General features: G+C 38.6%; 3 protein-coding genes across 7 annotated transcripts; 1 reads left to right on the plus strand and 2 right to left on the minus strand.

The window, feature by feature from the left end:
- The first annotated feature begins 4,034 nt into the window (after positions 1 to 4,034).
- HPS3 (HPS3 biogenesis of lysosomal organelles complex 2 subunit 1) lies at positions 4,035 to 42,988 on the plus strand. The gene is given in 18 exon segments (XM_082691748.1): positions 4,035 to 4,529; positions 12,198 to 12,689; positions 13,483 to 13,654; positions 13,760 to 13,845; positions 16,026 to 16,218; positions 21,609 to 21,690; positions 24,261 to 24,416; positions 24,419 to 24,474; positions 26,664 to 26,772; positions 29,265 to 29,446; positions 30,310 to 30,490; positions 31,424 to 31,657; positions 32,918 to 33,103; positions 33,468 to 33,656; positions 34,197 to 34,304; positions 37,847 to 38,053; positions 38,730 to 38,820; positions 42,290 to 42,988. Coding segments are annotated over 18 exon segments (3,069 nt in total). The 5' UTR covers positions 4,035 to 4,312; the 3' UTR covers positions 42,418 to 42,988.
- CP (ceruloplasmin) lies at positions 33,181 to 91,696 on the minus strand. 5 transcript variants are annotated; one of them, XR_014300791.1, is made up of 23 exons: positions 91,541 to 91,696; positions 91,358 to 91,455; positions 88,991 to 89,500; positions 81,057 to 81,304; positions 79,237 to 79,449; positions 78,309 to 78,482; positions 75,934 to 76,188; positions 74,734 to 74,905; positions 71,577 to 71,716; positions 69,812 to 69,964; positions 68,084 to 68,298; positions 59,000 to 59,150; positions 57,500 to 57,712; positions 56,082 to 56,289; positions 54,372 to 54,511; positions 53,109 to 53,237; positions 50,278 to 50,384; positions 49,594 to 49,810; positions 49,055 to 49,194; positions 47,805 to 47,967; positions 36,723 to 36,827; positions 34,468 to 34,591; positions 33,181 to 33,664 (listed from the first exon to the last, which is right to left on the minus strand). XR_014300791.1 is itself a non-coding variant. In XM_082691709.1 (22 exons), the coding sequence occupies exons 3-21, from the start codon at positions 89,131 to 89,133 to the stop codon at positions 36,724 to 36,726; spliced, it is 3,285 nt and encodes a 1,094-aa protein (XP_082547835.1). In that variant the 5' UTR covers positions 89,134 to 89,500; positions 91,358 to 91,455; positions 91,541 to 91,696; the 3' UTR covers positions 33,181 to 33,664; position 36,723. The 5 variants fall into 5 exon arrangements, 4 of the variants coding, with proteins under 4 accessions (XP_082547835.1, XP_082547838.1, XP_082547836.1 ...); XM_082691709.1 differs by lacking the exon at positions 34,468 to 34,591; XM_082691712.1 differs by lacking the exons at positions 33,181 to 33,664; positions 34,468 to 34,591; positions 36,723 to 36,827 and adding exons at positions 42,664 to 43,087; positions 43,896 to 43,957.
- An 11,754-nt stretch (positions 91,697 to 103,450) lies between these two features.
- LOC309844642 (ceruloplasmin-like) lies at positions 103,451 to 134,797 on the minus strand (the record flags this gene model as incomplete). The annotated part of the gene is made up of 19 exons (XM_082691739.1): positions 103,451 to 103,595; positions 104,561 to 104,723; positions 109,308 to 109,447; positions 112,914 to 113,115; positions 114,778 to 114,884; positions 116,895 to 117,023; positions 118,913 to 119,052; positions 119,828 to 120,035; positions 122,259 to 122,471; positions 123,113 to 123,263; positions 124,868 to 125,079; positions 125,354 to 125,491; positions 125,841 to 125,971; positions 127,651 to 127,816; positions 130,130 to 130,372; positions 131,199 to 131,369; positions 131,868 to 132,080; positions 133,502 to 133,752; positions 134,643 to 134,797. The coding sequence occupies 18 exons, from the start codon at positions 134,795 to 134,797 to the stop codon at positions 104,565 to 104,567; spliced, it is 3,129 nt and encodes a 1,042-aa protein (XP_082547865.1). The 3' UTR covers positions 103,451 to 103,595; positions 104,561 to 104,564.
- Positions 134,798 to 144,179: the final 9,382 nt, after the last annotated feature.

Here is a 144,179-nt window from a genome sequence, read left to right on the forward strand (position 1 = left end):
AGAACACATTATTTACCATTGAACTCCAAACCACAGCATTCTTATTTTAAATTTCCTTTTTTGGGATGACATATTTTATTTTTTTATTAACTTATTTTACTTAAATTCAATTAGTTAACATGTAGTGTATCTTAAGTTTCAGATTTAGAGTTCAGTAATTCTCTTATTTTAAATTCTCAAAGAAATACTTGTGAAATACCTTCTATATAAATGAGCTTCGCTTTGCAATTATGCAATAATTTGCTAATGAATGAGTTAATTAGCAATTTGATTTTGGGTAAGTCTCTTAGCTGTTACACATCTTGTAGTCTTTTTAAAAATTTTCACGTATTGAAAGTACACAGTCTGACATGCTATAACATATATATTCACCCATAAACCTGTTATAAAAATCAGGATAATGGACAAATCTAACATTCCCAAAGTTTACTCCTGCTCTTTTTTAATCTATCGTATCTATGCCCATCACTGAGACCCAGGCAACCACTAATGTCTGCTACTATAGTTTGTATTTTCTAGAATGTTATTTAAATAGAATTGTTTATATTAATAGTACATTCTATTTTTGCCTGGTTTCTTTCATTCAGCATAATTATTTTTTTTAATTTATTTTTTATTTATTTTCAGCATAACAGTATTCATTATTTTTGCACCACACCCAGTGCTCCATGCAATCCGTGCCCTCTATAATACCCACCAACTGGTGCCCCAACCTCCCACCCACCCGCCAATTCAAATTCAAAACCCTCAGATTGGTTTTTTTTTTTTTTTTAAAGATTTTATGTATTTATTTGACAGAGAGAAATCACAAGTAGATGGAGAGGCAGGCAGAGAGAGAGAGAGAGGGAAGCAGGCTCCCTGCTGAGCAGAGAGCCTGATGCGGGACTTGATCCCAGGACCCTCAGATCATGACCTGAGCGGAAGGCAGCGGCTTAACCCACTGAGCCACCCAGGTGCCCCCCTCAGATTGTTTTTTAGAGTCCATAGTCTCTCATGGTTCACCTCCCCTTCTAATTTCCCCCAACTCCCTTCTCCTGTCTAACTCCCCATGTCCTCCATGCTATTTGTTATGCTCCACAAATAAGTGAAACCATATGATAATTGACTTTCCCTGCTTGACTGATTTCACTCAGCATAATCTCTTCCAGTCCCGTTGCTACAAAAGTTGGGTATTCATCCTTTCTGATGGAGGCATAATACTCCATAGTGTATATGGACCACATCTTCCTTATCCAATCATCCGTTGAAGGGCATCTTGGTTCTTTCCACAGTATGGCGACCGTGGCTATTGCTTCAGCATAATTATTTTGAGATCTAGCCATGTTGTTGTATGTATCAACAGTTCATTCCTTTTCATTGCTGAGTAGTATTTCATTGTATGGATAAAACAAAATTTGTTTACCTATTCATCGTTGATGGATATTTGGGTTGTTTTTGGGTTTTGACAGGTACACAAAAAGCTGCCATGAGAATATGTGTACAAGTCCTTTTAAGGATATATGCCTCAGGGGCGCCTGGGTGGCTCAGTGGTTTGGGCTGCTGCCTTTGGCTCGGGTCATGATCTCAGGGTCCTGGGATCGAGCCCCGCATCGGGCTCCCTGCTCCGCAGGAAGCCTGCTTCCCTCTCTCTCTCTCTCTCTGCCTGCCTCTCTGCCTACTTGTGATCTCCGTCTTTCAAATAAATAAATAAAATTTAAAAAAAAAAAAAAAAAAAAAAGGATATATGCCTCAGTTCTCTTGGGTAAACACCTAAATGTAGAATGGTTGGATGGTATGGTTGGCCTATGTCTAACTTTCTAAGAGACTGCCAGACTATTTCAAAAGTTGTTATAGCATTTGACAGCCACATCAGTTGTTCCATATTCTCACCAACATTTGTTATGATAAGTCCTCTAAATTTTCATTACTACAATAAATGTAGAGTGATCTCTCATGGTAGTTTTGACTTGCATTTCCCTAAGAACTAATGCTGCTGAGCACATACTGGAATCTTAATGCCCAGTGTGATGGTGTTAAAAGGTAGGGCCTTTGAGAGGTAATAAGGTCATGAGGGTTGGAGACCTCATGAATGGGATTAGTGTTATTATATAAGAGATGCCACAGAGCTCTCCACAACCTCAAAGAGGACCCTAACCCTACTATACACTAGCACCTTCATCTTAGAATTCCCCAACTCCACAACTGCGAGAAATAACACTCTGCTGCTTAGAAGCTGCCTAGTCTGTGGTCTTTTGTTCTAACAGCCCAGATGGATGATGACAGTGGCTATCCACAAGCCCAGGAAACAGGCCTTAGGAAAAACCAGAACTGCAGGCTCTTTAATCTTGGACTTCCGACCTCCAAACCTGGGGGCAAAAAAATTCTGTTTAAGCTATCCAGTCCATGCTATTTTATCATAGCTACCCTAGCATACTGCTACCTAGCTACTGACGTATATGAAAACCAAGCACATCCCCCACCTTCCCTTGGCTAGCATGTCTACTCCCTATCAATCTTAAATGAGCCACGTTTATTTAAGGCAGAGTTGGCTATCTCTAGAAGAGATTGGGGGTCCAGGCTGTGAGCAAATATCACTGCTTTCTCCAAATAATTTTTAATGTAGGTGAAATTACAATAAAATTTTAAGTTTAGTCTTGCAATTTTAATTTAGTACTGGAATTGTAATTTTCAGTTGTGAGGGAGGAACTAAAAAAAGGACACACATGGCTTGTATTTGTGGAGAGGGGTGTTCATGAGTGTTGTATCCGAATGAGTAGTTGTAAGCAGCTATTAGTCTGTTTTCTATAGGAGCCATCTATGAGTTTTCAACCCTAGGTTGTGACTTCCTTGTCCAGTTCTTGGTCTCACTTAGTTTGGTTAATGACTGTATCCCATTGGTTGGATTAGGTGAAGGACAGTAGGAGACTACTAAGAGGTACTTTATTCATCTAGATGGCAAAGGAAATGGAGGTATAATTTCAATAGAGGTTTAACTTCAAACAAATTGCACTTAATTTGTAAATTCTTCCAGGAAAAAAATTCATGAGGGTGAGAACTAGAAACTGACCAAAGGGAAAATTTGCTCTTCAGGAACGCCTGAGTGGCTCAGTGGTTAAGTGTCTGCCTTCTGCTCAAGCCAGGATCCCAGGGTGCTGGGATCCAATACCACCTCAGGCTCCCTGCTCAGTCTGTATTCAGTCCCCTTCTCCCTCACCCTCTGCTGCTCCCCCTGCTTGTGCTCTCTCTCTCTGTCAAATAAATAAACAAAATCTTAAAAAAATTTATTTTTTGCTCTTTTTTAGTTTTGTCCCTACATAAGTAAAGGGACACCGAAGGCAAGAGAACATCCCACAAGCCAAACTTACATATATTGTTTTCTGGATAAAATTGTACAGAGTAGCTCTAAGGCTCACTTCATCTAAATGTACGGGGGCGGGGGTGGTTAGTTTTGTTTTTTTTAATTGGGATTGCAACTATGAGCTCCACCTTGAGACATCAGGAATGGATACAGGATATAGATTAGTTTTAGGAGCACTGGACTGAGAGTTAGTGGATTTCACCCCTAGTCATTCCATCCTCTGAGGCTCAAACTAACTATCAAATGCATGGAGTTCACTAGGTGCTACCCACCATTCTTCCGTAAATAAATAAATAAATATAAATAAATTTCCTTTCTCCTCCCCTGCCTTCCTGCCTTTCTTTTTGCGAAGCACATTCTAAGTGTTGTTCTTTCCAAAGAAATTATCTAGAATTTCCAGGATTTTGGAACAACTCTTCAGAGTGTTTAGCTCGGTGTGGAGCCCTGTGCACTGCACTTCACCTTTCACAGCCCTTATCCTCCTGAAGCTCCGAGGCTATGGCGCCGGGGTGGGGTGGGGCGGGGCGGGGCGGGGGGGGGGGGGAGAGTACAAAACAGCAGATAATCAAATGTTGAGACGTATTCAAGGGCCTACACATCTCGTCTAGCCCAGTGCAGTAATGTGAAGTGACGAAAAAAAATAAAAAGGACACAGCGCTCTTTGCGCCGCCAACCGCGGGGCGCCGAGCAGCAGCCGGGACTACAGGGTTGGGTCAAAGGCCCCGGGACAAGAGGCCCTCGGGGCGCAGGCGCACCGGGCGGAGGCGACTGCTCCCCGGACCCCAACCTCGCCTCGTAACAGCCTCTTTAAGAAGGGGAGCCGCAGGCAGCCCGGGTGACGCTCACGTGACTCGGCTCTGTGCAACTGCTGGCGGAAGTGGTCCAGCCTCTGCGACCCGAGCGGGGTCTCCGGCGCCCTGCGGGGCGTGCAACCTGAGCGGGCACCGCCGGGCGGCCCCTGAGCCGGTGGTCGGGATGGTGCAGCTCTACAACCTGCACCCGTTTGGGTCGCAGCAGGTGGTGCCCTGCAAATTGGAGCCCGAGCGGTTCTGCGGCGGAGGACGCGACGCGCTCTTCGTGGCGGCAGGCTGCAAGGTGGAGGCATTCGCCGTGACCGGACAGGAGCTGTGCCAGCCGAGGTGCGCCTTCTCCACGCTCGGCAGGGTGCTGTGCCTGGCCTACAGCGAGGCCGGTGAGTAGCAGCGAGGCCAGGGGGAGCCCGGGTCCCCGCTTGGGGCCTCCTTCCTAGAGGACTCAGCGTCCCCCGCGGTACTCTGGGTGGGGAAGAGACTTCCCGGAACTTGCTGGAGGGTCTCGCGGGGTCTGGCTACTGATTACTAAAGGCGAGCAGAGCCGTGCGGTTGTCGTGGCAACCACAGGTGCGCGCTGGCTTCTAGGGGGCGGGGGACGCTGTCTGCTCGCTCTTACCTCGCTCGCTCGCCCGAAAGGTTCTCCTCACCCAGACACTTAAAAACAAACAGTACAACTACAAAAAAACCCAAACTCAGAAGTGTAGAAAATCTCACTTACAAAAGTAGGGAGATTGGTATACTGAACCCCAGATACTCCCAGCTTCACCAATCATGCCAACTTATGGCCAGTTCTTTCACATCTATACTTGTATCCACTTCTTGTCGGTTTTTGAAAGCTATATTATATGCTGGTTTTTAAATCTATGCAAGTGGAACTCCGTTCATAAACTCCTCTCTCCCACCCAAAGCCTCCACTACCCATTTGCCACCGAAATGTGAAGCAGTACCAAGGAACTACTATGTGGGTATATCTCTGTTTTAGAAAAATCCAACATTTAAAAATAGGTCCTTAAGATTACAGAAGGATTTACCATAGGCTTTTTTTTAACTGCTTAATAATGCCCTTAGAATTTGTTTCCTCCTTAAGAGGGATATAAAGGCATAAACTGCAGTGTTTATGGTAGAAAAGCCCATGGTTCAGGGGCATACCAATGAAGTGGAGAGCATGAACTTGGAGGATTGGAGATCTCCTTCTAATTCCTGCTGTGTCTGCTACTGGTTGGATGTGAGTTGTAGAAACTTTTGGATCTCAGTCTCTGTTAAAAAAAAAAAAAAATTGGAATTACTAGATCAGAGATTTCCAGGCATTGGGATTTTGTGGGTCCATAAAAAACTATGGGGCTATCATCATACTTAGTATCTGACTATTCATTTTGTCCAGTAAAAATATATATTTTTAAAAGTGAAAAGCCCTGCTATTTACTCTAACCAAAGAGAAAAAAGCATTTAGTTTTAAATATCGGATATCTTTGCTTTATGAGCAACTTACTATGCTGTTATTTTTTTTCTTTTTGACTAGTGAAGACATCAACAGAAGCCTGCATTGATTCACAGATAATGTTTGAGAACCACTCATTAGATCTGTATGTTCTCTTTTAGCAGAAGATTCTGATTTTGGAATTTAGTAGAAATACTTCTCAATCATTTGTCAATATTGGTGGTTTTCCCCATCCCACCCCCCTTTTAAACATGGAAGTTCTTGCCTTCAAGAGCTCTACTGAATGGCAAACTCACCAGTCTCAAGGTGTGATGTGTGTGTGTGTGTGTGTGTGTGTGTGTGAGGGAGAGAGAGAGAGAGAGGCAGAGACAGAGAGACAGACATATTTACATGATCTGCCCCATTCTTCCAAGCAGACAATTATTCTAGATTTGGAAGTGGCAGACATTAGGTGAACCTCTAGTTTTCCCCATCAGTAGTAGTGATTGTTGGGATCCTTGATATCACTACCTGTGCTTCGGAATCACCTGGGGGAGCTTGAAAATATGCTAATGCCTGGACCACAACCACAGAGAAACTGTCGGTTTCCTAGGGTATGCCCCAGCATTGGGGTGAGTCTGATATTTAGCCAAGATTCAGAACCACTGACCTAGTGCCATACTGGTTCCTGTAGGCAGTAAGTAGCATGGTAACCTTATTAGTGAGGCCTTAAAAACAAAGACTTTTTATAATCAAGTTGGCTGTCCTCAAGAAAGTTCAGGAGTCATGTGCTATGGCATTAGCATGAGTCAGACAGCTCAAGGGTAACTCTGAGTCCTCAGCTTGAAGACTGGGTATAACCCCTGGGTACAGCTTCTATTAACCCACACATAGCTGACTCCTAGCTATGCTGATAGCCAGATAACTTGTCTTCCACTTCTCAGCTAGCTTTTTCTTTCGTCTCTTTCCTCCCATCCACAGTAATTTAGACATAGGGATTCTGGCTCTATGAGCCCAATGTCTTTCTCTGTAATAAATCTCCCCCTGTCAGAAACAGAATGAATCTTATATCAGTCATTTATATTTACTGTAACTGCTTTGCAAGTCTCTTACCCAAGTAGAAAATACTTCCTTTCCTCTCCTTTATTTTTTCTTTTCCATTATTTTCTTTTAAGATTTTATTTATTTATTTATTTATTTATTTATTTGAGAGAGAGAGAGAGAGCCTGAGAGAACAAGTGGGAGGAGGGGCAGAGGGAGAAGGCAGATGCTTAACTGACTGAGCCACTATCCCAAAGACAGATGCTTAACTGACTGAGCCACTATCCCAAAGGCAGATGCTTAACTGACTGAGCCACTCAGGCGCCCAATATTTTCATTTTTTAAAATCTCTAATTAGCAGGATGCTGTTCTCCCTTTATAAAATTTGGAGGCGTTAGGGAGAAAGAAAGTAGGTAGAAATTTTGAAGGATAGAGGGCTCTAACATTATCATGAGTAATGGAAAATTCATTTAGGCTTTGTGTGTGAAGTAAAGAAAAGGAGACCTGAGAACTCACTGCTCTCAAAGGAGAAAGACGTGGTGGCCAGGGTTGAGTGCAGTGTGGAGAGCTCTGGTACAGGACATTTGTTTATGGGGTTTCTGAAGGTGGTTGGGCTAGGAGGACAAGACCACATGGCTGTTTTTTTTTTGTTTTGTTTTCTTTTGTTTTTAAAGATTTTATTTATTTATTTGACAGGCAGAGATCACAAGTAGGCAGAGAGGCAGACAGAGAGAGAGGAAGAAGCAGGCTCAATCCCAGGACCCTGGGACCATGACCTGAGCTGAAGGCAGAGGCTTTAACCCATTGAGCCACCCAGGCGCCCCTAACACAAGAGTCTTAAGTGACTCTGTCTATTACATCCCCCCAAACCCTACTGTCTTCTTTACTTTTCTAGAGCCATAAAACATATTTTGAATGCATTGCATATTATTTCTACCTTCTGATGTTAGTTTTGTCATAGGAGCAACCTTTTCCTTTAACTGGTATTAGTGTTAGCCAGGTTTATGATCTTGCTGTATAAAAGGAAGTTTATTATTTTAAAAAATCAATAATCTCAGTTTAAGAATAAATATGAGAATGATTTTTAAATTTACTTAATGAAGACAGAAGCTGTTGGAAAGTAAGTAGAATAAAGCCCTGACCATATATATAATGCTTAAAAAAAATTTATAAGTCGGTCAGAAGAAGACAAATACCATATGGTTTTTTTACATGTAAAATCTAAAAAATTAAAAACAAAAACTAATGGTTGCAAGAGGTGAGATGGGAGCAGTGGGAGAAATAGGTGAACTGTTGTTTTTGTTTGTTTGTTTAAATAAATTAAAAAATTTTTAAAGTTTCTTTCATAAAGAGCTATTAACCTCCAGAAGAGGTTAATAGAACCTCCATAAAGAGCCATAACCTCTAGAATCCTCTAGACTTATATCTCCTTTTTAACATTTTGAGAAATAGCATAATTGGGGAATGAGCATCAGCTTTCCAACTAACCAGATCCAGGTTTAAGTCCCAGCTCTATCTTGTTGGCTGTGTTGCCTTAGGCAAGTTACCTAGCTTGTCTGAGCCTCAGATTCCTGATCTATAACATGGAGAATGAGATAATATCTTGAAGGTTTGTTGTGAAGATTAACAGAGAGAATTCTAAATCTCTGACCATAATACTTGTCAGGTAAACACACTTACTTTAGCAAGTTCTAGTGCATCGTTATAAAACTAATCTGAAAACATACAAGGCACTATTTACAGTTTGTAGATTATATATATTAAATGATAAATAGCCTTTATCAGTGAAATAGGTATATGTTTATAAATGGATGAAAAATATTTTACTTAACCAAACAAATATTCTTAGTTTTAAAAATTTATTTACTAATTTGAATATGGCACCAAAGCATGGGCAACAAAAGAATAAAGTATATTGGATGTCACCAAAATTAAAAACCTTCATACATCTATAAAAGACACTAAGACATTAACAACAGATTGAATGGGCAATCCACAGAATGGGAGAAAATGCTTGCAAAGCATATATCCAATAAGAGATTAATATCCAGAATATATAAAGAACTCGTATAACTCAACAACAACAAAAGCCTCTTCAAAATGGGGCAAATAGACATTTCTTCAAATGGCCAACAAGCACATGAAAAGATGCTTAACATCACTAGTGACCAGGGAAATGCAAACCAAACCCATAATGAGATACCATTTCATACCCATTAGGATGGCTATTATTTACAAGAAGAAAGAAAATAGCAAACATTGGTGGAGAAATTGGAAACCCTGTGTACTGCAGGAATGTAAAATGATAGAGCTGCTGTGGAAAACAGTACGGTGGTCCTCAAAAATTAATTATCATATGATCCAGCAGTTTCAGTCTTGGAAGTCTATAAACAAAGCAAGGGCTTGTGCAGATATTCGTACATCTGTGTACAAATTTTTTTTAATTTACATTTTTTTAAAAGATTTTATTCATCCATTTGACAGACAGAGATCACAAGTAGGCAGAGAGGCAGGCAGAGACAGAGGAAGGGAAGCAGGCTCCCTGCTGAGCAGAAAGCCCTATGCGCTAGCTCGGGTCTTGTTCCCAGGACCCTGGGATCATGACCTGAGCGAAGGCAGAGGCCTAACCCACTGAGCCACCCAGGCACTCCCCATGTACAAATTTTTTAAATGAGGGCCAAGAAGTGGAAGCACCCCAATGTCCCTTAGCTGAAGAAAAGATAAACAAAATGTGGCATAGGCATCTCTGTACCCATGTTCGTTGCAGCATTATTAATAATAGCCAAGACATGAAAACAACCAAAGTGTCCTTAAACATGAATAAATAAAATGTGGTATATACATAAAATTGAATATTATTGAGCCTTAAAAAGGAAGGAGATCCTGAGACATGTTACAACACAGATGAGCCTGGAAGACATTATGCTAAGTGAAATAAGCCAGACAGAAAAGAAGAAATATTGTATGATTCAGTTTATATGAGGTATCTAGAGTGGGTGAATTCATAGAGACAGAACCTGGAATGGTCATTGCCAGAGCCTGGAGGTGGGGGAGTTGAGGAGTTCTTGTTTAAGGGATACAGTGCTTTAGATGAAAAAGTTCTAGAGAGGGATGATGGTGATTCAGGAACAGCAATAAGAATATACTTCAGACTATTGAACTGTATTCTCAAAAATGGTGAAAATGGTAAAATTTTACATTATGTATATTTTATCACAATAAAAATTTGAAAAAAATTATTTACTGAGGAAATTTTAGGAAGATAGAAGGCAGCAAGGGATCTTTTGACCTGACTCCATCCAAACTGCTTCTCTGGAACAGAGTGAGCAAATTCATGGAGCCTGTAGGGTACAGTTAGGTGTTTTGCCACGATATTCAGGGAATGAACAGGAGCAACTCCATTTCTGTGGTATCAAAGGGACCAGCATCAAGAGAAGGTGGCTTTCTGGAAAGCTGGCTCATTTCGGACAAGGAGGGAACCTGGCCAGCCCAGAGAGTGTTTGTGGAAAAGGGACTGACTGCCTGCTTGCTGCATTAGTATATGGGAAGTCATTATGCTGACAGCTTGGTGTTTCAGTTTCAGTTCATTGGAAAAGGGCTTATTTATAGCAAATAATGTTGGTAAACAGTGTGTTCTACATTTGAAAAAAAACCTTGTCTTACCTTTCCCGTCAAAGTCTAAACATGAAGAATTTAAATAAAAAAGCCACTAAAATAGAATATGTAAGAGTATATTTATATAATTTGGAGGGCATAGAATACTGTCTAAGCCAATTAGGAAACCCAGAGGCCAAGGAGCAAACGATATTATGTCTGACTATATGCATATCTGACTCTTTTACTATGGTAAAAGATGCCATAAGCGAAATCAAATGTCAGAGAATAGATTACCAAAAACAATTTGCTATTCATGACCAAACAAAGATTAATATCACTTTTACCCGGAGAGCTGCTATTTCTTATAAGAAAACAAGTCAAACATCCTAATAAAGTAGATACTTGCAGAAGAGAACTCATACATAGTTGATAAACATGGGACAAGATGGCCAGCTTTAGAAATGGTCTGGAAAATATGCATTATAATAATCATAGTTGTTTCCCCATCACACTGAGTCAGTGCTAGTGAGGATATGGGGAAATGAGCATGTTCAAACAGTTCTGCTGGTAACATGAGTTCCTATTATGTAATTGTGATAGAATCTGGCAATATCTTTTTTTTTAAAGATTTTGTTTATTTATTTGACACAGAGAGAGTGAGAGTGGGAACACAAGCAGGGGGAGTGGGAGAGGGAGAAGCAGGCTTCCCAATGAGCAGGGAGCCTGATGCAGGGCTCCATCCCAGGACCCTGGGAACATGACCTGAGCCGCATGAAGGCAGACACCCAACGACTGAGCCACCCAGGCACCCCAGATTCTGGCAATATCTTGAGATTTAAAACATACCTGCCTTTTGGCCCAACATTTTTTTTTTTTTTAAAGATTTTATTTATTTATTTGACAGAGAGAAATTACAAGTACACTGAGAGGCAGGCAGAGAGAGAGAGAGAGAGAGAGAGAGAGAGAGAGAAGGAAGCAGGCTCCCTGCTGAGCAGAGAGCCCGATGCGGGACTCGATCCCAGGACCCTGAGATCATGACCTGAGCCGAAGGCAGCGGCTTAACCCACTGAGCCACCCAGGCGCCCATTGGCCCAACATTTTTCACTTTTGGGATTCTATGCCATTGAAACAAACCTCTAGAAAATAAATACATAGGTATAGTATTATTACAGCATGAAGTATAGTGGCAAAAAAACCTGAATATATATTAATAGGGGAATTGTTGAATAAATTATGGCACATAGGATACATAGGATATGCAGATAATTTTCAATAAAACAATGTTAGATACCCATGTATTGACTTGGCGAGTTAAGATTTATTAGTAATTTTTTGAAGTTGTAAATTGTTAAATATTTTCAGTGTGATTCCATTTTGGTGGGGAAAAAAAGACAAAACACTAGTCTACAGTCCATGTTTATATGAGAGAAAGGTATAAGGGCCCATAACGAGCTCTGTGTTGTTAACGCTGGCTCCTCACGAATCAGACTGCAGGAAAAAGATTATGCTTTTCATCTGGCATCTCTTCACAGCTTTTGATTTCTCACAACGGAGAGTAACCATAAAATTATAATTTAAACAATATAATAAAATCAACAAGTAAGGTAAAATTAACTTGGATTTAAGTTTCATTTACTATGTATAACTTTAGGCTACTTCTCAGAGTTGACATGAAGGTGCGACTTGTGGGAAGAGGGGTTTCAGAGCTGCAGGAAACACTCAGGGCTAATATAAGGATATGTACAATTTCTGTGTAAGCTGCATGAATAACTAATAGATTATCTTAAGATATGATGGGGAGAGATTTATTTTGGAGCCTAAATGCCTAATGTCAGTTAAAAATATACCTAAGATCCTATTAATTAGGGTTTTGTTCTCGTCAGTCTTCAATTCAGCCAGTCACATTAGGATTCACTAATAGTTCCTTTTCATGGCACACAGTAAGTGGTTATTTCTAATGAAAAATTCTTAGTATACTCTATTTCATTCTCAGGAGACTATTTGGCAACAATTGAGGAGAAAAACAAAGCTACTTTTCTACGTGCCTATGTGAACTGGAGAAGTAAAAGGACTGAAAACTGTCGCGTGTGTATCCGAATGGTTGGACACAATGTGGAGGCACCTTTCAGTGAAACCTACAAAGACCAGATGTCTATCCTTGAAATGCCGCTTTCTGAGGCCCCCTTGTGCATCTCCTGTTGTCCAGTGAAAGGAGACCTTCTTGTTGGTTGCTCCAATAAGTTAGTCTTATTTAGTTTGAAGTATCAGATCATTAATGAAGAATTCTCAATATTGGACTTTGAACGTTCTTTAATTATACACATAGATAATATCATTCCTGTTGAAATTTCTTTTTGTGTTGGTTATGTTGCTCTCATGTCAGACTTAGAAGTCTTAATACTAAAACTGGAGTCAGACCCTAAAAATGGAGAGAGTGTTAACCACCAGCCACATAAGACCAACAATTCAATGAAACAGACAGAAGGTAAATAATGAATTTAGGTTGCTTTCTTATCTTAGATGTAGAGAAAATCCTTACTTCTGGCAATCTCTGAGGGGTGATAGTGTGTGTGTGTGTGTGTGTGTGTGTATAGTATGTGCGTATATGTACACTTATGTGTATATATCACCAAGCCACATTATTTGTAGATTCAGTTATTCCTGATACATGGGATTTGGGTTTATGTACTCTGTAGCATGCCAGTGTGTTTCAGCATATACTTGTCAATAGAAGTAATGGAAGAGCTAGGACGAGTTTCTAGCCCCAGTTCTCAGAAGTTGAATGGTCTTGGGTTAGGAATACCATCTCTCTGAGTTTCTTTTTTTTATTTTTTAAGATTTCATTTATTTATTAGAGAGGGAGAGATCACAAGCAGGCAGAGAGGCAGGCAGAGAGAGGGGGGGGACAGGCTCCCCGTTGAGCAGAGAGCCCCATGCGGGGCTCAATCCCAGGACCCTGGGATCATGACCTGAGCCGAAGACAGAGGCTTTAACCCACTGAGTCACTCAGGTGCCCCAATCTCTCTGAGTTTCAACTTCCTCATGTAAAAAATTGGGATGGTAATATCCTGTTGTACTTTATTAGTTGTGAGGAAAAAATGAGGATGGGCCAAGGCTTTTCAAAACCATAGTGCCTTGCAAATATATGAGATGTCTGTGTGTGAATAATTAAAATTACCATATGTTTATTTAATTGGTCTGGGGTATTGTGAAATTTAATTTTCATTCAAGTAGTACTTGGAGTTATTAAATTCTTTTCTCAAATTTTATATTTTAAGATGTCAACAATGAAACTTTGCAGCTTGAGTCAGATGACTTTGTTATCTGTCAAAAGCCCATGGAACTTCTCGGGGAAAAAAGTAGCCAATCTGGAATACCTGTTACACTGGAGTCCACTGGATTAGCTGATGAAAATACAAACTATTACCACGTTCAGCATCTGCTCTATAAGTATTACAACGCTTTTCACTCACTAGCCTTTAAGATCTATTTACCTGCATAGACGTACATGGAAATTAGATCTCTTCCTCTTTCTTTCTCTTTTTAAACTCGCAGACGTTTTGCTCCTGATATTTCCTCCTATGTCTTTTCTGATGACATCAAGTTACATTCACTTCAGCTGCTACCCATTTACCAAACAGGTAAGTAAAGATCACATTTCTACAGTGCAGTGAGTTGAAAAGGCTCTGGCCTGGGAAGGGAGACTGATAATGGCGAATACATTAGGTTCTTCTGTTGAGTCTCCCTTTGCCCTTGGACAGGTTCTGTGGTGAATAATGCCAAGTTCCTTAGCAAATAATGCTAAATATTGCTCCTGTGAGCACTAGAAAGGGAAGTTGTGTCTACTTAGGAGAAGCCATGGAGAGGACATGACAGGCAAAATGCATTTCTCTTTTTTGAAATGGTTACTTGGCCCGAAAAGGGAAATTGGAGCCTTGTCCTAGCTGGGGGTTTTTAGCTGGGTATGTGGCAAAGCTTTGTTTGATGGTCTTGCGAGCAAGGTGGGAAAATGTTGACGGAATGGGAAGTTCATTCAGAGCAGTGGTTTTCAACCTTGTTGCACATTGGGCTTACTTGGATGCTTTAAGAAATACTGATGCCCAGGTTTTACATATTGGAGATTCTGACTTAATTAATCAACTACAGTGCCTGGGCATCATTAGTTTTTTAAATACTCCCCTGGAACCAGTGGGCAGCCAAGACTGAGAATTTGCCATTGGGTTCTGTACTTTGTCCTGGCCTGCCTAACATCTTTAGATGTTGCCTGAGACAATATAAATATTATTCTGATTCAATGTGTTTATAAACCTCCCTTATTTTTTTCTTTCTTTTTGTAGACATTTATTACCTAGTATTTTGGGTGTTGTGCTGAATGCTAGGGAACCAATAATGAGGAAAGTAGGCAAAGTACTTGCACTCGTGGAGCTTATTGTCTTGGCGTGGGGGAAGCAGACATTAATCAAATAATTATTTGATTATTATCAACGAGTATATAATTACATACTGAAATGAGTGCTCTGTGGGAAAAGAACCCTACCTTGAGAGCCTATAGCAAAGATACTAACCTCATTTAGGGGTCAAGAAAGGCTTCCTAGGAAAGAGGATCTGAAGAGTGAATCAGTGCTGATTTGGAAATATGGTTGGGTGCAGAGGAAGCAACAAAGGTGATTTGGTAGAGAGAGAATCTTATGTTTGAGGAACTGAGAGAAGCAAGACTGAGAGGTAGAGCTAGGCAGAGAGGGTCGTGAGGCAAAGTTGGAGACCAGAGAGGGCCCAGAGCCAGGTTAGGGGGTCAACTACTAATGGCTTCTTCCTTTCTCTCTCTGCAGTAGCAATGTGCTGGACTAATACCGTAGAATTTCCCATAATCTGAATTTTGCTAATTGAGTCCCCACAGTGTCATTTAACATGTTCCTGTATCTCCTATATTTCCCTGTGACTTGGTAGTTTGATCTAAAGCCATACTGTTCACTTTGGTAGCCATTACCTACCAGCTCTTGTTCAGCACTTGAAGTGTGACTAATCTAAATTGAAATACATTGTTAAGGGTAAAATTTCCACCACTTAAAAAAATTTTTTATAGAATTTATTTATTCATTTGACAGACAGAGATCACAAGGAGGCAGAGAGGCAGGCAGAGAGAGAGGGGGAAACATGCTCCCTGCTGAGCAGAGAGCCTGATGCGGGGCTCGATCCCAGGACCCTGGGATCATGACCTGAGCTGAAGACAGAGGCTTTCACTGAGCCACCCAGGTGCCCCATATTTTGAAGAGTTAGTACAGATATATATATATATAAGAGATCTCATTAATTTTTTTATTGACTGCTTGTTGAAATGGTAATAGGGATATATTGGGTGAATACAATATACTATGAAAATTTTGCCTATTTCTCTTTACTTTTCAAAATGTGATTACTAAAAAACTTGAAATTACATATGTGGCTCATGTTATATTTCTGTCAACAATGCTGGTCTAGACTAAGTCTTGATTAGATGCCGATGGTGGAGATGATTATGAAGATGATGATTTGGTAGCACAAGTAGTGCTGACTTCTGTTGGAAGGTACTGACTCTTTTGGTGACTCTTCTTGTGATGATTATTACCTAAATCTGCAAATTTATTAGGGGTTGCAAAAGGTGATATTTTAATTATATCACTCCCTTTTCATTTCCTACCGGCATTCTTCTATAAAGAGCAGTTTTCCCTAAACAACTCTTTGGTTATCCCCTGATAGACTCTTTTCCTTAGAAAAGTTAAGATATCGATTTCCTTTATTTACTGATTTCATGAGTCCCCCCCCCCCCATTTTTTTCATGCAGGTTCCCTTACTTCTGATAGAAAAAATTTGTCTCAGGAAAAAGAGTTGCTGAGTCTCTTCTGTTTCTTCTCATTACCTCACGTGGGCTATCTCTACATGGTTGTCAAATCTGTTGAATTAATGTCAGTTTACCAGTATCCTGAGAAGTCTCAGCAGGCAGTGCTTACACCACAATTTTTGCATGTCATCGCAAGGTATGTTATAGTGTTACTTGCTGGACCTGGAGTCACTTATTCTGCATATTCTTGGGTTGCTTCTTAAATCAGAGAATTTAAGAATGTATGGGGGTGCCTGGGTGGATCAGTCGTTTAAGCCTCTGCCTTTGGCTCAGGTCATGATCCCAGAGCCCTGGGATAGAATCCCCCTTTGGGCTCCCTGCTCAGCGGGGAGCCTGCTTCTCCCTCTCCCTCTGCCTCTCCCCCAGCTTATGCTCTCACTCACTCTATGTCAAATGAATAAATAAAATCTTTAACAAAATAAATTAGAATTGTATGAACTGATATATAGTGTTATAAATTAACGGGGTATATTTGTCTTTTGATGGCCCATACCTTTTTCTTTTCTTTTCTTTTTTTTTTTTTAAAGATTTTTATTTATTTGACACAGAGAGAGAGATCACAAGTAGGCAGAGAGGCAGGCAGAGAGAGGTGGGGAGTCAGGCTCCCCGGTGAGCAGAGAGCCTGATATAGGGCTAGATCCCAGGACTCTTGAGATCATGACCTAAGCCAAAGGCAGAGGCTCAACCCACTGAGCCACCCAGGTGCCCCCATACCTACCTTTTCAATGTCAAAGATTTAGATTCTGGTTTTGCCTTTGTTTTATTTTCTTAGATTGGATAGGGGTCTTTGTGAGGAAAACTTTTATAGGGAATTTTAATAAAAGTCAGTGGAGCCAGTCAGGACATCTCTGGATTTCTTTTTAGATTTTTAAATTTTTTTCTCGGCTGCCCTATCCTTTCTGTGTGAGTTGAGTTTTTTCATAATGGTTTAGAACTGTGAAGGAGCCAGAAAGACTACCCTCTGATTAGTACAAATGGGGAAATAAACCAGAGGTTGGGATTGGCAAGGTCATGTGGCTAATTGGAGGCAGATGCCTTTTGAGTTGCCTTACCCTAATATGCTGGCATGTAACTTGGGTTCCTGAGTAGGATTTTAGTCTCATTTCCTTTTATCTCAGCCCTAACCAATGCTTCTGGTTCTGTTTCCTGTTTTTTGAGCTTTGGTTATGTGCAAGACACTGCATTGGGCCCTCTGGCCAAGCACTTTGAATAAGGTACACCATCTGCTTTCTAAAGCAACAACGTGAAATAAGGCCAGAGATGCAGGCAGGGGGCACAGACACTAGGGGATTTGTGACAAATATCTTTAGACTTCGTGAAAGTGGTGTAGGCACTTTGAGGAGAGAAATTACTTCTGTCTGAGTCATACAGGGAAGTTTTTTGTGCTTGGAGTGAGAAAAGCTAGTTAGAATCTAGAGATGTAGATTAGAAGAGAAGGGCATTATAGATAGAGTGAAGACTATAAACAAAGGCCATGTCTAGTATTGTAGGAGCATCTAATAACTAATTTCAGAGGGCAGTGATTTTTAAATTTTTCCACCTGAGTGGTAGTATCAGTAACTACAGCAGGTGCTAGAGTATACTCAGACATCATAATATTCCCCTGAAGATTCGCCACTCACTCATCATGTAGTTGCTGCCCTCTCCTCCTGTTTGGTGTAGGGAGAAATGCTATTTATTATGTGTTTCCTAAGTGAACACTGTGGAAGTAGCTAGTCTTAGTTTCTGTGTTGTATATAGTGATGTTCTTTAACTATGAAGAAGCTGAAATGCAGAGAAGTGGTACAAATGATGCTTGGGAGAGAGCTCAAGGCTTTGAATTTTAAGGACTTTAAGTTTTTGATAACAGTGATGTGATAAGAGCATTCATTTAGGAAAATTAGTTGTAGCTTTTATGCAGGATGGATTAAACACAGGTAAATCAGGTATTGAAATGGTTCAGGGAAGGATAACCAGGGCCTACAGCAGTGAGAGGATGAGGAAGAATGGTTGGAAGAGGCTTCGGCAAGAGAAAGTCAGACTTCGTGTCTGTCGGATGGTGGGAATGGCGGAGGCATGAGGAAACCCCGCCTGAGTGTTGAGGCTGCTTTTATGAAAGTAGAGGCTGGCAAAGTGTGGGGCGAAAGAGAAGTTTGGTTTCTGAATTTGAGGCGCTTAGGGAGTATCAAGAGGAAATGTTATGTAGGCTTTTGGACACAGAACTGAAGATCAGAAAAGAAAGGGAAACGTAGATGCTTTATTACCATCAAGAAAGAGCTGACTGTCCAAATAGAGAGCATGGCCCCAAGAGTGTATAGCAGAGAAAAGTAGTTGGGAAACTAAACTCTGGTGAAGGTCATGTTTAGGAGAGGAGAGAAAGAACAAAAGGATTTTCAAGAATGCAAAAGAACCTAAGGAACTACATACAGCATCTTAGAAACCAAGGAAAAACTAGAAGGAGAAAGAGTAAAGTTTTAATTTCTCTCCCAAAATATTGATGCAAAAGTCTATTAATCTTTTCTCTGATTGCATAGATGTAAAGGACACTGAGAATTTAGTGATTTGATTCCCTAAACTTATTCCCCCCTCTTTCTTAAATATAAGTCATGATTTAGTTTAGAATGTAGAGTCCTGAAAACACAGTTATGGTGATTTGAAGAGACTGGATTTTGCCTGTCTCCAGGTAAGAAATTATTGAAGCTTTTCTTAATATCAGCACCAGAATACATTCTGACACCCTTAACTTGACCATGGAAGCACTAGACATTAGAATAGCAGTTGCTATATGTAAATTCAGATTCTTAATAAAGATCCTCACCCCTATTTTAAAAATCCTATATTTGTTGAACTTTTTGCATATTATTTTACCCAGTAAATACATGTTTTAGAAATATCCTGACCTGTAAGTTTGTCTTGAAAAGTTCCTTAGAGGCTGGTATTTAAAAAAAAAAAAAAAAAAGGAAAATTTTTTTTTGAAGAATCTAAGAACAATATAAAATCATGTAAAATGTCATCCTTATAGAAATACTTAAATAGGAAAGTCCCCCCTCCCCTCCCCCACCAATAATCCTAGTCCTCCGAGTTCACCATGTCAACAATTGGCGTATATTTAGGGCACTTGGGTGGCTCAGTTGGTTAAGCCTCTGCCTTCAGCTCAGGGTATGCTCCCAGGATTCTGGGATCGAGCCCCACATCGGGCTCCTTGCTCAGCAGAGAGTCTGCTTCTCCCTTTCCTTCTGCCCCTCCCTCTGCTTGTACTCTCTCTCACCCTCTCTCTCTCTCAAATAAATCAAATCTTTAAAAAGAACAATGGATGTATATTCACCCAACTTATTTTAAAAAACAGTGCACTTACTACTATGATTGGTTTTATAGAAGTGGGTCATATGACATCCACCATTCAGCACCTTGCTTTTTCACTTAGCAGCGTATCTTGGGCATCTTTTCATGCCAGCACACTTCAGTTCACTTTATTCTTCTCTTGTACTGCTGCTTAGTATTTTAGCAATAGCCAGCAGCTGGGTTACTGTAGGTGGAAGTGAGTCAGAGGACCAGTTTTTTAACCTCTGGAATCTGCTACTCATTTATCTTTATGGTCATAGCTACTCTTACCTGTCTTTGCATAGGTACTTTTTTGCTTCTCACCATCTCAAAGTCCCTTCTATTCATTTTTACTTTCTGGTGCTAACTCTCTATTCTAGATTTCTAAGTGGTGGTTCTATTGTTCTAGCGATTATCATGACTCTAGAGGTCATGTCCTAGAATGTTGTGGAATGGACAGAGATGGCAATGAGCTGAGGCTGCAGTGGAAACCCCCCAAAGCAGAGAAAGAACCCCCTGAGTGATACATCGTACCTACATTGTGCAAAGTCTCCCAACTGTGGAAATATCAGAATGCCTTCCTTATAAAGAAGGATTTCTTCTATTTTTTTAAAAAAGATTTCATTTATTTATTTATTTATTTATTTGAGAGCGAGAGCTCAGGTGTGCACACACAAGTTGTGGGGAGGGGCAGAAGGAGAGGAAGAAGCAGACTCCTTATTGAGTGGGGAGCCTGCTGCTGGGGTGGGGGTGGGGGGCATCCACCCCAAGGCCCTGGAATCATGACTAAGCTGAAGGCAGACGCTTAACCTGCGAAGCCACCTAGGCACCCTGAAAGCAGACTCTTAACTGACTGTGCCAAGAAGTATTTCTTCTAGGGGTGCCTGGGTGGCTCAGTGGGTTATGCCTCTACCTTCGGCTCAGGTCATGATCTCTGGGTCCTAGGATGGAGCACCTCATTGGGCTCTCTGCTCAGCAGGGAGCCTGCTTCCCACCTCTCTGCCTGCCTCTCTGTCTACTTGTGATCTCTGTCTGTCAAATAAATAAAATCTTAAAAAAAAAAGAAGTATTTCTTCTATTATAAGATCAGTGCTAGGTTTGCTTTATTTCAACATAGTTCATTTTTAATTCTCCAACTGTTTAATTTGTTTTTATTATTCCTGTGGGGGGAAAATTATTCCTGTGAACCTGCTATAAGATGGGTTTTGTAGCAATTTCTAAGTTAACTATTTTTATTATTTTTTTAAGAGATTTTATTTATTTATTTGACAGGCAGAGATCACAAGTAGGCAGAGAGGTAGGCAGAGAGAGAGAGAGGAGGAAGCAGGCTCCCTGCAGAGCAGAGAGCCTGATGAGGGGCTCAATCCCAGGACCCTGAGATCATGACTTGAGCAGAGGGCAGAGGCTTTAACCCACTGAGCCACCCAGGTGCCCAGTTAACTGTTTTTAATGTCCGTATTGGAGTGTTGATTTATCCACTAGTCACCAGGCATCTATTGTGCCCTGACTGTGCGGTCTCTAGGTCATTTTACAGTGCAGAAGCAGCCTGAGGTTGTAGAAAGAGCTAGAGGAGTGTGAGGAGTAAGAAGACCTGGGGTCTAATTAGGCTCCATCCTCCAGAGATGTCTTAGACCAGTCATAAGACTTCCATGCCCTCAGCTTTAAAACAAGCTTCTGGAGTGGATAATTCTCAAGACTCCTTCAGCTAGTCTATAATTTTCAGTTCTACCATCAGATATGTGTTTGCATAATCTAAGTATGTTATCCAGCCTGATCTAGGCTCAAATACATCCTGAGATGAGTGGGATAGAGATAGTAGTCAGGAACTTGTGTTCTAATCTTGACTTCGATAGTCACCTCTTTGTAACTTGGGCTTTGGGAAGCTCCTTGGGACATCGTTTCGTCTGTAAAATGAGATATTGACCCACATCCATGGTTCTTAATGAGGCATGTACAACAGAGCCACACATAGAGCTTTGTAGAATTATACATGTCTAGATTCAGCTCTTAGAGATCATGGTTCAGTAGGGCTGAGGTAGGGACTATGGGGACCACTCTGTGGGGATTCGGAGGTGCTCTCTTTGTTAAGAAGCAGACTAATCGTCAAATGCTGGTGGGTCTTCCCTACCCACCATTACTCTGTTTGCCTGTGTGAACTCCTCCCAACTATGGGCATGTTGATTATTGGCCTCTGCTCTGCTCAGTTGTGTCTCTCCTGTTCCTTAGCAACAACCTACAGTGTTTCACAGTGCGGTGCAGTGCGGCAGCAGCTCGTGAGGAGGATCCATACGTGGACACCACCCTGAAGGTTAGAACTGGTTTTAGATGACAGTAAAGTCTTATGATCAAAAAGGGGTACAGGAATGCTTACAGCTTTGCTCTTGGGTCTAAACTGATGATCGTTAGAGGTTTGAAGGTCTTGTTTATCAAAGCAGAACTTTTGGACATAAAGTAGTAAGCATTTTGTGACACTTTTTAAGATTACTTTGAAAACATTTCACTAAGAATTTAGGTGAAGGGCAAAGTTTTTAAAATTTGGTAAAGAATATGTGTAGGGTAATTTCAGAGAGAGTACTTTACAACTATGGTATACTACAATTTTACTCTTTTTTAATGGGAATACTGGTGACAGTTATATATAGCTATTAACAAAGCACTAGAGAACTCTGTGTGTTCAAGGACACAAATGCATGAAAAGAATTGATTTCTACTGTTACCAGATATGCCTATGATATATTTCTATCGTCTTAAACTGAGAGTTAATGGATGTGCTAGATTATTAACCTCATTTTGAGTGAGAACTAATATGCTTATTCTCTGAAGAGCTCTTGACCACAAAATAACCATAGGCAGTTTTATGATGAAATTCTGTATTTTCTGACCTTGAATTTCTGTTCTCAGAAATATACTGATCCTTTGTGTGATATGCATCAGATGCTATTCCACTTCTCAGGTATAAACTACTTGAATGGATATTTGTTATAAAGCAACATGCTGCAGGAAACTATACTTTTTTTGTAAAGATTTTATTTATTTATTTGAGAGATAGAGTGAGTAACAGCGAGCACATGATCAGGGCCAGAGGCAGAGAGAGAGAGAGAGAGGGAGAAACGGGGCTCAATCCCAAGACCCTGGGATCATGACCTGAGCCAAAGGCAGACACTTAACCTACTGAGCCACCCAGGAGCCCCATTATGGTCTATACTTTATAAGTTAATGTCTATCTGGCACCTGAAACACCTTTTCCTGGAAAAGTAAGTGGTCAGTACTGATGGTTAGGTTGCTTTGTAGTGTTTAATATGTCTGAGGTCCTCTTCCACTATCACGGTCACCCAAATTGTGACATGTGATAGCATTTCACGTGATCTGAGTTCTCTGTAACTCTTTCATGCAATGGGCTGTGTATAGCTTTCTGTTGCTGACCAGGCATACTGTTTACCTTCAGCCTCTTGAGAAACCCGACTCACAGCTTCCCCATGCCTTTCTGTGTTTAAGATACACACATTGCCTCTTCAAGAGTATATTTTAGAAATAAAGGTTATTTCCCTAGTGAAAATGGAAAGCGAACAGATTCTTTGTCCCTCCCTCCTCCCAACACCTTGCTTTGCTTTTTTGTTTTCTATTTTTCAAACCTAAGAAAGACATAGGCCTAACATAAGTGGTGATGCTGGAGTGAGGGGTACATCATGGATTGAGGTAGGTTCAATCTGCATTTGAAATTAAATCGTGTTGTAGGTCTTCTCAGTGTCTCCTAAAACCAGAGGGAGGGAACAAGGAAGAGAGGAAGGGCGAGAAAAAGAGAGATGGGCAGCCTGCTGGTGGGGGAAGCTGCCCTTGAGGCCTGTCCTCTTGAAGGTGGCAGAAGGAAGGACAGTGATGATCACACTTCACGGCTCCCCCTTTCCTGCAACGCTACCATTCTGAAATGCTAGATACCACCTGAACCAGCGCACGTGTAGCCTCTTGCCAACTCAGACTTTGCAAGCCGTGGTGTCTGAGAAAGATTTCACGACCTCAGGATGTCCAAAGTGTACATTTTTCCTCTCTTTCCTCTGAGAGCCTGATTCCTCAGCACTAGTTAAGGCCATCTCATCTATTCTTAGGAACAAAAAAATAGATGAAAGGGTTTCCTCAGTTATACAAAAGGACAATGAAGATGACTCAGAACCAAAATAGTGTTAATGGACGAGAGGGCACAGGCCTGGCCGCATCATTTTGTGAGCTCCCAGAAAGAGTGCTTCTATTATCTTACCCATTCTACTTGAATAGTGCTCCCTTACGGGGACAGGAGCCTGTTCCTGGTCCAGGATTTCCTTCTGTTTACCTGACACACTCAGCCAGCCGGTCATCCATTCCAGGCAATGTGCCCACCTAAGGAGCTAGCAGTGAGAGGCCATCAGAGCAAGCATTTCTCTTCTATTCACCCATCCACTTAGAAACCATTGATTTCTCTTTGTGCAGTAGAATGACCTTTGATAGTGTCTATTTTCCTAGCAACCACATTGTGTCATGTCCCTGAACCAGCCCACTGTCAGTGGGGATCTCTCCAGCAGGTTATGAGCCCACATCTGTGCTCCGAGAGCTGCTCTGTCAGCCACACAGGAGTTCCCACAGCCTCGAGAGTTCAAGAGCACCCGCTGCCCGCACTCACTCAGTCAGCAAATACTGAGTAGCTCTTCGGCAGGCACACATGAAATAGGTAGTTGGTTACATAACTTTGGACAGAACAACTTCCTCCTCTGATAAGAATAGGAATTCAGATTTTTTATTTTGGAGGGGGTGGGCAGGGGAGCAGGACAAATAAACAGACTGACTTTTGAAGGGTAAAGTTCCTGTACCTTTATTTCTTGGTTAAATCTGTGATGTTTCCTTCACTAGGCTTGTCCACCTGTCAGTATGGATGTCTGTGCTTTAAGAATACAGCTTTTCATAGGCTTGAAAGCCATCTGTCACTTTAAAAACCACCTCATACTTTTGACCAAGGCAGACCCTGAGGCTGTTCCAGAAAGAAGAGAATCACCTAAGAGGCTTCTGTAAGCATCCCCACACTTCCGTCCATTCCTGCCAACGTTTCTGGAATGCATTGTTACTGGTATATTCTGTGTGTGTCCTAGTTTATCTTTTTAAAAATCAGAACTTTGAATGATTAGATGGTTTGTCTATGTTTTTTTTTCCAGAGAAGGAAAAGAAGGTCCTAGTGATCTCCATACTATCCTTTATATTTTATATAATAAAATATTATATTTTAGAAGATAATGAATTATAAAATAGTTTAAGTAATAATCTGTGGTATTTGAGATAAGCTAAAGGACATGCTCTTCGGTGTCATTAATAGGAAAGACAGAGCCTCTAAAGCTAATCCAGACTACAAGGCTCTTTACTACTTTTTTTCTTTTCTTCTTTGACCTTCCAGTAGTTACATTTTTATCCAGGTATTATTTTCTGGTATTTCAATTCAAAAGAAATTAGTACTGCATTTCTTACCTTAAAGCACATTCATGGTATATAGATATGTGCTGATCGACCTTAAAGTTGCATTTGATAACACTAATCTCTGGTTGACTCTTAGATTTTCTGCTTTTACGTTGTTTGGAATTGAACGCTTAGTTCTAGACTAGTTCTGCGTCTGTACAACATTTCCTGTTCTGGGAACTTAGTGGTAGGAATTAGATGACAATGAGGATGAGGATGATAATTTGTGCGTTCTCCTATGAATTATTTATTTATTTATTTATTTTTAAAAGATTTATTTATTTATTAGACAGCGATCACAAGTAGGCAGAGAGGCAGGCAGAGAGAGAAGAGGAAGCAGGTTCCCTGCTGAGCAGAGAGCCCGATGCAGGGCTTGATCTCAAGACCCTAAGATCATGACCTGAGCCAAAGACAGAGGCTTAACCCACTGAGCCACCCAGTCGCCCCCTATGAATAATTTAATCAGGAAAGAAATCCATTCCGGGGGAAGAGAAGCAGGTAATGTACAGATAGTTCTCTACTTAGATAGTTTGACTTCCAAGTTTTCAACTTCACAATGGGGTTGAAGACAATACCTATTCACTGGAAACTGTACTTCAGATTTTGAATGTGGCTCTTTCCCTGACTAGCAACCTGTGGTATGGTATTTGGTGATGCTACAGAGTGGCAGAGGCAGCTCCCAGCAGCCACATGATCATGAGGGTGTACAACCAATACACTCACATCCATCCTGTACCCAGAAAACCATTCTGTTTTTCACTCTGTACAGTATTCAGTAAATTGCATAAGATATTCAACACTTTATTATAAAATAGGCTTGGTGTTAGATGATTGCTTCTGTGAGTGTTCTGAGCCAAGTTTAGGGTAGGCTAGGCTAAGCTATGATGTCTAGGAGGTTAGGTGTATTTGATTTATGGTATTTTCAATTTTTCTTGGGTTTATTGGGAGGTAGCCTCATTGTAAGTCAAGGAGGAGTTGTATTTCGAGTCAAACAACAGTTTTTGTTTTTAACATGAGTTTTTGCTTTTTCACATTTTTTTGTGCCTGTGCTTTGTCCCACCAACAGGAATAATCAGAGGTTGATTTGGGTAACCAGTCACTCAGAGCATGTACAGAATGGCCTGAGACTGACTAATTCTAAAAGCTTTCTGGCAAGAGGAAGAACAGTTCACTGTCTTGGGAATTATTAACATTTTTTGTCATTGGACAGTTTTAAAAATTCTATTTTTAAATGATTTTTTAAAAAACTTCTAGTCTATTTGAAAGTTTCATTGGTCAGAGGTCTGCATTTTAAAAAGATTTTATGCTAAAGAAAATGCATCACATAATGAAAGCCAGAGCTAAGAGAGTGTTTGAAGTGGACCATGGTTATGTATGTGTTCTGCATTTCCCCAGCAGCCCCAAGTGTTTAGCCTAGTGTTCTATTGCAGCTTCTGCTTAGATCGGTGGCATAAGGCAAGCGGCACTCCTGAAGGCCATGTGCAAGACAGAGTGGGCACAGGCACTCTCACAGCCAAGTCTCTTTTCCGTTTGAGGGGTCTTGCCTGTTCTTTGAGCATTTTGCCCATTTAAGAATTCTTGTGGAGTGAATTGGAAGCAATTGGTTTATCAGTGCATGAGAGTTGTCGAATTTTAAATGCTGTTGAGCTATGTAGCGTTGTGAACTAAAGAATAAAAATCCACTGTAGAGCTAATCACTAAAGAAAATACTCATGCAAATGATTGCATAATTCTTCTTAGATATTTAAGATTACCATATATTAATTCTGTGTCTTACCTTGTAATTCTCATCTTTTGTTTTGCTTTCAGTTCTAGAAAAGGAACCAGTGGTAAGCTTAAAACACCTCCTGTAGCTGAGGCTGGGTGGAATTTGTATATTGTGGATACGATCTCACCAGTGCAACTGTACAAAGAAATGGTACTCCTTTCACACTTCCAGTTTTGTTTTGTTTTGTTTTTTTAAATTTTATTTACTTGACACAGAGAGAGCACAAGTTGGCAGAACAGCAGGCAGAGGGGGAGGTAGAAGCAGGCGCCCTGCTGAGCAGGACCCTGGGATCACGACCCGAGCTGAAAGCAGATGCTTAACCCACTGAGCCACCCAGGTGTCCCAAAAACTCTATTGGATATTGGATCCTGGATCCTTTTTTTTTTTTTTTAAGATTTTATTTATTTATTTATTTATTTGTCAGAGAGAGAGAGAGAAAGCACAAGCAGGCAGAGGCAGAGAGAGAGAGAGAAACAGGCTTCCCACTGAGCAAGGAACCCAATGCGGGACACAATCCCAGGATCCTGGAATTGTGACCTGAGCCAAAGGCAGTTAGGTCAACCGACTGAGCCACCCAGGTGTCCCTTTCACACTTGCAGTTCTTATTGGTAGAAATTTAGAGTCAAAGTCATGACCAGATGTTGATTCTAATCATCACATATTCAGAATGCCACAGCCAACCAGCTTGCAGGCTGTCTGAACGCAGAGTGTGGATCTTCAGTCACCTTCTCATTTTCACAGCTCCTGACATTTGAGGAGCCAGTAGAAATTCCCTTCACTAAAATAAGACTGACTTACTCATACCCACCCTCCAAAGAGGATCGATTAACCAGCCTGAACATAAATAGCCTTTGACCTTTACATTCAACCCTAGCAAAGAGAACCAGGAAATGGAGGTGAGAGAAATCTTAGATCATTTATCCCCATCTCACTCTGAAATATTAGCAGATTGTCTCAGGGCCCTGTGCACCTGCCTCATTGTCCTGTGGGTAGTGGCCCGGGGTGGGTGGGGGATGGGGGGCACCCTTCTACCTTTTCTAAGAGCGACAGTTGCCCATTCATCACTAGCATTTTTTTTTAACTCTTTCTTTTAAAAATAAATAAATAAATAAATAAAATAATTTCAAACTTACAGAAAAGTTGCAGGGTTGAGAATAGTAGAAATAAAACCCTGTATATTCTCCACGCAGATTCACCCATAATCAACATTTTACCCCTTTTGCTTCTCTCTTTCTCTCTTTTTTTTGTGCTCTTGTACTTTCTAAAGGCATACACACCCTCCCACACCCCTCTCTGACACACTGCGATCCATTGGAAGGTAATTTGCATTCATCAGAGCCTGATGCCTCTAAATACTTCATTGTGTGTTTCCTACAATCCGGGTATTTGTTTACATCACTGAAGTACCGTGAAATGCTTAATAAATGAATAAATATGGGACGCGTATTCCAATGTTGTCAGTTTGCTAGCATCTCCCTTCTCCAGTACAGGGCTGAGTCTAACATCAGGTGGTACATATAATTATCATATCTCCTTGACCTTCTTTCATATAGAATAATTTCATAGACTTTTTTTTAATGGCATAGACATTTTTGAAAATAAATTTATGTCCCTCCACCTTTTAAAAATTTTTATTATTTATATTTTCTTGTTTAGATTCAGGTTGTGTATGCTCATTCTCAGCCAGAACATTGCACAGGTTAACATTGTGTCTTTCTCAGGGTGTTACACCAGGAGACACATGACGCCCGTGCCCTTATTGGTGATATTAATTTTGATCATCAAGTCAAGGTTTTGCCTGTTTTGTCCCTGGCATTTTAATGCCGATAATTATATCAGCTTTGCCCTGTCCTTTTAATCTTGCTTAATGGAAAGTCTTAAAACTTCATGTAGATGATTTGTTTGCTGGAATCTGAAAATACTGATTGACTCAGATTAACTAGTGATAATTTTAATAAGCCCACGGTGGGTTACAGAAATAGACCAAGTAGAGCCTAAATTTACTGACTGAAACTACAATAAGGGAAGCATACTCAGTCTGAATTTAAGAAAGATTTCAATCATAAAACTTTAAAAAGTTAGCTGTTTCAGATGTTTGTTAGCCTTATTGAACTGTGATCCAAATATTGCTAAGTTAACAGTATTATTAGTATTACGTTATTTGTACCTTCTCTAGTGATTAGCACGGTTTAACAAGGGAATGTTTACAATCAGGTATGTATTAAACTGGTTCATGGATTGTGAGGGAAAAGAACACCTCAGCTAGGCCTATCCGAATGATAAATAACCTCTTTTTAGTCTTTTATGATTTAATCTGTCTAAATATGAACTTTACTAACAAAATGTCTAGATATTCTTTTTTTTTTTTTAAGATTTTATTTATTTATTTGACAGAGAGAGATCACAAGTAGGCAGAGAGGCAGGCAGGGGCAGCGGGGGTGGAAGCAGGCACCCTGCTGAGCAGAGAGCCTGATGCAGGGCTTGATCCCAGGACCCTGAGATCATGACCCGAGCCAAAGGCAGAGGCTTAACCCACTGAGCCACCCAGGTGCCCCGTCTAGATATTCTTAAGAACCAGGAAACTTGTGGGTGTCTTTCTGCAGCAATATTAGTGGCTGGCCTTTTTTGTTTGTTTGTTTCAGGTAGACTACAGTAATACCTATAAGACTGCAAAAACCCAGAGCTGTATCCACCTTCTTAGCGAGGCTCACCTGTTAGTGAGGGCTGCCTTGATGGATGCCAATAATTTGGAACCTGGAGAAAAAGCGGAGCTCTTGGAAGCATTTAAAGAAAGCTGTGGGCACCTTGGAGACTGCTACAGCAGGTTGGTGATGCTTCTTGGAAACTTGTTAAAGAAGCCATCTGGAGCTTTGGGTGTAGGTGCCAGCTTTCCCATTGCTGGTAGCTATCTGATGAATGGGGGAATGCTTGAGGGGAAGTGGTTCATTTCTTCATGTATTTCATACACGTTTATTGAGCATGTACTGTGTGCCAGGTACTGTGCTAAGCTTAGAGCCACAAAGGTGAACATGACTGTTTCCTGCCTTCAAGGAGTTACAATTTATTAGACAAACAATGACTCTCCAGTTCCTGAGTCTCCCTCTGCTTAATTTAGGAACTAAATTTCTTTCAGGTCTTCAGGACCTGCTCATGACCATGAAAATCTCAGAGACAGGCATTATTACTGGTTTATTGCCTGTTAGCCTTAAAAGAGAGATACTATTTTGGTGGTCTGGGATTTTAATCTTTGTAGTCAGTGCTTTTATGAGTTCAGAAAAGGAGTGGGATGAATAGTGGTTTTTATTTTTGAGAATGGACTTAGATTTTTTTGTATATGATTATTTCAAAGGCTTACTTGACCCATGGGAATGATTATAAATTAATAAAATAGACTTTTCTTTCCTATCAACACCATTATTTTAGAGCCACATTATAAATCCTAAATTCACTTAATGAGTTATTTTTCTATTTTTATTGTGAGCGGGCAAAAAGAAACTGTGTTAATTAGAATGACTTTACAGAATAAAACTCAGAAGCTGTTCCAATGACATATAGCAGTAGAAGAGTATTTTGAGATTTATGTCTTCGGAAAGCATTATCTATTTTATTATCAAAATGTGTTAGACATCCAGGCTCTAAAAATGACAAATTTGAGGGTTTTTTTTTTTTTTACTTCCTTCCCTTTAGGCTTGATACCCAGTATTCCCACCTCGCCTTACCATATTATAAGATGTCTGGTTTGTCTATGGCTGAAGTTTTAGCCCGAGCAGACTGGCTACTAGAGGATGGATCACAGAAATACGAGAGGGGACTAATCTTTTATCTTAATCATTCACTTTATGAAAACCTGGATGAAGAATTAAGTGAAGTGATTATGGTTTTCTATTTACTTATATTAATCTTCCTAACTTTTCATTTTAGCCATTTATTTTATGTGATACTGTTTAGAAGTCAGGTTTCAAATGTTTTTCTTTGGGATTATTTTCTTTTTTTCCTAAAAAGGTTATTGAAATGTCCTTTTCTTCATTAATAATCCTAGAATTATATTACCTTCTCCTACTTTCTCATTGTATCAATGGGGGAATGTGGTTCATTGTGGCTGAGCGACCCGCCCAGTGTGACAGGCATGCATCTTTAGAAGAGCGACACACACCTTGGGCCTTGCCCTCCTTCTCATCTGTACCTCTTTGCACAACACAAACCTAGTTCTCCCAAACTCCAGTGTCCGAAGCTTCACTTAGGAAATCCTGGCCCAGTGACCTTAACACATTGTTAAGGCTTGTTTATAGCCCGTCCTGTGTTTTTAAAAAGAATTGAGTCAAATATCCAAAGCTGAACATTAGAAGACCAAATACTTTAAGGTTTGGAGAGAAATGAATTTTTTTTAATAAATTACTTCATTAAGTATATTTTATACTAAGCTGGAATTTTTAAATGTCTTTTAAGTATAATTTAATTAAATAGTTATTTTCTTCTTTTGAACTCTTATTAAAATTAGAAATGCCAGCCACAACTCTGTACATATTTTCACCACTTTTTCTGCATTATACCTCAGCAAAGAGATCACTTCAGGTCATCTCAGGTCTCCCACATTATCACCGTGAACTCTGTCTTTTTAAATCCAAACTTAAGAATACTTAAGAATACTTAAATTGTAAGAATACTTACAATTGTGTCTCATTTGGAAGTTTACATCTTGGTTTTGTATCTCTTTTTTTTTCTTTTTTTTTTCTTTTTTTGCTGATTTTTTAGCTCTGTGTTGGTTAACTGACATTTTATTTCTTATTGATGTTCACTAAAGGAATTAGCAGCAAAAGTGGTCCAGATGTTCCATGTAGCTGAGCCAAAGCAACTGCCCCATATTCTCTGTAGTCCTTCTATGAAGAATATTAACCCTTTAACTGCCATAAGCCATCTAAGCAAGCTGGATACTTCTGGGTTTTCATCGATCTTAGTGGCATTGACCAAAGCAGCAATGGCTCTGAAAATGGGAGATCTTGACATGCACAGAAACGAAATGAAAAGCCATCCTGAGGTACAGTGCCCTGCTTGGTATTAACGGCAGGCTGAAACAGGACCTGGTAGCCCTAAGGTGTTTAGTTTTCTTCTGGCTTCTGTCTAGTTCATTTCTTCTTAGTCATAAAGGAGAATAGACCTCATGCTAGAATAGAAGGGACCCAAAGTGGGAGTATGCGGGCTTTGATCTGGTGAATGAAAAAGAAATAAGAGTGATCAGTGGTAGCAATGGGTATCCAAAGACCTCTCAACTTTGCATCAGGTGCTTTCAGAGCACAGTACTTGGTTCTAAAGAATATATAGCGTCTGCCCTGAGCTGACAGTCTGATCTAGCGTGGGGGATATGATATGTCCACTGAAACAGAACAGAGTGCTTTGTGTTCAAGTACAGGAAGCGGGATGTTAACCATGAGCCTTAGGAGTCTAGTAGTAGAGGAAATGGCCTGCACTTGAAAAAATCACAAATGACATTAAGGAAGATTGATATTGAATGACAGTATTAAAGAAAAGGTAGCTTTTCCTTCAAAGAGAGCCCATTTAGGTTCATGAGCCACAGATGTTAATCCAGTAGAGGAGGAAATTAAAAGGTAATGTTAAATGAGCACTTATTTTGCCCCCAGTCCATTCTAAGCCCCTTGTGTATGCTATCTTATTTAATTCTTGCAACAGTGCTCTAAGTTACATGTGTTATTATACCTATCATACAGATGAGGGAACTAGGACAAAGAGGGAGAAAGGAGTTGTCCAAGACCACATAGCTCGTGAGTGTTCAAGCCAGGGTTTGGAGCAGGCAATATGGCTTTGGATACTGTGGTTCTAGACTCTTATTTTGTTGCCTGTGGTCAGATGCCCACAGTATGACTTCAGTTTCTAAAACAAGACAGCAGAAGTGCTTTATCATTGTACAAATGACATGTTTCATTACGATGAAGAGAATGAGTCAACATCGAGGTATCCTCTGCTTTGAAGAGTACAAGTTTAGAAAGATGAATTTTCTTAAGGTCTAGTCTTTTTATATTCTCAAGGTATATTATTTTTAAACAAGTAGACTTAAATATAAAGCTCTCTACAAAAAAAGAATATCCTGATACTTAAATATTAATAACTTCTTCAAAGACAATTAACAGTGATGTCCTCCTTAGAACGAGAACTTTGTAGTTAGACAAAAAATTGAGATTGAAGTATTAATAGCTTAATCATGAACCTTGAATGCACTGGAATGTATTTTCAAAATGAACGCAGTGTACATTTTGACCCTAAATTTCTTGTTTATCTGAAGATGAAGTTGGTGTGTGGCTTCATTCTGGAACCCCGGCTATTGATTCAACAGAGAAAGGGACAGATTGTTCCAACCGAGCTTGCAGCACACTTGAAGGACACTCAGCCTGGCCTGCTTGTGGCTTCAGTCCTGGGCTTACAGAAGAACAACAAAATTGGAGTTGAAGAAGCAGATTCCTTCTTTAAGGTTTGTCACTTTTCAAAATGCGGTGGCTCTGGACAGGCTGATAAAACTGGTGCGGGACAGGAAGCAGAATAAGAGACTGTGTTTTCATTTGTTTATTGCAAAAGAAGACTTACACATCACAAATTTATAAAAGTATACATTAAAAGGATATATCTAGAGAAATTCCATTCTCCCCAGTCCCAAATTCCAGCATCCTGGAATCTGGTTTCTGTTCAAACATCTCAATCTACTTTGCCATGGCATGAATGCTAATGATAAATTATTAAATGCATGGTCCCCATGATAGAGTGCTACTCAGACTAGCTATAACTTGATCGATACTGTATTTATCTGGGCTATGGGGGCTTGTTTCACTGTTTTCAAGGTGCTCTGTGGTAAGGACGAGGACATCATTCCTCAGCTCTTGGTAGACCTTTGGGAAGCTCAGCTCTTAGCAGGTCTCCCAGATGTGGTTCTCCAGGAACTCTTTTTCAAGCTCACATCACAGTACATCTGGAGATTATCCAAGAGGCAGCCCCCTGACACCGTACCACTGCGAACATCAGAGGATCTGGTGAGAGACTAGAATAACATGTTAAATTAAACTTGTACACCACACATTACAGTAGTATACCTTGTGATTTTTAATGGCTTAGAATCAAACCTAATTTATATTATCAGATATCTTATAAGCAGGAATTAAAAATACACTTAAATCTTGTCCATGGGTCCTAGGAGGGAGCCCCTGTTGGGCTCTGTGCTCAGCAGGGAGGGTAGAGTCCACTTGTCCCTCTCCCTCTGCATGCCCCTTTGTTTGTGCATGTGCTCTCTCTCAAATAAATAAAATCTTTAAAAAAATAAATAAAAATTAAAAAAAATTTATAAGGAAATACTTAGTGCATCCCCCCCCCCATTTTTGGGACTGGGGAGAGAATTTTTCAGTTTTATTCAGTGAGAATCAGCAAGGCTGAGACTTTTCTTCCCATTCCCAGGAAAGTGTATGCCTAACTCTATGACATGCAGAAGATGAGCAATTGCTTGTTCTTGGTGGAATAGATGAAGAGAATCTTGTTTTGTTGTATTTTGCTTATGTTAAATTTCTTTTACATTTTAGATTAATGCCTGTAGTCATTATGGCTTAGTTTATCCTTGGGTTAATGTCTTAATATCATCCGATTCCTTAGTGGATAAAAGTTATACAGAAGACCTTTCAAAATTACAGGTAAATAAGAATGCTTCTTTTTTATGACTATGCATATTACCATAGAGTATCAGATTTAAATTTGGTAAAACCTCAGTTGTCCTGTTAATCCAGAGTGTATACTTTTTTGTGGGGAGAAAAGCCATAGTAAGGCATACTCAGGAGCTCTGGAGGGTATTCCTGCCTCTGCTTGAAACTGCTGAGAGGAAGGCTGGCGGCTTCCAGAGGCTGGTTTTGTTGCCTGCCGAGAGTGAGTTCACCAGGTCATGGGACTGTCTTGCCTTATTTTCAGAATGTCCTTGGAAACACTTTGTGAAATGGAAGTATGGCAAATGTTTAGCGATTATTGATGGAGTTTATTTTTTGTTTTGTGTTCACTCATACATGTTAGACCTCTAGCCCAAGCTCACCACTCTCTGTCTTATAGAAAGTAGGTTAAAGTAGCCTGTTTATCTGACTCCTGAGGAGAACTTAAAAAAAAAAAAAAGTGTGATCAGAAAACATAGATCATCCTGTGAGAATTCTGACCGTGATACTGTTTTTTCCACAAATGAGAAATAAAGTCCATCTTTGATGTGGTAGACCAAGCTGGGCTAGATATGGATATGATTTTATTTCAGGGAGGCCTGTGGCCCAAGGACTGAATATATCCTCACATTTGCTTTGTTTGGTCTTCCCAATGTAGTGCCAACATATACAATTGGAATTTCAAATGAAGAATTCTGGGTTTCAAGTTTTTTCTTGAAAGATTAGGCAGAACTGGTAACGCGGGGGCTCTCACTGCCTATGCAACCTGAGAGTTAGAGCAAACTAGTGGCTCCCCTCCGTGGTCAGTGCTCATGTTGTCCTGTCTGCCATGGTTCTTATCTTTGGGTCCCCCTGGTCTAGATATGGTGCCTGGTGTCCATTCCCCTTACATCCAGCTGCCTTCATTCATTTCCATCATCTGTTTTGGCCTCTTTAGACTTTAGAGTTTGTAACCCCTTGATTTACAGCGGGAGCTGGTGTAAGTGTGCTTACTGCTTATAGAAACCAAAATGTCAGGTTGGGGATGGGGTCCAGGAGGGAAACTGAAGAGCCCATATTGCTTAGACTCAGCCATTAGACAGGTCTGAATTGCATATCCAAAGATAGAGTTACTTACATTCATAAAGAATTGCCAGAGAAAATTCTTGTTGGTTCTTATCTCTAGTCCCCTTACAGTACAGAGGCTCCTTAGGACTTAGCCTCTGATACATTCACTAAACAATTATTCCTCAAGCATGTGTGGCATTGGATAAGCCAGACAGGGCCTTGCCCTCCCAGAATATATGTATTAATTACATATTTAAAATCACAATTGTAACTAGTGCTATTAAATCTTACCAGATAGAGCTTCAAAGCATATTTATAATCACTGTTTGAAAAAGTATAATTGAGTGATCTTTTAAAATTCATTTTAAAGTGTTTAAAAAGAATACATTCTTCTTGGAATCTTTGCTATTAAAGGATAGAAATGTAGTCAACCTATACTTTAAAAAATTGTTTTCCTAATTTTATCTCTTTCTAGATTATCAGTGGGTTGATTGGTCTTAGTCATTAAGTAAAAAAGAACCATCAAGAAACAAAAAGATCTCATTTGTTTTCACCTAGAGGAATAGGAGATTTAGAATCACCTGGAGAACCGTTCCAAAATTGTGTGATTTCCCCTCCGCCCCGCATCCCGCTGTCACCACACAGATTTGATGAGTGTTTGTCTCTTATCCTCAATCACTGTAATAGTATATTTGTGCAAAACTTAAAAAACTATCTATAAATCATCTAATGTCAAAAAGCTCCTATCTGGAAAGACACAGTAACTAGTCAATGCCCTGCCTTCTGCCATAATTGTCACAGTCCCCTCCCCCACTTCCTTGCCAACCACTACTCCTGAGATTGTGTAGGTAGAGAAGACAGGGTCTGTGGGTTCTAGCCCTGCAGAGCTGGCTGAGAATGAGGGACCTAGATCACAGAAGGAAACAAACGTGTGTATATTGGGTGTGGAAAAGAAGGTCATTTCCAATATGAAAACAATATTGCTAAGAAACAGATGACATTAAGAGTAAAGAGTAGTAATAACTTTTGGAGCATTTTCAATTCAGTGATATATGTGTTGTCTGGTGTTTCTTATTTTTAAACTTTTTGATGATATGGATAAAACTAAGTAAATGTTCATGGGTAATCAATTTTGTACCAAGCTTTGACTAGCTTCATTTAACCATGGCTTGGGTTACCCATGCCTTGCTCCTTCCTACCCTGCCCATTATCCAAATTAATCAAAAGTTGAAAGTAGAAATAATCTGTGTTTTCTTTCATGTGGGAGATCCCACAAGTGGTCAATTATCATACTTGCTCTCTTGTTGTCAGAAAATTATTCAGATGAAGATGACTATTGAACTTGCAGGAAGGAAAGGGACCAACCTTATACTCCTAGCCATGCCTTGGTAGATATTTGGAATAAAATAATCACGCTGACTGTAAACAAATAGTTCACATTCCATATCCTCTTGTGCGTCTGAGAAGATGCTGTAGTAAAAAGGATACAGGAAGAAAAAAAGTCAGGATATGACCGTTTTATCTTTATCCAGAAGAAAGTGAAAGTAGAGATGTTTTGGTGGTAGTAATATTTATAGTTTAAATGTTTAAAAGTAAAATACTAGTAAAGTTCTGAATACTCAAATACTGCCTACTCTGTCTTTCAGCATGTGGCAAATAGTACTGATACAAATTATTAGGTTATTAACAATTGCTTTAGTTTTATTAAATGTTAAATTTTATTTTTGGTTATATTTGTAGTACATGCCTATTATAGAACATTTGGAAGATACAGGTGTGAAAAAATAAAAAGTGGACTTTGTCCTTCCATCCAGTGATCTGATTTCTATTTCAAATCTCAGTGATCTTCCAAAGGCATTTCTTTATGTGCATGTACCTGTGTAGATTTTATAAAATTGATCCTGTTCTGAATATAATTTTGTATTGATATTTTTTACTCATCATTCTATTATGAGTATTTTCTCATTAACTAGACTTTTTAAAAAATTTTGATGGCTATATAATAGTCCACCATATGAATGTACCATAATTTACTTATCCCTTATTTAACATAGATCCTACTTGTTCATTATTACAATTACTGTGAATTACAATTCACAATTACAGTGAAATGAACATAAATCTTTGATCACAATGTTGATTATTTCCTTAGAATAGAGTCCTAAAATAGAGTCCTAAAATATTCCCATTAGTTTTAATTTACAGTCTATCCAAAGCAACTAAAACCATATTAATTTAGAAAAGATTGCTTTCTATTAAGCAGATTTTTATACTTTAAACTAGAGGTGGTTTCAAACTTCTTTAATACTTTAGTCCGCTTAGACTTATAAATAAATATTGTATTGCATTCATCTTTTTGTTTCCTTTTTCTTTTTTTTTTTTTTTTTTGGCAAGGGATATTGGTCTTTTTAAAAAGAATGTTATACTATATATTGTGCTTTAGTTTTTTGGATGCCTCATTCCATAACATTTCACTTTTCTGTTCATAGTCTCTTATATGTGGTCCTTCATTTGACATAGCTTCCATTATTCCATTCCTGGAGCCACTCTCAGAAGACACTATCGCTGGCCTCAGTGTCCATGTCCTGTGTCAGACGCGTTTGAAAGAGTATGAACAGTGTATAGACACATTGTTAGAAAGATGCCCGGAGGCGATCATTCCATATGCTAATCATGAACTGAAAGAAGAGAATCGGGTACGCTTTTCAGCTATGTCTTTTAGGCTTGATTCCTGATAATCAGAATTGGTGATCTTGTCTTATCTGCAAAATGGGGACAAATTATATCAGTCCAACCTCACAGGTCCGGGTGGGTCAAAGGAGCCTATATGTTTAATATGTTATGTGCTTTGAGTACTGTTAGAGGCCATTAAAATGTATGGTGATTATATGTTATCTCTATTAAAAACCTTTTGTTTGGAAATAAAGTGGGATATTACCTGAAGATTTGGGAAATGATGTATGATGGGAAAATATTATCTGGACTATATGATCTTTAGCTGAGAAATGGGAAGAGTTTAAACTTGAGTACTGTACCCTCCCCTGCCCTCCTGTTCCCCTCCCTCCCTCCCTCCCTTCTGGCCTGCCTTCTTTTCACATAAAGATAACAGAACATGTCTACATTTCTTCTTCAGAATATTCAAGTACGTATGTACAACATACATGTCATTAGATTTTCAAGTTACAAACCTGATTTATGTTATAGTTTAAACAGAAGACTGGCTGCTGATATAACTTCTGTTGTAATAAATTTTGGCATCTTAACCAAGATGATATATTTTGCCCTGTGCTCTCCTGCACAATCTTATTCTTGTTGGAAGTTTGAATGTAAAATGCATCAAATTTAAAATGTATTCATTTTTTCCCAAGATAGACCTTGTGGTGGAAAAAACTGCTGCCTGAACTTTGTCATAGAATAAAATGTGGCGGAGAGAAAGGTCAGCTTTACCTGTCATCGTTAAAAGGTAAAATGATCTTTTTTTGTTTGATTATAAATGAGTCTTAGTTTTAATTTTCATAATTTGCTGAGGTCTTGCTTTCTCTAGTTTTGAGAGTCTCAAATGAGATGAAGAGGGGCTAAGCAGAATCATCTCAAGAGTTTAGTTCAGCATTGATATGCTCTCCCGTCACATTAGATATTCATTTATCTCTTCTAGTCATGGAGCTGATGCTTTTAAGCCAATGTTTTGAAACGCTTAAGAAGTTAACATAGTCATAGAAACTCAGAACCTTAGTATTTTAAAAACTTGAATAGCCATTAATACAGTTATATTTTTATTGATGATCTGAGTGCTTAATTTATTTCATATAGGAAATTAAGATTATTATTATTATTAATTATAATTGTAAGCAAGTATTGAGGAATAACAAGGTTCCCAAAGATTTAAATGTTGAGTATCTAGGGGTACCTGGGTGGCTCAGTGGGTTAGAGCCTCTGCCTTCGGCTCAGGTCCTGATCCCAGAGTCCTGGGATCAAGCCCCGCTTTGGGCTCTGCTCAGTGGGGAGCCTGCTTCCTCCTCTCTCTCTGATCGGGTGTTGGTGGTATAATGGTGAGCATAGCTGCCTTCCTCCTCCCTCTCTGCCTGCCTCTCTGCCTATTTGTGGTCTCTCTCTCTCTGTCAAATAAATAAAATCTTTTTTTTTTTTTAAGTTGAGTATCTATAAATTATGCAGTGTTTTACAGCATAGGCATTGTTTGAATTTGCAAAATTCATAGTCACTTATAAATCATGATAGATACATGGTTATAAATTTCTCTAGTCTTATGTGTTACTGTCACTAGATAATTGTTGGCCTGATGACAAAGGGTGTGGTTATACTGATTTCAGTGTGCATAATTGATTAGAAATGGACAGTTCTGGAATTGTGTTTTCCAGCTGATGTGACTGGTTTTTAAAGTGTTAGGCAGAACCTATGGCGATTGGAGGGTGTTTTTCCGGAGATGCCTTAAGTAAAGTTGCATGCTTGTGACCAGGAAGATGTGGTGGCTTGATACTACCTTTTTGTCCTACTCATCGCCTTGAGTGAATTTTGGGTTTTTGGAAGGTGGAAACGTCAAATATTTGATTGCCTTGTCCCCATTGTGTCACGTTTATCACACAACTTGGAACCAATTATTTGTGTGGGTCACTTTGCAGAGCAACTATCCCACATCTCCGTACCTCAGCAGCATCATTATCTGAAAGAACTTCATCCTTTCCCCATCCACATCCATGTCCCCTCTACCCCAACCCACCCGTAATCATTCCTCCAAATGTTCCATTTTCCTGTATCATCAGAATATATCCATGTGTGTGCATACACACGTGCTTGACTGTATTTGTGTGGCTCATAGAACTAAGTGCAGGGTATGATTTATGTTTATTAGACTCCAAAGCCCCAAGAGCTGGTATAGCATTTTATTCATTTCTCCTGTTGTGCCCTCCTCACCAGCCATATGCCTCTCCATAGGAAGCATTCTCTATTAATTGATTTGAAGGGAAGATACCTAAATAACTTCAGGTCCATTTCCAAGGGAGCGGTAGTACACTGAGAGGACACCAGGACTAGAGTCTGGAGATCTGGAACTGAGTTCCAGGTCTGCGATGTATGGAGTGACCAGAAGCAGCCCAATGTTTTAGTATCCTGAGACTAATGAGAAGTTCCGTATTAATTCTAGAACAAACATTAGGCAAAATCGTAAGATGGTAAAGTTGGAGATGGTAGTCAGGAATCTATATAATATATACTTAGGGGCTTGATTTCTTGTATATCCAATGCAGCGTTTCTCAGCTTTGGCACTATTTACATTTTGGACTGATAATTCTTTTGTGTATATGCATTTTAGGACATTTAGCAGCTTTCCTTGCTACTAAATACTGGAGCACTTCTCCAGTATAATAAAAATGCCTTCAGACAGCTTCAGGTGTCCCTGGGAGCAAAATGATGCTGGTTGAGAACCATTGCACCAATGCAGAGCCATTGAAACTGGAGCTAGTGATTGGCTTGTTTCCAGGAAATATTTGTTACTGTTTTTGTGGTAATGAACTATGCTTATTGCTAAAAATGTTACTACTGTAGTAAATTACAAAAATGAAGTTTAGAAAGTCATTTAAAATCCCATCAGCATCTGATAAATATTTTCTAGACACACTGGGGGATTTAAAGTCCTCTATGTATTTAAGATAGTGACCTTATACTTGGAGTTAGAACCTATATCAGCCCCTCATTGTTTGGCAGAAGAGGAGAATTGGGCAGTGACAAGATTTTTGTTGGCTCTATAACCTTGATACAGTTCTTTTTATACCTAGGATACTATTTATAGGCTCCACATTTAAGCTAAATAAACTGGTTTGATAGGGAAGTATTGATAATTCATGTTTTTCATATAGGTGTTGCAAACTAGTTAGTAGTCATTGTTTATTAAGTTTCTATTAATATTTTAGATATGCATCATTGTATTTTATTTAATTCTCAAAGGACCCTAGAAGCTAGCAGATGGTACCACCTCATTATAGATGAAGAAACTGGGACTCAGGTTAAGTGACTTTCTTAAAGTCACAGAATCTGTCTGACTCCAGAGTTAGGGATCTTTCCCATTCATCACTGCTGATCCATTCATTAACTTTTTAGCAACATGGGCATGTCAGCCCTTTGTGTAAGGGTTGATTTAGGTTGCTGAATATTAGAGAAATGACTTTGGATGGATGCGCACACATCTGAGCAGGAGATTTTATATTCCAGTCACTCTGCAGATAGAGTAAGTGGTGGGCAGGGGAGGATCACACAGGGAATGTCGCTGGTGTTTATCACCAACACTGTTCTGAAAGGTCACCCCCTCTCTTCCCAGCAGAGGGCAGCATGTATGGATCAAGAAGCAATGGAATCATAAAATTACATAGTTCTTTTTATAAAAATGTTTCCTAAATCCCTTAGTAATTAAAGATATACACATGAGTACGTTATTTTACAGTTTCGGAAAAAATGGTCATGAAGACAGATTTGTGCTTCTTGATAACCTGAAAATCTCATAATAGTGAGAAACTAATTTAGGAAAATGCCATCCATCAATTAATAGTATTTCCTTTCCTAGCAATCTTTATAAATTAGCTGTAATACAGCCCTAACATTAAAGACAGTATCCACATGATTTTATTTTTCTTTAGAGGCTAATAGAAGTATATTGAAAAAATGATGTAATAATCCAGCAATGAAACAGTAAATCAAAATTTCAGGGAACTAATATAAAATAAACTTAAAAGCATTTTAGAAAGAATAAGAAGTTGTTAAAACCATAAGTAGTCTGTGGATTTTAAAGACTGATCTTTTTTTTCCTTCCTTTTGTGATTATAACATTTTGTTGCCTGACTGAGCTTCTAATTAGTTGAGTGTTAAGAAAATTGGATGAAAGACAGGCATGCAGTTCTAACTCAGATACTATGTCCTACCAACAGAAACATTGTCAGTTGCTGCTGTGGAGCTAGAACTACGAGATTTCCTGAATGTCCTCCCAGAAGATGGCACTGCAGCATTTTTCTTGCCTTATCTTCTTTATTGCAGTCGAAAGAAATCATTGACTTGAAGGTATCATTTGGAAAAATACCACAATGCCATTGAAGACTGACTTTAAAAACAACAACAACGGAATATCCAGTAAAAATGTAAATAAAGGATTTTCATATCGAATAAGCACATTTATTGCAGATGCTTTCAGGCTGCTTACCCTGTGGTGGTATTATTAGTTTGGTACTTTATGACCTGCATCCATGTAATTGTCCAGAATGTAAAGAAAGCCACAAAACTTAAGAATTTTTTCAAAGAAGGTATATACGTTTTTAAAAGTAGACCCTGACTTTTATTCCAAGTAATATCAAATCAGTGTTGTTGGAGAAGTGACAATCTTTTTCACCCCCAGAAACATTTGGTAGGTATATTTGAAAGAATATTTCTTCTTGATTTTTTCCAGATTTCTCTATTAGTTTATGCCTTCTTTCTCTTCTTCTTCTTCTTCTTCTTTTTTGAATACTTTTCTTTGAGAAAGAGGTTAATGTTTTCCCACAGTAAAAGATTTCCAACTTTACTTTTTTGTTACTTTTAAAACTCATGCTGTGGTTTCTCCATGAACCAATAAAGTAGAAATTTTCAAACTTAAATGTCTTCTTGTCTGGCCATTAACATAATTTGTTGGATGCATGTTTTTCAGCCAAAGCCTTGTTTCTATTTTTTGTTGATGTGTACTTTAGCTCTTCTAGCTAGAGTATATGGGAAAATAAAGAAATATATCATTGTATTCACAGTTGTGTCTTCTTTTTTAACCTCTTATTAAACAATTTTGAGTCCAAGGTCAGCTCATCAATAGTGTGCTTCGACTTTACTTAAGGCTGGGCAAAAATACTACTCACCACACATCTGCCACAACTGTATTTTGAAACTTTTCTCCTGATGTCAGTTTTCATCTTTACCAAGATATAATCTGTAGAATTGTTTGTCAATTTTGCCTTTCTCCAGTTCCAGATTATTCTCCTTTTGACTGTCTCTTCAAGGGTTCACAAAATCCAGGTGGATTGGCATTATTTTAATTTTTTTATTTTACCTCATTTAATTTAATTTATTTTAAAATTATTTCATTTAAATTTTTAAATTTTTAATTTATTATTTTAAAGTAATATTTTACTTTCTTGACACTTATGCCCTTATGTCTGCTGATTCATTAAGAATGATAGCAGCACCATGTTATAGGGATTAATGGGAAACCAATAGTTGGAAACAATTCAATGAATCTTAATAGCAATGCTTTAAGAACCATAAGGGACAACATGTGGGCATAGATTTTGGGGGTGGGGTTGGAGAATACAGTTTTATAAACTCCTGGTGGTGATATGAAGGACCTATGTAAATTAGTTATAATTGTATTAGAGTCAGTCATGTATCTGTTGATCTTTTCATATGACACAAAGTAACAGTTTCCCCCACAAATTCATGAAAGTATATGTTTTCAGTCTTTTTTTAAATGCTTATAGCCATTCCAAAGTGAACTTTTTCTTCATCACTTTCACATACATTGTTATGAATATTTTTTTTCCACTTATCACCAATTTATTTCTTTCAGCCAGACTTGGTCTCTATAGAAAAAGAAATTTTAAGACCATTATTAAAAACAGTACTGTAGTCCCCCCTTATCCACGGTTTCCGTTACCTACGGTCAATTAGTCCAGAGGCAGATGTTCCTCAGAAGGTCAATATAGTAGCTTAATGCTATGTCACAATGTTTATGTCATTCACTTCACTTCACATTTTATCTTCTTATACCATAACAAGAACAAGAAAGATTAGTATATCCTGAAGGATCAGGATGAGGTGTTTTGAGAGAGAGAGAGAGATACCACATTCATATAACTTTTATTACAGTACATTATTAAAATTGTTCTATTTTATTATTGTTGTTGTTAATCTCTTACTGTGCCTAATTATAAATTAGACTTTATCATAGATGTGTATGTATAGGAAAAAATAGTTATATATAGGATTCAGCACTATACAGGGTTTTAGGCAGCCACTGGGGGTCTTGGAATATACTCCCTGTGGATAAGTGGGGGACTACTATATATGTCATGTGGTTTAACTATATTCTCATTTTTAATATTAGTTATTTTGTTTAATTATTGTTTTTTTATTATGTTATGTTAATCACCATACACTATGTCATTAGTTTTTTGATGAGTGTTCTAATTATTCTCAATTCATTTCTACTTTTCCATTTTTTGCTTGTTTCCTTTTTTATTTAAAATCAATTAGTTAACATAGAGTGTATTATTAGTTTCAAAGGTAGAATTCAGTGATTTGTCAGTTGCATAAAACACCCATTGCCCATTTTATCAAGTTCCTTCCTTAATGCTCATCCCCCCCTTACCTCTCCCTCCTACCCTCCAACAACCCTGTTTGTTTTTAGAGTTAAGAGTCTCCTATGGTTTGTCTCCTTCTTTGATTTCATCCCATTTTATTTTTCTTCCCTTTCCCTGTGTTCATCGGTTTTGTTTTTTAAATTCCACAAATGAGTGAAATCATATGATATTTGTCTTTCTCTAACTTATTTTGCTTAGCATAATACCCTCGAGTTCCATCCACATCATTGCAAATAACAAGAATTCATTATCTTTGATGGCTCAGTAATATGCCATTATATATATATATATATATATATATATACCACATCTTCTTATCCATTCATCTGTTGATGGATATCTGGCAGAAATTTCCATTTTTGAAATATGTTTAAAAACATATCTCATTCTAGTACTGCTTTAACTAAAGAAAAAATACTTTGCTCTCTGCAAGATCTTCATTAATTATAAAGGGAAAATATTAACTTTATAATAAGGAAAACTGGCAGAAATCTCCTTAATCAAATGCTCAAAGTTAACATAATGAGTAAGGGAAAAAAAATCAGTATCTTGTGCCTCCTGACATGTATATTGAGAAAAACAATATCACTTCCATGAGAATCTTGCCAAAAAATGCATAACTTGAATCTAGTCATGAGGAAACATCAGATAGACCCAAATTAAAGAACATTCTACAAAGTGGCTGCCCTATATTCTTTAAAAATGTCAAACTGAGAGCACCTGGTAGGTTCAGTCTGTTGAGCGACCAACTCTTGATTTTGACTCAGGTCATGATTTCAGGGTCATGAAATCAAGCCCTGCGTCAATCTCTACACTCAGTGGAGATATTGCATGAGAATATCCCTGCCCTGCCCAGCTCTTTCCCTCTCAAAAAAATAAATCTTTTAAAAAAGTGAAAGTTATAAAAGACAAACTGTTCCAACTAAGAAGACAAGCCAACTAAAAACAACGTATGAGTGGGATCTTTTTCTGTAAAGAACGTGATGAGAATAATTTGTGAAATTTGAAAAGGGTCTATACTATTAAATCATCTTTAATTTCCTAATTTTGATAGGTTTATTGTATTTATATATAATATTCTTATTTTGGGGAAATATATATATTTACTATATGTTTATATACATATAACTTTTTTTACATATAACTTTTTTTATATGTATTTACTAGTGTATGTGCGTTAGAGAGGGTGGGGGGGCAGATAGGAGAGAGAAAGGGAAAGCAAATGTGGCTATGTAAAATGTTAACAGTTGAGGAATTTGGGTGAAGGGTATATGGGAATTTTTGGTACTCTTCTCACAACATTTCTCTAAGTCTGAAATTATGTACAAAAAAGTCTAAAAATTCCTTTTCATTGAATTAACAGGTGGTTAGGTATTTACCATTCAGAGTATTGGATTGGATTGCACTAGTTACTAAAATACAGAATATATTGTCCTTGCCTGTAAGTAACTGAAAGCTAGGCAAGTTTTTTTTTCCTACAGACAAAAAACTATCTGACTGTAGTAGAAATGTCACAGTCTCCTTTATCAAAGGATGGTCTTTTATGCCTCCTCTTGTCGGGGAAATGAAGCATTACATTAAGTATGTCAGAATATCTACAGTTCTTTTCTTATGTTTTTCATTGTGGAGAAAATTGCCTCTCTCTCATATTTGTCTCTTCATCTTGTTCAGGAGTTACTGGCGTTGACCCAGCGGTTTATTTGCCTCTTCCCATCTTCGGTGTTCTGGGGCTCTCAGTCCCACTCTTTGTAATAAAGGCTTTTACGAGAATCGTTTTTACATTACCAGGTATTTGTGTAAAACCCTGGAGCAGACATAAAAACTTGTCGTTTGCACTCACTGTTGATCTTTGAATGACTTAATTCGGGGGAGATTTATTTCTATATTTTCTTTCACTTATATGTCCCCATTAATGCCCATTTTGAAGAGGAAATACAAAGCATTGTTTTCTCTACATCATTTCCCCCTGTTGGATTGGCCATCACCAATTCCAATAATTCCGAACTCAGAAGACCCAAGAAACACCAAAGGCTGCAATCACACACCAGAATTTCACTATGTAGAATACATTTTGTGATTATTTACCCAGGAAAGGGCTGTTTCTTTTCCTGTGTTTCCTGTGCTTCAGGAGGGAGTATTATTGATGGGCTGGGGGAAACAGGGAATTTAGATTCCATTTTCTCCCCTGGATCTTTGCTATAGTCTGAACATTGGTGTCCCCTCAAATTCCTACATTGAGAACCTATTGCTTGTGGTTGAGAGTAACTTTGTAGGGCCTTTGGGAGGTGACTGGGTCGTGAAGGTGGAGCCCTTATGAATGGGATTAGTGCCCTTGTCAAAGAGGCCCCATGGAGCTAGCTTGTCCCTTCCACCATACAAAGATAAAGTAAGAAGTCTGTAACCAGAGAAGGAACCAGACTAGGTAGTTATTAAACTGCATATATTTATTTTCACAGCTCTGGAAATAAATATATGCTGTTTAATAACTACCTAGTCCGGTATTGTGTTAGAGCAGCCTGAATGGACTAAAACAATCTCTGACAGTGATCAACAATACTTTCCCTCACCCCTAGAAGTACAGAATGACATCATTTCTGCCTGACTACTTGCCTGACTACTTGAAATTATATTGATGTTTTGCGGGGGATGGGTGGGGAGAACCTTCTTGTGTGCCAAGTACAGAAAAACAACTATGAAAAAAGTTTAAATGTGTCCTAATAAAAATGAAATTAAATTCTAAGTGTGTCTTTTGTTAGCCTTTCAGTAAATAACATGACCACTCCCTTACATCAGCTTTAAGAATAACTGCACTCCCTCAGAGTGGTGTCTGTTTGTATTAGCTGAGAGACTTCTGGTGCTGTTATTAGTACCAGCGATCAGAGGATAAGCTGTATCCCACACCATTTAGCAGTTAAAAAAAAAAAAATCCTATTTCGAGGTAGAGAAGGAAGAGATCAGGGCAGCAAATTTATGAATGCTTCCTATTGGGGGAAATATTTAGGCAAAGTAGTGCATCTTAATTATATTGGTGATATATGACTTCTAGAATTGCTAGCTCGATATTCACCTTCATTTGGCAGAACCGTATAAGTAGTCTCCATTCCAGCATGAATGTGGTCAGTCACGTGACAGTGGAGTAACCAGATTCCAGGTGTCCTTGGAAACATTTCTAGAGTTTGGTATGTCCCAGGAAAAATGTCAAAGACATCAGAAGTGTAAATGCCCCTGTGCTTAATTAGAAAAATGACAAATATTATATAATGCTTATTGTATGTGAGAGTTCATTCAAATAATCTTTCATTGGCCAGCACAGGGATATTAGAAAAGTGGATGAATATGTTAAAAAAAGAGAGAGTGAGGTATGTTGTCTTGGTACTGCTGAGTGCCTGGCAGGATGGCCACGAAGTGCATGTGAAGGGAAGATGTAAGGAGAGTCCACTCACCCATTTGGATCATGTGGCACCTCTTACACTTCAACTTCAGTTTACCTTTTATCGTTGCACTTGAGTTACACAAGAGAATTTAGCTGTGCCTCATTTCAGTCCTAATCTCACTTTTGCTGAACCTCATCTAGATTAGCTGGTCTGTGAAGCTTTATGGCAGGGAAGGTAATGCTGGGAGCAGGAAAGGAGGCCCAGGGAGAAACCAGAACCTGAGGCAGTTCAGGTAGAGGCTAGACTAGACACAGAGTATTTGTGGGGGGAGGGTGGTATTTCTGCAAGAACAGAATTGAAAGTCCCCTAAGAATATAACATCTGCGTAAACCAAGATACAGACAGCAGAATGGCCTTTTCTGCAATGAGCTTTGTGGTAGTTTCTGAATTTTTTACATTAACTCAAAGGTAAGAAAGAGCTTTTCGCTCCTGCTGAAATCAGCATTGGCTGAGAGGCAGAAGTAGCCTTGAGATCTTGGGACCGATCAGTTGCCTCACACCAAAATGATAAACTTGTTCACTTTAGGCCATTTCAGGATTCAGAAGTTAGAACAGGTAAAAGTTATAATAAAGTCTTGGCTCTACCTTCTGACCCACCATATGGACATTCCCACCCTCTCTGCTAATGAGTCTATTCAAATGCCTCGCCCAGCAAATATGTGAGCAGAACTCCATGAAAACCCACTAAAAATCCAATGAAGAGCCCAATATGTAACAAAGGTTGGTGACAACAATTGAAATTGCTGCATGGCACACTCTTTGGAAATAGTTTAGTAGTCTCTTAAAACTTTTTTTTTTCATAAGTCTCTAAGGAAATATTTTCTTCATTTGTGTTAAAACACTTTCCAGCAGGGCAAGAATAATGACCGTGGATCACTCTTACCTGATACCCAAAGCTGTGGCCATGAAAGTGAACTGAGTGCAAGTCTATTTCATTGCCCATTCCCATCAGGTACCAGTTGACTTCATCTCCCACGTGCATCGTGAGGCCTTGCAGGTTCCCAAACATTCTTCCATTAATAGCTGGGGAAATCACATGATTTTTAAAAATTATTTTTCATGATATTTTAAATCAGTAGCTGTTTCACTGACAATATGATTACTAGGTTAATGTATGAGACCTTTTTAAGGTAATAGAAGTTATTTCACTACAGATGGGGAAATGAATACTTTCAGGTCAATAAAGTCACACTTCTTCTCTAATCATTTAGTACCAAAATCCATAATCCTAAGTGTGAATTTAAAAGGGAATGAGACTTTGGAATGGGCAAAGGAGTTAATAGGTGGCTTTTGCTTGGAACAGAATTCTAACTCACATACAGAGTAAGGCAGAACTGGTTTATTATAAAATAAATAGTCTCCAAACTAATTTCATTTGAAGGAAGAAAAGGGGGAATTTAGGGTTAAAATAATGTCTCATACCATGCATTTTATTGCTTTCTATGAATTCCTCATCATCTTTGTTTACTTTCTCGGGGTGTTCAGAGTATGTTTTGATGTTGTCATCTATGTACCAGGATTCATTTTCATCAAAAACAAAAAACAGAAGGGAAAATTCCAGTTTTCTTATGGGATTGAATACTTTCATGTAATGTCTCCGGCAAACAATCAGTGGGCCAATTAATCCACTATAGAGATCCTGAAAACAAGCAAAAACATCAGTGATCCTTGTGATAAAATCAGCATTTCAGACAACTGGGACCTTGGGAATTTTAGAAGGACCGATTTAAGTCATAGACTTTGCCTAATGTGGTGCTGTCAGATCATTACCTCCACTTGTAGATAAGTTGGACTAATGGTGAATGGTAGGTAGGTTGAATGGGTGATGCTGAAGTAACAGAAGTACATGCGGAAGCCAAATATTAGCTCAGCATTAATATTTAATTTTGTGTTACCAACAATAAGAAGTCATAGGGTTAACACAATTACAACTTTATCCTTAAAAAGAAACAAACCAAAAAATGAAACCAAAGTGAATTGTAGAAAAGCTTCCTTTCCTGGGATTTTATGATCAAATTGGATCACAAGAAAACTCTGATCTCATCTTCCTTCAACTGTGTGTCTCATTTGGGGGTTTTCACAAAATACAAATGATTTAAAGTTTACCTTAACTTGATCCACAGTTGAATAGTAAGCCCACGGAATACAAGCAGAATCCTTTATTCCAGCTCCAGATCTTTCTGGGATCTTCCATATGTAAGTGCGAATTTCACCTGAATTGATCAAGTGTTAATGTATCTGGTTATATTTGGTATATATTTGATATATAAATATACACTGAGTCTTAATAACCTGTGACCTAGAAACTGGAAATGTCAAGGTAATTAGTGTTAAAAAGTAGTGGAGCTCTAAATTGCTTTTAGGAATTTAGTCTTAAGACAAACTCTAAGACATACTTTTAGATCTTCTTTGTCAGTCAGGGATTAACTAGCCACATACACACACATATAATACCACCAAGCCAGAACCTGGCAATACTAATATCACAATTTGAAGGAACTTTATAACATATCTTTTTTTAGCTTTAAGTCTGTTCCTGTAAAACACTCGTCAACCATCAAGTGATTTCCCCCAGTGCAACACCTTCCCCAAGTCTTCTCTGTGTTTGTACCTGCATGCCGTGTGTCCTTCCCTCGGTTTCACTTTGACCTTCCTTTTCTCCTTTTTCACCATTAATCCCAAGTGATTCCACAATTCCTGGTGCAGAGCCATTAGCTCATGGGATCTTAGGGTCACTGACTTGTCCCACTCTGTCATACCATACACAGCTCGGTCACTTACGGGACACTACCACACCCTAGACCTTGACACTTTGAAGATAGCCAGTTGCTCTACCCTCCTAACTTGCCAAGGCCTTGCCCTTCTTCCCTGTGCTCTGGGCTCTTCTCCAGGCTGATCTCTACTTCCAGTTATCTCAGGGGTTCCTATCCAGCTCCTCACCAGACCTTGACTTGTGTGCTCTGTCTGATTGGCCTCTTAACCATCTACTCCCTTTATGTAGACCTCACTGTTACATATTCGTGCTTTCAGACTTTCATTAGCCAGAGTCTGGCCAGCCTTTTCTAGGGAATCAAACAGGACAGGAAGGATAGCCTCAAGAGATGTAGTAGACTTTTTCTTTTTTCCTCAAGTCTTCCATCTTACCCACCCCTACATCATCACCTTTTTTCTAAGCAAAACCTTTCACTGAGAATATAGCACACAGATTCACCACCTGAACTTATCATCTTTTCATCTACACTCTTAAAATCTCATCAGCCAAAAAATAATGTTTCCTTTTCTTCTCCATTCTCCAACCTGCTCTGCCACCCATGGTGGCTTCCCAAAAGGCTGGCGCTGTCCTTGACTTTCCTTCCCTAATGCTCCCTAATGCTTCATTTTTCAGCAGGGGCTGTTAGTTCCACCTTTAAAATACAACCAGAATATGACAACTTACCACCTCAGCTGCTTCCACCCTGGTCCAAGTCTCATTTTTTTAAAACTCAGATTATTGCAATAGTCCTCTAACTGATCCTTGATTCCGCCCTTGTCCTCCGAAGTCACTTAACCCACATGTCAGCCAGAAGAGGACTCCACAGAGTATTCATCAGATCATCACTCTCCAGCTAAAGCACTCACATGGTTACTAGTATAAAATCTGAAGTTCCAACTATGGCCTCTAAGGATCCCTTTCCTCCTCCTGCATCCAGCCCCCTAGCCTCCCTGGATCTCATCTCACATTCTGTCCCCTGTTTGCTCTGCTCTGGCCTCTAGCCTCCTTGCTCTTCCCATCTCAGGGCCTGGAATGCTCTTCCCCATAACTCCCTGTAGCTCATGACTTACCATTTAGGTGTCTTCACCAGTGGCGCCTCCTCAAAGAAGCCCTCCTGATCACCCTACTTAAAACAGTGTTCTTGTTACTCCCTCTCTCTCTCATTCACTTTAATCTTTTCCATAGCACCTTTTATACATTGATACTATGTATATTTATCTCTTTTGAAAGAATATGAGAGTCACAAGGGCAGGGCTTCTTATTTCTAATCCCCTGAATTCACACGACCTACTTTATAGTGTAATTTATTTTTTCTCACCCATTTTTTTCTCACTTGCCAAATTTGGGAACTGCTAAATTACCAAGAAATAGCCCTTTCCTAGAAGCCAACTTTACAACTGAAAGAAGAAAAATATAGTTTTTAATTAAAGGAAGTGTATTTAACCTCTTCCAGCTTTTGCACTGTGTTAACTGAAGTTATTGTGTTTCCAGTACATGCCAGATATTGGGCTAGAATTGGGGAATTTAAAATTCCATGGGGTGGTCTCTGCCCTTAGGACCTTGCCTTCAGCTACTGGCATGGAAGCATTCAACCACACACAGTATGCAGTAAATGCTGTGTGGGTGTGGAGAGATCATCTCTGCTCATTCCACCTTGAGTATTTGCAGATACAGTACTCACAGATGTTTTCCTTACAGTTCTGTGCATCCCTCTCTCGTTCTCTCCCTCTCTCTCTTTCTCCTTTCCCTTCCTTTCCCTTTCCTTGTATGTGCATGGAGGCGTACACACAGATACACCCCCCGGCATGCCCTCTTTTTAAAAAAAATTTTTAAATTTTTTAAAGATTTTACTTATTTGAGACAGAGAGGGGGAGAAAGAGGGAGAGCACAAGCTGGGAGGCGGGGATGCCAGAGGGAGAGGGAGAAGCAGACTCTCCACTGAGCAGGGAACCCAATAGGGGGGCCGATCCCAGGACCCTGAGATCATGACCTGAGCTGAAGGCACACTCAACCGACTGAGCCACCCAGGCGCCCCCCTGCATGCCATCTTAACCACCTCTTTCTTCACTTCCTTAAGACACTCATTTGGAAGGAATACCTCTCTGATAGCAGTCATTTGTGGGAAGCCTGTAAAGTCTATTAAAGTGCCACCCCCCCCACTCTTTCCACCCCCCGCCATGAGTACCTGGTAAAGTTGGAGTAACTGTAGAACTCTCTGTTTTCACCCCATGGGCATATATTGAGTAGGGCCTTGTAGCCATGTTTTTAAAGATAATTTTAACTATGTCTCCAACATCTGCATGAAGTTGTGGACCTGGCAAGAGCAAAAAAGAAGAGTGGCTTATATACCTATCAGATAAGAAGTTCTAACTCAGTAACAGAAGCAAAGATCAGGTAACTTCCTTAGCATGAAGGCAGGAGTCATACTAAATTGCCAAATTGCTTCATACTAAATTACTCTTGGATTTACACCTGGTCTCAGAGGATTCAGAATAAAAACACTAGGAATGGTTGCCTCCAGATATGGAAACCGGGGGTGCATTTCTCATCAAGAGTCCTACAGGATGTTTTGGCCTGAAAGTCCCTTGTAAGGTGATGGCCTAATCCTGCTGAATCAGCTATGACCCTACCTTGACCAAGAGTCATTGGGCCGCATTTGCTCTCATTTCTCTGCATTTGGACTTCCAGACCTTCCTGAGTGTGAATTTGTGGCAGTACAGCATTTGGAAGGGTGGGTGGCACCACCCCTCCCATTTCTACCTCCTTCTGTAGCCAATCTTAGCTAGTCTGCTGCTAAGAATTTCCACAACCCAGTAACAATGCCCTTCTCCCTTGGGCGTCTTATTTTAGGGGCTAAGGATAACATGCCTCACAGTATCCTGTTAGTATGGAAATATGGTGGGGTTGGGAGTGATGTCCCCTGCACTTGATGATTTTCCAGAAAATTCCCAAGACAACTGTTGGTCAAGTTCTTAGACATTCTCTCTTAAAAGGATTCCTGAAAAATCAAAAGCAACTTTTCCCATGCCTTGTGTATGGTAACAATTTTTTCTTTCTTTATTTCCTTGTCTATGTGTACATTTTTTTCTCTTGGAGTTAACTACTAGATGGCAACTAAAAAAAAAACAAATAACTATGATTTGGGAGCTGGAAGAGAGGTGTAATAACAGAATCTGGTGAAGATTTTCATTAGAAAATAATTTCTAGGAATTTCATCAAAATTCACAGGCATCATTTTGAAGAACACCAGGTACATATAATTTCACTAGCATGCAGGATAATACATTGTTTCTGAGAAAAATAAGCAATATTTTTGAAATATTTTTAGAAAATATAGGCTTCTCATTTTTATTACAGAACTTTTCTTTTTATTTGAATACCTTCAACTATGAACTGGGAAATTAAACCCTTGGACACATAGCTACCCCACACCGGATGATTAGAGTACCTAGAATTCCCAGATGTTCTTCTTCAGCATTTCTCTCCATGGGAACTCTGAACGTGCTGTCGGTGTATTGCCGATACACAACTTTCTTGTATTTGGAGCCTATGTAGAATTCCTCCTTATCTAAAAATGCATTCGAAACACTTCAAAAATAAAACAATACACACACTAAGGTTAGTAACTGTCTTAATGAAAGTGGAAACCGAGTTTAAAATTTTGACTAAAAACACAGGTTTCATTTAAGTAATTATGCAAATTTTTAATAGCATTCTCCTATTCCAGCAAGAAAGAGTAAGACTTTGAAAACAGATAGGCATGGTAGAAAGTGCTCCTTGCTGGGAGGAGAGCCATCCAAGACCTGTGCTGACTCTTCCACTAGCTAAAATGACCTCCAGTTAGTCATTGCCTGGTTGACCCTCAGGTTCCTCACCCCCAAAATGAGGTATGAGATGAGATGATCTTTAAAATTTCTTTATAGCCCTAAAATTCTGAGCCCAGATTTCATCCATGAAGGGTTCTCCGGTTCCTGCAGTATTTCTGGCTTATAAGAGCTGAAATGGCCCAGTGTTTTCAACCAATCCTTTTATCTTAAGTTTGCAATGACTCCTCATGGCCCCTGTAGACTTTTTCTTTTTAAAGATTTTAATTGATTTATTTTAGCAAGAGAGACAGTGGGAGATTGCAAGCAAGGAAAGGGACAGAGGGAGAGGGAGAGACAGAATCCCAAATAGACTGCTCACTGAGCACGGAGCTTGAAGTAGGGCTCGATCCCTGGACGCTGAGATCATGACCTGAATCAAAATCAATAGTCGGCTGCTCAACTAACTGAGTCACCTTGATGCCCCAACTCCTGCAGCCTTGTGACTATTTTACTCCTGTCACTTGAAATTACCTTTCACTACTTTATACTGCAAACATACTCCCCATTAGTCAGTCAGACTAGCCAACTAACATTTGCTTAGCTACAGGTTACCAGAGATGTTGGGCACCCCAGATCCGAGCACATGTCTGATCTCTCAAATCATATCCGTGAAAGCTTAGTGCATGATGTGTGAGATGATGGAGGGAAGAGTGGTTGGAAAAGTCTTCACGAAGTGTCTGGTGACACTGCAGTTTCCAAAGCTCCAATAATAATCCTTTACTTACACTTATTCACAATGAAGTTATTTTTTACATTTCTATAATGTTCATGTTGTTGGTGGTTTTGGAGTGTATTTTCCTATGACTTCTTAGAGGACATAGACCATGTCTACTCTACCGCCCTCAAGAATTTAAAATATTCTTCACACATAATGGTTTTAAGAATGTAAAAGAACAGATTACTGAACCGATAAGGAACCCTCTGAAGGAAAAATAAGAAAAGCAGCAAACGGCTGATAAGGAAATAATATTTAAGGTTTGAATTTAGGCATTGATTTTTGTTTAAGTTTGACAATCAATAGCAAGATAAGGACACGTGAGCTTAAGAAGACAATCCAACAGAAAAGAAAGAAAAAGCGACTACAAAGAATCAAATGAGAGAGATGGAAATTTTCCTGTGAGAAAAATGCCAGAACAGAAATTAATGACGAAATGTTCCTGGGAGGCATTCTGCTATAGTTCTGTTGTTACAGTTGAGTGCAACTGTTCGTGTTTCTAAAATTTAGCATAATTCTTAATTCTCTGAAAGAGAAAACTAAAAAAAATACTGGGAATCCGAGTCTGGAGATTTACTTTTGTTCTTGTAAGTGATGCAGCTCCCGTTCCCATTCCCTGCTTGGGGAATAATCCCATTCCACCTCCACTGCCGCAATGTAGTAGGTCCTGTGTGACAGGTAGAAGCTTGGGTCATCAGACTGTCCCCTGCATTTGTTCACAGTGTATTTCTGCTTCATGCCTCCTGTGTAGTGATCAGTTGTTAGGCATTCAACATCAAAAGTCCCTGGAATGGTAAATAAGGAAGCGTGTCACTCCTTTGCTCAGCACCTTCTATGGCTCTTCAGCTCACTCAGGATCAACACGTGGCTCAGACGGATGATCACCTCAGCTACCATTCAACTCTATTCCAGTCACAGAGGCTTCTTTGCTGTTCTTAGAACAGGTCAAGTGTGTGCCTGCCTCAGGGCCTTTGCCCTTGCTGTTTCCTCTTCCTGAACGATCACATGAGCTACCACTCAACTCTGCTCCAGTCACAGAAGCTTCTTTGCTGTTCTTAGAACAGGTCAAGTGTGTGCCTGCCTCAGGGCCTCTGCCCTTGCTGTTTCCTCTGCTTGGAATACTCCTCCCCAAAATATCCACATAGCTTATGTCCTCACTTTATTCAAGCTTCTCATTAATTGTCACCATCTCAAAGAATTGTTACCCACCTTCCCCCATCAGTCACAAGCCCCTTTTTCTGCCTTATTTTTCTTGATAATGTTTATAACCATATTTATATATAAAAATATACTTGCTTCTTGTCTGCCTCCCTGCATTAGAATTTCCACTTCACAAGAAAAGGCACTTTATGTCTTTTGTTGACGGTTGTATTTACACTTGTCTAATGAAGAAAGAGGTGACACTGGACTTGTCTTACGTTGTAGTGGTATATGATGAACCAGATAAAGCCTGAAGCAAGTTAGTGTGTTTTACATTTCAGTTCAAGTTCTTTCTTTCTTGTTTCAGTTTGTCTTACTCATTCAGAACCAGGCCACGGGTATCTCTGAGGTAGCACGGCTATCATTCTAGCATGGGACACTCAAACACAAACAGCCAACAAGCCAACAATACATGAAGACTTCAGAGAGATTACCAAAAGTCTAACTGCAGAGCTGTTAGAGAAGTCATTCCCTTTTTAGTCTGATTTGCCAGCTATCGTTAAAAGGAACATAACTTAACAAGAGAACATCCCAAGGACTCTATTACGTGGAAATGGGAAAAAACCACAGTCTGCTCTTCACTTGTCACTTCCTCCCTTCCCTTCAGCAGGCAGGAAATGGACCTATCTGGCACACGCTTATCTAACAGTGGCCCAGACATGCTCTTCAAGGGAGGGAAGGGCACATACTTGGGAGCTTGGGGAAGGGATGAGTTGATCATCCAACCCAGCTTTTAAAGCCAAAATGACATGAATCCATTTAGCAGAGACTTGTCTTGGCCTTAAAGAAATGTACCTTCAGTATCAGGCTGCATGAGGAGTGTAACACTTTTTTGAGGGAAGAGGTTTGCTGTGTCTCTTCTTTCTCCTTTTGACAGATACGTGTTTCCTGTGAAGTAAATCCCGTGTACATCAGCCTCATTTCCAGCACTGAATAAGTACCACATGACTGAATCTCCTTGGCACATGTTGAGACCAGGCTGATTCCCATACATGAATCCATTCATGGCTGTAAAAGTTGGGAAATAATATTTTGAAAGTGATTTGTCATATGTCCTCCTACGTGACAACCTCTCAGATTTTCCAGAGCCAACTTTGTTGGTTTGATCTAATTTTTGAAAGACCCATTCATGCTGCCCCAACCCATTATGCATCAGGAGTGTCTCTGCAACCTCTTGCTGTACCCAGCACCCTCAGAACACCCCTGGCTAGAAGAGGAAGAGCTGAAGGCAGGGTTCTTGAAGTTCTGCAATGTTCTTCCCAGCTAACCATTTCTTAGTTCTCTCAAGAGTTGTATTTGTGAGGACCCAAATGAATGAATAATAACAGCTATTCCTGGGCACTGCAGACTGGGAATGTGTTTGTTGCTCTGGATGGAAAATTGTCTGATTCATCTTGAATAACAGAGTAAATGCAGGAAGTTTTCTTTCACTGCTCTTACTAATAGGTAATACTCTTGACCTCTCCAAAATGTAAAAATGCAAACTTGAAATATTATCATGATTGTGACCAGTATTGATTCAATTAAAAAAGCAACATGAGTTTTTAACACAACTTTACATTTGTTTCTTCTTACTATGGTGATTTTCACATGTAGTCCATTAGCAGTGTGGGCATTCTGAACAATTAGTTCACTGTCTCTAAACCTCTAGAATTATTCTGGGAACGAAAAAGAAAATCTGATGCTAGGTTTTAATTAAATAAGAATTTCTGGAGGTTGCCCTGAGCACTTAAAAAATAGTTTTAACAGTTCTAATAAAACTCCCAGGGGAATTCTAATTTGTAGTCAAGGGTGAGATTCATTAAAATTCGTCGACAACAGAGGCCACATATTTCTTTTGAATAATAAAATGAGGCTGTTGCTATTAAACCACAGATGAGAAAAGCATCTAATCCAGTAGTTCTCAAATTTAGGCATATTACAATGATGTAGAAGGTTTTGTTACATAGAGATTGCTGGCCTCACCCATAAAGTTTCTGATCCAGTAGGTAGGAGTTGGGGCTCCAGAATTTTCATTTCTAACAAGTCCCTGGGTCATGCTAAAGCTGCTGATCCAGGGACTATATTTTAAGGACCAGGTATCTAATTGATAGATTTTATGTTTTATTATTCTAGATTAAGCAAAATGAAAAATAATTGACTGATACCTTAAATATTAATATTACCCTCAGAGCTGTATTTAATCATTTGTTGAAAATTAATCAATGGGCAAAGTAATTAGCATTTTGGTTTCATTAAAAGCATTACATGGGCCGTGCTGAAATAACTCAATATTGGCAGGTGATGCATACTCACAGTGCATCTTATTAGATTCCTGAAAATCTTCATCTTCCTTATTCACTAGATGAGGTGAGGTTGTAAACATTCTAATATTCTCATCCAGGAGTAAACTTTCATTCTCATCAAACACTGTGGGAAACAGGTAGAACTCCTTGTCTACATTTTTCTGTAAATTGAGACAAGAATAATGATGTGAAGATAGGACAAGTGAAGCAGAAAGACTTAGCACACAGTACTATTTGGGCACAAATTCACCAAAGGAAGGATAAAAAGTTTCCATTCCTCTTTGTAGATGGGGCTCATGAAATAGTCCAGCTGATTGCCAGAGTTTTCATTCCTATCTTTGTAGTAGGTTTTTGATTCAACATGATCTAAGTCTCTCTCTGCACCTACACCTTCTGACTCCTCTCCTCACCTTCCTTCCAGCTCTGCCCATACCACTGAACACACCAAACACAGTGACTAAAATAGGGGGAAAAGGTGCCTGTGCCAAAAATTGGGGAAAGTGTCATCTGCATTCATGAAAACTTGAAGAACTTCTGTAAGGCAGAGCAGGGGAAGCAGATAGAGGGAGAAATCCTCTTAAGTGAAGAAATAGTCTGTCAAAAAAAAAAAAAAAAGCCTTCTGACTGAGAAGGAACAGGAATTCACACAATCTTCAGTCACATTGACAAACATTCTCACTTTCTCTCTCGCTGTCCCTCGTGAAACATAAATGAGCAGAAATGCTATCTGGTCTATGGAATATGTCAGGAGTTCAGAAGAAGGCAATCAGTCTAAGAAATCAAAACATATGAGCACCTGAAAACTAGATACTTCCTCAAAGAAAAGTTTAGAGATTATTGCACATCTTTTTTCTGAGATAATTTTTTTCAGATGAAAAATACGATTATCAAATTTTTAAAAACCAACTAAAGCAGAGACCTGAAGATTAGATCTTATAGAAAACTGAATCATTGATGGAGATAATTTTTTTTTTATTTGAAAGACAGAGAGAGTTGAGGGAGAGGTAGAGGGAGAGAAAGTCTCAAGTAGACTCTGTGCTGAACATGAAGCCTGATGTAGGACCTGATCCCATGACCCTGAGATTATGACCTGAGCTGAAACCAAGAATCTGACAACTAACTGACTGCACCACCCTGGTGCCCCTATGATGGGTATAATTTTAAGAAAGCTCCCATAAATCAGAAGAAAAGATTGAAAGATGAAAAATACATACATAGTAACGATTTAAGAAAGAGAGATATTATAAAAGGGGGAAAAACAATGATAATAAATAATAGTGGAAATGATTACTACCAGAAACAGAAAATTCAGATTCAAAAGCTTCACTGAAAACAAGGCAAAAGTAGTCATAGAAATCTATGCTTAAAAATAGTCTGGCGGGATGCCTGGGTGGCTCAGTGGGTTAAAGCCTCTGCCTTCGGCTCAGGTCATGATCCCAGAGTCCTGGGATCAAGCCCCGCATCAGGCTCCCTGCTCAGCGGGGAGCCTGCTTCCCCCTCTCTCTCTGCCTGCCTTTCTCTCTACTTGTGATCTCTCTCTGTCAAAATAAATAAATTTTAAAAAAAAATAGTCTGGCAAAATTTCTGAATTTCAGACATAAACAAATTTCTACAATAAGTCATTTAAAAAATGTTATCACAAACACTGAACTTCTCTAGTACAATAAATGTCAGAAGAAGATGGAGTAGCATTTACATTTTTGAGGGGAAAAAGAAAAATTCTATACCTAGCAAAGAACAACAAAAATACATTCTCACATGTGTAGGGATTGTAAGAGAGGACTGCTACATTCACTTGTATTCTGATCTATAGAGAAAACTTCAGTGAAATGTGTATAGGCCATATTTTCCAATAATAATGCAACAAAACTAAAAAGTACTAATAAAGGAAAAAAGTTAATAAAATTAAATAGATCATATTTGATCCCAGTAACTCTTAGAGAGGAAGCAAACATGAATTACTAAATATTTAGTAAGCAATGTCCATGACAACAAGGCATAATGCATGGGATATACTAAACATATAAACTGAGAGTCTGAAATACTTTTATTTTTAAAATTTTTTTAGAAAGAGAGCACAACACACATGTGTGTACAGGGTGGGAAGGGGAGGGGCAGTAGGAGAGAGAGAAAATCTTTTTTAAAAAACATTTTATTTATTTATTTATTTATTTATTTATTTGACAGAAAGAGAGAGACAGAGAGAGAGAGAGAGTGAAAGAGAAAATACAAGCAGGGGGAGTGGAAGAGGGAGAAACAGACTTCCCACTGAGTAGGGAGCCCGATGGGGGCTTAATCCCAGGACCCTGGGATCATAACTGGAGCCAAAGGAAGATGCTTAATTACTGAGCCACCCAGGTTCCCCACAGAGAGAGAATCTTAAGCAGGCTGCTCTCCCAGTGTGGAGTCTGACACAGGGCTCGATCTCATGACCCTGATATCATGATCTGAGCTAAAGTCAATAGTTGGATGCTTAGCCAGTTGAGCCACCCAGGCACCCCTGAAATACTTTTTATTTAAAGTAAAACCAAATAAAAATAAATGTTTGTAAGTATCTGAGAATTTTAGAAAAGTGAAATGAAAAAAGGAGAAAAGAATTAATACAGGCAAAAGAGAAACTATTTAATAAATTAGAGCACAAATTTAAATGGCTAAACCTAAAAATGTATTATTTGAAAAAACCGATGAAATACCCAAATCTCTGGCAAGTCTAATTAAAAAAAAAAATAAGAGATAACCCAAATATACCACAATAAAACAGAGAAAAGGATATAACCACATGTATGGGGAAGGAACAAAATATCATTATGTACAATAAGTGTGATAAGCTGACTTAGAGGAAGGTACCTGAATAGACCAATATCCATAGGTGAAATGAAAATGTGATTAAAACATATTATGATAGACAGACAGAAAGAAAGAAACCCTAACTACTTCTTTTTAAGTCACACAGTTAAAATAATTTTACAGACTATCTCTTTCAAATCTCCAAGGAGCAGATGATTCCTATCTATTTAAACAGTTCCAAAGTATTCAAATCTTCCCAATTTACTTAATTGGGAATTATAAATCTTCTCAATTTGTTTGATGAAGATAGTAAAACCGTGATTTAATATCTAAAAAAGCACACACAAAATCTAAAATAATATTGCTTACAGTTTAAATGAGAAATTCTAAATAAAACACTATCAAATTCTACACAGAAATATATTGGAAAAAAATTAAAAAGCCACAGTGCTCATACCACCAGCATTTTTCACAGATCTAGAACAAACAACCCTAAAATCTGTATGGAACCACAAAATACCCCAAAGAGCCAAAGCAACCCTGATCAAGAAAAATAAAGCTGGAGGCATCACAATTCCAGACTTATTACAGCATTATTACAAAGCTGTAATCATTAAGACAGTATTGTACTGGTAAAAAACAAAAAACAAACAAACAAAAAACACCCCAGACACATGGATCAATATAACAGAATAGAAAACCCAGAAATGTATCCACAACTATACAGTCAAGTAATCTTCAACAAAGCAGGAGAGAATATCCAGTGGATAAAAGACAGTCCCTTCAACAAATGGTGTTGGGAAAACTGGAGAGAAACATGTGGAAGAATGAAACTTGGCCACTTTCTTACACCATACACAAAAAAAATAAATTCAAAAATGGATGAAAGACCTAAATGTGAGACAGGAAACCATCAAAATCTTAGAGGAGAATATAGACAACAACCCCTCTGACATTGGCCACAGAAACTTTTTACAAGAAAGACATGTCTCTAAAAGCAAGGGAAACAAAAGCAAACATGAACTATTGGGACTTCATCAAGATAAAAAGTTTCTGCACAGAGAAGGAAACAATAAACAAAACAGTAACCTAAAGAATGGGAAAAGATATTTGCAAATGACATATCTGATAAATCTATAATGAACTTATGAAACGCAACACCCAAAAAACAAATAATCCAGTTAAGAAATGGGCAAAAGACATGAACAGACATTTTTCCAAAGAAGACATAGAGATGGCTAAGAGACACTTGAAAAGACCCTCAACATCATTCATCACCAGGGAAATACAAACCAAACCACAATGAGATCCCACCTCACAACTGTCAGTATGGCTAAAATCAACAACACAAGAAACAACAGGTGTTGACAAGGATGCAGAGAAAGGGGAACCCTCTTACACTGCTGGTGGTAATACAAACTGGAGCAGTCACTCTGGAAAACAGTATGGAGGTTCCTCAAAAAGCTAAAAATAGAACTACTGTTCTATCCAGCAATTGAACTACTAGATGTTTACCCAAAGGATATAAAAATACAGATCCAAAGGGGTACATGCATCCCAGTGTTTATAGCAGCACTATTAATGATAGCCAAACTATGGAAAGAGCTCACATGTCCATCAACAGATGGATGGATGAAGAAGAGGTGGTATATATATATATATATATGTATACGTATATATACCTACATATGTGTGTGTGTGTGTGTGTGTGTGTGTGGCTAATACTCAGCCATTAAAAAAATGAAATCTTGCCATTTGCAATGATGTGGGTGGAACTAGAGGGTATTATGCTAAGTGAAATAAGTCAGTCAGAGAAATACAAATGCCATATGACTTCCTCACATGTGGAATTTAAGAAACAAAACATATGAACATATGGGAGGAGCTAAATAGAGAGGGAAAGAAACCATAGAGACTCTATAGAGCAAACTGAGAGTTGCTGGAGGGAGGTGGGCAGGGGATGAGCTAGAAGGATGATGGGTATTAAGGAGAGCACTTGTTACGATGAACACTGAGTGTTGTTATAAGTGACAAACCACTGAATTCTATTCCTGAAACTAGTATTGCCCGTATGATAACTAACTAGAGTTTAAATGAAAATTTGCAAACAAACAAAAAAACTCACAGTGTTCAAATAATGTTTTTCCTGAGAAGGGCAAGACTGGTTCAACATTAGGAAATCCTTAATGTATTTCATCATGCTTACAGATCAAAGGAAAAAAGATACATAGCAAATTTTTAAATAAAAATGTTTTAAATAAAAATTTTTTAAAAAATTATACATTTGGGACTAGCTATTCCCTTCACTTTCCCCTAGATCTTTGCAAGACTTCCTTCTTGAAATTTAGATCTCACCTCAAATATTACATTCACCTTATCTAAACTAGAATTTCTGTTTACTATTACCTTACCCTAAGTAGAAATTCCATGTTCATGGATAGGAAGACTCAATACTGCCAAGCTGTCAGTTCTTCCCAATTCAATCTATAGATTCAATGCAGTCCCAATAAAAATACCAGAAAATTATTTGTGTATATCAACAAAGTGATTTTGAAGTTTGTACAGAGGCAAAAGGCCCAGAATAACCAACATAATACTGAAGAAAAACAAAGTCAGAAGACTAGACATTTCCCAACTTCAGAACTTACTATAACACTGCAGCAATCAAGACACTATGCTACTGGTGAAAGAATAGACCAAAACATCAATGGGAAGACTTGAGAGACCAGAAGTAGACTCACATAAATTTAGTCAACTGATCTCTGACAAAGGAGCGAAGGCAATACATAGGAACAAAGATAGTCTTTTCAACAAATGGTGATGTAACAACTGCTCTTTTACAAGCGGGGAAAAAAAAAAGAAGAATCTAGACACAGATCTTACACTCTTTACAAAAATTAACTCAAAATGGATCACAGACCTAAATGTAAAATAAATAAGGCTCCTAAAAGACAACATAAGAAAAATCCAGATGACCTTGGCTAGAACTTTTGAGATATAATACCTAAAGGCACAAACTATGAAATAAATAATAGATCAGGTGGACTTCATCAAAATCACGGTTTAGGCTCTATATAAGATAATGTCCAGATAAGTGAGAAGACAATCCACAGACTGGGAGAAAATATTTGCAAAAGACACATCTGATAAAGAACAATTATCCAAGATATCAAAGAAGTTTTAAAACTCAACATTAAGAAAACAAACAACACTATTAACCAATAGGCAAAGACCTTAACAGATACCTCACCAAAGAAGATAAACAGATGGAAAACAAGCATTTGAAAAAATGTTCTACTTCCTATATCATTAGAGAAACAAACATTAAAACAAAAACAAGTTACCACTACACACCTATCGGAATGACCAAAATTTGGAACACTGACCACACCAGATACTGGCAAAGATGTGGCACAACAGGAACACCTGTTCATGTCTAGTGGGAATGCAAAATGGTATAGCCATTTTTGGAAGACAGTTTGGTATTCTTACAAAACGAAATGCATTTTTACCATACAGTCGAGCAACTGGACTCCTTGGTATTTACCCAAAGTGGCTGAAAACTTATGTCTACACAAAAACCTGCACATGGATATTTATGGCAGCTGTATGCACAATTGCCAAAACTTGGAAGTAACCGGGATGGTCTTCAGCAGGTGAATGGATAAAAAATCTGGTATATTCAGGCAATGGAACATGATTCAGCACTAAAAAGGAATGAACTACTGAGCCATGAAAAGACTTGGAAGAAACTTACATGTGTATTACCAAGTGAAAGAGGCCAGTCTGAAAAGGCTATATACTGTATGATTCTAACTACAGCATTCTGGAAAAAGGCAAAACTATAAATTATTAAAAAGACCAGTGGTTACCAGGGGTTGGGGATTGGTAATAAGAGATAAATAGATGGAAAAGGATTTTTAGGGCAGTGAAAATATTCTATATGATTCCATAATGGTGGACATTTCCATTATACACTTGTCTACACCCACAGGATGTAAACACCGAGAGTGAATTCTAAAGTAAACTATGGACTTTGGATGATAACAATGTGTCAGTGTAGGTTCATCAATTGTAACACAGGTGCCCTCTGTTGGAAATGTTGATCCTAAGGGAGGCTGTGTGTATGGGGGGGGGGGGGTAGTGGGTAGGGGATATATGGGAAATCTGCATTTTCTTCTTAATTTTGCTGTTAACCTTAAAGTGCGCTGAAAAGTTAAGTTGACAAAAATAATAGTGAAAAAATAAAAAACTCTAAAGCTAAAAATAAAAGGTGCTTATAATAAGAGAATAAATAAGAGGGGAGAAAGGATAGGAGCTAGACTTCTTTGAATATGTCTCTTTTTGTAGATTTGATGTGGAACCAGGAAATATTTTACATTATTATAAATAATATTACAATTTTAAAGGCAATCCCTAAAAGAAACAGAAGTAAAATTCAATAAACTTGTGTATCTGGTGGATAGCAAAACTACACAGCGAGGAACTATTCCAAATGACTTTAACTTTGTAATTTGACAGAACATCCCCAGTGGGATCTACTCTAAGGACCAAAAGGGCAGCAAACAAATCTTAAATTGTTTTCAGTAATTATATTCTGGCTGTAGTATTGTAATTATGATTCTGAGGCTATTGTATGCATAGTGTTCAATGAATTGAGTAAATGTTTATGTTGGTATCATTGAGAACTAAGATTTTTCAGTGCAGCTGAAGGGAGTACTGATGTAAGATAAATAAAGTTAAGTAAAAAACAATAAGAATCCTTAGACCTGAATTTGAATAGAAAGTATCAGTATGAACTCATGATAAATTTTCTCTTGAAAAAGTACATTTTCTAGTTCTGCCCATAGAAAAGGGCTAGGAACAATGATTAAGCCAATAGAAATGAATACCCATAGTGCCCAGATTGTGGTTCTGAATATAATTTCTTACTGAAAAGAACTAGGGCTTTTTGATTCTAGGTCTGACTCAGAAAGTGTATAATATGAACCTAAAATAGCTTTTTATGCTAAAAATCAAGGAAGCTTCAAGGACTACTAAGTTCATCTGAAAATGAAGGAATCAACCAGAACAAATCTCCTCCGTGGCAAGAAATAGAATTTGGGGGGCATCTATAGTGAAAATATCAGTGATTTTAAACATACCAAATATTCTTAAATCCATGAGTTCACAATAGCACTTAACAAGAAAAAATTATTAAGAATCTTTGAAGTATGTTAGAGGAGAACTATTACTTTGAAAACTTGTAAATAAAGGGAAAGAATCAAGCATTTGTCACTCCTTTCTTATAGAACATGTACCTCAGGCTAACCAAACAATCCATGAAGGGAAATTTCTGTTTATGGAAACATACTGGCTAATAAATAAAGAATGATGGGATCAGGATGTTACTATTGTACTATCCCTGATTAGTTTATGAATCTAAGAAATGGTTCTCAGAGGCCGACAACATTCCCAGCTGATGGAAGTACCCAGTAGCACACATGAGGCAGTACTGAGGGAAAAAAAATCTAACCTGTATTTGATCAAATCTGTAGATCTAGCCACTGATTTATAAGAAATTGAGGGAAAGAGAAAAAAACATGCTGAATGACACCATAGGAGTATGAGCAGTGAATCCAGGCAAGGGAAACTTCCATAAGATAAATGACCCTTGTGACAGGAAAAAAATACAACCTTGAGAAACCTTGAGAAACACAACAACTGATTACAATGTGTGTCATTATTTGCATACTGATTCAAACAACAAACTTGAAACAATTAAGAGGCAGCTGGAAAAACGGGAACACTGATTAGAAATGTGATGAAAAAATTTGATTAAAAATTGATGATACTAACATTATTATGATGATTCTAAGTTATGATCATTATATTGAGGGCTATTTTTTAAAGAGCCCTTATCTTTTATAGGTTCATATTATAATACTTAGAGATTAAAAACATGATGGAGTTAGGTATTTCTCTTTCCTGGTCAAATGGTCATTTCCTCCTTTTTAAAAATGCTTTAAGCAGTACTTTTTCCTCAGTGAATGTTGAGTGACCAATTATCATTTTTTATTTGTGTGTTGAAGTCTAAAAGTATCATAAAAGACCCTGGATTCTAAGAAAAGTCTGTTTCCAACTCATCTTGAAATAATCATGTTAGCCGGAGAATTTATGCATAGGAGAGCTCTTACGAGCTGGAGAAAAATTTGTAATAAATATTATGTATTAAATCCTCACTGTCTCAAAACCCACAATTTTTCTTATAATAATGATAATTCAAAGGGATTGAGAAGTCCTTTAAATTTTCCCTCATTGGACTCACCAGTCTCCCGTTTACATGTAAACTTCCTTTCCTACATATTTTCATTGGCCCGATAAGCCCAGTGAATATATCTTTGGTGGGATCCACAGCAGAGTAATACATCTTAGATAGGCAGATGGGATCTTTGTAAGTGGGTCCCACTTCTTTGGGGACAGTCCATTCGTAGGTGAATGTTTGTTTGGGTGCTACATGTGAAGCTGGAGGAGGAGGCACACCTGTGAGAAACATCACATTGGAGAGGTTAAGTATGCTTTCTAATGTGGTCATTTGAGCTACCAAGTAGACCGGGTTTAGTCCAAGACAACCCACTTCTCAGTTCCTTATTACGAATTAGAATGAAATCCTTCTTGAATGGTGTTCCACTTGTGTTCCTGTGTCAGGTCACGATGGGTGTGATTTCCTTCAGGAAGCCTCCTCTTAACCGGTCTGTGACTGGTGCCTGCTATGGTCTGAATGTTTGTGTCCTCCTAGAATTCACATATTGGAATCTTAATGCCCAATGAGATAGTCCTAGAAGGTGGGGACTTTGGTGGATGATTAAACCATGAGACTAGAGCACCCCCTAAATTGGATTAGTGCCCTTAAAGAGAGATCCCACAGAACTCCCTAGCCCCTGTTACCACATGGGAACACAGCAAGAAGTGTGAGACCCAGAAAAAGGTCCTTATCCAACCACGCTGGCCCCCTGATCTTGGACTTCCTGTTTGCAGAACTGTGAGAAATGAAGTCCTGTTGTTTATAAGCCACCCAGTCTGTGGAATTTAGTTACAGCAGCCTGAACAGACTAAGACAGGGCTGCTCTCAAAGCCGCTGATGATGTCCCCAGTACCTTTCATGCTAGGTTATGTGTATTTCCCCCACAAACAGAATGTACCTGAAGGAATGTGCCCTGAAGGAAGCAGTGTCTCTATATTTCCTTTGCTAGAACAACACCTGAAAAGAGGGTATAATCCATACATGTTCTATTGAACAAAACTGAATTAAAAATAACTTCAGAACTGAAAGGTAACTGCAGATGATCATGTTCAAATATCCTGATTTTACACTTGGGGAAACTGAGGTCAGAGGGACTGAATAATTTGCCCACAGTCACACTGTAAGAGGTGGCAAAAGCACTTGTCTTCATTTGTCAGCCTGATACATAGAAATACCCAAATGCATGCGTAAAATGGATTATTTGTATTATTAAAGTTATATTAAAATGCTTATAATGCTAAGGAAACAAACAGTATAAAAATACAATGACAAGTATTTATATACTATGATTTCAACTACATTCAAATATATATTATATGTACACAGATGAAAGACTGGAGGGTTATATAAGAATATCATAGTGGTTATCCATAGAACTATAGATAATATTTTTGGCTATACTTTTTCTATTTTTCAAATATTCTAATGAGCATCTAATCTTACAATTTTAAGAACATTTTTCAAGTCTAAAATTCACCCAAACAGTACCCCGGAAATGTATAATTGATATAATCTCAGTAAGTTCCTACCAGCATTGTCAAAAATCATCCAATTAAGGCAGGACAAAATTCCATATACCAGTTGGAAATGGAAGGAGAAGAGGTTAACTTGCTTCCTGGCACGATGCCTAAGAATGATATATGAGCGGCTTCCTTGGAAGTTTCTGCCTACAGTTTTTGCTGGGCAGTTTTCCCTGGCCGACCAGCACAGTAGGTTGTTAAATGTAGTTGGGTTACAGAATGTTGTACTCACTTCCACTCAGGGAGTTGTGAAGTGAGGTATAGTATGTGCCTTCGTTGTTCTTGCTGACCCTCACCCCAACTGGCTCAATACTGAGGGGATATGCTCCTTTGTTATGGAAAGTGACTCTGATGGTATCGTCCACCTCTGCCCAAATGACAGGACCTAGGGACAAAGAGCGCATTATTAGTCTTCCTTGGCGTATAACAAACAGAATACGTAAGACAGTTGTTTATTTTGGCTTGTCCTCTGGCAGAAACTGCTGGCAGCAACATCTTGTTTCTGGCAAATGGAACACCTGCTTTTTTTTGGTTTTGTTTTGTTTTTGTTTTTGTTTTTTGTTTTAAAGTCTGTTATCAACTTGACATGGTGAGGCTAGAAAGAATAAGGGCTTTCTGATTTATCTTCAGGTTAAGGAAATTTGTTATCATTTTCATCCAAGTTGGTTCACCAGCTTTATACATCGACAAGAAATTATTAGGAGTCTATATTCCTCATCCTAGCCTTCTGCTGGCCAGATGTGCGATATTTGTCCTAAGAGTCAGGGGACTGCTAGTTAAACCTTGACCACCCAAATAGGGTAAGTTAAATTGTCTTGGATGTGAAGAGTAACATTTTTATGGATTTTCTTTCACCAAAATTAATATTGTTACCAAATATAGAATAAAAACATATATAGTAGATATTTTATGCAATACATAAAATAGTATTTATTGAGAGCTTCTCATGTGCTTTTCTGAGTGTTAATGTGCATTAACTCATTTAATCCTTACAGCATCTTTATGAGATAAGAACTGTTATTGTTAATTTTTTAAAGATTTATTTATTTATTTGAGAGATAGACTGCGAATGCCTGCCGGGGAGCAGAGAGAGAAAGAGAAGCCGATTCCCCGCTGAGTGCAGAGGTGGATGCGGGGCTCAATCCCAGGACCCTGAGATCATGACCTGAGCTGAAACCAAGAGTCAGACGCTTAACTGCCTGAACCACAAAGGTGGCCCAGGACTATTATTGTTATTATTGTTCCCATTTTACACAAAGAGAGCAGGCAGAGTAAACAGTACTTTCAGAGGTCACATAGCCCATAGGCGAGGCATGAGGACAGTCTGAATTCAGACTCTGTGTGCTCACCCACTATATTCTGCCTGAAGGTTTGAGCAAGAACAGGTCTCTGGGTTGTGCCCAAGGTTCTAAGACAGACTCTGCCTTTTTCATTAGTAGCCTGGACTTTAATTCTAGAGGAATGTACTTTCAGTTAAGAATAGAGGCTAATGGCTTTGTTGTCAATTTATTTTATTTTTGTTGTTATTAATTTAAACCAAGTCATAAACACACATTTCTCCTTGCCCTTTTAAAAAAATCTTTATATACTTATTTGAGAGAAGAATGGCAACAGAGAGCATGAGCGGGGAGGAAAGGGAGAAGCAGACACCCCACTGAGCAGAGAGCCCAAGGCGGGACTTGATCCCATGACCCTGGGATCATGACCTGAGCTGAAGGCTAATCAACTGAGCCACTCACGTGCCACTCTCCTTACCTCTTGAAGGAAACAAAAAATCATTTGAAGTCAGCAGAGCTTTTAATGATGAAGATTTACTATTGGTAATTTTCATTGGAAAAGTAATTAGCTGCTATCCTTTAATTATTGAATGACCCTCCACATCCTTAGTTTATATGTAGAAATCATACTGTGGGTCCTGAAGTTTCTGTTCTTTCTGAGATTGGGTAGGTAGTCCAGGACAAGAGTCCAACAGTCACAGATATTCTGCATGGACTCACCCAGGATGCCAAGATGTTCCTCTTCAGGGCCTCTCTTCTTTCGATTTGTGAAGGAGGCATCTGTGTACTCACGATAAACCAGCTTTTTATAAGATCCTCCAATTCTTGTAGTGCCCTGTTCAAAAAATACCTCTGAAGCACTGCCAAAAGAAAAAGGGTTTAACACCGGAGTTGAGAGCAGAACAAACAGCAGGCATTCACATAGGAGAAATTGCAAAGCAAAATTATGACCAGTGCTCAGAGGCAAGGCTTATTTATGATTTGCTAAATATTCAGACAGAAGCAGCTGGTACTAGGCACCTCGTAGAAGGCTGTTCAATTAATGGGTGGGGTATCATGGTGTAGAGTTTTCCTTTTTTTCAAGTGAAGTGGAAAATTTTAGGATGACCCACATCAACCCCTAATAGTCATTAATTGTTCTATAATGGAATCTTTAAAACAAGTTACAAAATGTTTAAAATTCAGTATCTACTGTTCATTGCATATTAGCACAAGCCAGGTACTTAGGAGCTTTCATTTATTATCTGACACTCACACAATATGGCAACAAAGTTGGTATTATTCTCCCCTTCATTCTTATAAATGAAGAAATTAAATTTCAGAAAGGCATCTGACTTGCCAGAGTCAACCCATTCCTCTCTTCTCCCATTTGATGAATGTATTGGACACCTGCTTTTTACCAGGGAACTTGTTATGTGCTGATGGTATAACCAGAAGCAAGCTGGACCCAGCCCTGTCCACAGGGACTTTATACTGATCAGAGAAGACAGACTATGAACTGATCAACACAATAACAAGCAATAAGCACAGGGTGTTATGGAACATTCTCCTGGGCTTAAGGGAAGCGTTGGGAAAAGGCCCCAAAAACTTTCCAAAGAAAGTGATTTTTCAAAATGATCTAGAAGAGAGAGAGTCAAGTTAGAAAGATGAAATATATGTGGTGGGGAGAATGGGGTGGGTGTTTACAAAGAAGCAACACACTGTGGAAGGTTCAGAGGAAAGAGTGAATGCGGCATGTTTTATGAAATATGACCGGAGCATGGTGAACGGGGCAGGGCAAAAGAGAGAGAAAGAGGCAGAAGAGAGAAAGTGAGACTTGGAGAGATAAGGAGTGGGTAGCAGGACCCAGTTAAAGTTTCAGTACTCCATCCCAGAGCAGTGGGAAAGCTCTGAAAGATGTGAGCATTCAGGAGTAGTATTTTAAGAGGATCCCTCAGGTCGGGGAAAAGTAGACAACTGTTGGAGACATTTAGGATACACCGAGGCAGTACATAATGAAGAGAGAAGGAGGGAGTGGTAACGTGGGGAGTCAGGGATGGTGCTCAGGTTTCAGGCTTGACTGAGGGATGCACAGTGATTGACTATTCACACAGAGGAGGAAGCTCAGACATACGGGGAAGACAATAGGTTCAGATTGGACATACTGATTTGAAGGGACCTCATCCAAGTGGGGTGTCTTTTAAACAATTTTAAATGCAAATCTACAATTTACAAGATGCAGCTTTGGAGTCATTGCATCTGGATGTCAGTGTAGACTGGGACCTAAACATCTGCTTCAGGAATCACAGACCTGGGTGGAGGCAGGCCTGGCCATGGACATGGCATGTGTCATTGAGTAAGCTACTTAACATTTCCAAGGCGCTTGGGGGCAAATAAAGCTCCCCTTGGGTGGTGATGTTTGAGCAGGGACTTGAAGCAGGGGTGTGGCATAATCTCATCAACGTTTTGGAAATCTTACTTTGGGTGCTTTATAGAGAATGGATAGTAGGAAAGAAGTCTAAGCAGGGAAGAACAGCTGGGAGGCTGTGGAAGTTATTAGAAATGGACAGTAGTTTCTGTGAATCTAAGGATACTGTCATGAGAGTGAAAAGAAAGCCTATAGAACGGGAGAAAATATTTGCAAACCATATATCTGGTAAGAGGTTAATATCCAAAATATGTAAGGAAGTCATAGGCTTTAACAACCACTACCAACAAGAACAAAAACAAACGACCCAATTCAACAATGGGACTTGAGGACTTGAAGAGATGTTTCTCTGAATCATCAACAAGAACGTGAAAAGATGTTCAACTTCACTAATCATCAGTAAAATACAAGTCAAAACCAATAAGATGCCTATTATAAAAAAATGTGAAATAAATATTGGCAAGGAAGTGGAGAAATTGGAGCTCTTGTACATTACTGGGGGAAATGTAAACTGGTACAGCCACTGTAGAAAAAAATATGGCTGTTCCTCAAAAAATTAAAAATGCAATTGTCACATGATTGAGCAATTCCATTCCTGGGATGTACACAAAAGAATTGAAAGCAGAGATGTAAACAATATGCTCATCCTTCCATGTTCATAGTTGCATTATTCACAATAGCCAAAAATGGAAACAACCCAAATTTTCATCAACAGACAGATGGATAAATAAAACGTGATACATGTGTAAAATGGAATATTACTGAGCCTTGAAGAAGAACAAATGCTACGACATGGATGAACCATGAAAACATTATGCTAAGTGAAATAAGCCAGACAAAAAAGGACAAATACTCCCATCATCCCACTTGTATTAAGTGCTCAGAATAGGCAAATTCATAGAGATAGGAAGTAGAAGTTATCAGGGATTAGAAAGCTACTATTTAATGGTTGCAGTCTTTCTATTTAGAATGATGGCAAAGTTCTAGAAATGGATAGTGTGGATGATGGTACAATTTTGTGAATGTACTTAATACTGCCGGATTGCACAATGCTGTATTTTCTCTTATTTAAAAAATTAATTAATTAGCCAATTAATTAACTAATTTTTATTTGACTTCAATTAGCCAAAGTATAGTGCTGTATTTTCATGAAAGTAAAGCTAATGCATTGATCAGTCTCATTATACTTGGTATTTTCTGAGGAATTTGTTAAGTATCTGATAATTTTTAAAATCGTTTTCTTTCATGAACTCAAAAGTCATATTTCTAAAGGGAGACTCATACCAAACACTTTAATAAATATTTAGCAGTGTAGTTACTCAGTTTCAGGTACCAGTTATAATGTTAATTCCTGATTCCATCTTTTGTGGATCTTTCTTTCTCTTTCTCTCTCTCTCTCTTTCTTTCTTTTTCTCTTTCTTTCTTTCTTTCGAGTCCTATTTTGAAATAATAGTCTTTTTCCTGAATTACCTTCCAGGGGCTGTTAAGTTTTCTTTGGTGAAGATGTCTATTCCAGAAGGTGCATAGTTCCAGACAATTTCCTCAGCAGCGATGTAGTAATGTCTAACATGTTTCCCACGAATATTGTCCTCTGATGAAGGCTTGTTACAGTCTTGGACCTGGAAAAAGGCCTGGAGACCAGCTGAAAGCCACATGGAAGGAAACATTGGTTAATGGAGCCAGTGGGTTTTCCCTCCTATTGCCTTGTAAATACTGTCGGTGAAATAACAGAAGGGAATTGAAGAAATAGACAGCTAGAAACAACACTAAAAATTAGAGTAAACTGCAGTAACTAAATTACTGGTGGAAAATTCAAGCAGTAAAACTTCTCTATATGGCACAGAAAAGAGATATTAAACACTAGTATTATCAAAAATGTGGTACCAATCTTTGTGGTTTCACTTGGGAGGTCTTTTGGTGGGAAATTTGGGACACATTAATAGATAATTAATGAAGAGAGGTTTGGCCTCACTTCATATTTTAAGGGCCAAGGTGGAGTGGAGGAGGAGGAATAGAATGAGCATATATGATTATTGTTCTCAGACAATATCGAAATGGCTATGCTCCCAGTGTGTTGGGTCTTCTGAGGCCAAGGTCATATTTAATAGGTGAGGTTATGTCTGAAGGTCAGAGTTAACATACCAAAAGACCCAGATTAAATTTAATTTCTTCAGTAGATCAATATTACAAACTAGTATTTTTTTTAAGAACTAAGAATGTTCTTATATTGAAGAGATAGAGGAGGAACTTAGCTAGTTAAACCAAGGAACAGCTGGACTTCAAAGAACAAAGTTGGTTATATTTGATAGAACCAAGAAAAAAAAAACTATCTTTCAGCACCACATGCAAATCTTCTGGCATTTACGATAATGTGTATTTTATAAAGCTGAGAAGTTATATAGGGAATTAAACTTTTAGGACAGGAGTACACAATCAGAACCAGTTGTTATCTTCCCCCAATTAGTACAATTTCACATTTTATTACTTTATAAAATTCTAGTCTTTCAGTCCTTTTTATTACATTATGATGCATACTGTCATAGGAATGAAATTACATTACCAGTTCAAGGTTCAGATTATTCCTGATTCCCCATAATTACCTCATTAGTGGTGTAACTGAGACATGATGCTATTTCAGCTGACAGCTCATTTTGGGTAAAGATGCCTTACCTTTCAGGTGGTTAAGATTCTGACAGCTAAGCATCCATTCTCCAGGATTCTGGGCCACCATGAAAGCTTCGAAGAGGGTAGCAGGAAAGAGATTGACTGTATCAATTCGGTAGTTCTTATTAGTCAACACCTGGCCGTGGAAGAAGGCTGCATGCACATCCACTTCGTTACCCATACCAAAAAGGTACCATCTGACTCTGTCCTCTGCACACATGGAGAGTCCCGGGAGACTTCCGAAAACATATCCATTCACAGCTGTAAGCCAAGAACAGAGATTGTGACTCACAGACATTGGTGCCTGGGACAGTAATAGTCATCTCTATAGAAACAGAATGAATTTGGGATGGAAAATACATGACATATATCCTGTTGCTATTCCTCCCTCCTGTACCCACATCAGACATCACTAATCAATCACAGCGCTCTTATTTTAGACCTGAATTCAGCCTCAGGAATTTTGTCAACACAGCATTAGTAGATGAACATAACACTGAAGATGAAACCTGTTTTCTTTCTCCGTTAGGAGCTATCCTCATTAATATGTGTATTTATAAATACAAATATGTGTTTATATTCATACACATACAAAATATCTATACATAAATTTTTTAAAAGACTTAGGCTTATTTGGTAATCAATCATGTATCATATTGACAGGGGTAATATGAATGGCTTTAATGTTTTCTTTCTGCCTATCAGAACTCTGCCAATTTTCTACAGTGAATATGAATTACTTGTGTAATAACACAAGGAAAGCTTTTTTCTTTTCTTTTCTTTTTTTAAAAGATTGGCAGAAAAAATTAGAAGAGATGTGGAGGAGGAAAGAAGAAATGCAGGGGAAGGATTGTAGGCACCAGTACCAGAGCCACAAAGCCCTAAGTCCAAAGGCAGGGTGATGTAAAGCCTTTTGAAGAAATTTAGGATCACTATTCAAACTCGGTGGTCCTAGAAGTACGGTGAAAATTGCTTCTCAGTAGCACCATGAATTATACAACAGCGGTACAACCAGACTGACCCAAACTAGATGTTTGAGTATCTTTTTCTAACATCTATTTTTGATTACTGCAGAACAGAGGCAGGATTGAAGTATAGAAAGAGGGCCTTCCAGCCAGAAATAAGCAAAAGTTGGTGAAAAAATTCTGTACTTTGTTAGTTATTTTTCTGCTTTGGTAGTTATTTTTTTTTTAAATATAATTTTTTATTTTTTATAAACATATATTTTTATCCCCAGGGGTACAGGTCTGTGAATCACCAGGTTTACATACTTTACAGCACTCACCAAAGCACATACTCTCCCCAATGTCCATAATCCCACCCCCTTCTCCCAATCCCCCTCCCCCCAGGAACCCTCAGTTTGTTTTGTGAGATTAAGAGTCACTTATGGTTTGTCTCCCTCCCAATCCCATCTTGTTTCATTTATTCTTCTCGTACCCACTTAAGCCCCCATGTTGCATCACCACTTCCTCATATCAGGGAGATCATATGATAGTTTGTATTACTGATTTGAGTAAAGATTATTTTGAAGAAGCTAAACACAAACAAAATCTATACTTCTTGGTCTAGTTGATGTTAAGAGACGTGATTTTTTTAATGCAAATTCTGAGTGATAGAAAACTTTACTAAGCTCATTATTTTGTGTCTGGGGGCACAATTAAGAGCTAAGGAGAAACGTAGGCAATAAACAAAGCATTTCTAGAAGAAATAAAGTGAATTAAAAGTTAAAAGAAAAATGATGCAGATGAAAAATGTATGAGTAAAAGAAATACCTTGTAGAAGTAGTGGTTAGAACTATTTTCCTAAATACAGTTCAATGCTTTATGATATAAGTATAATTTTAAGCATTTAGTTTAATAATTTTAGGCTGCCTCAAATAATTGTTGGGATGAGTTTGAAGGTTAAACAAATATATAAATAAATATAAAATGCATATACATTAAACCATAATTGACGATGTTTTCTACTTATTAGTTTGGGAATAATTTGGTGTATCCAGTTTTACTAGGCACAGAGTTTTGATTTGATCTAGCTGAATATAAAGTTGCACATTTAATATGCCTTTTTATCAAGGCCATACTAGAAACACACAACTTAGTGATGCCTGGGTGGCTCAATTTGTTAAGCATCTCTCTTCATATCAGGTCATGATCCTAGGGTCTTGGGATCCAGGCTGCTTGCTCAACAGGCAGTCTGCTTCTCTCTCTGCCTGCGGCTTCCCCTGCTTGTGTTCTCTCTCTCTCTCTCTGACAAGTAAATAAGTAAAAATCTTAAAAAAAAAATAAAGAAGCACACTATCTATTCATGTGAAGGATAAACCTAGCAGACCTAATAGATCAAGAAAAATAAGACCAAAATTAAAACATCTTCTATAATCTTACAATACATCCTGTTACTCTCCTGGAAGTCTTCATCATCTTTGTCAACTTTCTCTGGTTCAGAGCAATAGTTTTTAATGTTGTCATCTAGGTACCAGCTGAGATTTTCATCCACCACAGAAAACATCACCACAAATTCTTGGTCAATATTTTTTTCTTTTTCATTATCCAGAGAATCTGAAGTAAAAATTACTATTTTAGTAGAAGTTAATCTTTAACATGTATTTTTAGCAGGTGATTTATAGCTTTAAAGATTTATTTTTCTTATAAAGCACAAATCTGGATTAGTCACTTCTGTTTTACAAACATGAAAACACCAGGAAATTTTATGGTCAGTGTCCAGGGCATGGAGATCCTCATATATCTGAATATCCACTGACCACATAATTATTCAATACTCTTTGGCAGATGTAAAGGTTGGAATTTAAAGTTGTGTGTATATGTTCTGGTCCCATAAGCTGAGACAGTAAGTCTTTTCAGGTAACTCATTATCCCAGTAAGAATTAGGTTTCAAGCTACTGAACTATGTCATCTTTGTCATGATGCTAGAAATAGATACTGTGATCCTGTATTGACCAACACAGTACAGATAGCTATAGAACTATCACCACGGAGTGCTGCTAAGGGGGTCACTTTCAGTAAAGTCATACATCTCTTCAACGTCACTGTTGGAAATTACATAGAGCAAAACCTATCTTCCAGGAAAGCATGTTTCTTACTGTTTAGCAATGTGTGTGAATGCTTGTTCCATTTATCCCTTCTTTTTTTCCTGTCTTGCTGTTTCTTTCCTTTTTTTCTGGATTCACCCCCCCCCCTCAACCTTACCTACTCAATCATAACACAGAAGAGTTGACTTATAGTTAAAAAAAACAAACTGCCCCATCTCTTGCCTTTTGGTCATACATTGTGATCAACAATGAAAAAAATGTACCTTTTTTACAGATTATTAAGGGTCCGATGAGTCCTGAGGCAATATCTTTTGGAGCATCAATGTGGGAATGGTAAATCCTGGTCACACAATTGCTATCTTCCTCACCAGGACTCTGGTCTTCGGTGGCATCCAATACGTATGTGTACTGCTCGCCTGGATACACTTTGTCATCTGCTTTGTGAAAATCTGTCGTGTTGTCAGGATAGATGGCCCCTGGGAAGCAATATGCAATAAAGTTACAATGTGAATGTATTTGAACTTAAATGAGAGAATAGATGCTCCATTAATTTTTTCAGCAAACATTTATACAATTTCTAGTATGTGCCCTCTTGTGTATCTGGTGATGTCCTGTTTGGACACAGAGGAGTGAAGGAGTGAGAGGCTAATGACTAAGGGGTCTGGAAGCTTCATAGAAAATTTGGTCATTATTATTTTTTATACTTACTGAATCTTAAGGGAGTAGTAATAGAGAATAGTGACTTTTGGTTTACAATTTAAAGAACAACTTTTGCTTTGGGGTCATGGTATGGAAGCATGAGCAAAATGGCTACTCTCTATTATAATTTGGAACATCTTATATGATATCAAATTTATGCCCATGAAGTAACTACAGATTTTTAAAAATTTTGTACTTTAAATTTTGGAAATTTCCAGAAACATGTAAAAGCCGAGAAAATAATATAATGAACTTCCACGTACCTGTCAATTGAACTTTAACAATGATAACTCAAGGCCAATCCTTATCCCTATACCCTCACCTACTCTTATCTCCATCACCATCGAATTATTCTAAAGCAAATTCCAGGCATCATATAATTTCATTCATAAATACTTGAATATGTACCTCTAAAGGATAAGAGCTCTTTTTTCTTCTCACAGCAACACAATATAACTACCATAACTTAAAAATGAGTAATGCCCTAATATACCATTAAATCATAAAAAAAGAAATAAGACAGCAGTCAACCTCCATGTTAGGAACATATTTGTTTGTTTCAGAAGAACAAACAAAGATATATGGTCAAAACAATCACCTTCTAAAGCAATACCTCTTTAAAAAAGAAAATTAATAATAAAAAAAACTAATTTTATTTTCATTTCTAGACTTAATCTTTGTAATTTCAGTTAGCATGGCCTCCGCATTTTTGCTTATGATAATATCTGATGTTCATTGAGTTATTATTATGTACTATTGTCACTATTTTATATATGAGGACATTGAAGCACAGAGAATTTAAGAGAATTTAAAAACTTGCTTAAGATCACTCAGCCAATAAAAGTCAAAGCTGCACTTGAAACTTGGTCTATTACTTTCAGAGCCCTTGCTCTTATCCACGACAAAACACCACCTCTTTCACTCATCATTACCATCATTGAGTACTAAAAATGAGTTTATCCCAAGTTAGAAGGGTATGGGACAAAGGCCACAGTATGTTCACACATAGGAACTTCAGAGGTGAGACAATCCCTCTTTCAAGTCCTGTTTCCTCCCTCTGGATGTTTGCCTTTTCTAGGCCTTAATGCCCATTGCCTAGTTCTCTCATTCTCTTTGGCTGGGAGGGAAGTCCTCATTCTCACTGACTCACTCATTCTATCAGTCTGCCCAGAAGTCCCCTTATGTTCACACTTGAAAATGCAAGCGCAATCGAGGGAAACAGCCTTATTATGATGAACCAAAATACTTGTTAATAAAATCGCTTAAAGCTAAATGACACAGGGATAGGTCTTATCCCAGAGGGGAAACCATAATTTACAAGTTAAAAAAGTGCTCCTACAGAGAAGCTAGAGGAAATTCCAGCTAGAGTATGAGCTGAACTTACCCTCATGTTCCTTACGGTAAGTTATTCCGTGAGGATGAAAAGTGTAGGGTCTAGAGGCAAAGTTTTTTAAGTGTACATAAACATTATCTCCAGTTTCAGCTTTGATAATAGGGCCTAAAAACCCTAGCCAGATGGGTTTTTCTAAAACCGTTGTAAAGGTTTTGTCTGTGTACTGAAGATAAAGAGCCTTCTTATAGATCCTTCCAATTCTATTTGGGCCATTTTGAAGATAGACATCGGAATGCTCCCTGCAAAGGAAAAGAAGACAACTCTATCAGAAGCCATCATTTCAGGGGATAACGTTATAATTATAACATCTCATGTGATTAAAGAGAAATTAATAACCACATCACATGAAATGTTTGCCTATTGTTGTATGGACGCTTCCGAAAAAATGGAGAGGAGAGAGGGTACTCATCCTGTTATTTTAACCGTGAGGCGTCCCACCTCAGGTGTGTAGCAGAGAATCATGTGTGAAGGCACCATAAAATATGGTATATCTTACCAGAGTATTTTTCTACAGGATTTTTATGTTAAAACCCAGAGGTGTTATGAAAAAGAATACAAAATTAAAGCGAAATATTAAGATAAAGCAGTTAAGAGTTTACTCACGGTATACCTCTTTCAGCTACTAGAAAAAAACGAGTTTATAAGCAGTTAATCTGGATATTTGAGACTTTGGTGTATGCATATGTTTTGTTTTCCTATATAAATAAAATTTATGATGCTAAATTAGTTTTATTTGTATTTGTATTTCTTTTAGCATCACTAAACCAAGATTAGCATTGATGCATGCAATATGTGTGGGTTTTAAAATTACCTTTGGATTCAAATTACCCTTATGTTCTTTTAATCCCTTGCTACTGAAAATACTTGCACACTGAATATTTACATTCTGCTTAGTGGCTGATTCATAGTTGCTCAAAACTCTTCTAAAAATATTAGCAAATTAAATTATAACCGGGCAGGAAGAGGAGGAGAAAGAAAGACAAGAAAGGAAAAGAAAGTGAGTTTGGTATTCAAACATTAAAGTGATGCTTACGTTGTCCTTAACAGAAGGCTCGGGATTGCTCAGGGAGAGTGATTAGTGTTACCCATTGAGGAGGACTCACTTAAAACCTGGACTTTGGCAAGCCCTGCCACAAACAGGAACTCCTCCAGGAGAATAAAAACCGCTAACACTCAAGCTAATGATCTGAGGTTTGTGTTTCTTCCTATGAGTGTGTGTGTGTGTGTGTGTGTGTGTGTGTGTGTGTCTTGCCAACATTCACCACAGTGACCTTTGATTCTTACGGTTGCTACTCAACCCCCGTGGCGCCGGAAGTCTGAATGGAGAATAAACTTCGTCTTATTTCCACAGCTGTAAGCTCATCGGAGAGAGTGAGAGAGGTTTCCTTCTTTTCTTCAGGAGAAGAGGAGGGCTTGTTTGGGAGCTCTGGACTACTGTTGCTACAGAGTTTAAAGGCCTAGTTGTTCAAAATTCCAGGGTTGCAGCCTAATATTTCTTTTTCTTTTAAATTTATTTGACAGACAGAGATCACAAGTAGGCAGAGAGAGGCAGGCAGAGAGAGAGGAGAACGCAGGCTCCCTGCTAAGCACAGCATGGATGCGGGGCTCGATCCCAGGACCCTGAAAATCATGACCTGAGCTGAAGGCAGAGGTTTTAACCCACTGAGCCACCCAGGCTCCCCGCAGCCTGATATTTCTTAAGTTTTAATGTGCCTGGGGATCTACTGAAGACCTTAATGCAAGGCAAACTCCTGAGCCCCAGCGCCATTGTTTCTGATGGTGCGCATCTGGGCAGGGGCTCAGGCATTCAAAGTTATTAAGAAACACCCCGGTGTGTTGTGTTGCAGGCATTCAGCACTGGGCCGTGGGTAACCTGAATATTGAAGACTCCAAAGTGAAGGGGAAGAGAGCTGCCTAATCCCAGATGCAGTGGGATTTCTTGGGAAGGCAAGACAGAAATGTGCAGGCTCTGTTTCCAGAACCTACCATGGTAGTGGCCAGGCCAGTGGTATAGTTGCATGAGGACATCTGAGAACTTCTGAGAACGGGATCCAGTGAGCGGAGCTGCTTGGGGCTCCAGGGGCTGAGTTCCGGCAGCAGCAGCAGGTGCGGAAAACAGCAGAGCACCATGCCTTGGGTTGACCAGAGGACTCTGACGACGAAGAGTATGTCACTGTAAAATGACGACGCCGTATCTCCCAGATTGCGGGAACTGCGGGATTCTCAAAACGCTCACTGAGAAATGAACCCTTTTTGATGGGAAGGGCGCCACCCTGGGCGTTAGAAAACAAAGAAGTGACCTCTTTTGCTGAGTTTCTCCTAATTGTTTTCATTTTCTAATTGTTTGAGTTTCCATTTCATTAGAATAAAATAGAAAAACGAATTCAGGAAGGCTCAGAGGGATTTCGAGAACATCAAAATGCATGGGAAAACAGCAGGACAGAGGGGGTGAATTCTCCCTCTAACACTGCAGCATTAGCATGAACGGGGGAGTTCTCATAAGCAGATGTTTTAACAACAGCAAAATTCCGAGGCACTGCAGGCTACTGAGATTAAAAGCAGATTCATCCAGTCGGGACTGCCGTGAGAAGGTTCACTAGAGTACGATTTCCGTGAGGCACACAGTGAAAGCAGGGCTCACGGTGCAGAGATGGAGTTCCTCTCTGGTCGCCCCAGCAGGCCCTGGCACACTCAGTCTTACACAAGCCCATCCAGGTCTGAGGGTAAACTTTCTCCAGTGTCTCCTAGTGGTAGGAGATCGGTCCTGATATTTAAATTCAGATTCTAATCCGTGTTCTAAAATGCCCTCTTGATTCACATTTTACGAAGGCCCTTAAATTCTTCGGGCTTCACTCAAATACACTGTGTACTTGTATTTTCTGAGCGTGACTCTGAAACACGTGAGAACATGTCACATCCCATTTCAATAAAATGCAGTGGGTTTTGTCCGAATGCCTTTGTTGCATGGAAGTTCCCCTGTCTTAATCCCCTCCTGATACAGGAGGAGCATGGCCTAAGCCTTGGGATTCACTCTTTGTACCCAGAGATTTGGGGGAGGCAAAAACTGCTTTTGAACTAATTGATCAGAAGTTATAACATTTTCAGGGTTTTTGACATTTGGAATTTCTTTTATATACACAGCAATATGTGAAATATGTTTCCCTTCTTTTCTTTTTTTAATAAAATTAACTTAACCAAATTGGGAAATATTTCATATCATATGATATGATATTCTGAGGGAGGTCTATTTGATTATGTTCTGTCTCCAAAAGAACATCAAAGGATCATTAGAAGATGTCTATTTAATTTCAAGAGCACAGCTTAGGGACAAGAGTTAGTTACTAGAAGCCTGCAGGAAGTTTGCCAGTCAGATATTCAGTCAAAAGAATCCATTGTAGTTGATCTTTGAACCAGATAATTCATATTAATTGTAGTTCTTCCTGTTGACAATTTTAACAGGCTCTTTTTTGCTCATTACAATCACTAGATACTACCTCCCTGTCAGTAATCACATCCTTCTTTTTTATCCCCTCAGCTTCTAGAATCCTATAACAATACAGTTTCTGGTAGATTCACACTCAGAAGTGAGTTTTTTTTTTTTAATTTTTTTTTTTAAGATTTTATTTATTTATTTGTCAGAGAGAGAGCGAGCGAGAGTGAGCACAGGCAGACAGAGTGGAAGGCAGAGTCAGAGGGAGAAGCAGGCTCCCTGCGGAGCAAGGAGCCCGATGTGGGACTCGATCCCAGGACGCTGGGATCATGACCTGAGCCGAAGGCAGCTGCTTAACCAACTGAGCCACCCAGGCGTCCCCAGAAGTGAGTTTTTAATGGTAGTGGAATTAAAAAAAAATTTTATACTGCCTTAGTAAGATGATAATAATGCTACATCCTTCCATAAATTCAGAATGCACTTGAGTGGTCTTGGTTTATGTTTAGGTATAATTACTAAACTGTGGGTAATATATGGGAAAAGTTTCTGGATTCTTGGCTTCATCAGTCGAGACACAGAACATTAGTTTTCTATTGCCAAATAACAAATTATCACATAGCAACTTCAAACAACACCCTCTGATTATATCACAGTTCCGTGGGTCGGAAGTCTGGCACAGCGTGACTGACTTCTCTGCTCAGGTTATCACAAGGCTGACATCAAGGTGCTTTCTCATCTGGAGGTGCTGGAGAAATCCACTTCCAAACTCAGTCAGGTTATTGACAGAATTCAGTTCACTGCGGTTGTAGGATTGACACCCCCACTTCCGGGCTGGATGTAACCAGGCTGGATGTAAGCTGAGGACCTGACCCAGCTCCTCATAGCCACTGTACTCCTTCTCAAGTGACCTCTTCCAAATGCAAGTCAGCAGTATTTTCTTGAATCACCTCAAATCTCTTCTCTTTCTCTTCTTTCACTAGGGATTCTCTGGTATAGATTAGGTGCACCCAGATCATTATCCTATTTTATTTTTATTTAGTTTTATTTATTTATTTGTTTGTTTATTTATTTATTTATTTAAATTCAATGTAGTTAACATATACTATATTATTACTTTCAGGGAGAGAATTTAATGATTTATCATTTGCATACAATACCCAGGGTTCATTACATCAAGTGTCCTTCTTCTTTTTTTTTTTTTTTAAAGATTTTTATTTATTTATTTGACAGAGAGAGATCACAAGTAGTCAGAGAGGCAGGTAGAGAGAGATAGGGAAGCAGGCTCCCTGCTGAGCAGAGAGCCCGATGCGGGACTCGATCCCAGGACCCTGAGATCATGACCTGAGCCGAAGGAAGCGGCTTAACCCACTGAGCCACCCAGGCGCCCCCAAGTGTCCTTCTTAATCTCCCAGTTACCCCTACACCCACTGCCCCTCCAGCAACTTTTAGTTTCCTAGAGTTCAGAGTCTCTGGTGGCTTGCCTCCCTCTCTGTTTTCATCTTATTTTATTTTTCCTTCCTTTCCCTTATGTTCATCTGTTTTTTTTTTTCTTAAATTCCACATGAGTGAAGTGGTATGTATGGTATTGTCTTTCTCTGACTGCCTTATTTCATTTAGCATAATACCCTCTAGCTCCATCCACATTGGAAAAGGCAAGACTTTATTCTTTTTGATGGCTCAGTGGTATTCCATTATATACAATACCACCTGTTTCTCCATTCCTCTGTCGATAGATATCTGGGCTCTTTCCATAGTCTGGCTATTGTGGACATTGCTGCTATAAACATTGGGGTGCATGTGCCCCCTCTGAATCACTATGTTTGTATCCTTTGCATAAATATCTAGTAGTGCAATTGCTGGCTCATAAGGTAGCTCTATTTTGAATTTTTAGAGGAATCTCGATACTGTTTTCCAGAGTGGCTGTAGCAGTTTGCATTCCCACCAACAGTTTAAGAGGGTTCCCTTTTCTCCCCATCCTTGCCAACATCTGTTTTTTCCTGACTTGTTGATTTCAGCCATTCTGACTGTTGTTAGGTGGAATCTCATTGTGGTTTGGATTTGTGTTTCCCTGATGATGAGTGATGTATTTTTTCACGTGTCTGCTTGACTATTTGTATGACTTCTCTGAAGAAATGTCTGTTTATGTCTTCTGCCCATTTCTTGATTGGATTTTTTTGTGTTTTGGGTGTTGAGTTTGATAAGACCCTTACAGATTTTGGATAGTAGCCCTTTATCTGCTAAGACATTTGAAAATATCTTCCCCCATTTCATAGGTTGCCTTTTAGTTTTGTTGACTGTTTCCTTTGCTGGGTCATCACCTTATTTTAAAGTCAACTGTACCATCGAATATCATAGAGACCATGAGAGTGATAGCTCTTCATACGTACAGGTTCTGGAGGGTTAGGGCCACTTCCAATGTGATGGATAAGGAGATGGGGCCTTTGGTGATATGCCTAAGTCATGAGAATGGAGCCCTCATAAATGAGATTAGTGTCTCATAAAAGAGGTTCCAGAGAGATTCCTAGCTTCTTCCACCATGTGAGGATGCAATGAAAAGGCTATGAACCAGGAAGAGAGCTCTTGTTGGTACCTTGACTTTGAACTTCTCAGCCTCTAGAAAAATAGATTTCTGTTGTTAATAAGCTACCCAGTCTGTGATATTTTGTTCCGACAGCCTGAACAAAGACTGCTGGACATGCTGGTAATCAGAGACAACGAAGGGAAAGACAAATTGTTACCTAAACTCATCTTTACAAAAAGTTTAGTATAGTACTGGTGAAATGGCTAAAGCTCTGTTCAGTAGTCACTGCTCAGATTTATTTTAAAAAAAGATCACAGGCAGAGTGACCAGTGCCCTTTAGAGTTCACATGACTCTAGGCTGTTGCTGAAGCCACAGATTATCAGACCTATGTTGTGCAACTTCCCTAAGCACAGAGTAGACACAAGAGTATTTAAAACCAAAGGAATTCTCTGTCCCCCAAGCCCCCTCCCCCACCATTCTCAATAAACTCCCTCTCTCTTCCCTCATTTCTGGAATCACAGACTTCTTTATGGAAGTATGCTTGGGGCAATGTTTTGCATTTAGTTTATGTCTAGTGAAGCTAATTTGATTTTTGATCATGAATAAGAGCAGAAGAATGGTGGGTGAGAGCATGGAGTATAGCAGTACTTTTTTTTTTTTTTAATGTGTTTTGTTTCCCTATAGAAACTGCATATAATTTACATTGTATTTAATCAGGGAAAATACTGCCACTATACAAAATAGTTTGGTGAAGTCATGAAATCAGGTCACATTCCCAAGAAGAAACCACTACCTAAAAACCAGACTTAATGAAATTATTGAAAGGTGTATTAGTTTTGTTTGCGATCGGTTATTTTTAGGTCAGAAACTTTTCTTACCATACATTACTAAATTAATAACAAAATGATTAAATATTATCATCAGCCATGCATTATCTTTTATTGTGAAAAATTTCAAACATGCATAAAATGAATGAGAATAGCATATACCTGTCAACAGAATCAATGAAATTGATTATACACCAATTATGAAAATTAGTATACTTGCTTAGCTATTTTTAAAGATATAATCTTAGGACCTGATGGTCATTGAGTTCATTTGTGCTTTGTCACCATTACAATACATTTTTAAAAGTAGTGAGAATTGGTTATGGTAATAAATATTTAATTAGCATCATTAAAAGTGACCTCAGTATAAATTTCCATTATTAAAACATCAAGAATGATACTCTTGCATTTCTGTAGGGTGACTTTTGCTTGAAATAAGGGGGGGAAGGTTCACCTAAAACATGAAAACCTTTAAGTTACACAGGTTTTTTTTGAGGGGGGGGATCACTATAAATATCTCACATGTTTTGTACCTGTGTGATGGACCAAGCACTATACTAAGAGCTTTATATGCAGCCACTCTTCAAAGAACCCCATGAGGTATTTTTTATCCCCATTTTACAGATTAGCAGGCTGAGGCTGAGAGAGACAAATTGAATTAAATGTCCGGTGTCATCCAACAAGTACTGAGCACAGTAACACCATATTTGTTAAAACGGTGTTTGATTTCTATAAATGATGTTTTAAAGGATTAAAAAACATTTTATTCTTACCTACTAGTAATCAATAAGTGGTATGATAAACATAACATTTTATACTGCCATTATTTAAATTAAGGAACTTTTGCATAAACAGAAAATAAGACTGAATCCTGATGAGAGACAAAATAATAACCAGAGGAGATAAGAAGAAGTGCCCGGAGATCCCCTCAGGACTGAGGGGAAAGGAGTTAGGCAGACTTTCCCCCTAGCCAAAAATGCCCAGGAATTTAGAGATTTATTAAAGTTTCCTGGATTTCCAGTCCACATTTTGAAGTTTCTATACACTACAAATTAATAAAATATTTTATCTTATTGCCTTTATTTTTTAATTGATAGTTTATAAATTTGGTCTTTAAACAAATGAACAAGAAAAATAGTGACTTACTTGTCAACTGAAATAAGTTTCTTCTCACTGTCAGAGGCATAGTCCCAAGTTGTTTCAATAATTCCAATGTAATAATGCTTCTCTTTTGCCCAGGCTGAGTTACTATAGAAAAATAGAAAAATACCCAGCCACAAAGTCTTCATTTTTTTTCCTCTTGGAGCCTAAGAAGCAATGAGGTGAAATCAGAAGCCGGCAATTTTATGCTTTCTTCCTTTGTTTGCTTGATTGACACAGCTTAATGTTGCACAAAAGTAACTTGTTTCGTCAAAGCAAATAACGTTTCCCACTTCAGCTCAGTTCTGGTAAACTCAGAAAGAAAAGTTTTCCGTTGCCAGGCTTCTCTGATTACAAATAAAAAGTCAACAGTTATTGTTGGAGCCGCTAGAGTGTGCATAACTCTGCTTTCTTCCATTTATTGTGTAAATTCCAGGAGGGCAAAAAACATCGCTAAATGTTCCCTTTGTTCCTCGAACAATAAGCCACAGTACAGTGCCCTGCACGCAGTGAACTCTAAAAAATCAGGAGGAAATTATGCAAAAACAGTTTAAAACATATCACTCTTCACTTTTGAAACAGCTAACAATACTTAGTTGCAACTTGGTGATACAAAACATGATATTTAGTGTGCCAAATTTAAGTACCCCACAATAAGAATCTTATTTTGAAGGATTTAAGGATTTATCTATTTTGGATGCTCTGCACTCATCTACATAGGAAGTTTACCATATTATTCTGCATTGCTATATGCAAATAAATAATAGAGCATAATAGGGGTTGATAATTCTGTTTTATCATCAAAGAAGTCAGACATAAGTAAATCTGTTTGCAAAAGCAAAGGTTGCTCTTAGTAAACAGAAGTTTATTATCAGAAGTAAATAGAAGTTTATTAACAGAAAATTCTGGTTGTAACACTGCACATTTTGTATTAATATAGCCTTTTCCTCTAGAATCTTCAATTCATTATTCTTTGTCTAAAGTTGTTTATAGAAATAGACTGGTATAGGAGAAAGGACCCTTATGTTTGTACAATCCATTAATTTAATAGGTGTTCCCGAGAGAGTCTGCTGTGCACCAGGTCCTGTTCTAAGCACTGGGGGTACAGCAGACACGAATTCCTACTTTCATCAGCCTACATTTTAATTGTGAAAGACTGATAATGTACAAATGAAGAGTGAAACAGCTAGTATGAGCAGCAAATGCTAGGGAGAAAAATAAACCAGAGAAGGACAATGATGAGTGCCAGGGAAGAGAGCAGGATGAAGATCAAAATCCAATGGCACATCACGTCACATCAGGCATGATATTTAACCCTGGACTCAGTTTCCTCACCTGTAAAATCTCAGTCTCAGAGATTGACAACAGGGTAATTGAAATGACCCACCATGTTAAATCACACAGAGATGCTGCTCTCACCGGGTCATAGTATCTTACCTAACTGCCCTGATAGAGAAAACCGAGTCACATTGCACAGGATGTCCCAAGACCTCCTTCCAGAGCTACCTTTAACTGTAGTGCCTTCATGCCCACTGAGAGGACCCCTGGCCCAAATCTGTGCCTTGTAAGACACTGTTCCTTTTAAATACTGGAGCCTCGGGGAGGTTCCTATTTCCAAATGGTCTACTCAGAGGGGACATCTTTTAGCATTCTTTCCAAAGGGAGAATGGCACAAAGCCACTATATGAGCCAGCAGCTTTCTGGACATTTGCTTCTTTCTCATCCTCTACTCCATGCTCAAACTCAGCCCTGAGGGACGTGAGGACAGTGATCAGATCACAGCAAGTGTCCTGTCCTTCTTTCAGCTGGTCTACCCCACTCCCACCCCAAAAAACTCCCCAAACAAACAAAAACTGCTCAGGTAGTTACTGAGGGCTTCAGAATGTATATCGGTAGCATCCCATACACTGGGGACAAAATGAAATGGTTAAACAGTAACACCCTGCCCAGTGGGAGTAAATATTTTATGTTGCAATGCAGGAAGGGTCACGAAGTCCATATTTCTGTCCTGTTTTGTGACAGTTACCCTTCCCGTTAAAAGGCGTACAGCTGCTGAATGGCGGGAAGTGGGGAGAATGTTCTGAGCCCCGGTACTGTCTAAACAAGAGAGGCCACTGTGGACTAATAAGCAACTGGCCATTGACAGGTCATTTACTGCAAATCTCCTTATAGGGAATCCAAGGTTGGACCTCAAAAGTGAACTTTGCATAATGTTGCAACTGAGATCTTCTGCGCTCAAGAAATGTGTCACAGCAGCATAAACTGGGGAAAGACAAGAAGAGTGGGGCGCCCACAGGAGCGTCTCAGCAGACTTAGAGCATCGCAAGAAAGAAGAGAGGAACCTGGATGGGACCAAATAGCTCATCCACTTACCTGTGTCTGTCAGAAAGCTGTAACCTCAGAACCCTGGGGTACCCCTTTATAGTTTGTTATAAATAATTACTGCACAGCCAGGTTAACTGCTTAGTGACCTGAGTAGAGACATAGCAAAAGTTTTAATCATTTTCCATAATTTCTTTTGTTCTCTTAAAGATTTCTGGATAGGGTGAGTCTTACCTGCATTTAGCAATTAAGATCCTAGGCCTTGAGGTGCCCGGGTGGCTCAGTCAGTTAAGAGTCTGCTTTCAACCCAGATGATGGTCTCAGTGTCCTGGGCTGGAGCCCCGCATTGAGCTCCCCACTCAGTGGAGAACCTGCTTCCCTCTCTGCCCCTCCCCTCCCAACTCATGCACTCTCTCTCTTTCTCTTTCTCTCAAATAAACAAAATCTTAAAAAAAAAAAAAAAAGATTTAAGAAAGATATCCTGGGCCTGATAATGGCTAAAATCAAGGAAGTTTAGCTTATTTCTTTCTGGCAAGATTCAATCTCTCCTTATCTCCACTATTCCTGCTTGTACCCTCTAGCTTCTTTTTGGTTGATCCATGAAAACTGCCTTTTAAGGTAAGATAGAAGGATTACTAAGAAACAGACCACTAAGGACAGTATCTCCCTTTGTGACAGCAGGAAACAGTATAAAATCCCAGGTCATTCTGTAGAGGACCAGTCAGACCACCACGAAGCTATCTTTTTCACAGGAAATTGTGCAACTCTGGAATTTTATCAGTGAGTGTGGTTCCATATGGAACTCTGATAACAAGTCCCTTGATGTGAACTAGTTTAGCACAAACCTGGCTGATCCTGTTCTCTACTGCTCAGTTCATGGCTATTTAGGGAATGATCACACAAACTGGGCTTTGGTTGTTCCATCCCCTTTGGCTGACCATTAATGGGTCAAGGTTCTCTCCAGCACATACTCACAGGGACAGCTGTCATAGACAGCGGAAGAGAAAAGCATAGACTCTCATTTGCAAAAAACTTGATGGTGTTGAGGTCTACATTACAATGAGAAAAGAGATTTTTTTTTTTAATGGCATAAGGATTTCAATTACTCTGTTTTTATTTTCTTACGTGGTGAACAATGTAGAAATCAAAACATAGGATTTGTTAACAATGAGAGAGAACCAGAATAGTAGACTTATTTTTATAAAAGAATAATTTATTCACAAGTTTTGATAACATACAACTTCAATGTGCGACTTTTTAAAAAAAACAGATTTTGTTTATTTATTTGAAAGAAAGAGAGAGACTGTGGGGGGGGGGGATGAGGAGGAGGGGCAGAGGGAGAAGCAGACTCACCAGAGAGCCTGATGGGGGCCTATTCTCAGGACCCTGCTATCATGACCTGAGCAGAAGGCAGATGTGTAACTACTTAAGAGACTGAGCCACCCAAGCACACATATTGTGCAGCCTTCCTGAAACATGTACCTCTCTTGTTATGTTTAACCTCATTCCTTCTTGCTTCTGTTCCATGTTGGGGCAATATATACTGTGTAGGTCTTAACACTTTGATTTGTGTCTGGGTCTTAATTTATAAAAAATGACTCTGTGATGACACACAGAGGCCAATACCATTGAAAGAAAAGTCACAATTCCCCTAGACACAAGAGACACACATGTCATGCAGGACCAGAGTTGTTCAGAAGGCAGAAGCAGATAAAGAGAAAGCACAGGCCACAGCCTTTGTTGGGGTTTGTGTATGAAAAACAAGGCAGGGCAGACTAAATAGCTTATGACTGGCTAGTGTGAATCATCTCAGCGGGCTTTGGGGCACAGAAACAGTCTCTAGTTGTTTCATAGTAGGTTCAGATTGATTTAGGACAGAAGAACTTATGACTTGGTGTGTGGGTTACGTAAAGGAGGTGGTTGGGAGTATGAAATCAGGGATTGGTTGTTTCACATATGAAAGACTGGTTCATTGGAAAGCTGTTCACTATCTCTAGGAATTAACTAGCTCTGGGAGGGGCAGTCTTTTCCCAGTTAGCAAGGTCCCCAAAGATGTCACGACATGATAAAATACTGAAAATTAAAAATTTCGTATCAGAATTATCTGTTTACATGACTGTCCACTCAATTAGACTGGGCTTTCTTGGGGCCAATGACTATACCTTACTTTGTCTTGAATCCCTGGCACTTAGCATAGTACTTAACACACAGCTGAATAAAAATTGAAAGAATGAATAAATGTTGGAGGAGCAAGATGGCAGAGGAGTAAGAGACCTATATTTCATCTGGTCCCAGGAATTCAGCTAAATAGTTATCAAACCATTCTGAACACTTACAAACTGAACAGGAAAACAAAGAGAAGAATAGCAGCAATTCTATAAAAAGAAAAGGGACCACTTACTGGAAGGGTAGGACATGAGGAGATGTGAATCTGAGGCAATACATGGGAAGATAGACCATGGGGGGAGGGGTTGGCACCCTGCAAACAGTAGAGCAGTGGAGTACAAAATTCAAAACTTTTAGAAGTCTACTCCATGGAGGGCGTCACTCCAGTGGCTAAGTGAGGGGCAGAATCCTCACAGGGACAGTGTGGTCTCAGAACCTGAGAGGCCACAGAAAGACTGGAGGAATCTGAGTGTGGCAGAGCTCCCAGATATCAGAGTTGGGAAGCAGTCTGCAGAGACAGAGTCGAGGAGGGATTTTCAGCTCAGGTTACCTTAAACCATGATCCAAGCCACAGTTGGGCCACTGCTCCTCAAGCAGGGATGCCAGAGGTGGCAGATCCAGAGACCGCCCCCTCTTTACTCCTCTGGGACAGTGGTGCAGCAGTGTGCTGCAGGAATCTGCTGGGTTTGGAGACTCCAAATGGGTCAGTGCGCCAGAGGTAGAAACACTCAATCACAAGCCGGGTGAGTACAGAGCACGGCTGGAGACCAGGAAGATAAGAGGGTTTGACTGCTTTTCTCTAAGGGTGCACTGAGGAGTAGGGTGCCAAGCTCTCAGCTTCTCAGGGTTGGAGATTGGGAAGCCACCATTTTCATTCTCCTCCTCCAAAGCTCTTTGGAAAGCGTTCTGGGAACAAAAGCTACAGAGAGCAAACCTGAGCAGATTGCTTAGCCTGGCCCCTGGCAAGGGAGGTGCAATTCCACCTCAGACAAAGACATTTGAGAATCATTGCAATAGGCCCTTCTGCCAGATCAGCAAGAACATCCAGCCAAGACTAACTTTACCAATCAATGAGAATGGCAAAACTTCAGTGCTAGGGGAATACACCCTATAGAATTTATGGCTTTTTCCCCCATGATTCTTTAGTATTTCAAAGTCAAACATTTTAAAGTTTTTGTTATTTTTTTTCTTTTTCTTGAAAATTTCCTCTTTCCTATATTAACCTATTTTAACTATTTTATCTTATCAATAACTTTTTAAAATATGTTTTTTAATTTTCATTTTTATAGTCATATTCTCTCCCTTCATTGATATATATATATATATATATATATATGCCTTTCTTTAAAATTTTGGAATACAGTTTCTTCTAACAGACCAAAATATACCCTAAATATAGCATATGGCTTTGTTTTACTCTCCCTCCTGATCACATTCTCTCCTTTTTTTTTTCCCTTTCCTTTTTCAACCTTTATCAATTCCTTCTTTAAAATCTTTTTTAGTTTTCATCTTCACAGTCATATTACATACCTTCATCATGTTTATCCATATATATATATGTACATATATATATATATATATATATATATATATACATACATATACATATTTTCTTTCTTTAAAATTTTGGGAGTTTCTTTTAACAGACCAAAATACACACAATATCTAGTGTGTGGCTCGTTCTATTCACTAGCCTAATCATATATATATATATATATATATATATATATATATATATATATATTTTTTTTTTTCCCCTTTCTTCTGCCCCCTAATTTTGGGTCTCTTCTAATTTGGTTAGTGTATATTTTTCTGGGATCATTGTTACCCTTTTAGCATTTTGTTCTTTCATTCATCTATTCTTCTCTGGACAAAATGACAAGGCATAAAAACTTACCCCCCAAAAAAGAACAAGAGGTAGTACCTACTGCTGAGGATCAATAAGGACATTAGTAAGAAGTCAGAACTAGAGTTCAGAATGACAATTACAAAGATGTTAGATGGGCTTGAAAAAAGCATAAAAGATACTAGATAATCCTTTCTGGAGAAATAAAAGTATTAAAATCTAATCAAGATGAAATAAAAAAGCTATCAATGAGGTGCAATAGAAAATGCTAGGATAAATGAGGCAGAAGTAAGAATTAGTGATATAGAAGACCAAATGATGGAAAATAAAAAAGCTGAGAAAAGAGAGATAAACAACTACGGGAGCATGAAGGGAGAATTTAAGAGATAAGTGATACCATAAGATGAAACAATATTAGAAAAATCGGGACTCCAGAAGAAAGAGAAAGATGGGCAGAAGGTATATTGGAGCAAATTATAGCAGAAAACTTCCTTAATTTGGGAAAGGAAACAAACATCAAAAGCCAGGAGGCACAGAGAACCCCCTCAAAATCAATAAAAATAGGTCCACACCCCACCATTTAATAGTAAAACTTATAAGTCTCAGTGACAAAGAGAAAATCCTGAAAGCAGATTGGGACAAGAGGTCTCTGACCCACAATGGCAGAAATATTAGATTGCCACCAGACCTATCCACAGAACCCTGGACAGCCAGAAAGGACTGGCATGATATATTCAGAGCACAAAAAGAGAAAAATATGCAGCCAAGAATACTGCATCCAGCTAGGCTCTCATTGAAAATAGAAGAGAAATAAAAAGCTTCCCGGGCAAACAAAGACTAAAAGGATTTGCAAACATCACACCAGCCCTATAGGAAATATCGAAAGGGGTAGTCTAAGCAAAGAGAGGGCCTAAAAGTAACAGACCAGAAAGGAATAGAGACAATATACAGTAACAGTCACCTTATAGGCTATACAATGACACTAAATTCAGATCTGTCAATTGTTATCCTGAATGTAAATGGGCTAACTGCCCCAATCAAAGGACACAGGGTATCAGATTGGATAAAAACAAGACCCATTGATATGCTGTCTTAAAGAAACTCATTTTAGACCCCAAAACACCTCCAGATTTCACATGAGGCAGTGGAAAACAATTTACATTTGGGAATGCTAATGGACATCCAAAAAAAAGAGTTGGGGTGGCAATCCTTATATCACACAAATTAGATTTTAAGCCAAAGACTGAAATAAGAGATGAGGAAGGACACTATATCATACTTACAGGTTCTGTCCAACAAGAAGACCTAACAGTTTTAAATATCTATGTCCCTAACATGGGAGCAGCCAACTATATAAACCAATGAATAACAAAATCAAAGAACCACATTGACAATAATACAATAATAGTAGGGGACTTGGACACCCCCTCACTGAAATGGACAGCTCATCTAAGCAAAAGATGAACAAGGAAATAAAGCTTTAAATGACACAATGGATCAGATGGACATCACAGATATATTCAGAACATTCCATCCCAAAGCATCAGAACACACATTCTTCTTCAGTGCACATGGAAAATGTGCAGAATAGATCACATCCTGGGTCACAAATCAGGTCTCAACTGGTACCCAAAGATTGGGATCACTCCCTGCATATTTTTAGACCACAGTGCTTTGAAGCTAGGACCCAATTACAAGAGGAAAGTTGAAAAGAACTCAAATGCATGGAGGCTAAAGAGCATCTTACTAAAGAATGAATGGGTCAACCAGGAAATTAAAGAAGAATTGAAAAAAATCATGGAGACAAATGAAAATGAAAACACAACAATGTTCAAAACACAAACACAATGTTCAAAATCTTTGGGATATGGCAAAGGTGGTCCTGAGAGGAAAATATATAGTAATACAAGCCTTTGTCAAGAAACAAGAAAGGTCTCAAATACACAACCTAACCCTACACCTAAAGGAGCTGGAGAAAGAACAGCAAATAAAGCCTAAACACAGCAGAAGAGAAATAATAAAGATCAGAGGAGTAATCAGTGAAATAGAAACCAAAAGAACAGTAGAATAGATCATCAAAACTAGGAGCTGGTTCTTTGAAAGAATTAGTAAGATTGATAAACCCATGGCCAGACTTACAAAAAGAAAAGAGAAAGGACCCAAATTAATAAAATCATGAATGTAAGAGGAGAGATCACAACCAACACCAAAGAAATACAGTTATAAGAACTTATTATGAGCAACTATACACCAACAAATTTGACAATCTAGAAGAAATGGATGCATTCCTACAGACTATAAACTACCAAAACTGAACCAGGAAGAAATAGAAAACCTGAAGAGACCTATAACCAGTAAAGAGATTGAAGCAGTCACCAAAAATCTCCTAAAAAACAACAGCCCAGGGCCAGAGAGCTTCCCAGGGGAATTCTACTAAACATTTAAAGAAGAATTAATACCTATTCTTCTGAAACTGTTCCAAAAAATAGAAACAGAAGTAAGATTTCCAAACTCATTTTATGAGGCTAGAATGACCTTGATCCTCAAACCAGAAAAAGAACCCATCAAAAAGGAGAATTACAGACCAATATCCCTAATGAACATGGATGCAAAAATTCTCAGCAAAATATTAACCAATAAGATCCAAAAGCACATTAAAAGGATTATTCACCATGACCAAGCTGGATTTATTCCTGGGCTACAAGTTTGGTTCAACATCTGCAAATCAATCAATCTGATTACACTACATTAATAAAAGAAAGGAAAAGAACCATATGATACACTCAATAGATGCTGAAAAAGCATTTGACAAAGTACATCAGCATCCTTTCTTGATCAAAACTCTTCACAGTGTAGGGATAGAGGGTACATACCTCAATATCATAAAAGCCACCTATGAAAAACATGCAGCAAATATCATTCTCATTGGGGAAAAACTGAGAACTTTTCCCCTAAGGTCAGGAACACCCCAAGGCTGTCCACTATCACCACTGCTATTCAACATAGTACTAGAAGTTGTAGCCTCAGGAATCAGACAACAAAAAGAAATAAAAGGCATTACAAATTGGCAAAAAAGTCAAACTCACTCTTTGCAGATGATATACTTTCTGTGGAAAACCCAAAAGACTCCACTCCAAATCTGCTAGAACTCATACAAGATTTCAGTAAAGTGTCAGAATATAAAATCAATACACAGAAATCAGTTACATTTCTATATACCAACAGCAAGATAGAAAAAAGAGAAATTCAGGAGTCTATCCCATTTACAATTGCACCAAAAACCATAAGATACCTAGGAATAAATCTAACCAAAGAGACAAAGAATCTGTACTCAGAAAATTATAAAGTATTCATGAAAGAAATTGAAGAAGACACAAAGAAATGGAAAAGCATTCCATGCTCACAGATTGGAAGAAAATATATTATGAAAACGTCTATGCTCCCTAGAACAATCTACACATTTAATGTAATCCCTATCAAAATACCATCAACTTTTTTCAAAGAGATGAAACAAAAACAACAACAACAAAGAACAACAATAAAAAAGAACAAAGAAACGAAAAAAGAAAAACAAACAAACAAAAGGAATGGGACAAATAATCCTAAAATTTATATGGACCAGAAAAGATCCAGAATAGCCGGAGAATGTTGAAAAAGAAAACAAAAGTTGGTGTCATCACAATTCCAGACATCAAGCTCTATTACAAAGCTCTAGTCATCAAGACAGTATGGTACTGGCACAGAACAGACACATAGATCAATGGGACAGAATGGAGAACCCAGAAATGAACCTTCAACTCTATGGTCAACAAAGAAGGAAAGAATATTCAATGGAAAAAAGACAGTCTCTTCAACAAATGTTACTGGGAATATTGGACAACAACATGCAGAAGAATGAAATTGGACCACTTCCTTACACCATACACAAAAATTGATACACATCAATCAAAGTTGATGAAAGACCTAAATGTGAGATGGGAATCCATCAAATCCTTGAGGAGAACACAGGCAGCAACCTCTTTGCCCTCAGCCACAGCAAATTCTTGCTAGACACATCTCCAAAGACAATGGAAACAAAAACAGAAATGAACTACTGGGATTTCAACAAGATACAAAACTTTTGCACAGCAAAGGGAACAGTCAACAAGACCAAAAGACCACCGAAAGAATGGGAGAAGATATTTGCAAATGACATATCAGATCAAAGGCTAGTATCTAAAATCTGTAACGAACTCATCAAACTCAATACCCAAAGAACAAATAATCCAATCAAGAAATGGGCAGAAGACATGAACAGACATTTCTGCAAAGAAGATATCCAAATGGCCAACAGACATATGAAAAAGTGCTCAACATCACATGGCATCAGGGAAATACGAATCAAAACCACAGTGAGATACCACCTCACCCCAGTCAGAATGGCTGAAATTAACAAGTCAGGAAATGACAGATGTTGACAAGGATGCAGAGAAAGAGGGAACCCTCCTACACTGTTGGTGGGAATGCAAGCTGGTACAGCCACTCTGGAAAACAGTATGGAGGTTCCTCAAAAAGTTGAAAATAGAGCTACCTTATGACCCAACAATTGCACTACTGGATATTCACCCTAAGGATATGAATGTAGTGATCCGAAGGGGCACATGCACCCAAATGTTTATAGCAGCAATGTCCACAATAGCCAAACTACGGAAAGAATCTAGATGTCCATCAACAGACGAATGGATAAAGAAGAGGTGGTACACACACACACACACACACACACACACACACACACACACACAATGGAATACTATTGAATATTATGGAATACTATGCAGCCATCAAAAGACCCCAAAATTTGCCATTTGCAATGATGTGGATGGAAGTAGAGGGCACTATGCTAAATGAAATAATTCAATCACAGAAAGATAATTATCATATGATCTCACTGATATGAGGATTATTAAAAACAAGAAAGAGGACCATAAAGGAAGGGAGGAAAAAATAAGACAAGATGGGACCAGGGAGGAAGACAAACCATAAGAGATTCTTAATCTCAGGAAACAAATTGAGTTGCTGGAGGGGAAGAGGGTGGGAGTGATGGGGTGACTGGGTGATGGACATTGGAGGGGGCATGTGCTATGGTGAGTGCTGTGAATTGTGTAAGACTGATGAATCACAGATCTGTGTACCCCTGAAGCAAATAATATATTATATGTTAATTTAAAAAAGAGAGTGAGTAAATACTAACTATAAGAATAGTCACTAACATCAAGTAGAGCTTTATAGTATGCCAGAGCAGTGCCAAGAGCTTTATAAATTTTATTTCATTTTATCTTAACAATAACCAATTGGGCAGATGCATTAGTTTTCCTTTTTAAAAATAAATTTTTTTACTGCTGCTTTAGCAAATCACCAGCAACTCAGTGGCTTAAAACAACATAAATTTAGTATTTTATAGTTCTATATGTCAGAATTCTGACCCTTGCATCACTAGCCTAAAATCAAGGTGTCAGTGGGGCTGCATTCCTTTTTGGAGGCTCTAGAGGAGAATCCATTTCCTAGCCTGCTCCAGTTCTTAGGGGATGCCCACTTTCCTTGGCTTATGTGGCCCCCTTTTATTTTCAAAGCCAACAATGGCAGGTTGAGTCCTGACATTGTATCACTCTGGCCTCCCCTTCTGCCTCCTTCTACTGTTAAGGACTCATCATGATAACCCTGAATAATCTCCCTATCTTAAGGTTTGTTGATGAGAAGTCTTAATTCCATCTGCAACCTTCATTTACCTTTGCCATTAATAATAACATAACCATAGGTTCTGAGGATTAGGATGAGGATAGCTTTGGGGAAGGCCATTATTTTGCTTACAGAATATCATGAATAGGTATTATTATTATTATCTTCATTTTATAGGTGAGGAAACTATGGATAAGAGAGTTTTTATACCTTGTGAGTAGCTAGTGAGTAGAGTGGCTGGAATTCAGGTTTAGCCTCCATGACCCAGAGATGCACTATGATCCTGAGGGCATTAGAACAAGGCTTGAGACCATGTTGGGCTGAGGGCATTAGAACATGGCTTGAGACCGTTGGGCTGAGCTTCCCAGTCTCTTTGTGCTGTGGAAGGATTCAGGCCAGGGTCTGGCTGGCAGCTGGAAGATTCAGAGCCTTCATTTTGTCAGTTCACAAAAAGATGACTAGGTTTAGAGGGCTCACTTTGGATAATTTTGCCAACTTGAGTAATTAGTCAATATAGTAATGTATTCATTTAAAAGTAAAGGAGAATACATTTTTATTATCTGTCTTTTATTTTTTTAATTTCAATTTTTTTTTTTAGTGATCTCTATACTCAACATGGAACTTGAACTCATGACCCTCATGAGATCAAGAGTTGCATACTCTACCACCTGAGCCAATCAGATGTGCCATATATTATTGATCTTTTAAAAAAATTGGTTATAGATCTTCTTAGAAAATCAAGTTATGGAACAAAATTTTCTTGGTAAGTATAGAATTTGGCCAAGAAAGTGTATATTCCTAAAGTATATTCTTTTTTAAAAAAAATTTTGCACTAACAATATTTCTGTTGAAATGATGGGTACTCATCATTACAATGAGAGGACCTTCCAATAGTTGTGCAGGAGAAACATCCCACTGATGCATTCTTCGTCTTCAACTGTTCCTGTTAAGATGTATGCCATTGACTACCTTTCCATACAACACCATTCATCAAATCATACTTCATGTATCCATTAAATTAGGGTACATTTTACAACACAATGACTCCTGTCCATCTCTGAATCCCAGAGTCTAAGATTGTGTTCATAAGTGAATGAGTAGATGAAGTTAAGTATTACTCTTGGTGAGATTTGGACAACAGCTTTAGCAATTTCTTACACAATGGTGTAGTTTTATCAGGCACACCTTTAAAATTCTCAGAAAGGGATGCTTCTCATGGGTAAAAGGGGTGGCTAGTTTCATCCATATTTTGCAGGTTCTTATTAGTTTCAATAGCAGAGAGTGAAGTAGTATTGTTAATTTTGTCCATTGTTATCATAGCATTAATTTTTAGAAGTACTTTTCTGGAGACACAAGCTGGAGTACTTTGGGGTAAAATGAAATGGTGTCAGGGATTTGTCTGATAAGATTCTGGGTATTTATGTATTACTTGTGAAGTTAAGAAGTTGTAAGTAAGAAAAAATGAAAAGTATGGCTTTGGTTTCAATTCTCATGTTGAACCCTTTTATTTAACTAATTTCTGATTTTAAATATTCTTACTGTCTAAGGCATAAGCTGTTTTTTAGACAACCCACAAGACATTTGTAGTCCCCTCTTCTTGTTATTTCCTCTACAGAGGCTACAAAATCTCTTTCCCAGCCTTCCTTGCTGTTAGGAATAGCCAGAGAGTAGGGGTTTGATGAATGAGACAGAAGAAGTTGGCAGGGTCTCCTCAGAAGACTTACTTTTCTGATAAAAAAAAGAATATGTGGTTGGTGCTACTCTTTTTACCTTCTGCTCTACCTTCAGTATATATGCAATATTTGGAGTTGCAGCAACCATCTTGCAATCATGAGGCAATAGTCATAAAAGGGAAATGCCAAGGACATTAAAGAAACTGGCCCTTGCACCATCAAGTTACTGGACCAACCCTAGCAGCCTCCTAGATTACTTAAAAAGTTTGTCACAAACACCATTGCTAATCTTTTTAGCTGGCTTTAGTTTCAGTTAGCTTAGCTGGGTTTTCTGTTACTTGTAGCAGAACACATCCCAAATGTTAATATTGCCAGATACAAAGACAGAGCATGAGGCCTTATTCTTAGTTCTGGAAAACTGTCATTTACACATTCTATAACCTTCAGTCTAATAATAATACATGAATTTGCATTTTAAATACTGACTCAAATTTTCAACCATGGTATAAGCATTTCTTTTCTTTCTTTCTTTTTTCTTTTTTTTTTTTTTCCACACTTACGGATGGTGTAGTTTAGTCTTGGATTGTGTATTTTCTTTCTAAGCTAGACTTCAGATTGTACCTGCTATCTTTGTTCCTCTTGCCCACTCCCTTTACTATGTGTTGAAAACCTTGTTACACCACTATAGACTCTACCGCCGTGGCACAGTTGACAGAAAGAGGAAGCTCACACACAAAACTGACCAAAAAAAAAAAAATGTATTTCAAGCTTGTTTTCCAGGTAGATTGCCATGAGACTTCAGCCAGGCCCTGGATTCCTTCATCTCTTCTTCAGTAGCTTTAGCTCTGCTCATGGACTTGTCAACTTTCATATCAGAAAGATATTTAGGCTGTGGAAAAGAAAGTTTCATGATTTTCTAAGAAGTAACTGAGTCAAAATATTAAATCATTATATCAAGAGACCAAAAGGGTAATGACTTCATGGAGAGCCTAAGTAATTAAGGAACTGATGAAAATCTTAGAAAGAAAGATATTATTTTCATCCTAAAGTGTTAGAGAAGAGAAGGGAATAAGAAGAAATAAAGTGTCATTTGAATATGAAAAAATATGTAATCATTATTTAGTTTTTTTCAAGAGTTGTGAAAACACTTTATAATTCTACCAGAGTATATGTAAGGTACCTACCTCACTCAATACCACACTGTTACTGACATTATCTTTGAAAAAAGAAATCTTTGCCAAATCAATAGCTTCCTTACTCAACAATTGTATCTGTTGTTTAAATACAATGTTTAAGTGATTTGATTATTAGCAAGGTTAGATATCTTTATAGGCTCAATAGCCATTTGTGTTTCATCTTCTATAAATTGTTCAAATCCTTATGTGTATGTTATATGAGTCTGGAAATAATGCATATAACTCTAAAGTATCTTTTATCATATTAGAAATGGTTACCTATGTTTGAGAAAGAAGATAATACCAGAGTTTCTTGGTCATCTCAAAACAGTAATCTTTGAGGTTTTTTGAGATTTATTTATGTCTTTTAGAGAGAGAAAGAGAATGAGAGAGAGAGTGGTGGGTGGGAGAGACAAAGGGAGAGAGAGAGAGAGAATCTCAAGTAGACTCCCAACTGAGTGTAGAGCCTAATGTAGGGCTCCATCTCATGATCCTGAGATCATGACTTGAGCTGAAATCAAGAGTTGGATGCTTAACCAACTGAGCCACCTAGGTATTCTTCAGAACAGCAATCTTTAAATGAATGGTGTGTCAGATCATATAAATGTTCAGTGAGTCAGATATCCTTATATAAACATAGTTAATTTAGATATGATCACTTCGAATTAATTTAGCTTACCTTTTCATTCGATTACAGTGTAAGTGCTTTCCATTCCAGCCTCAATGTGAACACTAACATGGCAATGAAATAACCAGGTCCCAACATCTCTTGCATACATTTTTACAGTCTGATATACTCCAGGAGGAAGGTCATAAACGTCAGAGCGATAGATTCCCGTATCCTCAATAAGGAGACAAAACACCATTAAATAACTTATAAAAGGTATTAGTCATTTATATACCCTATAAATTCTAAAATACTTTGTTAGACAACAATTAGAAAACATTAGGTGCCATTGCACTTCTCTTCCGAGTACAAGTGAGGGTTTCGAGGAGAAAGTCTGAGAACATTTCAGGGATAGGCCACAGAGAAACATCTCATTCTAAAGGGATCTTGTATCATTCTTGGTGTTGGATACCTTGTCAGTGCCTCCTGCAGAAGAAAGCTCTAGATTTCAGACAACATCCGGTCTTACAAATCCCAAAAATTTTAACTGAAGTATTTCTAACTAAGGATGTTGGGGATATGAGATGACCATTTCTTGAGGTGTAGCTAATCAGGAAAACTCATGGTTACAGGAAGGAGAGGAGCTCATCTGCCTTCCGGGGTCAGAACTGAAGACTGAGGGCCTTAGGGGCTATTTGTTCTCCTAAGCAGAGAACCAGATGTTCAGAAGACTACCTCCTCTGCAGGCTACTTTGATTTTGAAAAATGAAGCCCCAGGGCCGGGCCTGGCTGGATCAGGATGGATTTGGAAGAGCATAGGAAGATGAATTGCTCTGAATAATGCAATGGGAGGTACTTGGAGGATGGGGGCATGTTGAAGAGTGCAGCTCAAGATGGGGTCTGGAATAATTTGAGGAGAGGACAGATGTTAAGCAAATCTGGAGAGGAAGAGTGTGAGGAAAGAAGTACTGAGTGTAAGAGAAAAAGGTGGAGAGCCCGTGTTTCACAGTAATGCATGGTAGAGGGATAACTGAAGACAGGGTTGTTTAAATCAAATGGTAAATGCTTTCACTGTGTAGTATTGGGGGGAAAACTCTTCATCTACCTCCAAAATTTCACCAAGCATCTATGACCCATGGTGGCCTTGTTTTTGTGGTTGTTAAGGGGAGTTAGAGGAAATGGGGGTGTGTTCCATTCTGGAGATGCACAGAGATGAGAAAATGCCAGCCATGTGAGGTGAGAGGTAAGGGAGGTGAGCAGAAGCACGAAGTGAGAGTGGGAGATACTGGAAAATAGAGAGCAGAGAGGCAGTGTTTTCTACCAGCTGTAGATTGGGGCCTGAGCCATTTTTATTTAGGAAGATTAATTTTGCATCTACAGTGACAATAAGATGGGGGGCAGGGATCCATTTCTAAGATGTCAGAAATTTAGAGAACAATACTAAACAATTTTAACTAAGAATTGACAATGTTCCAGTCACCAGTCAATGTGCACCATGTATCTGGAGCCCTGGCATCAAGGGAGATCACAGCCTCAGGGAACAGGCGGCTGGCTGTTCCAAGACCAAGTGAGTAACCCCAGAGGGCTGCTTTACTATACTCAGGAGATCCAGAGAGTAAAGCCCAGAGGCTGCATTAATGTTAGAGTAATTAAATTTCACCTCAAGGGAGGGGAAGACTATTTGTGATCATCTGAGGGAGGTTAAGAGTGAGTGGCTAGGGGTACTTGGGTGGCTCAGTGGGTTAAGCCTCTGCCTTCAGCTCAGGTCATGATCTCAGGGTCCTGGAATGGAGCCCCTCATCCGGCTCTCTGCTCAGCACGGAGCCTGCTTCCTCCTCTCCCTCTGTCTGCCTCTCTGCCTACTTGTGATCTGTCAAATAAATAAATAAAATCCTTAAAAAAAAAAAAGAGTGAGTGGCTAGAACTGACAGCTGCTGGTACTAGGAATAGGATTATTCTTGTTTTTAAATTCAAGTATAATTAACATATGGTGTTACATTAGTTTCAGATGCACAATATAGCGATTCAACAATTCTATACCTTTCTCAGTGCTCATCATGATCAGCGTACTCTCATTCTCCCTTATTTCACTCACCCTCCCACCCACCTCCTCTCCAGCAACCACCAGTTCCTCTCTGTATTTAAGAGTCTGGTTTCCTGTTTGTCTCTTTTTTTTTTCTTTGTTTGTTCATTTTGTTTCTTAAATTTAATAGGATTGTTTCGAAAAGAGCAATTTTGTGAAGAGGTAGAGAGTGAGGGACTCTCAAGTGAGAGCTGGGGGTTCAAATCCTACTTCTACTAATTATTGATTATGGGAAAGTTCTTCATCTTATTAATCCTTCATTTCATTCCCTTATGAAACAGTGATAAAATAGTGCCTATCTGTGGGAAGGCTCGATGAGAAATCCATGCAAAGAACTAAGCATAGCATTTGGCACATAAGAAGTACTTAATCAAGGTTAGCTTTAATTAACATTATAGAAATGGTACCACAAATTCCACTTAATTTGATGCCTTATAATCATTTATGTAGAGCTAATTCTTGATTTTCTCTCCACTCAATGCTTGGCATGGTTCTAGGAATGTCAGAAGCACTTGCCAAACTGAACTAATCTGAACTAAACATTAAACGCACTTAAAAACTATACCTGGAGTTTAAATCTCTCTCTTTTGTTGTAATCCTAAAAATCTAAGGTAAACACTTATGAATAACAACCCTTGTATCAAGGCTTTTTCTTCAAAAACACAAGGAATGTGGGTGGCAATAGGAGAAGGTCATGATTGTTGGCCCTGGGTAGAAGGTAAAGGAGATCATTATATTATTCTGTCTACTTTGTCATGTAAAATTCCCTAGAATAATAAAAATAGTTTTTAAGCCAAAACAAATAAGTTTAAGAGGAATTAATCTGTTCATTAAAGGGCAGAAAAGAAAGCAGCACACTGGTAAAGCTTGTTGCAAATCAAGTCATGCAGACTCATCGAATTTGTCTGAGGCTGAGCATTACAGAAGCTAATATAATACATCTAGAATCCAGGAAATCTTTTTTTTTTTTTTTAAGATTTTATTTATTTATTTGACAGAGAGAGAGAGAGAAAGAGCACAAGCAGGGGGAGAAGCAGAGGGAAAGGGAGAAGCAGGCTCCCCACTAAGCAGGGAGCCTGATGCAGGTCTCAGTCCCAGGACTCTGGGATCATGACCTGAGCTGAAAGCAGAGGCTTAACCATCTGAGCCACCCAGGTGCTCCTAGAATCTAGGAAAGCTTTATGTGAAACTTTTATCAACGCCAAAAGTTGAACTGTATTATGTGAGGTATCAAATGCATGAAATATAATTGGTTCTCAATTGTACATTAATGTGTATATAAGGAATGAGGATGAAGAGATAAAGAAGATGCTCCTTAAGTAAATAAGTGACACTAACCTGGACACTGAAAAGGGAAAGAATAAACCTTAAAATATTTTTAATAAATTAGAGAGATGTCCAGGAAAAGATGGTCAGTGAAACAATTCCGGTAAAGAGTATGAAGGTGAGATGGGGGAAAAGCTATTGAGACAGAGAAATAGACTAAGAATACATACAAGAGAAAAAGATGAAGATAATTATTTTAAAAGGTTACCATAAAGCCAATTGTCACCTAATTCTGCATTTTTATGTTATATCAAATGCTGAAGGAATGATAGAATTAGAAAGTTACCATTTATAACTCCTAGTGTAAAAATTGATTCCAGAAACACTCATCAATAAATCCTTTTTAAAACTACAAGGTGAAATATAGTTGGAGAATAAGGTATGTTTAAAAAAATCACTTCACAGTTTGCTTATTAATTACAAGGGGAAAATGATGTTTTTATAAATGGAGAAAAATAGTAGGGATCATCCCAATAAAGTTATCAAACAGCCCAAACAATGTCAGTACCTCTTATCAGCATGTACCTCTTGGTGTGACATGGAAAGCACACCATAATATCACCTATGTGCTGTTCATGTCAAGAATGTTTGACATGAAAAAAAAAAAAAAAAGAATGTTTGACATGGCTCTGATCACGAGGAAACTATCAGACCATGGCAGAATATGGGATACTCTACAATGGTCAGCAACTGGCCTGGACCCTTCAAAAATGAAATGCCATGAAGGATCGAGAAAAAAAAATCACTTATTTTAGGAGAGATATGACAATGACAACCAAATGCTATGTATAGCTTATTAGATCCTGAATTTAAAACAAAACAAAATCATTAGAAAGAGCATTTTGGGGATAACTGGGATTATTTGATGGATTATATGATAGATTATACTATTGAATTAATCTTAACATGGGGTGTGATAATGTTAGCACAATGGGGCAGAAATTCTTTAGTCTTAGGATGCACATGACTTTATTTAGTACTTAGGGGAAGAACCATGATGTTTACAATTTACTTTAAATGGGGTCCAGAAAAATGGAGAAAAAAAGTGTGGCAAAATATATGTGTTCCAATTGTTTTTCTCTTAAGTTACTAAGGGTTTGAAAACAAAAGTTGGGATAGAAAGGGTGAAACTCGAGATGATTATAGAAGTCTTATTTACCTATCAGGTAACACCAGGTTAGAGTGAGAAGTGCCCTTCCTGCATTTATAAGCACTTTCTGAGTGTCCACGGGATACAAAGAGCTAAATGTATAATTATTTACATGTACTCGGTATGTTACAGATTGTAGGTGTTGAACTTCAGTTCTGGCTGGGTCATTTCCTTTCTAGTTCTGTTATCCTGCCATGCTGCCCCCATAACTGCTTCACAAGACACAACAATAATTAGGTGACGCTGCCCAGGGCTCTTACCGTGTATTCAAAGCTGTGGCCGTGAAAGTGAACCGTGTGCAGGTCAGATTCACTCCCCATGCCAATCAGATACCAATTCACTTCATCCCCAACATGGAACGTCAGACCTTGGTTATTTCCAAACATTCTTCCATTAATTGCTGTGGAGGGACACAATGTATTATATTCAACAAAGATTTAAAATAATGTAGGTTTGGGGCCCCTAGGTGGCTCAGTGGGTTAAAGCCTCTGCCTTCGGCTCAGGTCATGATCCCAGGGTCCTGCGATCGAGCCCCACATCAGGCTCTCTGTTCGGCAGGGAGCCTGTTTCCCCTCCTCTCTCTCTGCCTGCCTCTCTGCCTACTTGTGATCTTTGTCTGTCAAATAAATAAATAAAATCTTAAAAAAAAAAAACCCAAAATTATAAAAAATAAAATAATGTAGGTTTTAAAAAAACACCTCATAGAAAGTATCATATGTGTTTTCAGAGGCCATGTGAAAGTTAAATTCCTTCTAAGGAAGCTGTTAAACATGACCAAACCATCCATTTATTTGGATGAGTCTAATTCCAGGGAGTTTTTCTTGCCTCAGGAAATGAGGAGTTGAGCTTGCTTTAAGTAATTGGGTTGCACTAGAATATCTCACCACTATGGATACATAAATTGATGGATATTTAAATGTGTCTATATATTTAAAGTATGTTTAAAGTGATCATAAGAGGCTTAGAAATTGAGTGTGTTCTTTGCTGTATTCAGACCTTCATGATCTGTCACAGGTATGAGTAGAATGGCCTTTGAGCTGGGGTCTCTCTCTCTAGCTCTAATCTTCTATAGCTGCGGTTTCCAAAGAGTAATAGGAAAAAATATTAATTTAATTATAGGTATAATATATAATTTATGTATTTTATATATGCATGTAATTATATATACGTATAATTATATATAATCAATTATATAATTTAGTCATCACTAATATATAATTACATATTATATATTAAGTTAATATATAATATAATTTATGTATAATATAAGTTAATTTTAACTTAATATATGAGTAAATATATGATATAATATATAAAATTATTATAATATAATGTAATCATATATAATATTGTATTAACATATATAACAGTAATATAACATGTAATTATACTAGTATGTAACATATTAATATTAATATGTGTAATGTATTAATATGTAATAATTAATATAATTGAATTATAAATTATAATATATTAATATATAATATATAATATAAATATAATATATTGATACTATGTTTTAATATTAATGCATAAATACATACTAAATTATACATTAATTCTATAATATATAATAATATATTAATTATAATATTTATATGATATTGATCATTTATATCAATATATAAATATAACATATTTAAATTTACATATATAGATTATATTAATCTATATAAAATTATATAAATGATATGGAGTTATATATAAACCATATAAATTATATATTATTTATATAAATTATGTAATTAATATTATATTTAATTATATATAAATAATTTATTTTAATAAACATTAAATATTATGTTTGAGATTTAATAATTAAGATAAATATAAATAAAATATTTTTATAATAATTATTAACTCCTTTTTACTTTTCTATTTTGTGTTCATCTGTTGAAATGCCAAAAATGCTTTAATACAGTGGTACAAATATCTAATTTATAACCCTATATCTATGGAGGTTGGGTTCTAACACTTTTAGCTGATGGAGGGATATACTAGAAATAGAAAAAACTAGGAGACTTCTTTAGACTGTGATTCTTAGACTTTAATGTGCATGTATCCCGAGAATCTTATTCCAGTGCAGATTATGAATTACTAGATCTGTTTCGTCTGAAATTCTGCATTCCTAACAAGCTCCCAAGCGATGCTTGATGCTGCTCAGACTAGGCCTGGAGCATGAAGGCCTGGCTGATCACCAAAGCAGTTCCTAGAGTATGCACCTCTACTTACTGTTCCCTCGTCTGGTGCCTTTGGTGCCTTCTGCACAGTGGTCTTTAACTGGATTTTGTCCTACAGGGGACATTTATGGCAGTACCTGGAGATATTCTGAGTTGCACAACTTGGGGAAAGGTGTTACTGACTTCCCAGGGCCAGAGGGTAAGCAGGCTGCTGAACATCTTATGATGCACAAGGACAACCCCCTCCCAATAGTTACCAGACGGAAAATATGAAGAGTGGCAAGCTTGAGAAACCCCAGTTTAGATTGTGTCTAAATTCTTAACAGGGTATTCAAGCTCTTGCACAATTCTGTGGGCTTTTCTTTTTTTCTTAGGTCACATTCTTCTATCTACTTGGAATGTCACCCCCCTCCCTCTTTACTAGACAGACTCCCATGCATCTTTAAATATTCAACTCAAAGTCCTCTCTCCTTCAGGAAGACCGTCTTGGAAATAAGAATTTAAAACACAGCACTGTGTTGATATTTCTGTTCCAGCACCCCCCCACCCCCACCCTTCCAGGTCAGGAGAAATGGGCCAGCCCTGTGCTGTGAACAGCTTGAGAGAAGACGCCTCATCTTCCTGGCCTTCGTATCTCCTCAGCACCAGTGTGGTGCTCTGTGCCCTCCACGAGGCATATTAAAAGATGATGGGTAGCAAAGATGCAGTCCTTGAATTAATTTCAAATTTACTGTATGTATCTTGGGGGAAGAAAATGAAGAAGTTGAAAAAGATCACATTTGGGTTTGCCTTACTTAAGGATCCCTTACCTAGTTGCATCCCGGAGCTTCCACCCGTGAAAGGACTGGGACCAGAAGTCTGACTGAATGTGACTGTGATCAAGTGAGATTGTTTATGTGCTTGTTCTTTGAATAATTGGCTCATTACTATGATTCTAGATGGGCAGGGGGACATAAACAGGACATGCCTATTCACAAGCCATCGACAAAAGAATTTTGGTAGGTGAGCATGGGGTTTTTTAACGGTCTGCCTGGTGGGAAATTGGATGAGACCACGTGCTCACCAATTTGCCACAAGCCCCACCTCTCCCTGTGTCTGTCCAGGTAAGAGACTTAGAATATCATTTCTGAAGGATATTCAGAAATGATAGCTGGTATTCTCGGTTTTACATCACCTGTGTGGTTCCGGAAGCATTGGAATTTGCCCTGCAGCTAAGTCTACAGCCCTTAGGCCAGATCCAGCCCTCTTACTTCCTGTTTCTCTCTGGCCCCTGAGTGCAGGATGGGTTTTAAATTTCTAAGTGATTAAAAAAAAAAAAACAAAAAAGAATGTTTCCCAACATGTGAAAATTTTATGAAAAAAACAAACTTCAGTGTCCATAATTGAAGTTTTATATTGGCTCACAGCCACTTCCATTTCTTTATATCTTATCTGTGAGTGCCCTTGTGACCCATGGCAGAGTAAAATATAGCCTATGGTAGAGACTGTGTAGTTTACAAGTCTACACTCTTTACTCTCTGGCCCTTTATGGAAAAATTTGCCAGCCTAGGCCACGTGATCTACGCCACAGTCCTATGTGATTGCCTTCTCTAAACTGCTGAGTCTGGTAAGTGTGAACCCTCCCCTGTTCCCTTTGTATGAAACATTGTAGAGGTTCCAGCTGTTGAAGCAGCTAGTGGACATTACCGTGCATTTGGTTGCTGAGGTCAAACTGTTCATCATTCCTGTCTATGTTGTTTGGATCTGAAGAATAGGTGTTGACATTTTCTTCAAAGTACCAGGATTTGTTCTCATCAAAAATCATAAAGTGGAGCACACGGTGAACTATGCTGGCTTTGGTGTTTTTGCGACACACGATCAAAGGGCCTACCAGTCCGCTGTTAAGATCCTGAAGAGGCAAAGCAAGATTACCAACTGTGCCCAAAACTAAAAATGTCCCCCAACCAGTGAAATGAGTAGAATAAAGGTTGAGTTCTAACGAGTTCAGATCGTGAGTTTGTAGTCATTAGGATTCTAAGTCTGCAACTAAGAAAATGTTTGACACGTTAAATCCTTGACTGAGGAAAAACAGTCATCTCACTCATTCGAGCTGAAGTCTGACGAGAACAACTAACTCCTGAGAGGGATTTTAGTCACATTCCTCAGTGGATTTAGCTCTATTTTTGAAATAAAAAACAAAAACCCAGAGCTTTGTTTTTAATTAGAATTTCTTGGCCTTGGATTTGGCAGGCAGCAAAGTCTAAAGGTCTCGGCCATGCAACGCCTCTGCCCCCAGAGCTGCTTCCGGCTAGGAGCCTTGGTTTGTTTATACTCATTTTGGTTTGGGGTTGAGTGTGTAAATTCTTGTTCTAGGCAGAGAGCAGGCCAAAATAACTAAAAGTTTGGAGACGAGACGTTTGTTGTTGTTGTTAAGTGAAAATAAATTGAACGCCAGCATTGATGGTTTTTGAAATGCCAATTGAATATTACCCCCACCTTAAAAAACCACCAGAGACGTGAGTCAAAGCCAATCAGCAAGGGTCGTTTATTGCAGGTTCGAACCTGGACCTCTGCGGCGGCGCTCGTTGCCGATAACACCGAGAGGTCCAGAGCTGGGTTGGTGCAGGATTTTTATAGACAGATACAAACAAGTTTCGGGTGGGGCTGAGCTGATTGATTGATAGTTTGAACAGGCATACTTGGCATCAGTGGATTGGGTCAGGGGACCCCGCACGAAAGCAGACAAAGCAATCTTACAGAAGCAGAACTGGCCGGTTAGCCCACACATGCAAAAAAAGCACTACCAGGATATTGAAGGCCTGGTTACTTATCAAGTAAAGACAATTGGGAGTCTCCTGGTGGAATCTTACATTCCTGCTATCAAGCATCCTTGTTAATGAGATTTAGGTTTAGAAGAAATTTAACTTTATTTACTTTTCCTTCTACCTCCGCCTCCTTCCGTTTTTCATGGAGGGGCGGGTGACATTAGGGCTATTGATAAGGTAACTTCTTTGTTGTAAATCTCAAGGACATTTGCAAACCAAGGGAGACTCCTACCTTGCAGGACTGTGATCTCTGCAAGTTAACTATTTATCGTTTTATGGCAGTCAGGGGTGCCTGAGGAATGTTACACATATGGAGGGGAGCGGGTGAAGGGGGGGGGGTGCAAGGCGTCAGCCTTTGCTTTGTCCTCAGCCAGCCTCCTGCTCCTTCAGTTTTAAAAAGCTATATACATCTATATATGTTTATTTCTCATTCATCAGAGACTTTTAACTCCATACTTTGTTTTCTATAATCCAAATATAACAAAGCAAATCAGAGGATATTATTATATTTTCCAATTCACAGTGACATTTTAGAAAATACCATGAATTGAAGTAATCATAACGCAATGATCTTGCTCTTGGAAAAAGCAAACATCTGTTGAATTAAAAGCTGAGCAGGATTCAGGTCACTTAAATGAAAGATTACATAGAACTAAGATTTTTTTTTAAAACACAAATCAATTCCTTCTTTCTTTCATTATAATTTCCAAGAGGAGATAGAAAAAAAAGGATGACTTAACGTTTACCTTAACCACATCCCCAGTCGAGTAGTAAAACCAAGGTATGCACTCAAAGTCCTTTGAGGCAGGACCAGTTCTTTCCGGAATCTGCCAAATGTATGTTTGGATCTCTCCTAAAATAGACAAATACAATGTTTATATACAGAATCTTTTAAAGCCCATGTTTTTAGGGAGATAACAAGCAAACCCTGAAGCTATCCACATATTAGGTGACAGAGTCCTAGTTTCCACTTCTGGCTCTACCCCTCCTAACTCTGTGGTCTTGGTCAACATGTTTATAGTTTCTGAGCCTCTGTTTCCTCCTGCACATAAAATGGGAATTTAGGGATTAGACAAGATGGTCCAAATTAGGCATTGCTCAGGTCACAGGGTGAAGTTGACATAACTCACACTGCTGCCTCTCACCACCTCTGGGTTACTGAATCAAAACCTTACAGTGATTTTGCCATTGAAAAATGTCAGTCATTACATATTGAACTCATGTGTTCAACAAATATTATTGTGGTGAAGATAATGCAGGCTTTGCAACATGACAGACTTGCTTTGAATTCCAGCTCTGAACCTTCTAGTTTATAGATCACATGGGCCTCTTCCCTCTTCCCAGAGCATTTGCATTAGCCCTATGGAATCTAAATCCTATACTCTTGCCTATTTCAGAGAAGTTTTTTTGGACACCTCCTTCTACTCCTGTGCCTTGCTATATAATCCTGCGTCTCCCACTTCCAGAGGCTTAAATTAATTTTCCTAAGCATCTCTGCTAACTTGATCCTATCCCCAACTTCCCTGCTTAGTACCAGCCCTCCCCTTCCAGCTCACCGCACAGGGCCTGAGCACAGCAGGAACCCAGAAGTGTTTGTGGAATGTACGCAATGGAATCCTTCTCTGACTAATGAGAACAGAGTGCTGACTTGCAAACTCTCTTGGTAGGAGATTCATGTTGGCACTACCATGGGACTATCTTTTTTTTTTTTTTTTAAATCCAAAAGGGAATATTTCACCTGCCATCAAAATGTCTCTTTCATCCCTCTACCCCGTGCATATATCCTTTCTGAATTTGGCTCTTTCCTTGATATCCTTAATTCCCAGAACTCCTTGTTTTGGTAGTCAACTACGGTAGACATTCAGGTTCCTCTTTAAGAATGAAGAAATCATTGCTCCACAGGCTGTCCGTCAGCTTCTGAGGTAGCCTTAGTAGAAGAGAGCCACCTCACCCAGGCTTACATCCAATGACAGATGCAGGGGCAGAAAGGCCCAGCTTTCTCACCCCATCTCAGGGCAACCGAGGACCATCCTCTCTTCAGAACTTCTAGGGATGGCTGTGATTTCTGCTGACGCAGCATCTCTACATAAGCTCTTCCTGTGCCCGATTCTGTGTCTTTGTCTTTCTCTCCATAGCCTTTGATCCCAAGAGCATTATCTGCCCACACATTTTCATTTCAGGGTCTGCTCCCTGGGCATATATTAAAAAGCATTTGTTTTGGGGGCACCTGGGTGGTTCAGTCAGTTAAGCATCTGCCTTCAGTTCAGGTCATGATCCCAGTGTCCTGGGATAAAGCCCCACATGGGGTTCCCTGCTTGGTGGGGAGACTGCTTCTCCCTCAGCCTCTGCCTGCTGCTTCCCCTGCTTGTGCTCTCTCTCTCTCTCTCAAATAAATAAATAAAATTAAAAATCACTTATTTTTGTCTGAGGTATATAGAATGCATGCTGTATAATGGTGTTACCACAGAAATGTTAATACATGAGGTTCATGACTTCCTCTTAGTGTCTCTCTCTTCCTACCCCTTTTGTCACACACTGCGTTGTATATTCAACTCCTATTTTAGCACTTGAATTGGAGAGTTGGAGTATAGTCTATTATACTGGCAGCTGAATGGTGGAGAGATGGGAGGAAAGGTGGTTCTAGAAGAAATTGTACACCCGGGGGAGTTTTTCCTCATGGTACCCATCCCGGAAGCAAACTCAAGACTTGCAAAAGGAACTCACTCCCAAACTCCTTCTTTAGACCCTTCCTACTAGTCCACTGGTCTCTCTCATCTTGAATTATGCCCATACTTAAGAAAAGACATTAGCACATAGTCCTGCACAAAAGCTGTGAAGCTTTTTTCTCTTCTGAAGCAGTTACCTGGCTGTGTGAGAACAACAGTGGAATTGTTTGTTTTCACTCCATGAGCGTGGATTGAATATGGTCTTGAGGCTTTATTTTTAAAGACAATTCGGATTTTTTGACCAGGAGTGAGAAATATTAAAGGACCTAGGGAATATAAAAAGGAAAATGTGTGGAAATTGTTATTTATTATAGATTATGAATCCTCTGTCCTCTTAAGTATTTATACTGCGACTTATTTTTATCTTTTTTCCTGAACATGCAGCCAAATAAAACACACTTTTAACAAGTGGATCATTGATGATTTATGAAACATAGTTTTTGTCTGGAAAATTTAAGTCTTCAGAACATTTATTTTGAGTAGCATCAGTTAATGCCTATGAAAACACACAATTTAGAAATGAAATCTTTTATTTTCTTTCTTAACCAACCTTATCACTTAAACCTTTTATCCTTTTCCCTTTTCACCTTAGTGGAGAGTTAGCAGGAGCTGGAAGGCCTTTTTACTGACCAAAGATGATTCTTTTTCCCTCAAGCCTGAAGACCCATTCATTGTACTCTCTCTCCCTTCCTCCCAGGCCAAGAAGTGGAGGTAAAAACTTTATTTTAAATCTTCTATTTAGAAGCAGTTATATCAGTGTCTATAAAAATTCTGAAACAGAGACAGTTTTGAGATAAATTAAGCATGGGGATTTCTTCAAACTTGCACTATAATTACTGAAATCAGAGCCCTGAAGGTGCCTGCTGGACATGAGATGCTAGCTTGGGACATCCACTCTTTGTCCCCATGGCCATCCCACCTTCCCAAACAGGAGAGAACTGTTTTCCCTTTTCTGTAAGATTTTTCTCTTTTTTTATAAATCAGAATGGAATCTAGAGGGTCATATTGTATTATTTACCTTGATTCATTCAGCCAGGATCCCAGCAAAAACTAACATTCTACTGTTACTAAAGACAAGAGCCACCCAACAGCAAGTGGGAACTGGACAGCACAGACCTCCTCCTGGGGGTCTCAAACAGACAAGCTTGGGAGGCTAATGAGGAGTCAAGAAGAGTATGAGTTTCTCCAACAACATGTAAATCCATCTTCTCGGGTCCCACAACAGAAAATAGTTTCAATAGAGGTCCCTGGGTGGCTCAGCCGCTTAAGTATCTGACTCTTGGTTTTGGCTCAGGTCATGATCTCAGGTGGTGAGATCAAGCCCCATGTTGGGCTCCTCGCTCAATGCAGAGTCTGCTTAAGACTCTCTCCCTCTCCCTCCCCTCCCTGGTCCTCCCCCCCCTCTGTGTGTGTGTGAGTGCACTCTCCCTCAAATACATAAATAAATAAAACCTTAAAAAGAAAAAGAAGAAAATAGTCTCCAATAAAAGAGTTATCAGGACCCAAATAAAATTTAAGCATAAATGCCATGTGACTTCTGGAAATACTATGCAACATACAGAAATGCCATTTGACATATGATAATATCATGTGACCTCTGCAGACACTGCCAGATTTAGGGAAATGCTACATATAGGTGCTTGGGGTGGCTTGTAGTTTTCCTAGCTTACTTGACAAGGGTAGAAGAAATAGCTGTAATTTTGCTCACTGTTAGACAAATGAAACTAAATATTAACACTTGAAATGTTTAAATTAAACACTTAAATTTAAACAAAAAGTTCCCCCTCCTCACTACCATACGGCTTCTGGGCTTCATTTTAGTATCAAGGAAATGATCTCTAAATGCTAATTCTAAGGTCTCTCTAGAGTTCTTGAATTCTGCGGGAAAGGAGTCAGGTAATCTGAACCTGACCAGAGTAACTTTCTATCGTCTCTTCAGTTTCCATGAAACAACACTTGAATCAGTTTCCTTTTCCCAGTAAAAGTGCCTACTGGCAAACAAATTAGAATTAACGTTATAGGCACTTTTACTGTCAAGGTGGAGGTGGACAATAACCTCAATGTGTGTTGAGAACTGTTATCTCAGAGATTGTTATCTCTGGTGGCCGAGGACAAGAAGAAAAACTTGAAGTCGAGTCTGATCGTATATTAATACCTAGTATGTCCAGATGTTTTTCATCTTCATTTCTCTTTGTTTGATTCTTGAATGTGATATCATCATATTGACGGTATAGGACTTTCTTGTATTTGGACCCAAGAAAATTTCCAATTCTATCCAAATATATGTCCGTTTCACTTTAAGGAAATAAAAACAAAACCAAAAAACCCACAAAGTTAGTTAATTCAATCATTAAATTAGACAAATTCTCATATGGAAGAACTCCTTATTGAAACAACACAATTGATTAATGTCTAGAGGCTTCTTTACCTCGAAAAGTAATTCTTCTTAAAAACAAAAATTCTCAGTACTGGCAAGATTGCTGGATATTCATTCTGTACTTTAAAACATGTTTTCCAGAGGAAATTTTAGTTTTGATACATAGATAAATAGCAAAAGTTAAAATCAGAGACAGAAATCGAGTTTTACAAAAAGAAAAGCAAGGGTCTCCAATTTGAGGTTCCCGAAAGAAGACAGATTGACAGAGACAAAGGAAGACAAAAGGGAAATCTGACTGAGGCCCAATGTTAAATGTAGCTCGAGTGATGTTTAGGACACCTCAGAGTGGTCAGGCGGGATGGTAACACTCTTCCGGAAGAGGAGTGAAAAGAAAGACAGCGAGAAACAAAGCCCAGAAGTAAGTGAGGCAGATATTCAGAAAGAATTGAAGTCATTTATAATTAAAGGTAAGATACATAGATAAACATTATATTTAGAACACATCCTAACCACACAGGTGCCTCACACGTATCACGCACACACACCTGTCCTGCACAAGCACAGCACACACACATACCGTAGAAAACTCATACACAGCACACAACAGGTGCACACATGAGTGAGACTGAAAAGAAAGGGGGGAGGCCTCCACAGCGAACCCTCCTGGGCTAGAGACAGAAACTACTGCCATACTTCTTTCTTTGTAAATGCTGCAGTTGTTTCTCCCACTTCCTGCTAGGAGAATAATCCCACACAACTTCCTCCGCAGCGATATAAATGGTTTTCTCTTCCTCATACTGTGTTTCATCAGGGTTTGCCTCCGCACACTGCCTCACGTGGTACTGATGCTTCATGCCTCCTTGATAGTGCTCTGCTGTCATACAAACCACATCAAAAGTTCCTGGAGATGAGTCAGAAAAGAATGCATAAAGCTTTATGTTCGATTCCTTTTCTCTGTGAAGTTGTCTAGAAGATACAAACCCCCAAATGGAATACAGTAAAATTTATTTTTTTTTCATTACTTTGGCGGATACTTATTCTTTATGCCAGGCTTATTTCTAGGAACTTGGGAAACACCGGTAAATAAAATGGTTAAAAAAAATCCATGCCTTTAGGGTTCATATTGCTGGGTGGGTGTTGCTGTAAACAGAGCAGGTAACATTTATGGATGTTGTGAAAGGCAGACTGGTCTCAGGAGGACTGAGAATCCTGGGTGGGGTGTGGCAGGGCAGGGAACAATGACCCATATTTTATAGGACAATCAAGGAAGGCCTTGATGGGACGGTGACACCTGGACAAAGATGAGAGGTAAGGGATGGATCCCGGACAAGAGCAGTCCAGGCAGAGGAAACATGCAGCAAAATCCCCAAGCTGAGGGTCTGTTTGGTGTGTCTACAGACCATTCCAGAGGCCCGTGTGTCTGGAGTGGAGTGAACAAGGATGAGAGGAGACAAGCTTGGTGCAAATTGGAGGACTGGGTCCCAAGGGTTCTTGGGGACACCCGAAAGTCTGTGGCTCTGAAATGGGGAGCCATTGTGAGATTTTGAGCTGATGTGGGATAAGGACACTGGCAGCTGTGCTGAGAACAGATGGCAGTGGCAAGTGCGGAGGGAAGGAGGACCCTACAATATTATTATTATTATTTTTAGGACCCTACAGAGTGATCCATGAGATAACGTGCGGCTTGGGTCAGAGTGGCGGAAGTGGAAGGCAATCAGACTCACACTTCCAAATCCCCAAGCAAGGACCCAACAACAACAACAACAAAAACTCCAGCCTGGTTCAGGCCATGAATTCCACCAGAATTCAGGTTTTCTTTCTCTGATTTTGCTAATTTTATGGTCATCACATGCCAATGCTGCTTCTGAAAGCTACCTTTATCATCCCTAACACTCTCTTCTGTCTCATCTGTACCAAATTCTGTTGTTGCTGTTACTTTTTGCAAAGGGTAGGATTCAGGAAGATGAACAAGAATCAAAACCTTCAGACTCAAGCATTTGGGAAGAAGTACTTGTTTAGAATGAGGTGATGCCCATGGAGAACAGCTCTTGACCCATAGCAGGTGTCTCCATGGATTTACTGTGGCTGATTTCATTAAGGAAAGAGAGGAAGAAGGAAGCAATTTTTTTTCTTAAGTCCAGGAAAACATCTCCCGGGAAAAGGAGAGGAAGAAGTGGGGCAGGCAGAGGCAGGAAATCCCTTGCCGCAGATTGAGTGCACAGGGCAGAGAGAATGAGTGTTGGAAAAGGTTTCTTTTTTTCCTCCCAGTGCTCTTAATCACAGGTTCTGTTTGTTTGAAAAGTAAAATAAAAATTTTTTAAATGCAGAAAATGTAATTGAATGAATCTGCACTATCACCGAGAGTTCAGATACCAATCCAAGGCATTTACGGAGTGGCTAGCTTAATGTGTAGCCAGCATTTGATTGGTCTCAGTAGTTTTTGACCAAGATGAATGGATTTTTATTTTATTTATTTATTTTATTTTGGTGCAGGTGGATCTGCAGGATAATGAAGGCACTAATATTTAACATCTAACATATACCAGGCGCTTTACTATGCCACATCTGTCTCACCTGGTCCTTATCTATTCCTTTTTGTGGATTGTAAATTACTTCAATCCCTATTTTACAAATGAGGGTCTCAGGTTCAGAGCAGAGGGGAGGCTCCTCTGACGCCCCTAACAGTATTCTGATTTTAAAAATTTACCAGCAGCAATTGACCTCACTGAAGTGAAAACATTTCCCTAGAGAGCCAGGCCCTCAAGGAGTGGAGTAGAGAGAAGGCAAAAGCAGATGGCAGGTCTGGGAAACAAACGGATGCAAGAGTAAGATGTAGAGAAGATCACAGAGTGAAAATGGGTTAAAATGCTTCAAAGCATCTTTACTTCTTTGGAGGAGTGTGGATTGATTTAAAGTCTGGAGCCCAGGAAGAGAAAACCGAGAGGGATGAGGTGATTTTTGTGATCTGGGAAATGATATATTACTGTTCCTCTGAATTACATGGAGCAGGCACTGTTTATGTAGGTTCCTTTTTTTCTATACAAACAATATTCAGTGCATGTAAAGATACTGTTTTTCATAATCTGGATACATTTCAGCATGAAAGAGAAGACCTTCCACTTACCTACAGAATCGGGTGTCATAAAAAGTGTCTGGGAGGTGTGGGGAAACAGAGCTATGGTGTCGTCCCTTGATCCTAAGGAAGTGAAGGTATTTCCTGAAAAATATATCCCATGTAAGTCTTCTACTGATCCCACACTGAGAACATGCCATGAAACGTTGTCTCCTAAACACATATCCAGTCCAGGCAGATTTCCATACATGTATCCATTTATGGCTACAAGACATTGGTGACAAAGAAAAGAATATTTAATTCATTGATAATTACCATCATTTCAAACTTACCAAAGGACTAATCAGAAGGCAGCCCAATCATGTAAGAATTTCAAGATTATCTGAGTTAATCCCTTCCTTTTAGATTTGAGAAACTAATGCCAAAGAGGTAATTACTTATCCAGTGTCATTAAGCTGATATTTGGAACAGATAAGATCAGAGTCCAGGTTTTTAGATTCTAGACCAGTCCTTTCTCCCTACACTTACAGTCTTCAAAAACCCACCCACGCAGCCACCAACCAACCAACCAATCAACTAACTAACTCAATAAACATTCCACCCACCAAAGCCACTAATTTGGCAGTAAAAAAAATACATGATAATTCTATCTCACATTTAATAATAGCTAAAACAACATAGTATACACCAACAAGGCATTGTTAAATATTTAATAAATTGAATTTAACATAATCATCCTAGTAGATAATATTTTTGTTATGAAAGTTATCTTTAAAAGAAACATGAAATATATTAGCCAACCCTTGGGGAAAAATGTATGTCTCTCTTAATCTGTAATTCTTTAGACTTAATGAAATTAAACAAGTGCTTAATGCCTTTATACTGTAAATTGCATGTTTCCTTACAGTACATCTGATTGGACATTTGGAACTCTGGATCATCTTTATCCACATTTTCAGGCTTTGTGGTAAATGTTTCAATATTTTCATCTAAGAGATAACTTTTATTTTCATCAAATATTGTGGCAAGCAGATAAAACTCTTTGTCTTTTCCTTTCTGTGGATAAGAATAGAAAAAGAAATAGACATGAAATACATATATACATACATAGACATATATATGTATATACACACATACACAATCTAGTCAAATAGTTGCTCTGCATACAGGATTTCCTATGCAAAGTGTTTTGTATACTTCTGGAAGATCCAGGCATGGATAAAGGCATGAATCCCAGTGAATAGATTTATCACAGAACCAAGAAGTTAGGAAAATTATCTACAGCTGTCTTCATATAAAGCTCTTACTCTAGGGACCCCCACAGCTGAACTTCATAAAACCAAACTGTATGATCATAGCTATTTGTACTGACTTTTCATAAGATGCTTTGTAGAAAGTGAGTTAAATAAAACTTTTTCAATTCTAGAAAGTCGCATTTTTAACATTTATGAAGAAATTAAATATGTACACGTATTTGTATTTTTGAATAAATAGAAAGATTACATGTACTATGAGAATTATGAGATTATAATGTTTTCATCGTACAGATGCTTATTAGTACAACATCTCATTTAAAAAAATGTACATTCAATTACACATATATTTATTTGGGAAGATTTATTAGGTTTTATTACCTTATAAATTATAAATGCCAAAAAGAAATCAGTTATTAGTTTACTTGTGAGTAAAGAACAAGGGAAATTGATTCCTCCAACATTAATTGAGCACCAACTACGTGCCAGAGAAGAGCTGTGGTTGTTACAAAAAATTAATAAAACTTCCTGTATGGTTTCAAGGAACTTATGGTCTTGTGGGACAGAAAGGCCAATAAATATAATTGCATGGGTACGTGCTCCAATAGAAACATACACAAGGAACTATGATAACTAGAAGAAACCACTATAGTTAGTAAATATTTTCCAAAAGGCAGGAAGGGACTTTGTCGGAGTTTTAAAAATGTCTCCCTTTTAGCAGGCAAAGCAGTGAGGAAAGGCCATTCTTGATAGAGAGAAGAGGACAAAATCAATTAGTCTTTCTTACTCAGGGACTAACAAGCTAATTCTGCAGTAGAATACGAATTGCATGCACAGGGCGGCAGGGAAGGAGGCATGAATGTGGAGGGATCAACAAGGGTCTGGTGTGCTGAGCCCGCAAACTACAGTGTGGAGAGTGCTAGAGCTGGATTTGAAAGGAAGAGATGTGGAGCTCTGTCGAAACAGGGTGAAAGTGAAAACAGGAGTCAGGAGGTTAAAGGAATTCAGAAAGAGGGGATGGTACCTCTAAGAAGGCAGTGGTATTGGGAATCTGGTGATTAATGTTGGAGGTGAGAAAGGAGTTGCTGATCAAAGTCCTAGGCGGGGTGGTGTCATCAACCAAGAGACAGAGTGGAGGAGAGAGGGCCAAGTAGTGGTTGTCCAGAGGGAGAAGAGGAGTTAAAGTAGTCAAGTGGAATTAGAGGTGCCTAGAACATGCTAGGGTAGGTGCTCATTGGGCAAAAGAAGAAGATACAGGTCTGGAGTTCAGAAAATGATAGGAGTGAGAGAATCAGCACACAGAAGAAACTGAAACTGCAGATTGCCACATTGCTTTTCCTCTGCAGTTCTGTTCTGTGTCAGGGAACCCCTCACCAAGGCATATCTGGACATAGGTCCATGACTCACCTGTTTGCCATCTTCTCCAAGACTTCCACTTCTGCACACGAGGAGAGGCCCTACGAGGCCACTGTTGATGTCGTTTGGCAAATTTACCGAGGAATAGTATAACCAGGTCAGGCAGTTGGGGTCCGCGGAGGTAGGACCCACATCTCTTGGAACTTCCCATGTATAGACAAATGTCATGCCAGGATTTACATGTGAGGAAGGTGGAGGAGTACCTAGTAAGAAATAAATATTTTTAAAATAGGACCGAGGACCAGGAGTCTCCGTTCTAGGCTGTGAAATCTCTGAGAACAAGGACTGTATCTTGCTCGCCTTGTAGCACTTTGGGTGACAGCTGGAAGGGGCTGAAGGAATTCCCGCCATAATGAGGATACGGAGCTGTTAGGACTCGAAAAGTGGGCTGCACCATGATTTGAGGAGGAATTTTATTCTCTAGCTGACATCGTATTGCGGTGTGGCTTGCATGGGCCTCCCTCGAGCCTTACTTACCTCCTCCAGGTGTTCTGTGGGCCCCCTCATTGCTCGTGTTGTAACGTAGTCCATGAGGCTGAATGCTGAGGGGCAGGGAAGCCTTGTTATAAAAAGTGACCTTGATGATCTGTCCCACTTCTGCCTTAATAACAGGGCCTAGAAAGCAACAGAATTAGGAATTGTCCTCTGTTTTCACAAACATGATTGTCAGGTGTTTTACTTGAGTAAGTTTTTTCTAGGAACAAAGTAAAGAGAAAATGCCATGAATAGGAATGCATCCGACAGCAAGAGCTCTAGATGATTCGCGGTCTTAGAAAGTCACTTTGGGTTATGTGAATATATTAATCTTATTGGATGTACGGGGACAAAAAAGTATTGTTTTCATAAGGTTATCAGATGACATCTAGAATCTCTAAAACGGCGTGAGATGTGAACACTATTTTGATTGCAGAGAATATATGTCAATGGTGTTTATAACCCTGCAGAGCTATGAAGAGAATTTTACCAAGGATTCCGAGGTGCTCTTCTCTTGCCTTCGGTGTTTGGAAGGAAGCATCTGTGTATTCACGGTAAACTAGCTTTTTGTAAGATCCTCCAATTCTGGTTGCACTTTGTTCAAAATGTAGCTGGGATTCACTGTGCAGAGAAAGTAGATACACAAAGAACTTTTAAATCAACAGTGATCTTGTGAAAAGAAATTTACATACATCTAGAATTTACATACATCTGTTTTAAGTTACTTGTAATTTATAAAAGCAATGCATGTTCATTGTAGAAAATTTGAAAAATAAGGGGAAAACTGACCCCCCAAATTAAAATCTTCATAGTCCTGCTATCTGCATATAACCACTGTCAACATTTTTCATGGATTTCTTCTTAGTCTTTTATCTATGTATATGTATATGAGTATCTATGTCTGTCTACTTGGTGGTTTATCCAAACACTTTTTTTCTGGAACAAAAAATATTTTTTTTTTTTCCAGCCGGGTAGTTAACAAACAACAAACATCATTTCTAAAACAACTATGTGCTGAGATGTTAGAATAGTAAGATAAGAGATGTCATTCTTCTTTTTAAGTCTCATTATAATAAAATTAAATAGGTTCCCCTGAAAAAAGGTGTTCCCTAGCAGTGAAGTAGTGACTTGTCATGCTAACACATCATAGAATTTCATAGCCAGGAAAATCAAGCAAACTGAAAAAAAATCTATTAATTCATACTTATTTTAGACAATATAAAATGAGAGTTGGACCTAACTCTGAATCTAAGTTTTGCTCTAAGTCCAGATATCCTTTATATAAAGTTTCCACATCACAGATTGAATAATTTATTGATGAGCTGCTGTAAGAAGAGAAAATATTCACTTGGTATGACATTCTTAGTTTTCACAAATTTTCTGTGAGAAAATTAGAGAAAAATAATTACCATGGGAAACACTGCTTGATGATTTTAGAACTTGATATTTTCTGACATGTAACTTTTACTCAGTAGATCAGAAGGATTAAAATTCCTGTAATCTTTGAGTTGGTAAATATAATTATATCAGTTGGACTATCAGAAAAACTTTTTGTGTAATTTTTTTTGATAAAGATTTTATTTATTTATTTGAGAGAGAGAACAAGAATGAAAAAGAGAGAGCATGAGAGGGGAGAGGTCAGAGGGAGAAGCAGGCTTCCTGATGCGCAGGGAGCCTGATGTGGGACTCAATTCCAGGACTCCGGGATCAGGACCTGAGCTGAAGGCACACAGGCACCCCTTTTTGTGTACTTTTAAACCCTGGTGCCATGGGTAATCTCATAGTTTTTGGTCATTAAAATAGGAACTGGTAATAGATTCTTAGGTGTTGTTGGAATAAAAATATTTATAAAACATGATTTAAGAATGTCATAGGAAATAAAAAAGTAATAAAAAATGTCTTGGACAGTTATTTAATTTTGCCTTAAGATCTTAGTGGGAAGGTATAAATTATACATGAAGAATGTTTCTGAATTTTTGTAAAATTCTGTTATTGATAACATAGCCACTGTGTCTCATCATTGTATATAATAAACCTATTTTGAAATTTAGAGCTAGGAAAAGATATGAGCAGTATGTTTTATTTTGCACTGGCTGCCAAGGCATTTAGAGAAAAATTTTGTGTGGTAGTGATCCTTTGATTCAATATTTTCTAATTATTAATATAATTATTTTTCTACTTTTGTTTTATCGGTATCTTTTTATGATAAGATGCCTAAATCCTTTTTAAGAATAGCTCATTATGAAAAAGTTCAATTATCTTTATTTAACCAAGAATACTTCTAATCACCAAATTATTACCTTCCAGATGCTGTTAAATTTTTTTTAGTGAAGGAATCTACACCAGAGGGCGCATAGTTCCAAACAACTTTTTCAGCAGCAATGTAGTAATGTATAACACGTGTCGCAGGAACGTCTGTTGAAGGTTTTTGGCAATTCCTTACATTGAAAAAGGCCTGCATACTAACTGAAAAACAGTAAACCCAAGCAGAGAACATTACTACAACATTTTTCTTACTCCATATGTATTTTATGTTTTAGCCAACAGTATTGCAACTTCTCCTTTTCGGAGAAATTTGAGGCATTTTACTTATGGAATTTGTGTAAAAACCTAAAATGTATGAGACAAATACAAAAAGCAGGATGCAAAGATGAATGATAGAGGAACATATATTACTGGGGAACAATCACCACCGTTGGACTGGTCCCTAGATGAAGATGGCGTCTTTACCGAGAAGAATTTGAGAGTTTATTTGGCCAAAAACATCTTTCCTCAGGTGAATGAAATTACTACTGTGAGTCACTAATGAATTAGCTGAGTTATTATATTAACTAGAAGGCAGGCAGGAAGAAAATCAAGGCAGGTGCCTTTCCATGAGGACACTGTGCTTTGATTTCGGAGTACTGTTGGTGGGAGTGTGAATTTGGACAGACATTTTGGAAGGCAAACTGACAGCATTTGTTAAAACATAAAAAGATGCAAATAAAAAGATGTTAACTATAACATTGTTAATAAGCAAAAAACGTGGAAGCAATTTAAATGCCCATCAGCAGGCAAATGGATAAATAACTTAGGATATATTCCCAATGTGGAAAACTATACAACAGTGGAAAAGAGTAAGTTAGATGTATGGGGAATGTCAGGGAAAAGATTCCAAAACATGGATGAGTGAAAAAAGCAACAGCAGAAAATTACATGCAGTGTGATCTACTTATGTAAAACGAAACACAAAATACAGCAATGTGTTTTTGGTTTCTACATTTTCATATATATTGTGTGAGAATGCATAGTATTCACACCCAGTGTTTACTCTCTGGAGAGGAACGAAGAGGGCGGTGATGGGAGGGTTGGACCAATGGCATGTTCTTAAATCCACTCTCTAAAGACAAGAAACACAATATTTTATTTATTTTGCTAATTTTTGTGGTCTAAACACTCCCACTCTGACCAGTTTGAGGTTACCAAGAATTTAGCAGCTGGCTGACCTAATTCTCCACCCTCTTGAGCTGGTATGAGCTGGCTCCCATACGTCACAGCAGATTTTCGCTTTTTCTGCCTACTGCCTCCACCCAATTCTTCGCACAACCTCAGTCCTTCCTCTTTCCATCCTTCCTTTCTTTCCAGCCAAAGTCTATTCATCTATTCTTGTAATGACTAAAAAAACAAATAAAATTTTTAATAAATTTTAAATTAAAAAAATTTAAATACGAATTTTAAAAAGAGTGGAAGTAAATTTTGAAAACCACACCCCACTCTAGGACACAGGACACAGGAGAAAGCTATGGAGTCAATCAGATCAGCCGAGGAACCTCAGAAGTTTCTCAGTTGTGCCTAGGGCTGACCCTATTCTTTCCACAGAGCTGAGGGCCAGATCAGGCTTGAAGGCACCATCTGCAAAGTCAGCAAATAGGGAGAGTGGGACTGAGTGTACACTGTCACCTGAAAATGATATTCCTTTCTAAGTGAGAAACTTTTTACCATTAAATTCAGTCCTCGAGTTGCAGTAGCTGCGAGTGGTTCTTTTTCCCTAGCCCTTGAGGGCCCCAGCACATAGGAAATCCTGATAAATACTTATGTGCCGTTATTTCAGTGACTAGGGGAAGCATGATTCTAACCAAAGTATGGGACGTGGAAGACAGGTTTGATCAAAGAAGTACACCCCAGTTTTGTACAAAATAAGAAAATTTACATTCTTCAGTTCTAATAATCATGTTTTTTGATTGAAAGGTAAGAGAAAACATTTGCGTGGTAGGTAGAGCTTGGTCATATTTAAGTATAGAAAAGATTAATGACTTCATAGCTGGCCATTGTATGATTCATTGGAGGCTGTGATTAAAGAGAGAAATAAATAGAAATACAGAGGTCTCCTGAGTTCTGGGTCAGTAACTTACAGTCCCACAATATTCCTGGCAATTCTTCTTATAAGGTTTTGGACAAGTGTTTTAACCTCTTAAAACTTGTTTCCTCAACTAAAAAACAAACAGTGATAGTCTTTACTGTGCCATTCAGGCTTTTTATAAGGTTCGCTGGCTAATAAATATAAAAATTTTTTGTACAAACAAAACAAAACACCCCTATATTCCTATAAATGTTCATTATTGTGGGATTAATTGTCAGAGACCTGGGTTCCAGTTCTGATCTTGTCACTACCTTCTCAAAAGGCAATCCCATCACCTCCCTAGAAATCAGTTTCTCCATTTGGAAGAGAAGGCATCTGTGAGGGGTTGCAACCTTGAAAATTCTCTGACCCTCTATTATGTAAAGGTCACAAATCCCTACCGTGTATCTGACATCCCAGCTGCCACTCTCCAGGGCCCTTGGCCACCATGAAGGCATCTTCCAGTGAGGCAGGGAAGACCGTAATGGTGTCCTTTCTGTGATTACGAGATATCAGAGTCTGTCCATGCAGGTAGATGGGGTGTATGTCCGATGCACCACCCATGCCCACAAAATACCACTTGACCTTGTCCTCAGCACACATGGTGAGATTGGGCAGATTTCCATACATGTATCCATTTATTGCTGAAAACAAATGTATGTTTTATTTTCTTTATTTATCTTTTAAGTAAACCCTACCCCCAACATAGGGGTTGAACCCATGACCCCGACAGCAAGAGTTGCAGGCCATGCTGACTGAGCCAAGAAAACAAACATGCACTGATCTCTCACACATGGTAGATGAGGACCATATGCTATACATTCTGTGCATTTCCTCACTACACAAACCTCACAGTGTCCGCTTTATTCTCAAGCAGATTCTAACATGGGATTTGATTGGTGTTTCACACACAAAAAGGCCATAAATATTGTATATAATTAAAAGTGTCAGGAGCACAAAGAATTACAGGTAAGAGGAGGAAAAGTGAGCTGAAGAGCAGAGGGTCAGTGACGAGGGGAAAAGAATAAAAAGAAGCTAAGCCCTGGAAAGAAGAAAACAAGAATGTGTGACTGAGAGAATGATCGTATCTCTCCTGAAAAATTTTATGTAGAATCACATTCTTTTTTTTTTTTTTGAAACAGGTTTTCATAAAATACCTGGTCAGTTATGTTTTTATTCTTCCATAATATTTTATTACCTTAAAGTGATATCTTTCCTGTTTTACCATCTACTTTGGATCAAGATCGGACTTTAGAAAACAAATGCATTTCCCTAACTTTTCATGTTTTGAAACTTTGCCAACCAGCAAGATTTACTGCAGGCTTTGCACATCAACCAGCGTACTTTGAGTGAAAAACTGTAAAATGTAAACTCAAGCATACGGACTTGAACAGAAGGAAATTAGTAACTAGAATCACTGAAGTTAGAATTATAGCATATGGGGAATAAGCAAGCTTTCATTCATCTTACAGGGCATCAGATTGCTGTTCTTGAAGTCAGAATCGCTAGCGTTAACTTTGCCGGGTTCAGTATATGTATTAATATTGTCATCTATATACCAGCTTTTGTTTTCATCAGTTATGGAAAACATCAAAACATAAGACCTGTCGATGTCTTTTTCAGTGTCTCCATCCAGGGTGCCTGAAACATAAAGAACAACAAAACTTGCTCTTTGCAATAATTATTTTTTGCCATAAAATAAACTGGGAATTCTAACTGATTCATCCTAATCTCGCACACCTACAGACAAAACTCTAAGGAACAAAGCATGCAAGGAACAAGCAGACAGTCTCTCATTTTCCTACTTTCTTTGACCCTGCAGATTCAACACTTCTCTGTAGGACAAAGGGGTCAGTCATTTTGTGAAAAGGTGGCTCAAGTGAAGTTTGCTGGGTTTGACTACCATCTAGTGACCAATCTGCATCACCGGACTTGAACCGAGGCATTGGACTCACCACCGCCATCTAGTGCTCGGAATCTGAGAGGGCAATTTACTTGATCCAAGAATCAAGGTCAAGGAAGGAAAGGAAAAAATGAAAAATCAAATTTTTCATTTGATAGAAAAATTCCACTAAAGAGCAGGGGAGAGCCCGCTTTTTCTGGTTCTGTTGCTACAGTGAGATTTTAAAAATATGTTACCTCTTTTGCAAGTCAGAATTGGTCCAACAAGACCCGAAGGCACGTCTCTTGGAGTGTCTACGTGGGAGTGGTAAATCCTTGTCACACAGTTACTGTCATTGGGGCCAGGCCCCTGCTTTTCTTCTACATACCACTTGTAAGTGTATTGTGCCCCTGGTTGCAGACGGTCATCTTCCTTTTGCTGGCTCGTAGTATTATCAGGATAGAGAGCACCTAGAAAACATAATCCACACTGTGGGCACAGTAACCATTGGGCAGCACTATTTTAAATGTGATTCGTGTTTTCTCTAGTAAGCCATAAATGTACGTTAATTTCTAGTTTTGGAATCAAGTGTGCATTTCTCCCCTCCTCTTTCCTGCCTCCTGTCTCTTCTTCCTTAGCTGGCTTTCACTTGAATACCCAGCTTGTCTAGTTTCTAGACTAAACTGGAATGAGATAGTATTACTGCAGATTATTATCACCATTATGGATGGATTCCAAAAATATTTACTGTATCTACTATATGCCTAGACCTCAGATACAGAAATCTAGGCTCCTGAGAGGCCTTCCACATTTTCTTCAGACTTGGAGCATCAAGAGGGCATCCATAAGGCATCAAGAGGCATCCATGTGTCCTCCAAGTAGATCACTGGAGCCCCAAGAGTGGCCCTCCCTTAGCTTACATTACCCTAAGCTATTACCCCAGTCCTGAATCTGGGGCCTTTCTCTTCTTTCTTTCTTCTTTTCCTAGAATTTTTGCCTCAGATATTTACCTCTTGAGGCCAGAGTCCTCATAACTATGAATAAATGTCTTACATTCAATAGAAGATTTTGAAGCATGGCCAACATCTCATATTTACCCACCTTGCAACCTTCCGGCAACATCTCCCCACCCCCTGCGCTCCATGGTGAACATAAAATCTTATTTGTTGGGTTTTTTCTTCCCTTCCTTTTTCTAACACCACTAGGCAGTTGTGAGTATAGATGTGCAGGAGACAAGATACTGTCTGGGAAATAATAAATTTTTTTTAAAGATTTTATTTACTTATTCGACAGAGAGAGACACACCAAGAGAGGGAACACAAGCAGGGGGAGTGGGAGAGGGAGAGGCAGGCTTCCTGCTGAGCAGGGAGCTCAATGCAGGGCTCCATCCCAGGACCCTGGGATCATGACCTGAGCCGAAGGCAGATGTTCAACAAGCAAGCCACTTGGGCAGTTGTTATGGGCATCACTATTCCCCATAATGATTTTTCTTGTCAGTGTTTTTTTTAAGAGGCTAATCCTCATCCATTAGGAAATGAAAGGAGGTGGGGGTAGAATAGTACTTCTGCCAACCTAACATTTGCTCATGAGTATCTCCTACCTAAATAAATAAGTACAAATGAATGTGACCCATGTTTTCTCTATTACGTCATAAATGTACATTAGTTTGTATTATTATTATTACTGTGGGTGAAAAGTGTGTTTTCTTTCCTAAGAATTGCACAAGGGGGGGGGCACTAAAGATGAGAAATTGAAAAAAGACTGGATATAAACAGTCTACATCCACCCCAAACTACTCCCAGTTGATAATTACCCTGCTTTCCCTGAGGTCTTGGGCTCATACTTCCCATAAGCAACAGCTTGGAAATGTAAGGAAAAAGGATTCACTTACCTTCATTTTCTTTAGAGTAGGTGAGTCCATGAGGATGGAAACTATACATTCTTGAAGCAAAATTTTTTACGTGAACATAAACCATGTCTCCAGTCTCTGCCTTAATTATGGGCCCTAAAAATCCCAGCCAGGATGGTTTTCCAATGATTGTTTGGAATGTGTCATCAGTATACTGAAAATACAAAGCCTTCTTATAAACAGATCCTATCCTGTCTTGCCTCCGTTGCAGATTTTTATGGGACTCAAACTCTCTGTAAAACAAAAAAACAAAAAAACAAAACAACAACAAAAACAACAAAAAACAAAGAAACAAAAAGAGAGAACTTTAATAAAGTTTGAGAGGAAAGAAAAAAAAATGTTAAGTCAATTGAAACTAGAAGTAAGAAGCCTTACAGCCTGATTTAGAACGACAAAACTCAGACACTGGAGAAAATGTGAACGGAATCAAAAAAGGAGGTATAGGCAAGGAGAGCATTGGAGTCTGTGACGAAGGGATTAAATACAAGTGTAGCAAGTAATATATGTGGCATTTCAGTTTACAAGACTTACTAAACTCTTCATACTGAGCCACAAAAAAAGGCTTCTAACCCTACGTGAAGGTCTCTATACATCTCAAGCATTACATCGATCCCGATGACTTGGAATTATTTATCCATTTAAATGGATTTGTGCATTTGCTGATAGACTTAGGGGCCTTTTGGCCAACAAACATGGCAAATCCAAACCCCCATGCATAACCACTAGCTCTCTCCCTCCTAATTACTTGAAAAGAGAAATCAAGAACACAGCTACAATTTTAGAATCTCTGCCATACCTTCCATATAGGAAGGAGAAGTGTTGTTTTCTGTCTCGAGTGCCACACAAACAAAACTGATGATAAACTCTGAATTAGAGATGATCCTTGAAATACTGTGCCATGTTGGCAAGAGTGGCAACAATTATAAGCAGGAATAAATTCTGATTCTATCAATATCGGTCTTCCATGCCATGCTTACAAGAAAACAAAGGAAGCAGTTTTAATACCAAACGTGCCCTTAAAGGGTCAATGGTTAGAAATTCTTCATTAGCATTTTATCGGTGAATAACAATTACCGACTTTTGTTTCTGATAGTAACTTTTTCATTGCAAAGGTATTACTTACTGATCTTCTGAAAAAGGCTTCCCATTGAGCATATTTTTACCAGTAGGAGCATAGTTCCAAGTGGTTTCTTTAATGCCTATGTTGTAGTGCCTATCTTTTGCCCAACCTGGAGAACTAACAAAACCCAGAAAGATTAATGGTAAAAGGGCCTTCATTTTCAAATTCTAAGCCTGGAGACTCTAAGTGAGTGATGCCTGTCTTTCTTTTATAAGCCAGGCTTTCTTCCTTTATTTGTGTCAGTTTACATAAGTCAGAATTGCATAAGAGCCCTACATGTGTTTCATCTACACACACGTCACTTCCATTCCAAATGCATCTAGTTTTCATTAGTCGGGCTGAGGGAAATGTTGCACAACCCACAGAGAATATTATGCTTGGCCAGCATTAGAGCTTGTTTGAATTATTGGGTAGATGGGCTACCAGATCACCCACCATCCTCTGACAATTATTAGCTATCCCTAGGTTATAGGAATCATCTCCAGTTTATTCTACAGCCTCCACATTCTCCCAGATTCTTCATTGTATGTTAATTTTAGTTATTTCTTGCTCTAGATGTTAATTTAAATTCCTTGCCATTTAATACTGTAAATTATTCTCAAATTTCTTGAAATTTAAGACTATCCGTAATCTAGCCCTCAATTTGATATTCCAAGTTCATCTCCATAATTCATATACAGGACCCCTTACCCTCGGAAGCTGACTTATTAGGGACAGAGCTTATCCAAATTGTCCCCATTTTTCAAGCCCCCTAGAACTTTACCTCCTCAGTGAAGACCTCCCTGATTAAATCAGCCTACAGACCCCTCTCTCTTTCTGAATTCAGCAGGCTGTGTCCAGACCTGGCAATTAAATGCACAGTTTGGTACTGGTGTTTAAAATTTTCATGTATTTTCTCTACCTGTCCTTAGATTATAAATCCTAGAGATCACTTGCTTTTATTTTGTGTATCTTCTAGAAATGTCAAGGAATAAATGTAAAATTTCTTGAAACAAATAGTTATAGTTCAAATAACTATACAGAACAAATAGTTATAAGTTATAGTAAGGAAATGAACAGGAGTCTTTGTCATGGATTTGTATTTAATTACATATTTGGATATCTATTACCATTAGATCTTGTTTGAGACTTTACAACTGGAAAACCACAATGACCTTCAACAGTTAGAGTGGCATTCTGATTTAGGTTTGGAAACACACACTTAGAAATATTAAAGCAGGGTGATTGTATAACATGTATAACTCATAGGTGAGTTTTAAGAACAAGTTGGGTAAACAGTCCACTGCTTTGACAGGTTTTAATGTCACCAGCAGATGTTGGAAGGAATTCAGAAAAGCGAGGCCTGAAGGGGACCTCGGTGTATGGATAAACTGTCCACAGGAAAATCAAGACAAGGAAGGGTTTCACAAGGGGTACCACTGGGGAAACTGTGGAAAGGGTCGGGGAGCAGACCCACATCAGACCTGATGGCTCTGAGGAGACCCATGTGTTGGAATAGTTCGAAGCTTGAGTCTCACAAATTTAGCTCTGTATATGGAAGAACCTTATGACCTTCCCTGTCACTCACTGTAGCCTAGACCAGGAGCTGCAAAAGACACCACTCATCAGGCAGGGGGCGGGATTCCTTAAATGGGCTTTCCAATATACCTTTATCCTGAAATTCTGTGACTTCCTTCCTCATTCTCCCAGAAACATTAATTTTATTCTGGAATGTGGATAATTGAAGGCCCATTCAGCTGCCTTTTTTTTTTTCCTTTTACTTAATAAGCACCCCAAGAAGTGTAAAGTCTAGTGTATTTAAAACAAACAAAGGTACCCTCATTTCCCAACTCCACCATATACTAGCTATGTGATTTGGGGTAAGTTGTGTTATCATTCTGAACCCAAGTCCCCTTAACCGTAACACAAAGGTAATAACAATTAAAGCTTGTGGCTGCTGGGAGGACTTACCTTCTAGCCTACCAAAGAGAGTTAAGCATCCTCCCCCAAAGACAATGAAAATTGTGTTGGTAAACATTCATTGTTTGTTTTTCTTCTCAAGAAATGACTAGGGAAAATGGCTTTGTGTGGGGGATGGGAGGAAAATAGGTAAGATTGTAAAGAAGAACTTTTTTTAGGTCATATTATATTTCATGGCTTGGAAAGTTGACAATTTCTGTCCTTCCCTTCCTGCATAGACCTCAATAGATCCGTCTTTTGGTACAGCTGTATTTGAGGTTAGTCACCATTATTTGGCTATATTCTTGGTTTGTAGCCCAAGACCATGAGGCAACTTACTTTGCTAAGATTTGTTGAATTTGGCCCAAAGGTGTAAGCTCAAACACCTTGGAGGAAAATTTGGATTCCTTCCTGGTTTTTCCATTCCACAGCTGAAAATTATTTAAGAAGAAATGGAACACATGAAAATATGCATAAGGATCAAGTAATACCAGCATCTTATGTTTGCAAAAAAGCTTTACAATATATAAAAATAACTTTAAAAAATTATTCTTCAAAATGTATTCTTCAAAACACTCTCCTTCACCCCAGCTCTTACACCTGCTTAATACATGAAGTAGCTAAAGCTCAGAAGGTCCAGTAACTCACTGCATGATGCACGCTTCCAAGTTATGGTGCCAGGGTTCAAACAGAAATCCCTGGCTTCCAAGTCAAATGTTTCTTCCATGTGATCTTATTAATTGGCTTCCATAATTTAAGTGTTTATACTTCTATATTATCAATAAAGGCTAAGTTTTGCTCAGAATATATAACTAATTGTATTTCCAACAAGACAGACCAATGGGATATAAATGATGTGGGGGCAGGATGGGGAGTTTAAGGACAATGGGGAAGATGTTAGTAACATTTACATCCATTTCCATTCTTTCTGTTTCTTCTGCCAATAATCACTATTTGTTGAAAGTCAGATCGTCCTTAGTCAGTTTCTAAACTAGAACTCTAACTGTGTCAACAAATCCTGAAAGGGAATTTCATTAAGCTCTTTTGATAGTTGAGGAAACTAGAACTCGGGGGTTCTAAAGAACTGACCAAAGCAAGTTGGGGTTATTGTCACATTTGAACCCAGATCTTAAAGCCTGGTAGATGTTCTTACTACTAAACTCCCCACCTGTTATTCTGGGCAACTCTGGGATCAGGAGTTTAAATAAGCAGCTGGGGCAGATAGGTACACTTAGGCTAGAGCCCTGTGTCCTTCTCAGGTTGGAACTATGTAAACTGCAATCTTTTACAGTATGGTATAAACTCCATGAGGGACCAGATGCCCACAAAACAATGCATAGAAGAAAAGAGTAGGAAGTGTTGAGAACCAAGAGGAAAGAGAAAAGCAGGCCCTGATATTTGGAGCTGGCCTGATAGTATCAGTTGGGCCTTGTCCTGGGACTCACAGTTTGAAAACAGTTGGTGTTTTTCTCCTATTGCACATAAAATTTCCAGAACTCTAACATCAGATTACATCACTGTGACCACAGTGAATCAAGACAAAAAAAATGTCCACTCCAAAATAATGTCTGAACACACATAAACATTGTCCAAACCTTTAAAATAACCAAGCATTCCGTTATTCTGGCTATAACTGATGATGTTTCTTCAGCAATTATAACTTTAGATCTGCTTCATTCCTCTTGACTTATAGATAAGATTTAAGACATCCAATCATAGAATCGACCCTACTGCATCCAGTCCTGAGCAAAGCTCTGCTTCCTTAACATCCCTCAAATCACCTAATATAAGCACTGATCCTGTCAATGCTTTGTAGCACCTTCTTTCCAAGATGCCCTGTGGTTCTCCATGGTATGTGTTGTCTTTCATTACAACAAACAATAAATACAGTTTATTCAGTTACAGGTATATTACTGTGGTTTGGTTAGAGTGCATTGCCACTAATTTCCCCTAGGAAAAAAAATCCATTACATGGCTACTATTAAAATATTATCAATATGACAAAAATTCAGAAATTTATGTCTCCAACCTGAACTTCTCTGCCTAATTCCAGTGTATGTGGTGGTCTATTCGACATCTTCACTTAGCTGTTTATTACAGCACTTCACGAACATTTACGTGTGGATGAATCCCTAGAGAAATCTGAGGGTTTTTCAAAATGCAAATTCTGAGTCTATAGGTCTGAGGTGGAGCCCAATATTCTGTATTTCTGTGCTGGATCCCTAGTGATGCCAGTGTCACAGGTCCATGAACCATACTTTTGGAAGCAACAATCTAATAGCCCAAACTCAACGTGCCAAATATGAACTTCTAAGACTTTCATTCTTAACTCCAGCATGTTAAGAGAGCTTGGAAGTCATCACTGCCATCCTTATAACAAGAAGCACTGGACAAACTGGAAGTCAACGACTTTTCTTAAACCTATTAAAACAGTAATGCAAGTGGGGAGATGAAAATTCTAAGAGAAGGAATCAAAAGAAAATGCTAGAAATCAAAATTACTGGAATAAGAATAAAGGTGCTTCTGATGCTTCATTAGACGGGACACAGTCAAGGAAAGAATCAGTGAGCTTAAAGAACAGTCAATAGAAACTTCCAAAAGTGAAATGCAAAGAGAAAAAAGAACGAAAACAAAAAAACAAACAACATGCACACACAGAATATCTTGGACTATGGGATAATTTCAGAAGATATGACAAAATTGGAATGCCAGAAGGAGAAGAATGAAAGAAATGAGTAAAATAAATATTTGAAGTAATAAGGACTGAGAACTTGCCAAAATTAGAGACAAATACCAAACTACAAATCTGAGCAATGCAGAGAACAATTGCTAGAATAGATACCAAAAAAAAACAAAAACAAAATCCTATACTTAAGCATATCATATTAAACTACAGAAGACCAAATCTAGACAGAAAATCTTGAAAGAAGCTAGGAAGAAGAATGTATCTTCCCAACAGAGAAACAAGAATAAGAATTATAAAACTGGACTTATCTTGTTTACACTGCTAAAGCCATTCTTCATCTCAGTTAACGGCACCTCCAGTCTTTGAATAAAGCCAGGTCAAAAATGCTGGATTCATCCCTAGCTCCTCTCTTTCTCACATTTTACAAGCTGTCTCTCACCAGTTCAAAGTATAACTTAAAATCCTGCCACTTCTCACCACTTCTACTGATACTACCCTGGTTCAAGCCACAATTGTGTCCCCCTGGAGAGCTGTAGGAACCTCCTAAATAGTTGCTCTGCTTCTACTCTTGCCCCTTTCCAGTCTGTTCTTAACAGAGGAGCCTGAATGACCCTTTAAAATATAAATTCCATCAGGTCATTCCTCTTCTGAAAAATCTCGCAATGGCTCCCTATTTCCTGAAGTGTAAGATCTCTTCTATGACTTTCAAAGCTTCTTAATGGCTAACAGACACATGAAAAAATGTTCATCATTACTAGCCATCAGGGAGATTCAAATAAAAACCACATTGAGATACCACCTTATACCCATTAGAATGGCTAAAATTAACAAGACAGTAAACAACGTGTGTTGGAGAGGATGTGGAGAAAGGGGAACCCTCTTACACTGTTGATGGGAATGCAAGTTGGTGCAGCCACTTTGGAAAACAGTGTGGAGATTCCTTAAGAAATTAAAAATAGAGCTTCCCCATGATGCTGCAATTACAGTACTGGGTATTTACTCCAAAGATACAGATGTAGTGAAAAGAAGGGCCATCTGTACCCCAATGTTCATAGCAGCGATGACCGTCTGTACCCCGATGTTCATAGCAACAATGGCCACAGTCGCCAAACTGTGGAAAGAACCAAGATGCCCTTCAATGGACAATGGGTAAGGAGGATGTGGTCCATATATACTATGGAGTATTATGCCTCCATCAGAAAGGATAAATATCCAACTTTTGTATCAACAGGGACAGGACTGGAAGAGATTATGCTGAGTGAAATAAATCAAGCAGAGAGAGTCAATTATCACATGGTTTCACTTATTTGTGGAGCATAAGAAATAACAGAGAAGACATGGGGAGATGGAGAGAAGGGAGTTGGGGGAAATTGGAGGGGGAGATGAACCATGAGAGACTGTGGACTCTGAAAAACAATCTGAGGGTTTTGGAGGTGGAAGGTTGGGTGAGCCTGGTGGTGGGGATAATGGAGGGCACGTATTGCATGGAGCACGAGGTGTGAGGCATAAACAAAGATTCTGGAACACTGAAAATAAATTTAAAAAATAAATAAATAATTTTTTAAAAGTTAAGGGGCACCTGGGTGGCTCAGTGGGTCAAAAGCCTCTGCCTTTGGCTCGGGTCATGGTCCCAGGGTCCTGGGATCAAGCTCTGCGTCCGGCTTTCTGCTCAGCGGGGAGCCTGCTTCCCCCCTCTCTCTGCCTGCCTTTGTGATCTCTGTCAAATAAATAAATAAAATCTTTTTTAAAAAAAAAGTTAAGTGTATATATTCCAGATAATAGATAATAAATGTGTCTTGTGAAAAAAACAAAAAACAAACCTCCTTAATGACTTCACTTCCCATTACCCTCTTTTTCCCATCTCCACTCCTCTCTCCTCTGCCTTCTCTGCTCCAACAAAGCTTGCCTCCTTGCTGTTCCTCTGACCTATCAGTCGTATCTGCAACAGAAGGCTTTCGCCACTGACTCTTCCCTCTGCCTGAACACTTCGCCTCTGGTATCCTCATGCTCCCTTCTTCATCTCCACCAGGTCTTAATTTAAATGTCACCTTCTCAATGAGATCTACTTTTAATAGCAGCACCTGTTCTACCTCTCTTCTCTCTAACACATGGGATTCCCTCCTACTTTTCCTTTTGTCCACAGCACATATATTCCAATGTACTATATAATCTTCTTTATCAGGTTTATAATTTTTTTTTGTGTAAGTCTCTTTATACTAAAATGTAAACTCCATAGGGGCACAAAATTTTGTTGGTTTGTTGTTGTTGTTGTTGTTGTTGTTGTTGTTGATGTATCCCCAGCACCTAGAACAGTGTTTGGCACGAAGTATGTGTCTAATGAATATTTGCTGAATGAATGCATGGTAGGATACCCTGAAACTGGCTATGTGACCTAGAAAAACAGTAGCAGCAACATTAATGACAATATTGGAGTGCTTTTCATGTGTTAAGTACTTTATGAGTGAAACTCATTTAATCTCTATAACCTTGGAAATGAGACAACTAAAGCAGGAAGCAGGCAAGACTCCAGCCCAGGGGGTGCCTGGGTGGCTCAGTTCATTAAGTGCTGCCTTCAGTTCAGATCATGACTTCAGGGTCCTGGGATGGAGACCCACCTAGAGCTCTACATGGGGCTCCATGCTCAGCGGGGAGCCTTCTTCTCCCTCTCTGTATGCCCCTCCCCCTACTTGTGCTCACTCTTTCTCTTGTACAAATTAAAAAAAAAAAAAAAAAAAAGACTCCCTCCCAGGGCTGCACAGGTGGTGAAAGACTGAGCCAGAATTTGAACACCCAGGTATTTGGGCTCCAAAGCTCGTTTACAAACAATGTGCTTTGTTGGGAAAGCAAATTATCCTCTCAGTACTTCAAGCATTTTCCTCTTCCTTACAGACTGTTGTGCCAGATTATTTTAAAGAATCCTTCCATATCCACAAACCCGAATGTCACTCTGCTTTACTATTTTATCTACTTTGCTGATGGTTTTCAGACTAAGTAAGAAAATAATGACTTGATGGAACCAGGAACTAGTAGCTCTGTGAACACCACATTGCAGATCCTTTGGAATGTTCCTCCTTCCTATTTCCCAATGCAAATGTCACACAACTGTACATAAGTAAACTTTATTTTTCCTGCCATAACAATACAATGCTGGCTAGTCCTTCCTATCCAAGTTCCCCTAGTATCTGTAAGAATGAGCAAACAGTGACTTTGTAAATCAAAGTTCTTCACAGAAAATAGAATTTTGAATAGCCAGATTAACCAAAACTGGCAGAGTCTCCAGTCCTGCTTTTAGGAGAAAACAGGGACTTTTGTGGAGGAGAGACTGAAGGAGTCTGGTACAGCTCGGAGATATTCAACTGGCTGGAAATACTGGGATATAAAATGGTAGGTTTAATAGAAAACTGTATTGGAAAAAAATTTTTTTTGCCCTTTTTGTTTACCAACATAGTTTACCAACTATGAGCCATTTTTACTTCACTGTATATGTGAATGACACTCATAATGATTATGAGTGTCCCTTCAGATCACTACATTTGTATCTTTGGGGTAAATACCCAGTAGTGTAATCACTGGGTTGTAGGGTAGCTCTATTTTCAACTTTTTGAAAGTTGATGCTTACAGAGATGTTATAAGTGTCCAGCCTTATACCAGTCACTAAGGGGGACAATGACATTTGTAAAATAGGACAGTATAATGAGTGAAGTGTGTCTGTGGCTGATGGTAGAGCCACGCATAAAATATGGCCAGAGGAAGATACAAACTTTATTTCTTGTTTGTGTTCTCAAATATATTACCTGGCTTATTTACTTGACACATTACTAAAATCAGCCTATCTTCAGTGGATGAGCAGCTGCTATTTTAAAAGACATTTAAAAAATTATTGCCACAGACTGCAAGAGTGGTTCAACAACTGCAAATTGATCACCGTAATGCACTAAATTCATAAAAGAAAAGATAAGAACTATATGAGTCTCTCAATAGATTCAGAAAAAACATTTGAAAAAATAGAGCATCTTTTCTTGATTTAAACTCTTCACAATATGGATAGAAGGAACATACCTCAATATCATAAAAGCCACATATGAAAGACCCCCAGCGAATATCATTCTCAATGGGGAGGAACTGAAAGCTTTTCCCCTAAGGTCAGGAACATGCAAGGATGGCCACTATCACCACTGTTGTTCAACACAGTACTGGAATTCCTAGACACTGCAATCAGACAACAAAAAGAAATAAAAACCATCTAAACCAACAAAGAATCCAAACTCAAGCTCTTCACTTACGACATGATACTCCATATAGAAAACCCAAAAGACTCCACTGAAAAATTGCTAGAACTGATACAGGAATTCAGCAGAGTTGCAGAATATAAAATCAATGCACAGAAGTCAGTTGTATTTCTATAAACTAACAATGAAGAAGAAGAAAGAGACTTAAGGAATCGACCCCATTCACAACTGCACCAAAAAACCATAAGATACCTAGGAATAAACCTAACCAAAGAGGCAAAGGATCTGAACTCAGAAAACTGTAGAACACTCATGAAAGAAACTGAGGAAAACACAAAGAAATGTAAAAACATTCCATGCTCTTGGATTTGTAGGACAAATATTGTTAAAATGTCTATGCTACTAGAGCAATCCATACATTCAAAGAAATCCCTATCAAAATACCTCAACTTTTTTCACAGAGCTGAAATACATAATCCTAAAATTTGTATGGAACCAGAAAAGACCCCAAATAGCCAGAGAAATGTTGAAACAGGAAACCAAAGCTTGTGGCATCATAATTCTGGACTTCAAGCTCTATTACAGAACTATAATCATCAGGACAATATCGTACTGGCACAAAAACAGATACATAGGGGCGCTTGGGTGGCTCAGTGGGTTAAGCCGCTGCCTTTGGCTCAGGTCATG

Source organism: Mustela nivalis (assembly GCF_964662115.1).
Source record: "Mustela nivalis genome assembly, chromosome: 1".
Taxonomy (NCBI): Eukaryota; Metazoa; Chordata; class Mammalia; order Carnivora; family Mustelidae; genus Mustela; species Mustela nivalis.

What these genes read in the sequence shown, in the direction of transcription:
- CP (XM_082691709.1), bottom strand. Translation starts at nt 89,133, where the DNA reads ATGAAGACTTTGTGGCTGGGTATTTTTCTATTTTTCTATAGTAACTCA. An exon ending in CATGCAGCCTGATACTGAAG is followed by an intron (nt 56,290 to 57,499) that starts GTACATTTCTTT and finishes TTACCATTCCAG; the next exon opens with GGACTTTTGATGTTGAATGC. An exon ending in CAACTGTGGATCAAGTTAAG is followed by an intron (nt 49,811 to 50,277) that starts GTAAACTTTAAA and finishes GCTTGTTTTCAG; the next exon opens with GATCTCTATAGTGGATTAAT.